Genomic DNA, 144,179 nt, shown 5'->3' on the forward strand with positions numbered 1-144,179 from the left:
TCTTAAAATTTGTATGGAGACACAAAAGACCCAGAATAGCCAGAGCAATCTTGAGGGAAAAAAATGGAGCTGTAGGAATCAGACTCCATGACTTCAGACTATACTACAAAGCTACAGTAATCAAGACAATACACTACTGGCACAAAAACAGAATTATAGATCAATGGAACAGGATAGAAAGCCGAGAAATAAACCCACTCACGTATGGTCAACTAATCTATGACAAAGGAGGCAAGGATATACAATGGAGAAAAGACAGTCTCTTCAATAAGTGGTGCTGGGAAAACTGGACAGCTACATGTAAAAGAATGAAATTAGAACACTCCCTAACACCATACACAAAAATAAACTCAAAATGGATTAAAGACCTAAATATAACGCCAGACACTATAAAACTCTTCGAGGAAAACATAGGAAGAACACTCTTTGACATAAACCACAGCAAGATCTTTTTTGACCCACCTCCTAGAGTAATGGAAATAAAAACAAAAATAAATAAATGGGAACTAATGAAACTTAAAATCTTTTGCACAGCAAAGGAAACCATAAACAAGACGAAAAGACAACCCTCAGAATGGGAGAAAATATTTGCAAACGAATCAACGGACAAAGGATTAATCTCCAAAATATATAAACAGCCCATGTAGCTCAATATTAAAAAAACAAACAACCCAATCCAAAAATGGGCTGAATACCTAAATAGACATTTCTCCAAAGAAGACACACAGATGGCCAAGAGGCACATAAAAAGCTGCTCAACATCACTAATTATTAGAGAAATGCAAATCAAAACTGCAATGAGGTATCACCTCACACCGGTTAGAATGGGCATCATCTGAAAATCTACAAACAATAAATGCTGGAGAGGGTGTGGAGAAAAGGGACCCCTCTTGCACTGTTGGTGGGAATGTAAATTGATACAGCCACTATGGAGAACAGTGTGGAGGTTCCTTAAAAAACTAAAAATAGAATTACCATATGACCCAGCAATCCCACTACTGGGCATATACCCAGAGAAAACTATAATTCCAAAAGACACATACACCCCAATATTCATTGCAGCACTATTTACAATAGCCAGGTCATGGAAGCAACCTAAATGCCCATTGACAGACAAATGTATAAAAAAGATTTGGTACATATATACAATGGAATATTAGCCATAAAAAGGAACGAAATTGGGTCCTTTGTAGAGACGTGGATGGACCTAGAGACTGTCACACAGAGTGAAGTAAGTCAGAAAGAGAAAAACAAATATCGTATATTAACGAATATATGTGGAATCTAGAAAAATGGTACAGATGAACCGGTTTGCAGGGCAGAAATAGAGACACAGATGTAGAGAACAAACGTATGGACACCAAGGGGGGAAAGCGGCGGGGGTGGTGGTGGTGGTGGTGTGATGAACTGGGGGATTGGGACTGACGTATATACACTAATATGTATAAAATCGATAACTAATAAGAACCTGCTGTATAAAAAAAAATTAAAAAAAAAAACAACGTTAGCCTTGATTTTGCTCAAGAAGTAGTAGATGAACTGTCCCTATTCTTCTTTTAGAGTTCTCAAAGCTGCTTTAGAAGGATCTTTTCTTTTAAAGGATTAATTTTCTGTGCCCATTCAAGTGATATATTTGAATATACATATTTAGTTGAATCTTTCCTGGTTGTGACAGCCAGGGAGAAAGCTGGGATGTCTTAAGAACAGACAGAAACAAACAGGTCTGCACAGGATCTGCAGGGGTATTGCCAGCTTTGTCCAGTATGCTGGAATGGGGCATTCTGTCTTCCTAGAGAACAGAATCGCATATTTGATGCCAGCGGCTGGACATTATTAGTGCCAAGGAAAACTGTGGAAACCCCAAATCCATGGCTGTACCACTCCTCACACGGGACTCCTTTACATCTAAAATCATGTCTCACTTGCTAGTTACCAATCTGGGGACGACTACCCTCCGGAGAACTTACCAATGAAAGCTCAGACAAGTTTAAAGGGACAGCATAAAGTTTCCAGAACCCAAAACTAACTAAGCAAGCTTTCTTCCTCTGCATTATCCTGGGTCAGTTCTTCTGCCCAGAGTAAAGCACAGGCCCCTTAGGAAGATTTCTTGAAGATGGTTGCTGTCTTCATCTCATGATGCCCAAGGTACATTTTGTATTGGATAAGAAGTACTTATCTTGGGAAAAAGGTACATTTGTGGTGCATGAGAAGAAACAAAGTACTTAAGTAAGGAGCCAGCTCTCTGGTACATTTACCTTTAAGAGCTGAATTTTATATGTCAGGCCTTGCCCATGTCCTGGAATTTTCAGGGCTGGATAACAGTTCAACAATAATAAACAACCTTCTGTTTATCCTCATATGCTGGGCACTGTGCTAAGAGCTTTACATGTATCAATACATCCTTACTAAATCCTCCTGCTATCATTGAGACAGGCTGGGACCTGGGACCATTTGCTGCAGTGCTTGCACCTGAACAAATGTCTGCTGGAGCAACAAAATACAGAGAAACTATAAGGGACTAAAAATAACTGCATGCACGCTCAGTTGGGCCAAATTATGAACAACAAGATACAAATAGACCAAAGACTTGACTGCCACTTCTGAGGAGCTGGGAGCAAAAGCAGGGGACTGTGCATGCACCCTGCACACAGCACCACCAAGGGGGTGGGCAGACCACCTAAGCTGCCCCTCCCGCAGACCAACCAATCAGCCCCCATCCTCACCCCATTTAAGGGACCAGCTCGCTCCCCCCACTTCAGGGAGGAAGCAGGGGAACCTGTTACTTGTTCTGGCTCCCCCCTGCTGAAGCAGGAGCCCCAGTAAAGCCTTGCCTGAATTTCTTGTCTGGTCTCTTATCAATTTCTATTGTTTAAGGAGGCCAAGAACCCTGGTCAGTAACACCATGAGATACTCTTAGCTTCATTTTATAAACAGGCAAACAGGAACATGAAGAGCGTAAATGACTTACCCAAGGTCATAAACCTAGTAAGTGGTGAAACCAGGATCCAAACCCAGGGAGTCTGATTTAAGACCTCTCAAAGAGTTTTGGAGACACTAATTCTGTCTGTGATCTGCTAAGACACTGGTTCTAAATCCTAAATGCGCATTAGAACCGTCTTGGGAGTTTTGAAACGTCTTGATATACAGGTTGCACCCTAGACCAATTAAATCAGACTCTCTGGAGGAGGGAACAGGCCTGAATAGTCTTTAAAGTTTCCCAGGTGATTCCAATGTGCAGCCATATTGCAAACCTTCAGTGCTAAGCAATCATAATTCTTTCCACCTGCTAAATTTTTTTTTTTCCACTAGAAACTAATTCTACTCCATTTCATCCCTTTCTATAAGACACAGTGCTGCCCTTTCTCCTGGGGGACCCAGCTAGCCCAGGCCTTCATCTTCCTATTCTAGAACAAAGAGGAAGGAGTGATTACTATGATAGATCTATAATACTTAGGTTTGCAATACGTTTTAGAAAGATCCCCAAATTTACTAGTATTACCTTCAGAGGAATTTTAATATTGTGGCACAACCAAAAGATGGCTACTGCCTTTGCTGCTGTTAAGATAAAAGTTTAAAAGAAACAAAGATGAAATTTCACAGATTTGTATCCAAGGTGCTGTCATTGATCCTGGCATTAACACGGACAACTTGGTGGTGCTGAGACACCGATGCTATAAAAAGGGCTGTGAAGTCACTTGCCATCCATCATGACAGGAAGAAGATTAACACATTCTAGGTACTTACTCATGGTGCAGTGGCCAGAGCAGGGGTTTTCCCAGACAGGCAGACATAGGTTCAAATCCCAGCTCTGCCGTTTAGTAGCTGCGTGGCCTTTGACCTTCTAGTCTCCATTCCTTTTATCTGTAAAGGGGGGCTAACAAGGCTCATGTGGCGGACAGCTTTATTGATTACAAATCGTGTGTGTGACACACCAAGCACTGTACCTGGCACAGGGCCGTGATTATTATTACTTGGCACACAGTATGTTATCTGTGTTATATCATATAACATGTGTTATCTCACTTAATTCTCACAACACACTCTCAGAAAGATGCTATTATTTCCCCTGAGAGTCTCCACCATTTGCCCCGGGGCACAAAGCTGTTAGATGCCAGGTTAGTATTTGTCTCCTGCACCTGAAGCCTGTCTTCTCTGCTTTTCCTGGCTGTCTGGCTGCAGCCCCTTATTTCAGAGGCCATCCCATGGTTGATTTATCTATTAGAACAGAGGGAGACTTTCTCTGGATAATAAAATTTAAAAAGCGAACAAATTCAGCCACCTCCCTGGCACACGGCGATGTTATGAAAACGGCTATTTGGATCAGAAAGGGCAATATTATTTACCCTTTTTCCTGTTAACATGAAGTCCTACCTGGAGAAGGTCTAGTTAAGAAATTAAAACTGCAACGCTCACTCTGGCAATACATACCCAGACTTAGCTCTCTGCTGGGTTGCAATCTGGGTGATCCATTGTCTGATAATGTCAGGATCGTTTCACTGTTCCATATTCCCAAGAGAATTAAGTATACATCCCTTCTGATGCTGGCTTTTATGGTCTTCCATCAGGGATGGTTTTAAGGAACAATTTGAAGTAATTTAAGGAGAATTAAATATTGCTGAAGTAGTTTAGGAACTCACAGCAAGGGAGGCTGGTAAACATGGCCCAGCTGAGAGAGCCACCCGCCCTGTCAAAAAACCCAAACAAGTTTTTTCACTTCGTCTTATACTATCTTACCAAGAACCCTGTTGATAAAAAAAAAAACCTTAGGAATCACATTGGTTTGTCCCTTCTCTTCCTTTCCTACAACCGATCCACGAGCAAATCTTAATGCTTCTATTTCCAAAATGTACTCAGCATCCATCCACTTCTACCCATCTTTACAACCATTATTCTGTTCCTTATATCTCTCCCCAGGGCTGCTGCAGTGGCCTCCTAAATGGTCCCTGCTTCCATTCCTGCCTCCCTCCAATCCATTCTCCTGTTAACATTTTTTTTCAGCATTCATCACCACCTTAAATTATCATAATAATTTCTTTCTTTATGTCATTATTGTCTGTTTTCTCCACTAGAACACCAGCTCCACGAGGGCAGGGTACAAGTCTATTTTATTCCTCACCATATCCCACCTTCTGACATATTGAACTTCTTGATAAATATGTATGGAGTAAGTGAAAGGGGAAGTGAATATAGAATGTTAACCATTAAATCATGTTTGTAGTTTGCCTACACAGAAAATTCTCCTGAGACTGACTTTCCAGAATGTGGAATGGGGTAAAAGGACCTTCTATATTTTGATGACTCCTAAAAAGAACAAGAAAACAATATATTGGGAACACAGTTTGGAGCAGGGGTTGCAAACACAAATGTCTCAGGGCTCCAGCAGGTAACAAATGGGGAGGCTGCCGTGTGTCGGCCACAGTGAGTGGTGGGGGCCCTCACGAGCTGGAGACCCCCAACTTCAGCTAACACAACCTTATCAGCTCCGGCTTACTGTATGTGAGTGACAACAAGGGCCCAAGGATGAAAGATCTTCCAAGTTTTCAAAAGAAGATAAAGTTTGTATATTAATTAGAATTAGGTTTGGCTGTAATGACCTGAAAAAGCAGCTTAAATGAGGTAGAAGTATATTTCTCTCTCACAAAAAGAGGTCTGGGGTGTATGGTCCTGGGCTCATGGAGACTCAATGGAATCAGGGATTGGGCTTCTTCTAACTTGTTGCTCAGCATGGCATGTCTTCCATTCCCAAGGTTACCTCATGATCCTGGGGACTGCTGTGACTCCAGCCATTACCTCCTCATTCCAGGAAGCAGGAGGGAAAAAGGGGAAGAAAGGGCCTGATCATTCTTTTATAAGGAGACTTCCTGGAATCTTCCAAGCGTCACTCATTTCATTGGCCAGAACTTAATAATGTAGCTACTCCTAACTTTAAAGGGAGCTAGAAAGTATAATCTTTATTCTAAATGGGCATGTGCCCAGATAAGGAAGAAGAGGAGAATGGATACTGGAGTTCTAAACTGGGCATCTCTGCCAGAGCTGACTTTTTCTGTGACATTATCAAGCTTCAACACCATAACAGCCAAACAAAGCACGCCTGCCATCTGGATCAGCAGAGCTGACAGTTTTGTGAACCCTACTTAGGGGAGCAAATAAGGATGGGATACATTTCTGTGGCATGTGTGGCAGCCAGTGAGCAGGGCTGGTGAGGGTCGTAAACAGCAGGTCTTAGACAGGGCATGGAAGCAGCAGTGTGTTCAGGTGGCCTGGGAGGTGGGGGTTGGGTGGGAGCACTGGGGGTGGGGGGTGACAGCCGGGAAAGGATGAGGAGGTACAGCCCTTCACCTGGGCACCCAGAGAGCACTCGGGTGTTGCCAGAAGTGGCTGCCCTGGCTTCCATCTCCTTTAGGTCTTAGCAGCTCTTCTGAGGGGGGCAATTTCAATCTCCTCTGAATCCTAAAGTCTCTCCTCTTTCTGACCTTCACCGAAGACGCCTCTCACACTAGGTCAGGGTCACCCTCTCTGGAGGGAGAAGGGAGCCTGGCCAGACCCAAATGCCCCAGGAGCTCACCGGCCCTCTCTTGTCACTGCTGTCACCCTCTTAGATTTGTGCCCAGCTTAATCTCAGCTCCATGGCAGTTCCCCTCCAAATGAATCTCCCAGCCACGCTAGACCTTCCTGCTGGGAAAGGCCTCATATTATACAGTAGAAAAAGCCCTGGATGTGTCAGCAAACTTCCCTCACTTGAATCCCTGCTCCTCCACTTACTGGATGAGTGGACCATAAATACTTTTTAAACTGTAAATGGGGCTAATTGTGTTCCCCTTACCTATTTCACAAGGCTTTTTGGAGGATTCACAGGTATCACTTAACATAAAAGCCCTTTGTTTAAAAGAAACAAAAAATCTAACCAGCTCTACACACAAATTTAAGGTTCCAGTAAAGATTCTCTGTAACTGTCCATGTGTTTGAAATTGATGACTTTACTGACACAAACTTTGCAATATAAAGTGTTATGCTAATAGGATGGTAAGAATCAGTTCCTGTATCATACACACATGAAAAAGTTGCCAGATGAATTTCCAGTAACATGGTTTAACTTCTGGTCTTGGTGAAATCCAGATTGTTCTGGAGAGGGGAAGATCATATATGCCCTTCATTCTCCTCTCCTCCAGAAGTGAGAAACTGTTTCTATATAAGACAGAGACACCCTCTCAAGTTGATAAATTCCAAACAACAGTGCCGCAGTTAAGTGATGCAAAAACAAGGTTGCAAAGAGGAACGAGGCTTAGCTGGTGACTGGCTTAGCCGGTGAAGAAACACTCTGCACAAAAACACAGTGCATGTGCCCTGGGACAGCAAGCCCTTGAACTTGCAGGATCAATGCCAAACTCTGGCAGTGGGTGGCTCCTGCTGAATCATACCAGAGGGGTCGTGGAAGTCACAGGTTTTGCTTTATTATTATATTTAAAAGTTTCGGAACATGAAGTTTCCTAAAAGCCCTTTCTCAAAGAATCACAAAATGACAAAGGTTTGGGAAAGTGTAGTTTTGTGCATAGTAAAGGCTTGGACAGTGGTTAGGAGAATGCCCAGATCTGGAGTTTAGGACAGAAACCTATCCTGGCTATAAAATTAAGATTACACTGCAGAGCAATTCACACCATACACTATACCCCAGCGTCTAAGCCAGGCCCCTAGTTATTAAGTTCACTGTCAAATTCAGGATATACAACCATGACTGGCCAGACTCCAAATCTCTCAGCATCTGCACGGTGCCTGACACAGGGTTGGCATTTAATGTTTACTGAATAAATATACAATCCATGGAAGGAAGGAAGGAAGGAAGGAAGGAAGGAAGGAAGGAAGGAACGGACATTGCCCACTTGTGTTTGAGGAATAACAGAGTTGGCAGGTAAAGAGGCCAAGTATCTGAATTTTTAACCTTCTCCGGACTATGATAGATAAACACACACCATCAGACTACCTATTTCTGCTAAACATGGAGTTTATTGGTATCATTCGCTACAACTTTAGTCCTACCTTTCCCAATTCCAGGCATGTTAACAGTCCTTTAAAAATCATGCTACATTACTTCGGAGGAAAATACTTCCACCTTAACATGTTTAAAGAAATGCTAGAAAATTTTATTCCTACCGATTTTGTTTTGTTTACTGCCTCAGCTACAGATTTCTAACACAGTGCATGTGGATCTAATGTCCATGTGAATGCACACCAACTAGGTACTGACTTTTTAAAGCGATTCCTTTGCAGATACCAAATGATACAGTCCTGGGCTGTGCAGAGAGGCAAAGGGAAGCCAACATGTTCCAGATTTTCTCCCTCTTGTGAGCCTGGTCTTTGATTAACAACTGCAAATGGCCTTATTGGAGAGAAAAAACACAAGAACACAAGCAAAGGGAAGTGGAAAGCTGGAAAAATGCAATGCCTGCTGAGCCTTGAGGGCTCCGAGGTGACCACTACTGTGATATTATGGTTCAGAAGCTGACGTGGACCCTGGCCCGGGGGGATGCTGAAGGCAGATGGGAGAGAAATGGGTGTGACTGTATCACAGAGGCCCTCCCTGGGATACACCATGGGTGTTGGTGGGGTTAGTTTGTGTAAAATTGGATCTGAATCTGTCTCATCCTGAGCTAAGGAAACAAGAATAACAGAGAGTTTTCCTGTTTCTTGATTCCTCATACATGTGGGTTTAGAGTTGGGTGAAAGCCAGCTTTTAAGTGAACACGGTAAGCTTTGAGATGGTGGTATTTCAAAAAGGAAGAATGAAAGAATAAGCTTGCCTGAAACAGTGCGCACAACCATGGCCAGGAGAGCTCAGAACCGACTGTGACTCTTTCAGCCAGGAACCTACCCCTTCTACTTTTCCATTTCCTAAACTGGCCCGTGCTTTTGCTCGCCACTTTTCCATCAGACCACACTGCAGCAGTTGCAAGAGGCAAACTGAACATACATTTGCAGTTTATTACCCTATGGGAGTACTCTGCCAATACATTTATGTGATAAATAGGAGGCTGAGAACGTCCCAACAGGCTAAGACAGTCTCCCAAGGCACTCAGCAGCGTTCCCACACAGCAAGGGCCACCCACGTCTTCAAGGTTCCGCGATGGGGTCCAGGATGTGAAGGGCACCAAAGAAGTCCCTCTGCCCTTCAACTGGTTGAACACTCTGCTAGTTGACGCAGTTCTTTGTGATTCTTCGACTTCTGTCCACCTGTCGGATGCTGTCCGCGACGTTAATAGTGACTTCCTTTCCAGATGTCCGCTTAGCGTCTCTTTTAGCCTGTTAAAAAGTTTAAACACAGTGAATTGAGTTACTAGGAAATATCCAAAGGTCCTGACGTTTGTATTAATCTCTTGAAGTCGTTTTACACACACACACACACACACACACACACACACACACACAGATGCATGAAGAACGACCCACAAGGACACATACAAATATACTCCTTTTCATAGGCTGCTCTGTTGAATCTTTAATACCAACCTAGTGCAGAGCTTGGCATAGAAATGCTCGGTAAAGCACCGTTGAATGAATGAATGAGTGAATTGGCGAAGGTCCATCAAAGGGCAATGTGATTCCATATATATGAGTCAGCATACGGTATTTTTCTCTTTCTGACATACTTCACTCTGTATGACAGACTCTAGGTTCATCCACCTCACTACAAATAACTCAATTTCGTTTCTTTTTATGGCTGAGTAATATTCCATTGTATATATGTGCCACATCTTCTTTATCAGGAATAAAGTGGTAGACATAGAAAATGGACTTGAGGACATGGGGTGGGAAGGCGAAGCTGGGGCAAAGTGAGAGTAGCATCGACATATATACACTATGGAATGTAAAATAGATAGCTAGTGGGAAGCAGCAACATAGCACAGGGAGATCAGCTCGGTGCTTTGCGATGACCTAGAGGGGTGGGAGAGGGAGGATGGGAGGGAGGCTCAAGAGGGAGGGGATATGGGGACATGTGTATACATATGGCTGATTTGCTTTGTTGTGCAACAGAAACTAACACAGTATTGTGAAGCAATTACTTAATTGCTTAAATTAATAAAAATCTATTTAAAAAAAAGGGCAATGTGAGAGGTTTCACAGCTGGCTTTGGTAGAACAGCTACGGGTTTGAGCTTTGGAGTCAGACAGACTTTGGTTTGGACACTGACTATATAATTTCACTGTGGGCAAGTTTTTTCTAACCTCTCTAACCCTTAGATGAGTTTCCTCATCCGTAAGATGGAGAATAATAATAGTACCTAACGCATAATGTTATTATAAGGATTACCTAAGGTAATGAATGTAAGGTACTTAGCACAATGCCTGTCATTAACTAAAAATGAGGGGTAAAAAAGACTTGATAAGTATAATAAGTAAAAAGTAGGATATATTATCCATTTCTTTTTTTCAATTTTTTTATTGAATGAAAGATTCTTTAAATTCCATAGTGCCTTACAATTTTCAGAAGTTTCACACACATGATTTCATGTAATCCCATAATAACCCTTTTTTCCCCCAACCTTATATTGCCCCTCCCTCCTTACCTCTCCCCACTGGTAACCGCTAGTTTGTTCTCTAAATCTGTAGATTATCCGCTTATAAGTGAAGATAAGTGAGGGAAGTCCAGAATCTATATTAAATACTAAAGTATTGACTAAATTGCAGGTTCTTCAAGCATATGTGCACAATCCTCCCATTCCCCCTCAAGGGAAGACAGCTGGACCAGTGGGGGGTCATTCTGTGCCCGTTCCATTCAGTGATATGTGCTCGGAGTGAGCCTGAGACTGGCCTCACGAGTTGTCTCCATCGGGGATGGACAGAGATGTGTGCCCCCAACCCCACTCCAGGAAGGCCCTCTGCCCAGCTGCAGGGAGTGCAGCAGGCAAATAGCCTCCAGCTGTCCCTTCAGGGCGGCCTCAGCTGCAGAGAGACCCCTCACCCAGGGCCTCCCCTTCCTAGGTGGCCCAATGCAGGGGTATAAACGCCTGGCCATTTGACCCAAAGCAGGCCAGCTCTGACCTGCCATTTAGCTTCAGAGCTTCCCATGGGGTGGGGTCAGCCGAGGCTGTGGGCGGGCCTGCGTTCTGGCTCCACTTCTCCCTCTGCCCGCTCCTGCTTCCGGCCCTCCCTCCCACAGTGCTGACAGGGCACTTCCCAAAGAACATCTCATATAATGACATCTCAGAGTCAGCTTCCCGGAAAACAGTCAGTCTCAGATCTGTGGGAGCATCTCCCACGGTGTGAGCATCTCCCCATTCTGGATGTGAGTCTAGTGTTGATAGATACAGATTTTTCATACAACAGGGCACTTCCCAAAGAACATCTCTTATAATGACATCTCAGAGTCAGCTTCCTGGAAAACAGTCAGTCTCAGATCTGTGGGAGCATCTCCCACGGCGTGAGCATCTCCCCATTCTGGATGTGAGTCTAGTGTTGATAGATGCAGATTTTTCATACAACATGGTCCCTGCACATAAGCCACGTACCAATACTTCATCTGTAGTGCATCCCAAGAAATGGTGGTCTATCACACCACTGGAGAAAAATAAATTGCTCTATTGTATTTATTAACAACTGATATGCAGGTTTCTAACAGGGCACATATATCCTGTGTAGTAGCCGCTGGTGATGCCCCTTTCAGATTCCGTTTACTTGGCTGGTGCATCCATCCCTCAGCTGCTTTGAGTTTTGGCTGCTAATCAATCACTCAGAGCTGCACCCTTCTTTGGAGACTTGTCCTCATCTGATCAGAGCCACCTCATCCAGAAATACCAAAGAGGTTATACCCTAATTTCTAGAGACAGCCTAAAGCCAATGCCTGATTATTGGGAATATAAAAGCTGGTCCTTTTGCCTCAAGAGGGTATAAATCTATGATGCCATTCATGCTCTGGAGTTCCCTTTGGGATCAGGCTGAGGCTACACTACAGCTGTTCAGTTGAGCTCACATATTTGCTGAACTCGGTCCTCTGCCCTACCGTGTTTCCCACTACCTTAAGGGTTTCTTTCACCTGAGACTATGCTTTCACTCACTTACTTGCACAAGAATCCTCATCTCAGGCTCTGCTTTCAGGGACCCTGACCTAAGATAATACTCTATGGGTAATTTGAGGGATGTTTAAGGATCATTTTGACTATATGCAACTTTAGCCTTATCCATTGATTTCATGAGATAGGATTTCATTGTTTTCCTCTTCAAGTTCCCAGTGCCTAGCAGTCTGAGACCTAAGAGGCCCTCCATTTTTTAAAAAAATTGTTATTTTATCCAGTGTTTATTTAGTACCCATATATTTACTGCTTTTTTTGTTCTTCATTCCTTGCTATATTTCTGAGGTTCTATCTGGGATCACTTTCTTTTTGCCTGAAGAACAGTGTTTAAAATTTCCTTTAGTAGGTGTGTGCTGTAGGTAGTAGGTTTTGTTGGTCTGAAAATGTCTTCATTTTACTTTCTTTATTGAAATACATTTTTTCTGGTATAGAATTCTAGAATTCTAAGTTGACGGTTACTTCTTTTTACCATCTTGCAGACCTCTTTTCACTGTCTACTGGCTCCCAAAGTTGCGTGTGAGAATTCAGCCATCATTCTAATTATTGTTTCTTTTAGGGTAAAAGATCTTGCTTTTCTGGCTACTTTTTTTTTTTTTTTTAAAAACATCTTTATTGGAGTATAATTGCTTTACAATGGTGTGTTAGTTTCTGCTTTATAACAAAGTGAATCGAGGCCTTCTATTTAACTTTGGTTGAATAAATGGATGAATGAATGAATAAACACCATGCATTTCTTAATACAGCCCTGCTTTAACAATCAGAAGTCAATGCTATCTAAGGACTTATTAACGCTCAGCTCCTCCAAGCCTGAACTGGCACTAGGGCCTAGCAGTGACTTTTATGGGTTTATTTTCCCCTAAAAGCAGAGAACTCATAAAGTCCCACAACCAATTTTGTTTCCGAAAGAAAACAGTGGCAATTATGAGGCTAATTCCATCTGATTTCCATTTCAGGTGTTAATGCATAAAAGCTCTGAGGACTGGGACGTGGAATAGAGACACAGAGGCCTTATTTGAAATGAGCCAAGTTGAGGACAGCATTCCCCTCAAACCGGTGGGCAGTGAGAGAGCTTTCCAGAATGGAAATGTAAACTTTCTGAACTGCATAACTGCTTTTCTTTAGAGTTATTGGCAAGATTTCACAAAAAGTTGTTAAAGATTCTACACAGAAAGTGCTCTGCTCTATGTTTCAGTCTGTCTTCATAAGCTTAAAAATTCAAGCAAACATTCAATAGTTGGATGACTCTTAATTTTTCAGCCTGTTTAAGAATCAAAGGCTACAAAATAGTCATTCCCAGAACAGCCACAGAATATGTATGGTTTGCATCTCAAGTAGAGTGGGGCAATCTCTTAAATCTGTGTAGCAAAAGCCTGACAATGGAGATGTTCAGAGGACAAGCTTCGGGGCCAGGCAGACCTGGATTTGGCACAAGGCTTTGCCATTAGTTAGCTGCATGAGGCATTGCTTTAACCTCTGAATCTCAGTTCCCTCATCCAAAAGCGGGGATAATGCCTACTTCTTAGTGGGGTTTTTTGTTTGTTTGTTTTTGCGGGGGAGAGAATTAAGCATGTCACTTAGCGTTAATAGGGTGATCAACTTCTCCTGGCTTGCCCAATGCTGTCCCGTTTTCAAACATAAAGTCCCACATTCCAGGAACCGCCTCAGGCCCCTGCAAACCAGGACAGTTAGTTGCCCCAATTATATAATAGCTTTTGACATTAATTCTATTTGCAAAATAATGTCAGTCAAACATACCAAATTTAAATCAAAAAACTTTCTTGTTCTACTGAAACCATGACTATTGCTACGACTACTTCTAAATACCAATAATAATAATAACTCTACAAGATCCACCTTTGGATAAAGAACAAACTGGAGTTCTGTATTCTAATGATGGGCACAGAAGGTTCCAAGCCATAAACAAATCCACTTTCAAATAATTACACTGTATTTAATTTGGCAAATTAAACAACCAGAACAACAATGCATTGACTTGAAGGTGTTTTATAAAAGAGAAACTTCCGAGTCCGAGACCTCAGAGAGGCACCCACCCTTGTTATAGCAGTGCGATTATCTAGGAGGTTGGTAGTTGCTGAAATCTAGTCACAACTTGGAAACCTCAGATTTGAAGCCCAAATGAGAGGGACAAAGATGAATGAGAAAGGGAACCACAATGCTAGATAGTTTCTCTAGAAGTTCCAAGAAAGAAGTTGCTTTGCCCTCCTCTGAGAAAAGAGCTATATAGATACACGGAACAATTACACCATTTGTACCTCTGGGACTATGACATTTTGTATGACATAGATATTTTCCCCTCTGATATGGTTTTTAGCCAGCCAAACCTTTTAATTTAGCAGCCAACCCTCTTTATTCAATGACAGGAAAAGAAAATGTGTCCCTATTGCAATTACTGTCTTAAAAAAAAATCTTATACTTCCCAACTCAATGCTGAGAGAAACCTATTTAGTACCTTCTCCTTTTGCAGCTGTCTGCTAATTTCACTTCTAAAATTCTTGTTTTGTGAGTTTTATCACCATTGATTTTTGTTAATGGGCCACACTCTTGTTTCTCACCTGGTTTTACAGCTTTTCTATTCTCCCCTTGCCTCATTTTAACTTCTGCAGGTTTAGAATCATAGATTTTAGTCCTCTTGATACTCCCTCTTTAATTAAAAGTCATTTATTGGCCGCCATTTCTCAAAGGTCACCAGATTGACTGTGATAAGTTCCTGGCAGATGGATGTGTTTCTCTTGGGGTTTAGAAGTCAACGACCCAGCTCATTCTCGTGGAAGGAGGCCTGGACCCAAGAGGGCAGCTAAGTCAGCTCACCTTTTCTCATTTTCTCCCAAATGGAAAGAACGATGTTCTCTGCTTTAATTTGACTGCACAAATATACCTAACACGGGCTGCACCAACCTTTCCACAGTTCCTTGTAGACAACGAAGAAAAAAGGCTTACCGAGTTCATGATTTATCAGACACCAATTTTCTGCATAACTAGTATTTTTTAATTATAGAAATGATACATAATTATGGTAAAAGAAATTCAAAGAGTAGAGAAAAGCACAGTGAGAAGTAACACTTGTTCCCATGCTCTGGCCACGCTGTGTTTTCCCCATAAGTAATCACAGCCAGTCATTTCCTAGGGAGCGTTGCAGGGATTTTCTAAGCAGACACAGTATGGGGCCGCCTTATTCTCTCTCCCGGTATTCTGTACTTTCTTCTTGGCCTTTAACCAGACTTTGGATTATATATTTATTTGCTTGTTTACTTGCTTATTTCTACGTCTTCATCAGATTAAAACTTCAAAGAGGGAGGGACCCAGTCTGTTGTGTTCACCACAGCGTCCTCAGCATCTAACTTGGTGCTCATCACATAATAGACCTCTGACAAGTAATTTGATGAAGAACATGTGTGTGAAGATACATCTTCAGAAAGAAAGAGAAAAAAATCCTGGGGAACAGAACCTGTCTGCATTGCCCTGCCTAAACATTCTAGAACTTTCCTAGGATTTCAATCATACTCGTGATTGATTGTTCCTTGCACCATCCCTGAGGCACGGCCAGGAATGTAGCTGTGTTCACTTTTCCCGAGGAGGCAACTGAAGTCACTCAGGCTAAAGCAATTTGCTTGAGGCCAATGTCAACAGAGGTGGTGAGTTGAACTAAAGATGGTGGGAGGCTGGACGTGGGCTGTGGGCCTCACACCCAGCCTCCCACAACTGCCAGTGCTCACACTAAATTCTCCACCATTATGCTTCAGGAAATGAGAAGGAAGATCATGAGGTTTAGAGGCAGACAGACCTGGGTTTGAACTCCAGCACAGCCAAGTCACTACTCCCTTTGCCACGCTGGCCAAATACTTAACCTTCCCGAGCCTGTTTTCCCAGCTGGGGAATCATGCTACTTACCGCTCAGAGCTGTGAGGGTTAAAGAGGAGGCCATCTACATAGCGTGTCTGGCTCACAGCAGACACTCTGACAATGTTAGTTCCTTCCTCTCTGCCTTCCTGAAAGATTAAAGCCTGAGCCTTGTCAGCTGCAACTCAAGACATTTTTCTTCTTCTCAGTCAAGTCCCATTAAAGGGAGACACACAATAACAGACTTCGAGCTGTTCCGAAATTCCATGAATTTATTTGCTGCTGCTTCATTGGCATTAACGAGAGGTCATTCAGGAAACATTTGATCTTAGCAACTCCACCAAGGGCCAGGATGCTAGCCTCCAGAGGCAGGGATCAGACTATGCCTCAGGCAAAACCCTCAAGAACTCCCCAAACCTCAAGCAAATCCCATGCAGACCACAGCCACTTGTACTAATTCAGGCTAACTCAGTCTAGGGGTTTTTATTTATCAGGTATCGGATGCCAAAGGGAGTTGTTGCTTTTCAACTTAAACCTCAGATAGATCAAACACTAGGAGGGCAGTAGAACCTGCTTTAGAAGAGCAGCTGGGCTCCAACAGAACAGTCATCAATCACTAAAGGTGGGGAAGGGGGTGAGTGGGGAGTGGAGCCATGGGAAATTTTTCTAATCTTTTTTTTTGGCTGCATCCAGTCTTAGTTGTGGCACATGGGAATCTTCGTTGAGGCCTGTAGGATCTTTCACTGCGACACGTGGGCTCTTTGTTGCGGTGCGCGGGCTTCTCTCTAGTTGTGGTGCCCGGGCTCCAGGGTGCGTGGGCTCAATAGTTTGTGGCACTCAGGCACTCTAGTTGAGGTGCGAGCTCAGTAGTTGTGGCGTGCGGGCTTAGTTGCCCTGGCGCATGGGGGATCTTAGTTCCCTGGCCAGGTATCGAACCCGCAGGTGGATTCTTAACCACTGGACCACCAGGGAAGTCCCAATTTTTCTAATCTTAATGAAGTCCTAGGCCGACCTCATTCAAGCAACCATCAGTGAGTACATACTAGGTGCATACCCCTGAAGCAGGCTCAGGGGGCAAGGGGAGAATACAAAGAAGGAGGAGGTCTCTGCCCTGAGAGCCTTCTAATCGAATTGGTTTTTCTGCAGACCCTTAGACGAATACTGAGTTTTGCAATTCTTCGTCTACATAAGGTAACAGCTGATATATAGATGCATTGTGGAAATCACCACACACACACACACACACACACACACACACACACACACACATATCCCTATGCTGCTACATTGCTTCCTTTTTCCAGGCTTAAACTAGAATATACATCAAAGTGTCCTTCTAACAGGTTTCCCTCTCTGGTTGTCCTCAATGGTTTCTTTTTTTCGCTCTCCTTTTAATGTCATGTTTTTGTTTCTCTAGGAGAAACTCATATTTACTTTCCAAACTCTCCTCACATATCTCGTATTACCACCATCCAGGAGAAATTCTGGGCTGGTCCCATTCTCCTTTCTGGATTAGGCCTCCCTCTTTGGTCACATCCACGCGTCTGAGGCTTCACCTACCTTTCCTGGACCGCACCAAGCCTTGCTGACAGTCAGACGCTGGAGGGGGTGAGGGGGAGGGGTGGGCAGGAAGCGCAGAAGGCGGAGGCTACTTAGCTGAGAAGCAGTCCAGGCATCAGCTCATTTCTTTGGCAAGGTCCGGCCACTTTGCCAAGAATAATAAAGCAACTAAAAACGATGCAACTTCTGAAGACGTGAAGGCTCACTGGGAGGCCAGCCACAGACTCAGAGCTTCGTCTGCCCCGAGCTACATCCACCATCCACTTTTCTACCTTAGCTGAATACCTGAGGCGATACCTCTGGAGGAGAAAAACAAGAGTCCTAAGCCTGAAGAAACGGCACATTCACGTTGGAGAGTAAATGTCTGGAGGCAGCCCAGAGTTCCTGAGCAATCAATTAGCAGGAGAGAACAAGCAGCTACAGAGCTTCCCCTCGCGTCGTTTGTTGAGCTCAGGGAAGGCGGGGGGAGGAGACAGTCGATGATTTACCAGATGCTGCACAGTCAGAAAGGTCCCAAGTGACTGGAGCAAATCAAGGTTTACTAGAGAAAGAGCGCCCCACTGAGACAGTTCCAATTTGTGAGACATCACTTTTGCCACAATCTTTCTGCCAGTTAGCACCTATTAACACTGGGCATGAGACAGGGGCCGGAGGGAATTGAAAGAAGAAGATGTGGTTTGTTTGGCGGGACAGAGAGCGGAGAAGCGCTCCGAACGCTGCTGCTCACAGCTGCTCACAGGCCTCAGCAACGTCAGCTGCCCCTCGTGGCCCTTTGGAAAGTGACCTGAACTGTGGACCACATCTATGTTCAATCGAGTAGTTGCTATCCCCTTCCAGGGGCCTTTGCTTTCCTTCGCAGCACCATTTCAAATCTGTCTTCATTTATTCTATATTATCTGCCTCCCCAGGCTCAGCGCCATTAAAATTGGCAGCTGCTGGCTTTGCAGGAGCAAAGGGTGTGTACTGAGAAGACTGCAGAAAGCAGGGAGACGAAGCACGGTGGAACCAGATGACAGGCAGCATCAAAAAGGACAGACAGAGACATTTGGATTCCGAGGAAGGAGCACCACATTGCTCAACTCCAAAGGCAGCATCTGCGTTGCAGGCTGTGACTGCGCCGTGCACACAATGCAAGGGAGTGGTAGCAGCTGCTTCCTGAAGGTGCACAACAGAGGCCTGAATAGAAGACCCTACAGGGTCCCCGTGGTTTCACTGAGCACCTACTATGCACAACATCCTGAGCTGGGCACGTGTTCCAGAACCTGGGAGAGTTCAAGGCACATGCTGCTGCTACATCACGTGCCCCTTCGTCCCAACCCTGGTCCAGCACTTTCACCTGGCTAGCCCTCCCCGTTCCCTCTGCTCTCAGATATGGCTCCTCTTCCCCCAGAAAGCTTTCTCTGACATCCAGGTTGGGTTTATTCATTCAGTCCCTTGACAGACTTTTGTTGCTCCCCTGCTAAGTGCCAGGCGCTGTACTGAGCACACAAGAGGTGCCCCTCCTGGGGGGCTCCCTCAGCATCACGTGACCCCCTGTATAACAGCACTTACCACACTGTGTTATAATAGTGTATTCACTGCTCTGTCTCTTCTACTAGACTGTGAACTCCTTGAGACCAAGGACTCTATTTTATTAAACTGTGCCTTTCTAGAACATCAAAAAAGAAAGAAAATTGGCAACTGCTTCAGAGCAAAGGGCCTGTGTGCCTGTTCCACTCTTGGATCCTTGGCATCAGAACAGTGCCTGGCACCCAGATGGCACTCAGTGGACGAACATCAGATGAAGGAATCCAAAGAGTGCTTATAGGACCTGATGAGGAAACTTTCCAGGCCCAGTGAGGACTGGACAAACTTGGTCTATAAATCTGAACGGGAACACTGTGTAGACACGTGCATGAGGATGCATGCTTTATGAACGGGTTCTTCTGGAGAAGGAAAGCTTTTAAAAAAGTGCCCAAGAACCATCAGCCAGTGGCCCGATGATGTCCAGGGGAACGCGGTGAAGTGCTAATAGTTCATCTTTGGGGGAGCAAAGGCAGACCGGAAGAGGTGAGCCAGACACGGCCTGAGCCAGACACAGAAAACGCAGGAAGCTCTAGCCTGGAGTATGAAACAAGCTAGGAAGAGACAGTATGTCAAAGGCCCTGGACGGAATAGGAAGAAAATTATTTTCCTTAGGCAGATTCTAGGCAGCTGAGATCTGTGTTGGTACGAGATAGCTCTGCTGACAGAAGCTTCAATCAGAGGTTGACTTGTCTTGTAAGCTGACACCTTAAGTAGAAACCTTTGCCTTTGAGGAAGTCAGGATGCCTGGTGGCTGGTGAGGTCTCAGGACAGGAATACCCCCTGATGCATTTTAGCAATTGTCTGAATGCTTAAAACTGAAGCGATCTGCTCCCTGATCTTATTTTGGAAATACTTACAACACAGCATCGTTCACTGAATCGTGAAAACAGAATTTCACAATTTTGTTTTGTGGCCAGCTTATCAGTGTGTGACATCTGCCCCCTGGTGCTGTGTTGGTCAGGTGTGTGGTCCTCACTCCCCTGAGACACAGTTTTCACTGTGGCTGGAGCCCCGGGCGGGCTGGCTTCACCCCACCCCATTTTAACTACCACACAAGCTCCCAGAGTGCACACGTGTGTGGTGTGGGGAGAGCTTTCTTGAGCCGCCTGAGTCTCCATTCTTATCTGTGAACTGGAGATAACAATATCAACACTGTAGAGTCATTGTGCGGGTCAAGTGAGATAATACAAGGAAGTGCTTAGCACCCCAGGCGGCACCTAGAAAGCTGCTCTCACGGGCCTAAGAAAGACAGGACTAAGCACGACTTACTGGCCTTAAATTCTTATGGTCCATAACTGGAACTTATCTGCTGCCGGTTAGCATGTAAAGTGGTATAACCACTTTGGAAAACTGTGTCAGTATCTATTAAAGTCAAATATATCCCCATCCTATGAGCCAGGAATTCTACTCCTGGGTATATACCCCAGAGAAGTGAATGTCCACCCAAGGGTACAAGAATGTTAACAGCTATATTGTTCACAATAGCCCCAAACTGGAAACAACCCAAAGGTCCTTCAAGTAGAAGGGTTAACTTGGGGTATATTCATTTAATGAAATATACATAGCAATGAAAACGAGGAAATTTTTGCAACTCACAGCAACATGGATGATTCTCACTAGCATAATGTTGAACAAAAGAAGCCGGACACGAAAGAGCAAATACTGTATGATGCCACCTATAAAAGTCAAAAATACACAAAACTGGTCTATAATGCTAGATGTCAGAAGAGCGGTTATATTGTTGGGGTGTGTATAGTGACTGGCACACCCCAGTCACCGTGGTGAGGGGCACACGGGGGATTTTTGGAGTAGTGATACTGTTCTTTGTCTCCATATGGAAGATGGTTACATGGGTGCGTCACCTTATTAAAATTCATTGAACGTATGACAGACTTGTACATTTTTCTATATATATGTTATATGTGGTAGATTGCACTATTACCCCCTAATCCTTTGCTCTCTCTCTACCGGGGACAGAGTACACTTCCTTGTCCTACTGATGTTGGGTTTGGCCAATAGGAGGTTGGATGGTATGGTGTGAGCAGAGACATGAAATGTGTTTGCCCTCTTGGGTTTCTGCCATAGCCATGATAATATACCTCGGAGAGCTGCTGCTCTTTTAGCCTGATTCACAGAATAAAATACACAGAACAGACTGAGCTAGACCTGGAGCCTGGAGCCTGAAGTCAGGCCTAGCCATTCAAATTGTGGCTGATTGTGAGGAGAAAAAGATGGTTGTTTTAAGCCACTGAATGTTGATTTGCTTTGTCATGCAGCATTATTGTGGCATTAGCTGACTAATACATTATTCTTTGACAAAAAAGTACTTTAAGATCTCTATGCTCCACTTTTCTAATAGTCACCTGTTTCAATTTAAAGTTACCAACACCCATCTCTAGCACTTATACGACTTATTCATGTCATCAATCAATTGCATCTCAGTTTCCTTGTCTCTGAAATGGGATGACGCTTACTTTACATGCTCTTGGGAGGATTCACTGAGCCAGTAGACCTAAAAGCGCTTTGTAAATTGCAGAACACAACTTTAAAGTGATGGACGACGGAAGTGAGGTTGGAAAGCAAGCATGTGCCAGGCAAAGCTGCTTTCTCCCATTCATGGAACATCTTGGCTCAAAAGGTGAGGGCACAGTGTGGGGAGGAGGTTAGGGTACAAAAGTCCAGGCCTGCCCTAGAGCAATGACCAAGCTTCTGAGCATAGTTCTGTGGGGCCCAGACTGCCTTGGGAGATGGCAATGATGCTTGGGCCTCTAGAAGGCCAGCTTATGCACAGACAAAGCAGGCAATACAGGACACCAGGAAGGCCACTGCTGCCTTCGGATCTACCCCCCACCCATGACCTTCTACATGTCTGAAGAGCCATCGTCAGTGTTTCCTTTAATTGGCTTGTGGTGCTGGGTGCCTTACTGCCTTTCTCACAGCACCTCTCAGTTCACAAAGAACAGGCCCACCTGTTCTCTCATCTTGGTACTATTTCCATTGTGTGGATAAAGAACCTGAGACTCTGGGAGACTGAGTGATTCCTGCAAAGCTACTTAGTTAATTGAATTTGCAACAGGTTTTCTGACCAAAGCTTAGAAAGGGAACTCACTGATGTGGGCAAGAATTCCATCATTAGATAACCCGGTTGGATCCTTAGAAAAACAGACGGCGCTGGCCTGAGGGACAGGACCAGTAAGTTTTGACAGGGGAGAGGGGAAAAATGGATTTGGAGTATTGGGTAAGTAGTGGACTTTGAAGGTGGGAGCTAGAGGGGATGGGGAAGATGAGGAAGCGAGAGGGAGGAACGGAGTGGGGAGAGGAGGAGGTGGCAGACCGCTGCGCTGGTCTGCTAAGGAGCGGTCAGGGGCACCAGGAGGAGGACTTCCCAACAACAGCTCTGAGAGAAAAGAAAGAATCAGACAGGATGCCAGCTAGGTCCAGGGACTCCGTAGCCCTGCCTCATCTCCAACAGCAACAGTGTGGGGTGATGCTGTCACCACATTCTGCAACAAGAACCCCTCTTGCAGACCCTCCCACCGCCCACCTGGTTGGAGGGGGTGAGGTAGAACACCAGGCTTGTCTCCTACCACGCTGGTCTTCTTCCCTGCCAACCCCTAAGATGGTCGACTGCCTGGCCTGAGACTAGTTCCCGTAGCCAGTACAGACCTCACTATCAAGATGCTGAGAGCTGCGACAGCAAAGGAGGTCCTTGAACAAAGCTGTATTTAAACAAACACACACTTCCTTTAGAGCGCAAATATCAAGGACCCATTTCCGCTGATTCAACGAAACACAGCAACCCTCAAGGCAGGGGGTGGGGGGCGGAGCCTTGTTATTTTCTTTGCAACAATTTTCACACGGGTGGGTGGAGAATTTCCTTTGGCAAGGTGGGCTGTCACCGCTCCTTCCCTGGGCGCTGTCTCAGCTTGGCTCTGCCCTGAAGCAACCTTCTCCCCCTGCCTCCGGTCCCAAGTCTGTTCTGTGGCTGCGACCTACCTCTGTGGTCCGGAAGCCATTCTGTTTCTGGGTCAGGGGGCCTGAGCTGAGGCCCTGGGGATTTGGGCACTGGGTCCCACAGCTCATCTTCTTCTCTGGGTTGGATATTCCACTTGGGGCTGTCGATCGGGGCACGCTGTTGGAGGGCACGCCATCTTCCAGCCCACCTGGGGGAGGGAAGCAGAGGATGCGACTAGAGTCTTGCACATAGCAGTTACTGAAAACAATCTCCAAGAGTGTGGGAAAAAAAGACAGCCAAAAAGAAGAAAACAAAGTCAAGCAGAAATCCCACCATGCAGAGCTACCATTTTCTATAAGAACATGTGTGGTTATTTTTTTTTTTTTTTACAAAAATGAGACTGTAAAATAATTTTGTAACCTGAAATTTTTATTTAATAATACATCAACGACATTTTTCCATACCCTTAAATATCCTGCCATATTATTTTTCACATACTTACTCTGTCATTGTATGGACGTGTCACCATTTATTTAACTAAACCCCTCTAACTGGATATTTGTTTTCACTTTTTCATATCAAATGTTACTGTGATGAAACTCCTTGGGGTTAAAGCTTTATTCTTTTTTTTTTTTTTAATTTATTTATCTATGGCTGTGTTGGGTCTTCGTTTCTGTGCGAGGGCTTTCTCTAGTTGCGGCGAGCGGGGGCCACTCTTCATCACGGTGCGCGGGCCTCTCACTATCATGGCCTCTCCTGTTGCGGAGCACAGGCTACAGACACGCAGGCTCAGTAGTTGTGGCTCCCGGGCCTAGTTGCTCCGTGGCATGTGGGATCTTCCCAGACCAGGGCTCGAACCCGTGTCCCCTGCATTAGCAGGCAGACTCTCAACCGCTGTGCCACCAGGGAAGCCCAAAGCTTTATTCTTAATTACTTCCTTAGGATAAATTCCTAGAAGTGGGTTACTGGTTTGAAGGTTATATATCGTTTTTTACATAATTCCACCTCAAGGTATTGGACTGAGCATGTGTTCCTTCCATGAAATGCCAAGAAATGATAGAATGAAGTTTAAATATAGCCTCATTGAAAAGCAAGAGGAGGGAATTCCCTGGCAGTCCAGGGGTTAACTCTCTGCACTTACAATGCCAAGGGCACGGGTTCAACCCCTGGTCTGGTCAAGGAACTGAGATCCCACAAGCCACGTGGCATGGCCAAAAAAAAGAAAAAAAGAAAAGCAAGAGGAGGACTACAGAGAGAAATTCATGGATAACGAGTATCTGATTGAAAAGATAAAAGGCGGCCCAGGAAGCATGAGGGCGAGTGCCAAGTGGGAGACGAGAAGCCAGGAGAGGCTCTGTCATGGCCGCAGGGAGGCCAAGGGCAGCCAGGTAGGTCAGTCATTCTACTCCTCCACCAGCTGAGGCCAGTCAGCAATGACGGAGCAGTCTGTGAGGGTAGGACATTGTGATATAAAAAGAAATATATATTTGGTCTTTGTCCCCAGTTCCTGGCATAGAGTTCCTAAATCTCTTGCCATTTCCTGAGTAACAGGGGTGACAGCAGCACCTTTTGTTACAACATTTGGTATTTGCTCGCACTTCATGACACAGAGTTCCCAAATTCCTTGGAATTTCATGAGTGATAGGACAGGGAGGGCACTATTTGTTATAACAAGGCAACTCCTGGTGGCCCCCTAGATAGCTTCAGATGGGGGCTGGTTGCCAGGAAGACCTAACCTTGATTAGGAGCTTGGAACTTTCAGCCCCACCTTCCAACCTCTGGGGAGGGGAGAGGGGCTGGAGACTGAGTTAGTAATTGATGATGCCGCATGATGAAACCTCCATAAAAATCCCTAAGTGACAACGTCTGGGGGAGCTTCCAGGTTGGTGAAAGCACGTATGTGCTGGGAGGGTGGCACACGCCAAGTCCACAGCATCAGAAGCTTGTCAGAAGCTCCTGCACTTGGAACTCTTTTGGAGTTCTAGGTACCTCTTTATCTGGCTGTTCATTTGTATCATTTATAATATCTTTTACAATAATCTGGTATACATAAGTAAAGTGTTCCTGAGTTCTGTGAGTCATTCTAGCATATTACTGAACCTGAGGAGGGGGTATGAGAACCCTGATTTATAGCCAGCTGGTCAGAAGTCCAGGTGGCAGCCTGGGACTTGCAACTGGTGTCTGAAGTGGGAGAGAGGTAGTCTTGGGGGACTGGGCCCTTAACCTGTGGGTCTGTGCTAACCCCAGGTAGTTAGTGTCAGAATTGATTTGAGTAGTAGGACACCCAGTTGGTGTCTGGAGAGTTGGAGAATTGGTTGATTTGGGGGATAAAACCCCACACATTTGGTGTCAGAAGTATAGTGAGTAGAAACAGCACAGAGAGGGCCTTGGCTCAGAGAGAAGGGCAGTGCTCTCAGGGGCTAGTGACACCTGAGAGAAAGAGAAAAGGCGTGCCAAGAAGGCTGGCTTTCTGAAAACAGTACCAGTAGAGTAAGCCAATAGTTGTTTCCATCCTTGCCTTCCAAGCTGGCTTCTTAAATAGATGCAGCTGATGTTCTAACAGGAAATTTCAGTGACAGAAATTAGTACAAAAATAAGAATATACAAACAGTTGGAGAAGGTCAACACCAAAAAAGAGAGACAACAAACTCTATAATGGAGACCTCAAAGGAAATGGAATTAATACAGGATGTAGCACAGAATTTTAAGTAAGTGTATTTAATCTGCTCAGAAAAATAAGGGAAGATAATATGAGGACAAGAGTGACCAAAAAGGTTCAATTAGAAATATTTGGAATAATAATTTCGTTTTTTAAAATATTTATTTATTTATTTATTTTTGGCTGTGTTGGGTCTTCGTTGCTGTGCGTGGGCTTTCTCTAGTTGCGGGGAGCGGGGGCTACTCTTTGTTGTGGTGCACGGGCTTCTCATTGCGGTGGCTTCTCTTGTTGCAGAACACAGGCTCTAGGTGCGCAGGCTTCAGCAGTTGTGGCTCGCGGGCTCTAGAGCACAGGCTCAGTAGTTGTGGCGCACGGGCTTAGTTGCTCCGTGGCATGTGGGATCTTCCCGGACCAGGGATTGAACCCGTGTCCCCTGCATCGGCAGGCGGATTCTTAACCACTGCGCCACCAGGGAAGTCCCTGAAATAATAGTTTTAACTGTTGAAATGAATTTTAAAAACTCAATAGAGAAGCTGAATAGCAGGATAGACACAGTTAAAGAGCAATTTGGTGAAGTGGAAGAGCAAGCCAAGGAATTCTCCTGGAAGGGGTAAGTGAATGTATGAAGAACACATTAGGAAACACAGAATAGAAATCCAGAAATTACAACCTTAATCTAAGAGGAGTTCCAGAAAGAAGGAGCAGAAAAAAACTGAGCAGAAGCAATACTCACAGAAATAATACTAAGTATTTCTCAGAACTGAAGAAAGACATGAAAGCCCAAATTGAAATAGCCTACCAAGGGAATGTAAATTGGTGAGGCCATTATGAAAAATAGTATGGCGGTTCCTCAAAAAACTAAAAATAGAGTTGCCATGTGATCCAGCAATCCCAATCTTGGGCATATACCCAGACAAAACTATAATTCAAAAAGACACATGCACTCTTATGTTCACAGCGGCACTATTTATAGTAGCCAAGACATGGAAACAACCTAAATGTCCATCGACAGATGAATAAAGAAGATGTGACATATATATATACAGTGGGATGTCACTCAGCCATAAAAAAGAATGAAATAATGGCAACATGGATGGACCTAGAGATTATCATACTTAGTGAAGTCAGAAAGAGAAAGACAAATATCATACGATATCACTTATATGTGGAATCTAAAATACCCCACAAATGAACATATCTATGAAACAGAAACCGACTCACAGACATAGAGAACAGTCGTGTGATTGCCAAGGGGGAGGAGAGGTGGGGGAAGAAAGGATTGGGAGTTTGGGATTAGCAGATGCAAACTAGTATATATAGAATGGATAAACAACAAGGTCCTACTCTATAGCACAGGGAACTATATTCAACATCCTGTGATCAACCATAATGGAAAAGAATATGAAAAAGAATATATATGTATAATTGAGTCATTTTGCTGTACAGCAGAAATTAACACAACATTGTAAATCAACTATACTTCAATGAAATTTTAAAAATATATATGAAATAGCCTACCAAGCACTTGGCAGGACAAATAAAAAGAAAAACACAACCCAGACAGATCTTAGTGAAATTTCAGAATGTCATTGATAACAAGAAAAGTTTCAGAAGAGGGAAAAAAAAATCAAGAATGAGATTGACATCAGGCTTTTCATCAGCAACTAACAGATGTAAGGAAACTATGCAACAATGTCTTCAAGATTTCAAAAGATATACACATTTTAAAGTCTTTTGCAATTCATGGCCAGATTTATCTCTACAAGTCTTTCTCCAATCACCCTATTGCCCTTCTGCTAACAGTATATGAAATGGCAATGTTCCCCAAACCCTCACAAACACTGAACATTTTCTTGCTTCTTATCGTTGCCAATTTAAGAGGCAAAATAAATTATCTCATTGCTTTGGTTTATACTTCTTGATTTACTAGAGATACTATTTATGTGCCTATTGGCTAATTGTGTGTATGTGTTTTTTAATTGTCAAGTCATTTGCCTATCTTACTTTTGGGGTGTTAGCCTAGGTTTGCTTTCAATCAAACTTAAGGAAAACAAACAAAATCCTTTCCCAGAGTGTTGAGAAATTATTTGCCATGAGGCAGGCACAGTGCGTCTGATATACTAAGGTAGGGAGGAGCAGAACTGATGAGGCTGCAGTCCCAGCGCAGCGGCGGGAGTAATGATCCAAAGGACACACACGTCCACATGTCACCCACCTGCTCTGCAAAGTGCAGGCTCTCGACCATGGCCATGGGAGAGAAATCAGAATTCAAAGCATTGTAAGTCACAATAGAAGATGCCTGGTCCAAAGTTTCCTGACTGGCATGCACTGTGATTAAGTTCCAGATGTGCAGAGAAATGGATTCCTTCAGCTGGGCTCGCCCCAAATCTTTGTGCCCCTCTTCCTCCACCAGCTGGAAGCCTGCCCCCCTTCTCTTCCCATCCTCCCACCATCCTGTATCAACAGTGCCTCAAATGCATGTGTATAGACACCCCAGCACACATACTCAATCTCCATCCCCACTGCTCCTGCAAACAGCTGTCCCTTGGCCTAGGGGAGTGCAAACCCGGAGAATGAATCAGGTGAAGAGGCCCATGAAGACCCTGGAAGCAGGTTTGGTGTGATTTGGGCTGGTAATTCCAGGGTCCTGGCACCCACAGAAGAGTCTAAAACAGAGCTTTGGGACTTCCCTAGGGGTCCAGTGGTTAAGACTCAGCGCTTTCACTGCTGTGGGCCCGGGTTCAGTCCCTGCTCTGGGAACTAAGACCCCGCAAGCCATGCAGCATGGCATGCATAGATAGATAGATAGATAGATAGATAGATAGATAGATAGATAGATAGATAGATATAAATAAAATAGAGCTTCTCATTGTGGTCCAGGCAAACTGTTGTTACTGGTCTGCTGTGGGATAAGTATAAAAACTGAACACAAGCATTTGGAAATATCTATGGCAATCTGACATTGCTGGAACACCCAAGATTGAACTTGTCTGATCCAAGAGGGTATAAGACCAGTACCAGTGCTGTCAAACTCACATGGTGAGTCACAAGTGCTGTGAGCTGTGTATTAATCACGCACATAGGATCACATATTTGTCTGTGATGGACTGGGGGAAAAAAGGCAACTGGTCCTGAAGAAGGGATGGAGGCTTTGGTAGGTATGATCCCTTGGCCCCTGGATAACTTGCCTTGTATGGAAGGATGGAGCCTGGGGGTGGTGGGCAGAAAGGGGGGCCTCTAAAGCACAAGACCAAGGCAGATACCTTGCTTACCTAAGTGTAAGGTGCTTCCTGCCCTTGGGGCTGCTGAGTGGGATTCAACATTGGCCAGTACTGCCTTGACTGTTTACTGCAAGGGGCCACGTGGATGTTACCATTTTCTCTGTGGGTCATAACTTGGTACCTGGGTTGAGGGCAGGTAAGAGACCCTACTGAGCCATCCACTGAATGCACCATGGTGCTTCCAGCTTGCATCCAGATGACCCCCATTCTGTCCCACCCTAAGACACTTTAAGATGCAAACCTGACCCCAGTCCTCCCCTTGCCCATGGTCAGGCCCCGAAGGGGGTTAGAGGACATGAAACACAGCTCCCTTCCCCCTTCCCCCACAAGGTAACCCAGTTGACCCAGGAGGAAAGTGGCAAGGCAGGCAGGGGAGGCTGAGGGCGCCAGGGGCCAAGAGCAGACAGTGGAGAACACATCGAGGGAAGCAGAGAGGCAACAGGAAGTGGGACCAGGCATGACTTAGAGCTCCAAGCCCCTGGCACACGTGCCATTGTTCCATAGGATTTCACATACAAGACACAAATTCAAAGACAAAATTATTAAGAATTTCAAGACGGCGACTGCAGAGCATTAAATCCTAAGCACAGGCCCCTTCTGAGCCCGGCAGGCCCTGTGGGGCTGCACTGGTTGCACACCCATGAAGCCAGTCCTGACAACACTTAAAAGAGATCAAGGCAGAGCTGCCGTGGCTGAAGTACAAATAGGCAGTCCTTCCCTCTAAGCAGCCCAGTTATTCCCTGGGCATCTCTACTGAGCCTCAGGGCTTCTAGAAACCCCGCTGGAAAGTCACTCATTTGGTCTAGTGTTTTCAGTTTTCATTGGTAACTGAACAAAAGTTAGAACTCTGTTTCCTTTTTTTTTTAATATTAATTTTTACTGGAGTATAGTTGTTTTACAATGCTGTGTTAGTTTCTGCTGTACAGCAAAGTGAATCAGCTATACGTATACATATATCCCCTCTTTTTTGGATTTCCTTCCCATTTAGGTCACCACAGAGCACTGAGTAGAGTTCCCTGTGCTGTACAGTAGGTTCTCATTAGTTACCTATTTTACACATAGTAGTGTATATATATGTCAATCCCCATCTCCCAATTCATCCCACCCTCCCTTCCCTCCTTGGTATCCATACATTTGTTCTCTACGCCTGTGTCTCTATTTCTGCTTGGCAAATAAAGAACTCTGGTTTCTTAATCCCCAATCTGGGGACTTCCTCATTGATTAAATGGGAAGAACAATTCCTACTTCATGGGCTGTTGTAAGGTGTAAACAAGACAATATATATTAAGGTTCTAACGTGTTTGGCATATACATTATACTTATTATTACTTATGGTCCAACACCAGCTGCCTCGTCTCCTCATGGCATCTCGCTCCATTAGCCATATTAGTTACATTCTTGATTTATGAGTCACACAATCAGGCCCTGTGAAGTGCTAAAAGACTGGCCCACTGAGGCTGATACACAAGCAGGAAAGCTCTGACCATAAGCAGGGAGACAGGGCCAGGCTTGGGGACTGGCACTGCCAGCGAGCAGGATCATCTGCTCAGTGTGGTCAAGAGTTCACTGCAGGGGGTCAGGAATATGGGGTCATTTACTGTTACTTCTGCCTGCAATAAATCAGGTGGTTTTGCTGCATGGATTTAATTTGACGTGTATTTTCTAGTTCCAGAAATAATAAACTCAATATTAGAAAACCTGCAAACTATAAAAGCGCACAAAGGAAAAATAATTTTTACCTCATCATGTAGAGATAACAAGGAGGTGATGTCCTTCTGACAGATGCTATTGGTGTCCCCGCCAAGGTTCACTTACCCGACCCCTGCACACATCCCCCAGCTGTGGTGGATGCTGGTGGCTGATAGCTCAGGCCTGCCCTCTTCTCCTAAGGCTTGTCCTTGGCCAAAGGAGGCCCCCTCACGGGCAGAGGCTTGGCTGATTATGTCAGGTACAGCCCATGGCCGATAAGTGTCTAAAAGTGTGTGGGTGGGATAGGTGAGGGAGAGGTGTGTGTACGACAGCCCAGCCCCCTTGCCCCTGAGCAGGACAACTTCTACAAAGCAACTTTTCTCCAGAGTAACTCAGGGGATCAGGCCGGGGCTAGACTGATCCTGAAACTGCATCTTTGCCCAGCTCCCGCCCATCCTGCTTCCCTTGTTCCCTCCCTCACATGGTTCTCCTCCAAGGAGCATCTCCAGGAGTCACTCGCATAAAATCCCCATGTCGGGCTCTGCTTCTAGAGAACCAAACCTAAGACAGCATATATACCCTGCATGCTGGATACGTTCTGTCTGCCCCTCCCCACTCACTCTCCCCTCCTCTTCACCCTGCTCCAGGTCCCAGAACACTGACTTGAAAGCACCATATTAACAGGCTCCCTTGCCCACTGGCTTCTAGTTGGGTTTGCCAATGGGCATCATTAGCTACTGAGGTGGAGGTTTTTCAGCAGCATTCTGAGGTCGGGTCTTTATTTTCTTAGCTCCCTCCCGGCAGGGTTTCCACTGGTGCACCGTGTCCTCTATACACTCCTCCACCAGAAAAGGGTAGAGAACCAAGAAAATCCAGGGAGGTTGTGCCATTAGGAGGTTCCTGAGGACTTCAAGGAGAGCTCACAGGAGTGGTGGGAAGAGAGAACAGATGGTAAGTTGCTGAGTAGGGAGGTACAGATGCTGTATCAGTCAGAGTGCATAGCTGCAAGCAACAAAAATGGACGCCGGTGAATTAAAGTAGAAAAGTGGCTCATTTAAATGATCTGAGGTGCTCAAAGAACATCTGGAAGGGCTAGAGATTGAGACACAGAGGCTACCAATCAAGGAACAATGTCCCAAATCCTTCTATGGAGCTTGTCCCACCAACCCCTGGACCCTGGAAACTCACCTCAGCATTGCTGCCACACTTAACACTAAAACATTGTTGTTGCTTTTCTGAAATTCAAGTTTAATTGGGTGTCCTGAATTTTATCTGGCAACCCTACTGGGTGCCAAGTGCCCCAGACTGGGGGGGACATTGTTGTGAAAGTTGCATTGTACTAGACCCCGATCTCCATCTGCATCTCTACTCCACACCACCCCTCTCATGCCGAGTGCGTGGAGGAGCGACCCTTATTTTATAGGAGAGAAAAACTGAAGTTTAACTCAGGTTACGTATATTTCCGAAGTTTGTGGTCTTAGTAAGTATTCACATTTCCTTTGAGGAAAAACTCCCAAGCAGGCAGTTCTCAAATTTTAGTGTGCATGAGAGCCACCTGAAGTATCTTTTAAAATACAGATCCTTACATCTAATTCCCAGAACTCCTGATTCAGTAGGGGCCCAGGAACATGCATTTTAACAAGTTCTTTCCATCCTTCTTCACCTCCAGTGATTCTGAAGCAGGGAATTCTAAAGACTTCACTTTTAAGCTCCTGACATAGAGATCAACACTCCTACTGGTTTTGAAGGTTGCCTGAAAAATGTCCATCTCTATTTCTTTCCACAGTGGTAGTAAATTGAGGGACATTTGTGTGCCCCTAGGGTATGTCTTTTTTGGACACCCTTCACAAAATGTTCATTCCACCCAGAAGACAAGCCAAATCACTGACTTTGCCAAAAGATGGGAAACAGCTGTGTCCAAAACTCGATGATAAATTGCAGCCAAGGGCTTCTTGCCAGTTTCTTGCTATTTTGGAAATGGAGCTGGGAGAGGGGCAGAGCATAGAAGATAAAGATGATCGCCAGAAGCCATGTGGGGAGCAGGACAAGGGGCAATTCCTCCTTAGCCCTCAGTGAAGGTGATCACAGATTTCAAAGTCACTGAAACCACCTGCAGGTCATTCCCTCAATGATCAAAATCCAAAGTATAAGTCATTAGCAGTCTGTTTGGGAAGAATCTCCTAAAGTCACATCAGATGAAATTCTGGCTCATCAAACACTACTTGGGGTCAGGCTCGGAACACATAGGTGATGGTAATTCTGTGTGAACTGAGTTACAAATTAAATAAACTGCAACTACCCAGCCACTTACTGAGAATCTGTTTCCTCATTTTTCAAAATGAACTAGAATAGGAAGGTGTCTGTCATTTCTTCAATCTGATGAGTAATTTTTGAACATACACAATGTGTAAGAGGCTTATACAAAACTTTTTGTATGGCTAGTATAAGAAAATCCTTAAAAATGGTGAGCATCCCTTACATTTACTGTCAATTGATTTTGGGCAAGGGTGCCAAAGCAATTCAATTGGGAAAGAACTGTTTTTTTTCCAGTGTGTAGGATAACTGAATATCTACACGCAAAAGATTGAAATTGGAACCCCACCTCACAATACATACAAAAGTTAACCCAAAGTGGATCAAAGATCTAAATGTAATTGCTTAAACTATTAAACACTTAAAAGAAAACATAGGCATAAATTTTCACGGCCTTGGATTAGGCAATGGTTGCTTAAAAATGACCCCAAAAGCATAAGCAACGAGAACAAAAAGTAGATAAATTGCAGGTCATCAAAATTTAAAACTTGTGTACTTCAGAGGACACCATGAGTAAAGTGAGACGACAGTTCACAGAACAGGAGAACAATTTTTGAAACTATGTATCTGGTAAGGGATTCTTACTCCCCAAAACTCATACAACTCAACAATAAAAAGACAAATAACCCAATTAAAACATAGGCAAAGGAAGTGAATAGACATTTCTCCAAAAAAGATATGCAAATAGTTAATAAGCACATGAAAATATGTTCAACAGCACTAGCTATCACAAAGATACAAATCAAAATCACAATGACATATCACTTCACAACCACTGGAATGGCTACAAAAGAGACAGATAATAAGTGTTCACAAAGAAAGACGTGGAGGATTTGGAACCCTCATACACTGCTGGTGGGAATGTAAAATGGTGCAGCCACTTTAGAAATCAGCCTGGCAGATCCTTCAAGGATTAGACATAGATACCATACGACCCAGAAATTCCACTCCTAAGTATATACCCAAGAGAAGTGAAAACCTACGTCCACACAAAGACGTGCACATGAATGTTCATAGCAGCATTATTCATAACAGCCAAAAAGTTGAAATACCCTAAATATCCACCAATTGATGGATGGATAAATAAAATAGGTATATACCTACAGTAGACTATTATTTGGCAGCAAACAAAATGAAATACTGATACATGCTGCAACATTGGGAAACCTTGAAAACATTATGCTAAGTGAAAGAAGCCAGTTACAGAAGGCCACATATGGTATGATTCCATTTACATGAAACGTTCAGAAAGAGGCAAATCTACAGACAGAAACGTAAATTAGTGGTTGCCTGGAGCTGGGGTGGTTGGGTGGTGGGGATGAGGAACGACTGTTAATAGACACAGGATTTCTTTTTAAGGTGATAAAAATGTGCTAAAATTGTGGGGATGGTTTCAGAGCTCTGAGACTATACGAAAAACCATTTAATTGTACACTTGAAATAGGTCAATTGTATGGTATGTGAATTATAGCTCAATGAAGCTGTAATTTAAAAAATGGTGAGCAACACATTTTGGAATGTTATACTGTCTAGAGAGAATGAAGCACATTTGGATTTGAACAGCAATAGTCAGGGAGAGGGATTGACCAGTGGATTTCAAGTCTATACGGACACCTGCAGCACTAGCCTCACGGTCCCCAAAGGTCATGGGTCCTGACGGGGAGGGCACTGGAGATGAATCACCAGCCTGTCACATCTGCCCTTGGCCGTGGGGCTTGGTGGTGGAAATGGCTCCGCCACCGTGGTACCCAGCAGCGTGCAAGAAAGACGCCTGCTGAGAGCAACAGCTGGAACGGAAAGGACCACGAGAAGGAAGGAAAGTCCCATCTGTCCTTGGTGAAATCAGGCCTGACTTTTCTCTTCCCAAAGAGACACCCAGGAGACAGCAAACAAGCTAGTGAGCTGGGAGGCAGCCCAAAAGGAAAACTCAAAACCTCACTTTTCTTCTCCCTACTGATGCCCTGACAACCTGTCAGTCTTACCCTTCCCTCTCTCTTTGCTCCCCTCAGTGGCACCTCCCTTCCTTGCGGCTTCCACCTCTGCTCTGAGATCGTTACAGAGCAGATTCTCCAGGGTGGGTGCGGGCCATATCTCTGCATTAATTACCGTGCGGCTGTCTCGACTCTGTAATGAAAACTCAGTTCTCCCTCCCATCAAAGATCTTCTTGCTTTTCTCTTCTGACTTACTTCACTCTGTATGACAGACTCTAGGTCCGTATGTGTATAGCTGTTTCACTGTGTTATAAAGCAGAAACTAACACACCATTGTAAAGCAATTATACTCCAATAAAGATGTTAAAAAAAAAAAAAAAAGATCTTATTGTTTCTAAGGTAGGCAATACTGCTATGACCATAACAATACCTTAGGCTTTTCTGAAGCCTTCCTCCCAAATTGCTCAAAACACTTCTCTGATGTCCTTCCCTGTCCTCTTTGTCTTTCCTTGAATACTTCTCTCTTTTTTTTTTTTTTTTTTTGGTGGCTATAAGGTTACAGGTTATTTTTGTTTGTATTGAAGAAATATTTTTTTAATTGAAGTATAGTTGAAGTACAATATTATAAAAGTTACAGGTATATTGAATAATTATCTTAGACTTTAAAAATGTCTGCCTTGTGTCATTAGTTTGCTAGGGCTGCCACAACAAAGTACCACAGGCTGGGTGGTTTAAACAACAGAAATTTATTTTCTCACAGCTCTGGAGGCTAGAAGTCCTAGATCAAGGTGTCAACAAGGCTGGTTTCTTCTTCTTTTTTTTTTTTTAACATCTTTATTGGAGTGTATGCTTCACAATGTTGTGTCAGTTTCTGCTTTATAACAAAGTGAATCAGCTATACATATACATATATCCCCATATCTCCTCCCTCTTGTGTCTCCCTCCCACCCTCCCTATCCCACCCCTCTAGGTGGCCACAAAGCACGGAGCTGATCTCCCTGTGCTATGCGGCTGCTTCCCACTAGCTATCTGTTTTACATTTGGTAGTGTATATATGTCCATGCCACTCTCTCACTTCATCCCAGCTTCCCCTTCCCCCTCCCCGCGTCCTCAAGTCCATTTTCTACGTCTGCATCTTTAATCCTATCCTGCCCCTAGGTTCTTCAGAACCTTTTTTTTTTTTTTCAGATTCCATATATATGTGTTAGCACACGGTATTTGTTTTTCTCTTTCTGACTTACTTCACTCTGTATGACAGACTCTAGGTCCATCCACCTCACTACAAATAACTCAATTTCGTTCATTTTTTTTTTTTTTTTTTTAAAGGATTTTCTTATTTATTTATTTATTTATTTATTTATTTTTGGCTGTGTTGGGTCTTCGGTTCGTGCGAGGGCTTTCTCCAGTTGCGGCAAGCGGGGGCCACTCTTCATCGCGGTGCGGGGACCGCTCTTCATCGCGGTGCGCGGGCCTTTCTCTATCGCGGCCCCTCCCGTCGCGGGGCACAGGCTCCTGACGCGCAGGCTCAGCAATTGTGGCTCACGGGCCGAGCTGCTCCGCGGCATGTGGGATCTTCCCAGACCAGGGCTCGAACCCGTGTCCCCTGCATTAGCAGGCAGATTCTCAACCACTGCGCCACCAGGGAAGCCCCAATTTCGTTCATTTTTAAGGGCTGGTTTCTTCTTAGATCTCTCTCCTCGGCTTGTAGATGGCTGTCTTCTCCCTGTGTCATCCCTTTGTCTATCTGTATCCTAATCACCTATTCTTAGAAGGACACCAGTCATACTGGACTAGGACCCATCCAAATGACCTAATTTTACCTTAATTGCTTCTTTAAAGGGTCTATCTCCAAATCTAATCACATTCTGAGGGTACTGGTTGTTACATCAATATCCCAATTTTGAGGGGACACAGTTCAGCCTGTAACACCTTGCTTTTCCTTTCTATTTTGCTGATATAAGAAATAGATGTTTCATGTAGAAAACTTGACTATATTGGTAAGAAAAATATAAGAAAATGAAAATTATTCATAATCCCACCAACCAGTGATAGCTGTTAGTTGACGTTTTCCCTACTATGTCCTCAAACATTTTTCACTGCATTGACACACATAGTTTTTAAGAAATGAGATTATACCCTAAGCCTGTTCCATTTTCCCCCTTATCTATCACACCATTTCTACTCAGGCTCATTCCTCCTTCATCTGCTTCTTCCTCTTCATAGATCACTTATTCTTTTATAATCCGTCTTTCAATTATCCCAACATTTGAAAAATATTTATTCAGTGCCTACTGTGTGCCAGGCGCTATGCTGGGTGCTGGGCTTACACCTGCGACTGAGAGTCCAGTAGGGCTGCAGTCTCTCAGCTCAATCCTCCCCCGACCCACCTTCCTTTTCCTCCTGCCTCTCCTGGTCTCTTCTAAGTCCCCGAGTTCCACACCAGAGAGGATCCCGAGGATGGAGGGAAAGATTGAATTCTCATTGATGGGAGAAGGAAGACAAGAATTTGAACTGGTGTTGACACAATTCTCTGTGAGAGATGGAGGGCCAGGCAAGGCAGAGGACACTTAGAAGACAATAAATCAGATCCATCATGTATCTGACTCTGCCTTCCTCATCCACGTGGCCCAGTCTGGAGCCCACCTTCTTACTCAGGCTGAAACTGCCTCTCGAGAGAACTGTTCACCTGAGCAACCGCCGGCACCTTGACAAGCGGTGTCCTTCCCATGGAACACTCTCTAAGGGAGATGCACCGATGCCTCAGAAGAAAGTCCCACGAGTTGGGTGGGAGAAGGACGCTCCTCCAGTGGCTGGGGCGGTCCTTGGCCACGGCCCTGCCCCTCGTGATCCCATTTCTTGGTAAGTGAGCTTGAATGGGGAGGCTCACTTTGATCTTTTTTTCTTACCTCATTTCCTTATGTGTCCAGACAGGCATCCTGCTTGTGGCCTGGCTTCTTTCCACAAAGTCTGCAGATCTAATCAGTCAGGGATTTAAAAACACCTGGGGGGCTTACACCTCGCACTGCTCCAAAGGTGGCTGGCTCCTTGAGAGTCTCCATGGCCTGCCCTAGACTCTTGCTTAGTCAGTGAAACTTGTCCTCAGGGAAAAAGTCTTCCAATGCAATTATCTTTTTGCCTTGGTTCAATCACTTTTGGGGTGGTTAGCCCTTTGAGGAAGTGGCAGCTGGCTTCCTGTTTTTTTGTTTTAAACTCCTTGACATTTTCTAAGTTTAGTACAACCAGCTTCTTCAGCAGGCTCTTTCCAGGCCAGCTGTAGCTGGTACTAAATTGTTCTCTTAGGTGGACATTAGAAATTTCGTTGTAAAGCCTTATTAGATGTAAGAAGTATATTTGGGTCAATCAGAATTAGGAGATTTAGGTCAATTGAATTGAAATTTTAATTCTTGAACATGTAAAATCATCCAAAGCAATCTATCAGTCCTCTAGCATCTCTGAGTGCCTCCCTTGTGCCTACCGGCACTGGGCTGTCCTTAGGGGATATAAAAGACTTGCCTGCCTGGATCCTTCCTGCTTCTGTAATTTAATTGGAAATTTAATAGCTTATTTAAGAATTCCTGGAAAACAGAGCCATGCAAACTTTAAATAACAAGGTATCATTTCTTACCCATCAGAGTGGCAAAAGTTAAGAAGTCTGATAATATTAAATGTTGAAAGGGTGTCTGAGTTCTCTCATATATTACTGGTGGGAGGGCAAACAGAACTATATATTTTGGAGGACAATTGGTAGAATCTACGCAAGTGTAAAATGTGTGCATATCATGACTCAGCAGTTTCAATCGTCAGTATCTACTGTAGAAAACCACTTACCAGAGGCCTGTCAAGGATGTTCTTTACACCCCCATAACAGTGAAAAATGGAATCAACGTAGCCATTCATCAGTTGGATAATTACTAAATTAACTGCGTTTTATCTACACTGTGGAACTGTATACAATAATTTAAAAGTATACAGATTTATGTAGATAGAAGTCCAGTATATAATAATGAATGGAATAAAGCAAGTAGAGAATAAATATGTACAAATGACAGCTTTTGCGTAGGAAAGAAAAAACTATATTACATACTATGTCATTATTGTTATTTTTTTGCATAATGATACATACACACATATAGATGTGTATAAATATATCTATATGTATATATGTGTGTGTGTGTGTGTGTGTGTGTGTGTGTGCATGTGCATGTATGTGTGTGGTGTGTATACACCCAACAAACTGATAACAATGTTTGTCTCTAGGGAAAAGACAGGGGACCAAGATCGGAGGGTGGTTATGGGGACTTATCTATTACAGTTCTACTTTTTAAATATATTACTTGTGAAATAAAAATGATTTTTAAAAAAACTAGAGCTAGGTCATATTCTGTCTTTTCTCCTTGGTAATGGCTTTGGACCCACCCAGAATATTTGGCTGTTTGGCTATTTGTTTATTTATTGGCTGTGCTGCTCGGCTTGCAGGATCTCAGTTCCCCCACCAGGGCCTGAACCTGGGCCACGGCAGTGAAAGCACCGAATCCTAACCACTAGACCACCAGGGAACTCCCAGAATATTTGGCTATTTAATTTTTAGTTGTTAGATTACATTTAATCATCAAATATGCTATCAAAAATGGTAATCAAATATAACGACGCCCAAGAACAAGGACGATACACAAGAATTACTGCATTGCTATTAGCCTATTCTATAAAGGCAGTTCAACCACTTTAAAATCAAGGGGTGAGGGACTTCCCTGGTGGTCCAGTGGTTAAGAATCCACCTTCCAATGCAGGGGATGTGGGTTCAGTCCCTGGTGGGGGAACTAAGATCCCACATGCTGCGGGGCAATTAAGCCCGCGCTCTAAGGCCGGCGCGCGGCAACAAAGATCCCACATGCCGCAACTAAGACCTGACTCAGCCAAATAAATAAATTTTTAAAAAATATTAAAAAAATAAAAAAATAAAATAAAATAAAGGGATGAGATGTCTGACTCTCTGTGGGGCAGTCAGACAGTTCACTGAGGCACCCTAACAGTACATGTGGATAGAGCAAATTATAGTTGTTGGTAAGAACCTGGGGATTACTCATGTGACTGAGTTCAGATGTGGTTAGTCCTCACAGGAGAGAGGATTCTTGAGCAGTGTTTAAAAGGAAAGACCAGGTGGTTTTGGCATGAAGGGTAATAGAAGAAATGAAACAAAATTCACATCTGTGGGCTCCCAATAAGTGCCAGCCCCATGCTCAGAGCTAAAGATATAAAGATGGAAAGACTCCTGAAATAACTGGTAGCTAAGCGCATAGGTCTGGAATTTGATTCCCAGCTCCACTTCACTATCGCACCAAGCTTCAGAGTAGGTGTTATGAACCTCCCCCCTCCTTTTTTTTTTTCCAGAAGCGGAAACTGAAGTTCCAAGGAGGTTAAGTAACCTGCTTGAGGTCAATACCAGGCTTCTACCCAATGTCAGTCAGACTCTAGAACCTTTGCTTTCACATGCGTTTGTGTTTACTCACATCATTTAAAAAAATCTACAACGAATCATATTCTCCCTTTGCAGGGCTAGGCACTAACAAGGAGGAGTATGGTGCCATCGAATTAAGTGAAAGGCTGCTTGTTTGTTGTTTTATAGAAAATCCACAGCTCAGAGAGGTCTTACTCCTCCAGGGCGAAGCAGGTCTTTGGAATCCAAGTAACTTGCCGGCAGAATCAAGGTCACACTGAAGCACAGACAGCGAGGAGATGAGTATATTTAATGAAACCACCTTTGTGCATTTTCTACCCGTCGGACTCCTGATATTGTCGTCCTGCCAGGTGCTCAGCCCTCTGGTCCCCCATGGAAAATTCAGCGTCTCTTCCCTAACACTCATTTTCTACACTCAGCACCTCCCGTTTCAGGGATGCAGCCAGTTGGCCTTGGACAATCTCTACTCCAGGTGGGAACATGACTGCTTGCTTGGGGATGGAAAATAATTCCAGGGACGCTCACAAAGCCAGGGTGTTGCAGGCATCTGGTGACCCAAGCAAGAGGGCAGAGAGAAGCATCCAAACAAGGAGGAGAAGGGAAGGTGGCCTGTGGATCCATCCCTCACCAGGCAGCCGGAACAATCTTTTAGAACCACGAATCTAATCCCGGCCCACCCCTCCACTGACTTCTCACTGCCTTTAGGCGAAAGACCCCGATCCCTACACGCCCACAAGACTCTTGGTGAGTTCTCCTGCCTCCTTGGGCTTCACGGGTTCACGTGTGCTATGCTCCTGCCCTGTTGTATGCAAAAGGTGCCTCACCCCCTATACACGCGCTCCCTTCTACTCACAATGCTCTTCCCTCGGCCTGGCTGATTCTCCGTCTCAACCTGAGCGTCACTTCCTCGGGGGGCCTTGCCAGACTCCTCCCTCGCACTGACTTGGGTTCCCCTGTTTCCCTCCCAAAGCACCCTGTGTGTCTTTGAAGCATTCATCACTGTTGGAATTTTTTGTTCCAGACCTGCCTGCCCCACTAGTGTGGTTGCTCCACGAAGCCAAGGACCGTGTCTATCTTGTTCATGACCAGGCCTGGCATGTATTAGGCATTCGAGAAATGTCTGTTGGAAGAGTGGCGAACCACTGAGCAGGTTGCCAGAGCTGGTATCATCACTCAGGAAGAAGCTGCCATATAGACCTCTGTGTGTTCAGTGTTTTCTCCCTTGATGTACTGAACAGCCGAAATTCCAAAGGAAGCAAGTGCAAACTTGCAACATACCAGCAGTTCCAATGACTGTGGAGGTATCAGGGAGTAGAGGAAAGAGCTCACATAAACAGTACAATCAGCCCCCAGGAGAGACGTGTCAAATGCTGCCAGCCACTCACCCCACACTCCTCTTCAGGTTACTGTGACTCCCAGGGGTTCCCAAGGCTGCCGTCTTTCCAGGATTTGGGGCTGCGTGCAAACCCAAAGGCAGTACTGTAGGTCTCCCCAGATTCCATTTGCCCTTTGGGGGCTCGTGCTGCAGGAAGGAGGGGTGGCTTCCCCTTATCATGAATGTCACAGCCCTCTGGCAAAAGCAGTTCTCCCACAACCTCAGCCCAGTAAGGTCACCCTGTACCCACCTACAGGAAGGGCTGGTGAGCAGACTGGGCAATGCTGCCTGGGGGCTGGCGACGGTACAGGCGAGAGGTGAGTCACACCGGCCTTTCCTTTCCCCTCTCTACAGATGGCTGCCTCACTGCTGGGAAGGGGAGTTTTGATGGTAGGGCCTGGGAAAGGTGCCAAGGACCTGAACCCTGGGCCTTTTGAGTCCAGGCAGGAAGGTCTACAGGGCCAGCTTTGTACAGAAGAAGAAGAACCCCCCAGCCTCCAAAGTGCTCCCTCTTTTCCACCGATGCTTGAAATTCCTTACCCAGGGGACAGTATCTTTTATACTATGATTAGTGCTAAGGTTTAAATTTTAGTTCTAGGAGAGAGAGCATGGTAACTTAAATTCACCTCTCTCGGGCTTCCCTGGTGGCGCAGTGGTTGAGAATCTGCCTGCCAATGCAGGGGACACGGGTTCGAGCCCTGGTCTGGGAAGATCCCACATGCCATGGAGCAACTAGGCCCGTGAGCCACAACTACTGAGCCTGCGCGTCTGGAGCCTGTGCTCCGCAACAAGAGAGGCTGCGATAGTGAGAGGCCCGCGCATCGCGATGAAGAGTGGCCCCCGCTTGCCGCAACTAGAGAAAGCCCTCGCACAGAAACTAAGACCCAACACAGCCAAAAATAAATAATAAATAAATAATAAATAAATTTTTTAAAAAATTCACCTCTCTCCACCTCTCCCAATCTTTTAAAAGTAGAGAGGACTCTTGCATGCTAGAATGACCTCGTGGCTTGCTTCTGAGTTGAAGAATCCAGGTAATTAACGGGTAGAAAGGAAATCAAAGAACAAGGAGACATTAAGTTGATTTACTTATTAGGGTCTAGGCGGAGAAGGAGCAAGAAGCAGAAAAGCCATGTCAGGGACAGAAAGAGGAAGGAGAGAGATTTAGGGAGAAGGGAGCCACTGCCTGGTTTGTAAAAAATGTCTGAGTCAGAGGATTTCAAAGAGGTTTGGTTGTGCATCAAAAGTAAACTCCTTCCAAAATCCTGCCACTTGTGACAACATGGATGAACCTGGAGGGCATTTTGCTTAGTGAAATAAGCCAGACAGAGAAAGACAAATACTGCATGGTATCACTTATATGTGGAATCTTAACAATAACAACAAAAAGTTGAACTCATGGAAATAGAGAGTAGAAAAGTGGTTACCAGGGGCTGAGGATGGGGGAAATAGGGAGAGTTTGGTAAAAGGGTACCGACTTTCAGCTATAAGATGAATAAGGTCTGAGGATCTAATGTATAACACGGTGACTGTTATAATCACCATATAATACTTTATGGGTGGGTGATAGTATTATAGTGGGTGATAATACCATATTGTATAATTGAAATTTGCTGAGAGTAGAACTTAAGTGATGGGTATGTGTTAATTAATTCGATGGGGGGAAATTCCTTCACAATGTACGCATATATCAAGTCATGTTGTACACTTTTAATATCTTACAGTGCTATTTGTCAATTATACCTCGGCTAAGCTGAAAAAAATAAAAAACTCCTTCTTTCGTGATACTTTTCTTGTAAGATAGAGCAGGACTTGAATTGCTTTTTTTCCCTTCATTCCATATCTCTGAATCTGCCTCCATTTTGAGACTGAACTTCTTGGGGCCCTAAGTGCCTGTGAGCTGAATGACTTTAAGTTCATAGTCATTCAGCAAGCGTCACTGGTGGCCTGCTGGCTGTACGTCCAGGACGCGCGTGCTACAGTGGGGCAGTATAGGAGCCAGGCAGGCCTGGGTTCAAATCCCAGCTCTGCCCCTTACAAGCTGTGTGACCTTTCCAAAGTGACTTAATAATAATGTTCACCTTTTTTTCCTTTTTTGGCCTACCAAGTATCAAACTCTCTGCTATAACTATTTCCATTTTACAGACTAGGACACTGCCTCGGAGAAGCCACGAAACTTGCTCAAAGACAAACAGCCTGACAATGGCGGAACCAAGACTCAATACTCAGATCTGTGTGACTCCAAAGACATCTTGTTCCCATCTTCTGTCTCTGTCATTGCCCCACTACTTAGCATCACTAAGCCTCTATTTCCTTGGGTAAAGGATGGGAATTATGATATCTGCATCAAAGATTGGTGCTCAAAGGGAAAAAGGGTAGGTGAGCCTCGCTCTGGGCCTGGCACACAATCAGGATTGATTTCTCAACTTCCCACCCCCAGGCACAACAAGAGCTGATATCAGATCTTTTCTTAAGAATAAAGGGATGCGGGGGTACTAGGTGGGTGAAAGAAAATGGAGAAAAGAGACGGAGAGAAGAGAGTATTATCAAAGATCAACTGTGCCAATTCTACACCTTTGTCCCAGATCCAGTCAGGGCACAGCAACTCCTAAAGGGTGTAGGACCCAGAGACTACAGGGCCCCAGGAAGCCCATCAAGAGGTCAGAAGGTTGAGCTAATGCAGGAGCCCCAGATTACAGAGCTGACTGGTACATTAGGGTCTCTTTACTATATGTTATCAGAGGGCTGATATGTGACACATGTGACAGGGATAAAAGATAAAACACAGTATCCACAAGCCCTCACTGGGCCTCACCTTTTTTAGAAGGACAGATCATTTGGTGCGTGGCCAGCTATGGGCCTTTGTTGTGCTGAAGAGAAATGCACAGAGCCAGAGAAAACAGGCCATGGACCAGCGGTTCATGAATATTTACTGCACTTTTCCCACATGCCAGGCTCTGCTCTAGGGCTGGAACTCAGCAGAGAAGGAGGGAGAGACTCAGTCCTTGCCCTTTGGAGATGTTCAGGATGCAGGCAAGAAAGATGTCCAAGAGGTATTGTTGGTGGCAAAGTACAAAAACAGGCCAAAGAGAGGCAGAGGCCAGAGCACGGGTGGTCATAGGCACCTTGTCAAGGAGTTTGTCCTGTGGGCAAGGGCAGCCTGAGAACAGTGTGGAGGATCCACTGGAAGGGCCTGAGCCTGGAGGCAGGGAGTCCAACACAGAGAGCCTTGCCTTTGGGGCTCTGCCCCCTTCTGGAGACTCCCTTAGCCCTCTGAATGCATTTTTAAGGTGATTATCTTCCCAGCTGGAGTCACCAAATTGGAAACCACTCTCAGAAGGCTGCGACTGGTAATTATGCCACTTCAGAAAGATGCCTTTTGCCGAAATACACACCTGACAAGTGCAATTGAATATTTAGAAAGAAAGGGGCAGAAAAGGAAAACAATAGTAAATTAATTAGGATAATCAACTGTAACCACAGTCTAGATGAAAAGGTTTTCAGTAACAATTTCAAAAGGACACAGCCAGAATGGACAGGATTAAGCTTCACAAGCCATTTTCTACAGCTCACTCCGAATGTTTAAGTAGTTGGTGAGATCTCAAATCCCTCTGCAGCAGTCACATAAGACAGATACCGTGAGATTTCTATCAGAAGCAGAAATAAAAACTCCAGTGGGGCTGCTTTGATTTTGTATTTCTAAAATGCACTAATTGGCTCTTATATCCCCAGTTCCTGTCTCTGATCTTTCCCTGGATAGTTTTAAAAGCAGGTTTAAGCTTAATTTTTTCTTCTTTGAAGTCAAGTTCAAGCTTCCCACCCTCAACAAGTTCCTGCAAGGTTCCAGGAGTAGGTGCAGTTGGCTTTGCTGTAAATCATATTACCATTCTCGATATTTACAGAAGGAGGTGGCTCTTCCAATGGAAGGGTTTGGCCCACGTTACCTGTAAAGTCAGTAACCTGCTTGTGTGACCTGATTCCATCCCAAATGCACGGATTCCATTTTGAAACAGGTTCTGCTGAGTTTGGTATAACAGAACCAAGGGATGTGAAGCCTGAGAAAAATCAAAATCCCTTCTAGGGATTTTCTTCATTGTAAAACAATAGCAAAACTGATTTTTCTCCAAGTTTCCCAAAGTATCTGGATCAGACCTCAGGAACATACCAGAAGGTAGGTAGCCCTGTGGGAAAACTTCATGAGCCCAAGGTCAGGCAGGGACTTAGACAGATGCAGTCCTGGGACTGGCATGCTCAGGCCACTACTGACCCCTGGCTCTGTTGTTGCTGTCCAAAAAAATCAGCACATGGTGGCTCATACTTCACTGAGAAGATGGAAACTCAAAAAATCCTTTCCGGGGGGGAGCCTGTGCAGGGTGGCAGGACGCCAAGGCCCGAGCCATGGGACCTGATCGAAGGCGGCGCTGAGGCCGCTGGGCCCCAGCGGGCCGACCTAGCCGCTGCCAGGGGCATCAAATTTTACAAGTTATCAAACCTTTCTGGGCAGGTCTAACCAGAAATTCAGAAACCTGAAAGGAAAATCCAGTTTAGAGAGAAGGTACTATGGACTGCTATAATCTTCTTCATCTTCTTACTATGTTGTCAGATGCCACTATTTGGAATCATGTCATTAGATTCTGCAGATCCTTTCTACTGGATGAGGGTTATTCTTGCATCCAACAGAGGAACTTTAATGGAATTGGGTATCTCCCCAGTTGTAACATCTGGTTTGATTATGCAGTTGTTAGCAGGAGCCAAAATCACTGAAGTTGGAGATACACGCAAAGATAGAGCCCGATTCCATGGAGCCCAGAAACGTGAGCATCAACACCATTAAAGAGCGTTTTCCAAATTTGAGAAAAAACAAAAAAAATCTTTTCCCCGCTCTGTGATAATATATTCCTCTCTCAGAGACTACTACATCCATCTTCACCTTCAATTTCAACTTCATCCTCAACTGAGTTAAACTTCAATTTAACTCACATCTGATATCCAACCCTCTGCTGCTATCTGTTCACCTCAACCAGTACCTGCTGAACCCAATACACGCCAGACACTTCACCAGACTCTGGTGCCTCACAGAGACACAGTTACAGTCTTCACCCAACAGGAACTCACACTGAGCGAGAGAGTCAGATATAGAAATCGCTGCAGTCCTTATACATCAAGTCGTCCTTGTGCTCCAGTCTCAGAATGACATCAGACTGAAGGAAACCACGTTCAACACTCCTAAATTATTAGAAAATAATCTAAATCCTTTACTCGCTTTTCTTAGAGATAAGCAAAAGGAGTTCCAGTCATAATCTACTGCAACACTTTATAATATCCCTAGATCCATACTGAATTAGTAATTTGGGAAACCAAATTATGGGCATAGTGGAAATATGAGGAAAAGTTCAACGACATGGAAGATGATGGATTAAAGAGGATGAGACTGGAGGAAGGAAACTTGGTTAGGACTATTACACTCTCTGGAGCCAGGAGGGGATGAGGACTTCAACTCAAACAGTGGGGTGGGGAGTGGGTTGAACGGGATGGATTCAAAAGATAGTTCGGGGAAACGAGAGGGTGAGATTCAGGAGGAGATGCCCACGGTCCTGAAGAACCAGCTGCAGTCCAACTTTTCTACATGGAAGTCCCTCAGGTCACGTTAGACTCAGCGTATACAAAGTGAGCTTACCATATTACCTTTGATCCAGTTCCCTTCCTGACTCTCTCATGTATGTCAGTTATGCCATGAATTTTCTATTTCTAGCCTCTGGTCTTAAAAGCTTGTGAGTTATTTCCTTTCTCTTTTTCTTCTTCCCTATCATCAAGTCTGACACTAAGCTTTGTCATTTCTTTCTTTTATGCATCTTCCCAAATAGCTCTTTACTCTCCTTTTGCTCCCATTGGAGAGGTCCGGCTCACCTCTCCTCTAGATTACTGCAAGAGCTGACAGCTGGCCTCCTTGATTCCAGTCTCTCTCCACTGTCCAGAACATCTATATCATGACAGAAAGATAAATCTTCCCAAAGCCTGGCTTTCCTCCTCATGCCATATTGCCACACTGCACCAGATACAAACACCTCTGCCCTGCTCTAAAGAGCTCCATTGTGTGGCCTCACTGTCATTACACAGCTTGCTTCTAACTACACACCTTACCCTCCAGGCAGGCTGGCGTCCTTATATTCCCCAGAGTGCCAAGCTCACGCCCACCTCGGTAACACTGCTCAGGGTGATCTCTTCCCTGCAGGGCTCTCCTTCCCTCCTTCACTTTTCCAACCTGGTGAGGGACGACACGGACCAGTGCTTGCTCAACAACATCCACACCTGTCATCAACAGCCCCCAGTTCAGCACTAAATGATTCCTTGTTTATTCCAAGTGCCAAGGTATTCTCTCCCTAGCTACGATGTTCATTCCCTAGGGAATAAAGTCTGTCACTTTGCTCAGCTACTTCTGCTAACCTAAGAAGAAGAAAGATCTCAAGGGAGCTTTGGCATTTTAGTTTTTGCTCTCATTTTAAGAAAAAAACACTATGTTTTTCTTAAATAAAGCATGGGAAATATAACAATAATTTTGGAACAAATTTGCATACAATTTGTTCTCTAATTCATTTTTAATTACTAAATTACATATTTTATTTAAAATGAAACTATAACATAGGTTTAAGTCTTATAACCTCTTAGAAAACATGAATATCACCATCTCTACAAACTATAGTGGATATAGTCCATTTTTTTTCCTTCATCAGAATTTTTAATGGTCCCAAAAAGAATCAGAAGGGAGTTTCTATTTATAGAGAGCCTATTACATGTCAGATACTGACTAGTTGCTTTCTTTTAAGCCTCCTTACTATACTGAGACAGGTACAAAGGCATCTTTTTCTTTAAAATTGACTTTTATTTAAAAGATATGCTTAAAAATAGCACTTGGGTATGAAGTTGAAGAAATGCAGTTTAAAGTCTAATGGAAATTAAAAGTACTTCGATTGCCACTTTTTAAAAAAAAATTAATTAATTAATTAATTTTTGGCTGCATTAGGTCTTCGTTGCTGCGCGTGGGCTCTCTCCAGTTGCGGTGAGCAGGGGTCACTCCCGCCGCGGTGCACAGGCCACTCACTGCAGTGGCCTCTCCTGCTGCGGAGCACAGGCTCTAGGCGCACGGGCCTCAGTAGTTGTGGCACGCAGGCTCAGTAGTTGTGGCGCACGGGCTTACCTGCTCCGCGGCATGTGGGATCTTCCCAGACCAGGGCTCGAACCCGTGTCCCCTGCATTGGCAGGCGGACTCCCAACCACTGCGCCACCAGGGAAGCCCCAATTGCCACATTTTGACTTTTCAAAGAAAATAATGAAACATTGCTTTAGAAAGTTGCCTAATAAAATAAAGATGTGAGATTTCACAAGAAATTTTAAGAAAAAAAATTTTTAAGCATAAATAAATTAAGATATAGAAAAATATAAGTGTTCATCACAGTTGAATACACTGTGGCATATTATCAAGCAAATATCAAACAAAGTGTTTATACATTTCAGGTACTGAAAGGTTGAGGCAGGGGAGGGTGTGTCAGATGCGGGAACTCTATAGACTATAACTGGAGGAACATGCAGGCAATAATACTTCCTTTCCATCAGAGGTTCCTTTAAACTCCCTGCACCTTCCCAGAACCCATGCTCCCCACACCGTGCAGTCCAGTTTGCTTAAGCATAAAATTATCAATCCTTTCTCATTTTAAAATGATATATTCTTCATTAGAGATTCTCTCCCTGATCTCCGTAGTAATCCCACAGACGCTTTGATAGAACCTAAGATTCTAAACCACGGCAGTCGGCTTGTCCCCCACGGCTACAGTATCTTTTTCCCAGTAACCTCACCCTCCCACCTTCTGACTGGGTCATCTGAGTTGGAGCATGTGACCAAGGGCAAAGCCAATCAACACTCTGCATTCTCAGGGACCATGGGATTGGCTCAGGGGTATCACATGACCCAAGCCAGAAACTCTCAGGACCTCTGCAGGAGCTAATGGAAGAGGCTCTCTTTCCCACTGGCCTTGAATCTGGGAGCTTTGAGGTGGGGCTGTGGCAGCGCGAGGGAAGACCCTTTCTGAGAATGGAGCCCACACAGAATAAGGGGCTTGAGAGACGAGAGGGAGACATGGGGTCCCTGACATCATGTAAGCCTTGGACCCAGTCTCACCGCAAGGCAGTCCTACACCTGGCCTTTCTGTTACCTGAGCCAATTACCGTCCCTTTTTTGCTTAGAGTTTTATCTTGGTGGATATTGTTCTGTTTGTTTATTACTTGCCACCAAAAGAGTCCTAACTGACTCACAGTGTAGATCTTCAATAGCACTCATCCAAGTTCTGTTCTGAGTTGACTGGACATCAACTCACAAAAGGTTCTCTCAAGTTCGAGCTTAAGCTGGGACCGGCACTGGAGTTCAGACACGTCAGGACCAACTGGTGGGAGCTAGCGGCATATTTGCATTAGCCTTCCCCAAATAACTCACCCTAAGGGACGAGGAGCCAGGCCCAGCAGGCCTCACCCAGTAAGGAGAAGAGCCAAGCCTCAAGGTCGGAGGGGAGGAGCAGTTTTAAAGAGAATCAGCCTTTAGCCCTGGGATCTGTCTTCTGTCCACAACCTGACCCAAGGAAGCAAAAATTCAGAAAGCTGCTTGTCAAAAATTTATCTAAGTCATAGGGTACAAACAACACCACTGGGGGACCCCGCTAAGATTACAGCATAACACAGAAATGGGAGAGAAGTCTTCTTTCCTACTTGATAATATAACTCTGCTCATTCTGGACATCCCGGGCCTAGAGCAGGGTTTCTCAGCCTCAGCGCTACTGACATTTGGGGATGGATAATTCTTTGCTGGGGTGACTGTCCTGAGCATTGCCGGAGGTTTGGCAGCACCCTGGCCTCTACCCACTAGATGCCTACAGCACCACGCCCGAGTTGTGCCAACCCAAAATGTCTCCAGACCTTGCCAAATGTCCCCTAGGGGGCAAAACTGCCTAGTTGAGAACCTCTTCTTTATAGTCTTAGTGGTTGTGGCCATAACTAAGAGGGGACTTCAGTGCCCACTGGAAGTGGCGGTGATGCCCAGTTGCAAAAATAAAGGTACTTGGAAGATATGCCAGTGCCCGGGATATGGGTGTGGGGAGTGAGGACAGCAAGTGAGGGGGCAGTTTCTAAAACAGAAAGTAAAAAAAAAAATCCCAAAAATCAAAAACAGGACCCCAGGCTAGCAGAACAGCAGCTGGCCAATCCCACCTTGGGGACACCCTGAAATACTTCGGGAGACTGCAAAGGGCTAGGGGACCGAGAGAACAAGTAAGCAGTGGTGAGAAACAGTGAAACATGCTCTTTGTTTTTCCTGTGAGCTCCTCTGTACCCAGAGGCCAGTGAGACCTGAGGATCTTTGGATTAAACCTGGAAAATCCCATAACTTTGAACCATACCAAATAGTTTTGGCTCAAGATTACCCACTACTGTTCTCTCGGTCACAAGTCAATTTACCCACAGCCAAAGGAGAATAAACTCCAGACTCTGTTTCTGGGGTGTGGACATTCCAGTATGTGCGCTGGCAGACAGAGAACGCAAGAAGGTGTTTCCTAGGCAAATTTAATCAAGAGTCTCCAGGGCAGCAGGAAGATTAGCTTGGGTGAAGAGGAAGCATTGAGACAGAAAACAATCCCTGGGCAATGGAAGTGGAGCTTGGTGACAAGAAGCAAGGCCCCTTGGAATTTTCAAAAGGAACCAGATTCATTGACTCACCACATTTTCCTTGGCCTCTTATGTCTGATGCTGAGGTGCTACAGTGTCATGAGAATTGGCTTTACTGTCAGACAGAGCTGGAGTCCAAGCCCTTCAACATCACCTATTTGTTAAATGATCTTGAGCAAGTTACTTCTCTCAGTGTCAGTTTCCTCATCTCATAAAGCAGCTAGAGCAGGCCTGACACTAGAGCAGGTGCCTTACGACATGCTAGCTGACTTTCCCCAAAGGGAAGCAGGAGGTGACTCCTGGACATTCCTTTAGTGGATAGTGATCACTGGGTGCTGTTACTTGATGGACCCTGTGGGGGAATCACAGGCCAATGAGGCTTGGCCCCTGCCCTGAAGGGGCTTGACATCTCATTCTTCAAGCCCACTGAACAAACATTTAAATAATGTGCAAGTATAGAAGTGGGCATGTGGGCTACAGTGAGTGCTAATGCAAGACCCTGGCAACAAGCAGAGGAAAGAAAAGAGGACTCATATAAAAAGGAAATGGAGGGTGGGCCCCACTCTCCAGGCATAGTAATTGGGGAAGGAGACAAAGTAGTGAATCCAAGCTTCCCACAAGTGTCCACTCCCATGGTGCCTTGTATTTCAAGTTCAAAGCCCTTTACACACTTGTGACTATTTCATTAATGACTTGGTTACTGTTTGTCTCCAGTGTTAGAGAATACGTCCCATGAGGACAGGGACTGTGTCTAACTTGCTCTACACTATACTCTTAGCACCAGCACTTAGAAGATACTCAGAAATCGTGTACATCTTGATATGATACTATGCAGAGAAAATCCTAAAAAAGCCCCTGGAAAACTACTACCGCTCATCAATGAATTCAGTAAAGTTGCAAAATACAAAATTAATACACAAAAATCTGTTGCCTTTCTATACACTAACAATGAACTCTCAGAAAGAGAAATTAAGGAAACAATCCCATTCACCATCACATCAGAAAGAATAAAATACCTAGAAATAAACCTACCTAAGAAGGTAAAAGACCTGTACTCAAAAAACTATAAGACAATGATGAAAGAAATTGAAAATGACACAAACAAATGGAAAGATATACCATGTTCTTGGATTAGAAGAATTAATATTGTTAAAAGAAGACCTAAATAGACATTTCTCCAAAGAAGACATAAAGATGGCCAACTGGCACATGAAAAGATGCTCATCACTGCTAATTATTAGAGAAATGTGAATCAAAACTACAAGGAGGTACCACCTCACGTGGGTCAGAATGGCCATCATTAAAAAGTCTACAAATAACAAATGTTGGAGAGGGTGTGGAGAAAAGGGAACCTCTTACACTTTGGTGGGAATGTAAATTGGTGCATCTATTATGGAAAACAGTATGGATATTCCTCAAAAAATTAAAAATAGAGTTGCCAGATGATCCAGCAATCCTGGTCCTGGGCATATACCCAGACAAAACTATAATTCGAAAAGATACATTGACCCCTATGTTCACAGTAGCACTATTTACAATAGCCAAGACAGGGAAACAACCTAAATGTTCACTGAGAGATGAATGGTTAAAAAAGATGCAGTATGGGAATCCCCTGGAGGTCCAGTGGTTAGGGCTCCACGCTTCCACCGCAGGGGGCACGGGTTCGATCCCTGGTTAGGGACCTAAGATCCCACAAGCCACACAGTGCAGCCAAAAAAAAAAAAAAGAAAATGGGGAATATATATATACACATATATATATATACATATATATATATACACTATATATATGTATATATATATACATATATATGTGTATATATATATATATACACACACACACACACACACACACACAATGGAATATTAGCCATAAAAAATGAAATAATGCCATTTGCAGCAATATGGATGGACATAGAGATTATCATACTTAGTGAAGTAAGTCAGAAAGAGAAAGGCAAATACCGTATGATATCACCTATATGTGGAATCTAAAATACAACACAAATGAACGTATCAATGAAACAGAAACAACTCACAGACATAGAGGACAAACTTGTGCTTGCCAAGGGGGAGGGGTGGTGGGGAAGGGAAGGACTGGGAGTTTGGGACTAGCAGATAGATGAAAACTAATATGTATAGGATGGATAAACAACAAGGTCCTACTGTACAGCACAGGGGACTATATTCAATATCTTGTGACAAAAAATAATGGAAAAGACTATGAAAAAGAATATATATATATATATATATGTATAACTGAATCACTTTGCTGTACAGCAGAAATTAATACAACATTGTAAATCAACTATACTTCAATAAAAATTTTTTTAAGAAGTATGGTACTGGCACAAAAACAGTCACACAGATCAATGGAACAGGATAGAGAGCCCAGAAATAAACCCACACACTTATGGTCAATTAATCTCTGACAAAGGAGGCAAGAATATACAATGGAGAAAAGACAGTCTCTTCAATAAGTGGTGCTGGGAAACTGGACAGCTACATGTAAAAGAATGAAATTATTATAGAACATTCTCTAACACCATATACAAAAACAGTCTCAAAATGGATTAAAGACCTAAATATAAGACCAGAAACCATAAAACTCCTAGAGAAAAACATAGGCAGAACACTGACATAAATCACAGCAATATTTTTCTGGATCTGTCTCCTAAAGCAAAGGAAATAAAAGCAAAATAAAGAAATAGGACCTAATTAACCTTAAAAGCTTTTGCAAAGCAAAGGAAATCATCGACAGAATGAAAAGACAACCTATTGAATGGGAGAAAATATTTGCAAATGATATGACCCATAAGGGGTTAATATCCAAAATATATAAACAGCTTATACAATTCAACATCAAAAAACCAAAATCCTCAACTGAAAAATGGACAGAAGACCTGAACAGACATTTTTCCAAAGAGGAAATGCAGATGGTCAACAGGCATATGAAAAGATGGTCAACATCACTAATGGACAGGGAAATGCAAATCCAAACCACAAAGAGGTATCACTTCACACTTGTCAGAATGGCTATCACCAAAAAGAACACAAATAACAAATGTTGGCAAGGAAGTGGAGAAAAAGAAACCATCGTACACTGCTGGTGGGAATGTAAATTGGTGTAGCCACTGTGGAAAACAGTATGGAGGTTTCTCAAACTAAAAATAGGACTTCCCTGGTGGGGCAGTGGTTAAGAATCCGCTGGCCAACGCACAGGACACGAGTTCAAGCCCTGGTCCGGGAAGATCCCACATGCCACGAAGCAACTAAGCCCGTGCGCCACAACTACTGAGCCTGCGCTCTAGAGCCCATGAGCCACAACTACTGAGCCTGCGTGCCACAACTACCGAAGCCCGTGAGCCTAGAGCCCATGCTCCACAACAAGAGAAGCCACTGCAATGAGAAGCCTGCGCACCGCAGTGAAGAGTAGCCCCCACTCGCCGCAACTAGAGAAAGCCTGCGCACAGCAACGAAGACCCAACACAGCAGAAATTAAACAGAAAATAAGTGAATAAAAATTTAAAAATAAATGGGGTTTCCCTGGTGGTGCAGTGGTTAAGAATCCGCCTGCCAATGCAGGGGACATGGGTTCAAGCCCTGGTCTGGGAAGATCCCACACGCCACGGAGGAACGAACCCCATGAGCCACAACTACTGAGCCTGCGCGCTTAGAGCCCATGCTCCGCAACAAAAGAAGCCACCGCAATGAGAAGCCTGTGCACCACAACAAAGAGTAGCCCCCGCTCGCGGCAACTAGAGAAAAGCCCGTGTGCAGCAACAAAGACCCAATGCAGCCAAAAATAAAATAAATAAATTTTTAAAAAAACACCAAAAAAAATTAAAAATAAAAATAGAACTACGATATGACCCAGCAATTCCACTCCTGGGTATATATCCGAAAAAAACAAAAACACTAATTCGAAAAGATACATGCACCCCAATGTTCATAGCTGCATTTACAATCGCCAAGATATGGAAGCAACCTAAGTGTCCAACAACAGATGAATGGATAAAGATGTGGTATATATATACAATGCAATACTACTCAGCCACAAGAAAGAATGAAATTTTGCCATTTGCAGCAACATGAATGGACTTGGAGGGCATCATGCTAAGTGAAATAAATGAGAGAGAGAAAGACAAATACCATATGATATCACTTATATGTGGCATCTAAAGAATACAACAAGCTAGTAAATATAACAAAAAAGAAACAGACTCACAGATATAGAAAACAAACTAGCGGCTACCAGTGGGGAGAAGGAAGTGGGGAGAGGTAATAAATATAGGGGATTAAGAGGTACTGTTATGTATAAAATAAGCTACAAAGACATATTGTTCAATACAGGGAATATAGCCAATATTTTATAATAACTATAAATGGAGTATAACCTTTAAAAATTGTGAATCACTATATTGTATACCTGGAACATATAATATTGTACATCAGCTATACTTCAATTAAAACCAAAAGGAAATGGTGTACATCTTGAATTCCAAACAGCATATTTTTGTTTCTGATATTAGAGTATATTTTTAAGTTGATGCCATATTTTATCCTCTCAGTGTTTTCCCCTCTTAAAAGCTGTTAAGCTCATCTCACAACCTGCAGAGTTCTTAGAACTGCAGAAAGGTGTTTCCTAGCTAACTGAACAATGCAAGCAGGGAGCGGTAAACTGCTCCAATCTCCTCTCCTCCCTTCAGAGGTGAGGGATGGGTTTCCATTTCAGTTCTAGTGCCCCCCCAAAATTCAGCGATTGAGATGCCCCACCACTCAACCGTTTCTAAGAAAGACATTGTTTCCCACAGGTGTATTCGGGAAGGAGAAACAAACAAACACAAATTTAAGGCAGGTGCACCGAAGAAAACAGACCTCTAGGTCAGCACATATGGCACCTTTGGAATTGCAATACCAAGCTGCTCCTTGGAGGTAAGATGTGTTCCATGGAAACGCAGCTGACCTTCAAGAACAGAGTCCCAGGGGCTTCCCTGGTGGCGCAGTGGTTGAGAATCTGCCTGCCAATGCAAGGGACACGGGTTCAAGCCCTGGTCTGGGAAGATCCCACATGCCACGGAGCAACTAGGCCCGTGAGTCACAACTACTGAGCCTGCGCGTCTGGAGCCTGTGCTCCGCAACAAGAGAGGCCGCGATAGTGAGAGGCCCGCGCACCGCGATGAAGAGTGGCCCCCGCTTGCCGCAACTAGAGAAAGCCCTCGCACAGAAACGAAGACCCAACACAGCCATAAATAAATAAAATTCTTTAAAAAAAAAAAAAAAAAAAAAAAAAAAACAGAGTCCCAGCGCTGGAAGGATGCACACCTGGCTCTTGGAAAAATGCACACTGGTTTCTGTTTTCCCAGACCACGTATGAGGCAGTAATGCAGGCCAGCTGGGTCGAGAAGCCCTGGCATAAACTAAAGTATAATGCTTTATTAGGGGAAAAGATAGTCTCTTAAGTAAATGATGTTGGGAAAACTGGATATCCACATGCAAAAGAATGAAACTAGACCCCTGTCTTGTACCACTCACAACAATTTGAAATGGATTAAAGCCTTCAGTGTAAGACCTAAAATTGTAAAACTCCTAGAAGAAAATACAGAAGGAAAGCTCCTTGACATGAGTCTTAGTGATGATTTTTTGCATTTGACAGCAAAAGCACAAGCAGTAAGAGCAAAAATAAAGAAGTGAGACTACATCAAGCTAAAATTCTTCTGCACAGTGAAGGAAACCATCAGCAAAATGAAAAGGCAACCTACAGAATGAGAGAAAATATTTGCAAATCATGTATCTGACAAGGGGTTAATATCTAAAATATATAAGGAATTCACATAACTCAATAGAAAAAGAACAACCCAATTTGAAAATGGGCAAAAGATCTAAATAGACATTTTTCCAAAGAAGACATACAGGGCTTCCCTGGTGGCGCAGTGGTTGAGAATCTGCCTGCTAATGCAGGAGACACGGGTTCGAGCCCTGGTCTGGGAGGATCCCACATGCCGCGGAGCGGCTGGGCCCGTGAGCCACGGCTGCTGAGCCTGCGCTTCTGGAGCCTGTGCCCCGCGACGGGAGGGGCCGCGATAGTGAAAGGCCCGCGCACCGCGATGAAGAGCGGTCCCCGCACCGCGATGAAGAGTGGCCCCCACTTGCCGCAACTGGAGAAAGCCCTCGCACGAACCAAAGACCCAGCACAGCCAAAAATAAATAAATAAATAAATAAATAAATAAATAAATAAAAATTAAAAATAACGTGTTTAAAAAAAAAAAAAAAAAAAAGAAGACATACAAATGGCCAACAGGTAAATGAAAAGGTGCTCAACATCACTAATTATCAGGGAAATCAAAACCACAATGAGATATCACCTCACACCTGTTAGAATGGCCATTATTTAAGAAAAAGAGAGAAATAAGTGTTGGCAAGGATGTAGAAAAAGGGAACACATGTGCACTGTTGGTGGAAATATAAATTGATACAGCCATTATGGAAAACAGTATGGAGGTTCCTCAAAAAAATTAAAACTAGAACTACCATATTATCTAACAATTCCACTTATGGGTATATTTGAAGGAAATTAAATCACTATCATCTTGAAGAGATACCTACACCCCCTGTTCATTGAAGCATTATTCACAATAGCCAAGATATGGAAACAACCTAAATGTCCATTGGTGGATGAACGGATAAAGAAAATATAGTATGTACATATACATACATAATGGAATATTATTCAGCCATAAAAAGAAAAAATTCCTACCATTTGTGACAACACGTATGAGTCTTGAGGGCATTATGCTAAGGAAATAAGTCAGACAGAGAAAGACAAATACTGTATGATCTCATTTACATGTGGAATCTGAAAAAACTGAGCTCATAGAAAGAGAGTAGATGGGTGGTTGCCATGTGTGGGCGTGGGGAGTGAATGTGGTCAAACTTCCAGTTATAAGATGAATAAGTTCTGGGGATTTAATGTATTGATACATCCTAATGACTATAGTTAACAATACTGGATTATATACTTGAGAGTTGCTAACAGAGCGGACCATAAGAGTTCTCACCACAAAAACAAAGGTAACTATATGAGGTGATGGATGTGTTAACTTACCTTATTGTGGTGATCACTTTGCAATATACATATATCAAATCATCATATTGTACACCTTAAACTTACATGCTATATGTAAAGTTTATGTTATATGTCACTTATATCTCAATAAAGCTGGAAATAAATAAAGTATGCTTCATTAGTACCATGGAGGTTAAACCCTTATGTTCAAAAGTACCCTTCAGATATGGATTTTTTCACAAATGCATTAGAAAGGATTAGTATACTTATTATAGTTAAACTTATTATGTTTATTAGTATACTTACTCTATTAGTACAATGAGTTGAATTGTGTCCCCCCCCCCAAATTCATATATTGAAGTCCTAATCCCCAGGACCTCGGAATGTGACCTTATTTGGAGGTTACTGTAGATGTAATTAGTTAACTTAGTTAAGATGAGGTAATTGTCCTAATCCATGATAACTGGTGTCCTTATAAAAAGGAGAAATTTGGACACAAACACACATAGGGAGAAACCATATAAAGGCAGAAGTCAAGTTGATGCTTCTACAAGCCAAGGAACCCTAAAGATTGCCAGCAAACTACCAGGAGCTAAGAGAGGCATGGAACAGGTTCTCCCTCACAGCCCATAGAAGGAACCACCCTGCCAACACCGTGATCTTGGACTTCTAGCCCCCAGAATAGGGAGAGAATAAATTCTTGTTGTTTTAAGCCATCCCATCTGTGGTACTTTGTTGCAGCAGCCCTAGAAAACTAACACACATAGTATCAAAGAGAAAGGACTAGCAGAAATCAGAGCTGGTGACAGGTGACTGAATCCTTTCTTTCTCAAATGGCCCTGCTTGGGGGAGGAAAGATACACGGTATCAACAGACTCCAGTTTACAAACTCCCCAGATCACTCACTGAGGTGTCTTTTGTTACAAGTTTCATCACTTAACCTTGAGGCCTGGGACAGAGCCCCACGTGTTACTCTCAAGCACCAGTGTCTTTTTTTTTTTTTTTTATAGGAAGGAATTAAGCTCACACAGGAACAAGGAAAGGTATTTATAAACTTCAGATTTTGATAAATTAAGTGTATATGTTACAACTTTAGGATAACCACTAGAATAGAAAGAGATTGCGAAAATTCCGAACTAGAATGGGGGAAAACATCAGAAAGGAGAAAACCAACAACAATTCAGAAGCTGAAAACAGAGGGAAAAAAACAGAAAAGTTGGGAGAAGACAATTTGAAAATTTCATTGGTCCATTTCTCAGCAGAAGTAGGAGGCGCAATGCTCCCCTGAGAGGAAGGGGCCAGTGATGGGAATGGGGGTCTGCAGGGCGGTGAAGGTTTGGAGGGTCAATGAAAGGAATGAGAGACGAGGCCAATCTAGATTGAGTCAAACAGTCGACTTGCAGTAATCAGGGCCTGGCTGAGGGCTGGCACGGTTTTGCAGGACAGCCAATTAGCTATAAAAGACCAAATCAGGCAGAAAGTTGCTTGGTGAGTACAGAACAGAGCACAAAGAATGAGAAGCTTTTGAGGCTATTCCAGCCAGGCTTTGGAGTGGTGAAGCCCAGGACAGGAAGGTTGCTCTACTCTCTGTCATGACACTTGTGCCCTCCCTTTACAGAGGGCTGGATAAAAAACTGAGACATTCTATGACACAGATCCTGCTTTCAACAGACTCCAAAGGTAGCCCTACATCAGGCAAGTTATAAATCAACAAAGTAAATGACAGCCCTCTGTGCTCTAGTCCAGATAGGTCTCCCGAGCCTGACCCCCCGATGGCCTTCTGTTGTCTGCAGTCGAATAGTCACCAATTCTATTTGGATGAGTCACCGCTTCTGGTTGCCCCTCTCATCTACGTTAAGTTGATTCTCCTTGGCTTCAAGTTCAGAGGTGACTTCTTACTGTGTTTTTGTCCATCAACCCCACATATATTTACATTTTGAAGTCTCTGGGCCTGTTTGGGAGGAGCAAAGGGTGGCAGAAGGCAGCACGGACTGGAGGACATACAGACTGAATTCCACAGTCACCAGCTGTGTGACTAAACCTCTGTGAGCCAGCATTTTCTCACTTGTAAATTAGGGTTTGAATGTTGACAGATTAAATGAGATAATTTATAAAGCACCTACTTTACTGTCTGACACACAGAAGACACTCAGTGAACGGCAGATCTCAAGGTTTCGAGCACAACTCTGACTGGGGACATGGTGTGGCAGGCAGAAATAATGCCCCTCCACACACACCACAAATGTCTGCTCCTAATCCCCAGAACCTGTGACTGCATTAGGTTACATGGCAAAGGGGAATTAAGGTTGCAGATGTAATTAAGGTTGCTAATTCCAATTAAGGTTGCTATTTTAAGCTGACTTTAAAATAGATTATCCTGGATTATCCAGTGTAAACACACGAGTCCTTAAAAGTAGAAAAGGGAGGCAGAAGAATAAGACTCAAAGGGTGACATGGCTACAAAAGGAAGGCACGGAGAGATGCAATTTTGCTCGTTGGCTTTGTGGAGGAAGAGGCCATAAACCAAGAAGTGTGAGCAGCCTCTAGAAGCCAGACAGAGCAAGGAAATGAATTCTCCCTTAGAGCATCCAGAAAGGAAAGCAGCCCTGCTGACACCTTAGCCCAGTGAGACTCCTTCAGGCTTCTAACCTACAGACTGGACGGTAATAAGTTGTGTTGGTTAAGCCACTACATTTGTGGTAATCTGTTACAGCAGCAACAGGAAACTAATATACCTGGCATCATGGAAGTTTTCCCCTCCTGCTTTCAGGGACCACACATGGGAATTCGGTAAGTACCTAACAGCACTCTGCAAACTTAGGTATTCCAAAGACACAACCATGACTTCTATGCCTGGGACCAATTTGAGTAATTATACACCTGGGTTAGTGGGGCAGTATGCAGCAGGGGTGATGGGGCTGGGTAGGTGCAGTACTCACCCCAAGCTCTGTGCTGGAAAAGTACTGACCACTGCTAGTGATTCTGTGGCAGCTGTACTGAAGCCTAAATGGTCCACCTACTGCAGGGACCTCCTGACACCTGGGGCAGGGCGGCTCTCCTGACACCTGGGGCAGGGCGGCTCTCCCACTGGTCCCTATTTTCTAGTTTACTTCTCTCTGGACCCTGTAGTGAGTCACGAGGAAGGACGGAAGATCTTGAAGGATGCTGAAGTTGGAAGCCTCTTCCTTGAACTGCTACTGTGTGCGAGGTTGACGCCCTGCATCTAAAATATCTTGGAAGCAGACCCTGTGCCAGCCAGGCCTGGATTCTGCCAAGATTTTTTGGAGGTTAGCATTCAAACCCCAGTTCCAGAGGCCGTATCTTCCCCGTGGCCAAGCGCATGAGCCCTGGTGCAGGCAGCCTGTAAGACCCGGATTCAGGTTCCCGTGCAGTCAGCTCCCTAAGGACCGATGATGACTAGTAACAACGAGCCACTGGCACTGCTGGGTTCTGAACACTGTGTGGTTGCTTCCTCTGCCTTGGGCTCCACTGTCTTCCGTTCTCCATCTTGGAACTGTGTTCCTCCCACTAGCCCGCTCTGTCCTACCTTTGCCCTTATCTCTTAGCTATAAATCTGCTCCTTTCTCTCCCTTGTTCTTCACAGCTCCCCAGTTCCGCATCCGCCTCTCTTATCATTCTCTCCTGGGCTGCCAGGAATCCCAGGACCTCGCATTCCCTCTGGCCGAGAGCAACAACTCAGGGCTCCAGCGGTGGGTACAGCCACCCCTCCTTGATCAGGAACTGGGAATTCTAGTCCTCATTACACATCCCTAAGCCCTGAGACCCTAAGGCCACCATGACCCTCGACTACCCCCATCCACCTCAGTACCATTTCCAGTACATCAGCACATAACCGATGCTCACAAAGTTGTAATGACTCCACAGTGACTGGCTCAAATCCATTTTGGAACAAGAGAGAGCTTAACTGAAGGCACTCCGCCAGGAACTAGCTGTCTGCCTTTAGAGAAGCCATCTCCACTCACAGCTGGAAAATGAGGAGGTTGGACCAGACCTAGGGAATGTCTGAAGCGCCTGTTCTGCTGAAAGTCTGTGACTCTTGGTAGAGCTCATTGTGCTTCTGTCCAGCACAGGGACCCTGTAATTGGTAGTTTTATTTGTGAAGAACAATTACCCAAAAGCTGGAAGAGATGATAAATGTCATGCTAGGAACACTTCCTAACAAGCTCACCTAAAGGTCTTCAGGCTCCATGGACCCTGAGAGTCTAATACCGTGGTTCTTAACCAGGATGACGTTACCCGCTAAAGACATCTGGAGACGTTTTGGTTGTCAACTGGGGACAGCTACTGGCATCTAGTGGGTAGAGGTCAGGGATGCTGCTAAACGTCGTACAATGCACCAGACAGCCCCCACCACAAAGAATTTTCCAGGCCCAAAATGCCAATAGTGTTGAGGTTGAGAAACCCTGTTCTAGAGTATGCAACTTTGTTCACACATTTGGTCATGACCCAAATACTTTATAATTCTGGGAACTGATAATGTGTTTCTTTTCACTTGCTAGAGAGGGTAACCCCAAAGACTATGGTTTTTTTTTCTTTTTTGCCCCATAGGATACAACGAGTTTTATATTTAATTTAGTAACTTTATTTCAGCTTCCTTCTTTCCACCGCCTATTAAAAAAAAAAGTGTCTCATATTTTTTTCTGAGCTATATTTTGTTTTTAAATTAAACTTTTTATTTGTGTAGATGCACATACAGTTGTAAGAAATAATGCAGAGAGCTCTGTGTGTCCTTTACCAGTTTCACACAGAACTATATACAAGATCCCATCCAGGGTGCTGACATGGGTACAATCCATCCATCTTACTCAGATTTCCCCAGCTGTGCTTGCATTCATTTGTGCATCTGTATTTAGTCCCATCCAGTTTCACACATATGTAGGTTCATGTAGCCATCACCACAGTCAAGATACAGAACAGTTTCATCACCACGAGGATGCCTGTTGCCCTTTTAATAACCACACCCACATATTCTCTTTTGAGCTGGCTTTATCATCCTGCTGTGACCCTTATTAATGAGTTAAAGAGTGACATCTGCTCACTATTTGTATGAGAATTAAGGTTTTAACATTTTGCGAAATACACTTTGACATATTCCTTTGCCATTACAAAATTACCCTACTAAGTAGCAGCTCCAGGCTGAGCTCTGATGACAATGGTAGACCAGATGGTTCCTAATTTCTCCACCATTGAGTATACTAATGAAAACCATCACTCTATGTGCCAGGAACACAGAATGACCATAAGAAAGCTACTTCTCTTCTCTGTGATTCAGTTTCTTCTTCTGAAAAATGGAAACAATAATAGTTCCTGTTTCAAAAAGTTCATGGAGAATTCAACAAGTTAATACATACAAAGCACTTGGAATATTGTGTGGCACATAATAAATTCTCAATAAATTTTAGTTACGGTATGTTCTCTCATTTAATACCCACAACTACCCTACTAGGTAAGTGCTCTTATTATCCCAGGACAACAGATAAGAAAACCAGGGCCCAGAAAGTTCAAGTAACTTTCCCAGAGTCTTAATCTAGTAAGAGACAAAGTCAGGATTAGAACTCTGGACTCCGTGACTCCAAGTATCACCTTTGCCCTACTCACCTTGTGGGAATATTAGGCAGCTGTATGCAGAGTAAAAACCAGAAACTCAGGTTCCAGAGGAACACACGTTGTTGAGGAGGTGGGGAATTTTGCATGGGATAGGTGGCTATCAAAAGAAACTGAAATTCTGAGATCCAAATATCCCCACCATCTTATTTCTAGAGTTTGAGGACTATCCATCTGAACAACAGAAACCCAAAGGAAAACCTTTGTAAAATGAGTAAAAGAATATTTTGTCTAAATTTTCTTCCCACATAAGGCTGGAAACACATGGGGAAAACAAACCAGTACTCATCAGCTCAAACTCATTCAAGCCTAGCAAAGGGACAGTAGTCAGTAGAAAGGGAGGACAGGGTCCCAGAACCTCCACCCTCAAAAAACAAAAGTTTTTGATCCACCGTTCTTCCTTTGAAATATTGATTTACACTGAGGCATAGTGAAAAACTTCCTGGATCATGACTTAAGCAAGATAAAACCCCAGCCAATTGGTAGCCTAGGAATTGAAAGCCCACAGTTGGAAAAGACTGGAAGGAAACCAATCATAAGCAGAGATTGAACCATCCTCACCAGCCCCTCCCATCTCAACTTCTTTGGTGCTGAGACAGCAGAGGGCAGAGGTTCCCAATGCAGCGTCACAGGGATGAGATCTCCAGTGTGCTGCACCATGAGAAAAATGAGTAACTGAAGAGGGTAAAACAGTCTGCCACATTCTGACCGGCTCTGTCCTGTATAACTGCATGCATGGAGATGGAAGTGGGGAAGCCTCCTTCAGCAGTGGTTCCCATATTTTTAAAATGATCTGAAAAAACTGGGGGAATCATGGCCAGACTGCTAGCTGCCATCTAATGTTAATCCTTTGCTTTTGCCTTAGTAACAGAGTCTTGGTTTTTAGCTTGGCATGTTGCCACTCAGCTAAAAGACTTTTCCCAGCTTCCCTTGCAGCTAGATGCGGTCATGTGACTAAGTTCTGGCCAATAAGATATAAGTGATATAGGATACTACCAGGAAGTTTCCTTAAAGGAAGGAGGCAGGTCCTTCTCCTTTCTCTTCCCCTATCTTGATATCTGGAATGTGAATGTTATGCCTGGACCATAAGTTTAAAGGCCACCTGAGCATGGCAGGGCAGTAAGCTCATGGCAGAGCAGTGAGCTAGAGGAAGCCTGGGTTCCTGAGGACTTAAGAGCTGCCATACTGGCCCTGGAGGGAAATAAACATTCATCTTGTTTTAAATCACTACTTTTCAGGTTTCTTCTTCACAGTTACACCTAAGCCTAATTGATACAGGAAACAAAACAGGGTTTTGGACTTTTTATTTTGCTAAATAAAGCTTGAAAAGATCAAACTACTATATACCACCACACTAAGAAATATCAGAATAAAGAATTGTCTTTTCAATTGACTAATTTTTTCATTCGCTCAATAAACAGTGAACATTTACTATGTGGCAGACACTGTACTAGGGGCAAAGGATACAGCAGTGACCATATGAAGAAGACATGGCCCCTACCCTTGTAGGGCTAACACTTCAGTGACACTGTGAAAATCTCACTAAACTGGCTCTGTTTCTCGTTTTGCTGCAAGCCAATGATAACTTGGTCAGGACTGATACTGGTCCATATGCTATTATTTGGGAACCACTGCCCAGGTGGGTTATGGTAAAGTCTGCAAATTCAAGTACATATTAAGCATTGCCTATAGCTTGAAAAAATGCTATTTCTCACATGTTAACTACTGTTTTGCAAATGTAGGTGAACTCAAAAAAGGAAACTCATTTAAAAGCATTACTGAATTCATAATAGCTTTTTGTCAATTGGGGGGGCAATTTTTCTCAATTTTTTAAAAATTAATTAATTTATTTATTTTTATTATTTTTGGCCACATTGAGTCTTCGTTGCTGCGCGCGGGCTTTCTCTAGTTGTGGCGAGCAGGGGTTACTCTTCGTTGTGGTGTGCGGGCTTCTCATTGCGGTGGCTTCTCTTGTTGCAGAGCACAGGCTCTAGCCATGTGGGCTTCAGTAGTTGTGGCACGCAGGCTCAGTAGTTGTGGGTCACGGGCTCTAGAGCTCAGGCTCAGTAGTTGTGGCGCACGGGCTTAGTTGCTCTGCGGCATGTGGGATCTTCCCGGATGAGGGCTCGAACCCGTGTCCCCTGCATTGGCAGGCAGACTTGCAACCACTGCGCCACCAGGGAAGCCCTCAATTATTGAATACTGAAAGTTTTGGACATTATATTGAATACTGAATTTTTTGACATTATAAAACAATCCTTGTACTCAGAATGGTGAAAACTGTGCTAGAACAAACAAGCCATTTTTTTCTTCTTATGACCATTTTTTTCCTAAGCAAGGATTGTGAAAGATCACTGATTCCTGTTTCCATAGTTTTCCATGTTAGCCCTGAGAAAAGACTCTCCCCTTTAAAATTCTTGGCTTAGAGACCCTGATAGTTTCTCCCCATTAAGGGTACACTTTCTAATCTATTTACAAAGTACCTTGTCCCTTAAGGATTCCCCTGAGACACTGCCCTTGGTGAGATCTAATGGCATTAACCCATGGGGGTTGGAATGGAGTTGAGGAAAGGCTAAATAGGTAATCAAAACCTCTGCCCTCGTATCCCATAAAATGGTGTTAAAAGGGACAAGCTGCTGAGAAGGTGATGCAGAAATCCTCTGCCGAAGTCCAACTGTGGGTGTAGAACCCCATCCCGAGAAAGCAACACCATATTGGAGCTTGGGACCACACAGTCCTTTGAAGTGGTCACCTCCAGGCAAAGAGTTGAAAGCAATGCAGGTGATACCTAAGAACAGTCTGAGCACTGAATTTAATAGGGAATAGGGCTTCCCTGGTGGCGCAGTGGTTGAGAATCTGCCTGCCAATGCAGGGGACACGGGTTCGAGCCCTGGTCTGGGAAGATCCCACATGCCACGGAGCATCTGGGCCCGTGAGCCACAACTACTGAGCCTGCGCGTCTGGAGCCTGTGCCCCGCAACGGGAGGGGCCGCGATAGTGAGAGGCCCGCGCACCGCGATGAAGAGCGGTCCATGCACTGCGATGAAGAGTGGCCCCCACTTGCCGTAACTAGAGAAAGCCCTCGCAAGAACTGAAGACCCAACACAGCCAAAAATAAAGAAATAAATAAATAAAGTAGCTATAAAAATTAAAAAAAAAAAAATAGGGAATAAAAGACCACGTGAAACCCTCTGTCTAGTTTCCGTTCCGCGGTATCCTGACATTCTTTGTGCAGTCCAGCCTTAGAAAGAGGATTCCCCCTACAAAACTACCTTGGGAGAGACTGCAAGGACACTTATGAAGCAAAGATGTCAGGCGCATCTGTGAGAGCATTTATGACCTGTGTTAATAGGTAGAACTGTCAGAAGGATCTGAATGTTACACCTCACAGATGTAAAACAGTACAAACAGATAAGATGGGTAAGAGGCAGCAAGAAATACAAGATGCCCTTTCTGATAGGGGGACCAAAGAAAAGCATGTGGCGTGGCCTGCAGTTGTGGCCAGTCTGTGGACTCCAGTAACCTCAGGATGGACCCAGACTTGTAAATTTCCTCAGTGACACCACTATGGTTCAGTCATTCGTGAATTCATCTCAAGTGATGTTTCCCAGAGTGAATTCTGTGGAGCATTAAGTTTCCAGAATGATAACTGGGTATTCTGTCATGGTAAGTTTGGGCAACTCTGCATTAAACAAAGATGTATTTGTTTCCTGTGGCTACTGTAATAAAGTACCACAACTTTGATGGCTAAAACAAGAGACCTTTATTCTCTCACAGATCTGAGGCCAGAAGTACAAAGTCAAGGTGTCAGCAGGGCGGGCCACCTCTCTCTGGCCTTCCTTGCCTCATCTAGTTTCTGGTGGCTGCTGACATTCCTTGGTATTCCTTGGCTTGTGGCTGCATCCAATCTCCGCCTCTGTCTCCATGTGGCCTTCTTTCTCTGTGTGTGGTACAGTGTTGAAACTCCCTCTGCCTCTCTCTTCTAAGGTTGCACATTGTTGCATTTAGAGCCCATCCTGATAATCCAGGATAAGCTACTACTCTCAAGATCCTTAACTTATCTTTTGTCATATGAGACAATATTCACCTTTTTCCCATATAAAGTAATATTTACAGGTTCTGGGGATTAGGGCTGGTGACCTGGCTTTGGGGCCACCATTCAGGTAAACAGGTTTATTTACTATAGGATTTCTCATAGCCCTTAATATGCTCATGTACATTGTGACTCTAAGAGGAGTTCACAGCGTGGAGCATTTCCCAAGCTTATCCAACCAAAGGGCACAGCCCAGGCGCCTTCCTAGAGTGAATCTAAAGAAGTGGGTGCCTGTATCCTCAGGTCTCTTGCAGGTCCAAATATCTACGAATTATCCTTTGTACATCATACATTGCCAAACACACTCGTTTCCTCTGACCCTCGTCCACATCTTTGTACTGCATAAGGTGAGCCCAGAAAATCAGCTAGCTGATATCCCCAGAGCAGACACCCAAGGTCTGGGAAGGGCAGCAGCGGTGCCGTGAGCACCACGGAGGAAGCCCTGCCCAGGTCTTGGCCCGGAGTTTGCTTTGCTGCTGGGCTCCTGGCTCTGCCTGACATGAGAAGCTGTGGTCTTGTTTCAGTTTGTTCTCATCAAACACACAAATGACTTTCTCCTTTATTTCCAGAACACACTGGCACTTTTTTGAGGGGTGATATGCCAGAGGGGTTTCCCTGACAACCAAGTTGGAATCTGTGTATTTGTCTTTTCCTGCAAGAAGTCCATCTCGATGCAGGAGACTTGAGGAGCAGCTTCAGGATCTAGTCCCTCTTCAGAATCTAATGAGCCATCAGCTTCTGGGGTTCAAATCCTCCAAAAGCTGTACTGTGTCCTGACTGTATAATTTTCATTCTCAGGGTTGTTTACAGGGCAAGGCCATTTTTTTTAAGGTGTGACTTTTATAAGGACTTTTTGAGGATGTACATGGTTTTGTATATTTTCTAGCAGAGAGAAAGCAACGTCTAGGCATCTGGTGTGTATCTGGGGACATCTGGCATGGAATCAGGCTGTCTGGTGTTGGCCCCAAGGTGTCCAGCATGAGCCCCAGCGTGTCTAGCATAGATCCTAGGGACATCTGGTGTGGATCCAGGGCATCTGGCATGACCCCGGAGTGTCTGGTGTGGATCAGGGTGTACAGCATGATCCTGGGGTATCTGGCATGGGCCCTGGGGTGTCCAGCACAGATCCCAGGGATCCAGTATGGACTGAGGTATCTGGCATGGGCCCCAGAGTATCTCTGCTAGGATAACTCTTGCTCATTGTGAAAACAGTTTCCTTTCCGTAGCCTCTTCCTTCTTTATATGATAGCTTTGAAAAGTAATTTCTCAAGGGCCTTCTGGTTCCTGTGAAAATTGCACGACTGGGGCAAGGACCATAACTAGTTTTGCATTCTGCACTTCATGTTACACACTTCTGGCACCACTGTTACCCGTTACTTAGATTCAAATTCAACTTTGTTTAAGTTGAGTAATGTTTTCCCTGATCCTTTTTAAATTTTTTGAAACATGGCATCATTGATACCCAGTTGATTTAACTTTAAATACACAGGTTGGAAATCTCTGGCCTTAGTGGATGGTTTTGGCATAAATATCATTAAAACTTTCCTTCACCAAGTGACTACTACATGCTGGATGCTTTCTTACATCTGGGTTAATGTGCCTAAAGACGCAGGGGTCAGCAAACTCCTGGGGGGACTGAGGTTATGTTCTTGTGCTTCCATTTGGATGATAATTGTGAAAAAAAAATTATTATATGCGTATTTGTGATCATCCGGATGACTTCAACTTAGAATTCCATGACTTGATGCCCATGTTTGCATTATTTTTAAGGCTGTGTTGGCACCAACTCCTTTAATAGTCTTGAAGTATGAAGAAAGGAGTGTATAAACGGGACCTCTGCACTATGAAGGGGAAATGGCTTCATGGATAAAGACTTCTGAGTTATTTAAGTAGAGAAAAGGTAAGAGACTTGTGTCATCACCCAACACAAGGAAATAGAGGGCACTGAGCTGGAAACAATGGTATCCCATTGTAAGCAGATGTGGTGTACAGTTCCCATCCTTAGAGGAACCGACCTGCAGTAAGTGTAATGGATGGTGAAAATTGGCATCACTGTTAAAATGAAAAATAACAGTGATAATGACAATGACGCAAATGATGGTCCACCACTGTGTTCCAAAATCAAAAGCATCAAGTGGGGCTTCCCTGGTGGCGCAGTGGTTACGAATCCGCCTGCCAGTGCAGGCGACATGGGTTCGAGCCCCGGTCTGGGAAGATCCCACATGCCACGGAGCAACTAAGCCCGTGCGCCACAACTACTGAGCCTGTGCTCTAGAGCCTGCGAGTCACAACTACTGAGCCTGTGTGCCACAACTACGGAAGCCTGCGTGCCTAGAGCCCGTGCTCCACAACAAGAGAAGCCACTGCAATGAGAAGCCCGCACACCACAATGAAGAGTAGCCTCCGCTCGCCGCAATTAGAGAAAGCCCGCGTGCAGCAACGAAGACCCAACGCAGCCAAATAAATAAATAAATAAATAAAATTTCCTTTAAAAAAAAAAAAAAGCATCAAGTGGACAAAAGTGAAATAGAAAATAAATAAACTTATCTTTCTACCACTAAAACTAACAGTTGCAATTCAGTTTCTACAAAACAAAATTACCTGTTAAATTAATGCTATTATTCAGAATGCAAATTAATAATTACTAATTAATTATTAAGAAAATTACTAATTATCAGCTATCCTTCAGGCCTTCTTGTTTGTGGGTTTCCCCTCTGTAAATTATTCTTTGTTTTATGACTGTTTATGAGCTGTTACGAGTGGCTTTTCCTAATTCAATGTGTACGTTCTTAAGCAAATTTTAAATTTAAGTTATCCGTGGGTCAATTAATCTTTACACCTGTGAAGCTGGCATTACTTTTTTCAACTTCCTAATTTATCCTTCCCCCCCACCTCTCCCCTTTGGTAACCATAAGTTTGTTTTCTAAGTCTGTGAGTCTGTTTCTGTTTTGTAAATAAGTTCATTTGCACCATTTTTTTACATTCCACATATAAGTAGTATCATATGATATTTGCCTTTCTCTGTCTGATTTGCTTCACTTAGTATGATAATCTCTAGGTCCATCCATGTTGCTGCAAATGGCATTATTTCATTCTTTTTTATGACTGAGTAGTATTCCATTGTATATATACACCACATCTTCTTCATCCATTCATCTATTGATGGACATTTAGGTTGCTTCCATGTCCTGGCTATTGTAAATAGTGCTGCAACGAACACTGGGGTGCATGTATCTCTTTGAATTATGGTTTTCTCCAGGTATATGCCCAGGAGTGGAATTGCTGGATCATATGGTAGCTCTATTTTTAGTTTTTTAAGGAACCTCCAGACTGTTCTCCATAGTGGCTGTACCAATTTACATTTCCACCAACAGTGTAGGAGGGTTCCCTTTTCTCTACACCCTCACCAGCATATACTGTTTGTAGACTTTTTGATGATGGCCATTCTGACCAGTGTGAGGTGATACCTCATTGTATCGGTAATTTTGATTTGCATTTCTCTAATAATTAGTGATGTTGAGCATCTTTTCATATGCTTTTTGGTCATCAGAGTTGGCATTATTTTCCCCATTTTTACAGGGAAACTGGTGCTTAGAAGGTCTACAAATTAGTCTCAGCAAATAAGAAGCAAGCCAGAATAGAATGCAGGCTACATTATTCTCACAATCTTCTACTTACTTCTTAAAGCAAAATATGCTTCCTTGGATAGGATGTTTGGCCTCTGGATCATTTTGTCAAAAAATAATTCACCCAAAGGCAACTCATTGAAAGACCAATTTGCCAAAAGGTAATTAGTCAAATACTCTTTTCACTGGAAAAAAAAAAAGCCAATCAATCCCCAAAGCACTATCAGACAATTACTTTTTAAATAAATTTATGTATTTATTTATTTATTTTTGTCTGCATTGGGTCTTCGTTGCTGTGTGCGGGCTTTCTCTAGTTGCGGTGAGCGGGGGCCACTCTTCGTTGTGGTGCGTGGGCTTCTCATTGTGGTGTCTTCTCTTGTTGCGGAGCATGGGCTCTAGGCATGCGGGCTTCAGTAGTTGTGGCACGTGGGCTCAGTAGTTGTGGTGCATGGGCTTGGTTGCTCCACGGCATGTGGGATCTTCCCGGACCAGGGCTCGAACCCGTGTCCCCTGCATTGGCTGGTGGATTCCTAACCACTGCGCCACCAGGGAAGTCCCCAGACTATTATTTTAAAGGCAGTCTAGAAAAGTCTGCTGGAACTATACACTGTCCCATGCAGATGCAGAAGGAGACAAGGACAGGGGCAGGGGTTAGAAAAGGGACAGAAGCAGAGCAGAAGTCCAAAGAGAGTAAGGACAGCAAAAATGGATTTAAAGGAAAGCCTACTCGTTCACACTTAAAAGAATCCTGGAGTAACAATTCCAAGATAAAGCAGCTGCAGCAAAGTTGAGGCAGAACCCAAACTGGGGTGCTACATAATGACAATTTTATAGTGTTCAAGAAAAATTAAGACATATACTAAATGAAACTTCCAGATAACAAATGGTGTAGAGAACAAATTCCTGTTTCAGGGAAAATCACCTTCCGTTTCTCAAAGCACATTTCATTTCTAAGAACACTGTTACATAACAATATTCATCTGTGTTAGTTTCTGGGGGCTGCCGTTAACAAAGTACCACAAACTGGGTGGCTTAAAATAACAGAAATTTATTTTCTCACAGTTCTGGAGGCTGGAAGTCTGAAATGAAGATGTTGGCAGAGTTGGTTCTTTCTGGAGGCGCCGAGAAAGAGAGCCTGTCCTATGCCTTTCTCCTGGCTTCTGGTGGCTGCTGGCAATTCTTGGTGTTCCTTGGTTGGTAAATGCATCACTCCAACCTCTGCCTCTGTCTTCACATGGTGTTCTCCTCTTTGTGTCTGTGTCCAAATTTCCTTCTTATAAAGACATTAGTCATTGGATTAGGGTTTACCTTAATCCAGTATAACCTCATCTTAACTTGACTACACCTGCAAAGACTCTATTACCACATAAGATCAAATTCAGAGGTTAGGGTCACTGGGCGGGGAGGGGGGCGGGCAGCGGTTAGGACTTGAACATATCTTTCTGGGAGACACAATTCTATCCACTACCTCATCCAATACAAAACCGCCAGAACCATCAAATCCTTTTTCTCTACTATAACCAAGGTTTTATTTTATTTTAAGCAGGTTCATTGAACTCCAATTTTTAAATGGAAAATTTTATAATTGCAATTGCAGTTAGCTCTATTCTACTCCCAAGTCCCACTAAAACAAATGTAAGGGATTTTTTTTAATGGAATAAACCCACAAGGACAAAGAGAAGAGGAGAGAAAACATAATACAAAATTTTGGAAGCTGGAAAGGAGATGAACATGTGGTTACTGGCTTAGCCGTCTAAGAAAGATGAATCCTAAGCAGAAGATGGGAAAGCTGAGAAGCATGAACATGGTTCATATCCTTTAATTAGAGACAGGAATTAGAGACAATGGAGACTTTTGGAAGTGGGAGAGAAGGAATTTGTGGGAAATCAGGTTAAGAAGCAGTTAGAATCCCAGGTTCTCTCCCCAACATAGTAGATCTGAATGACCGACCCTCCTCCACCCTGAAGGAGGTTGTAGTGTTATTTTCTGGTGAAAATTTCTGGACTGAGGATCACTTAGAACAATGGTGGTCAGGGCTATTAAACTGAAAATAGGGAGCATGAGACACCAGACTTCTTCCCCAACTCAAACAGGCAGATACCCTCCATGCAGGAAATTGGAAGAATCTGCCCAGTGGAATCTGATCACCCCCTCCTTTCAAAAAGGCCTAAAAATACAAACATCAAGAGTTCCTCAGTGGAATGACCCAGCCAGATACTCCACAGTGAAAAGGACAGACTTCAAGCCCCAACTTTGTGCATGGAGCTTCCAAAATCTTAGTGGTCTCTCCTTATATATGAGCAAACAGCCAAGGGCTGAAAACTTCTAAATGAACAACAGGCAGAAAAACAAACAAGGGAAAAATAAACGGGAAGAAACGAAGACTGTAGGGGAAACAACCTAATTAAAATCATCACCAAAAAGCTACTACATGTAAAAAATGAGAATGGATGCTACAAAAAAGGAACATTCAGAAAACCGAGAGGTTTTAGAAATTAAAAATAAGGTAGGAAAAATGAAAATTCCACAGAAAAGTAGGAAGATAATGTTGAGGAAATCTCCCAAAAAGTAGAGGAAAAAACCAAAGAGAACCTTCTAATTTCATTCTTTCACATGTAGCTGTCCAGTTTTCCCAGCACCACTTATTGAAGAGGCTGTCTTTTCTCCATTGTATATTCTTACCTCCTTTGTTGTAAATTAATTGACCATAAGTGCGTGGGTTTATTTCTGGGCTTCCTATCCTGTTCCATTGATCTATGCACCTGTTTTTGTCCTCTAACACCATAAACAAAATAGACTCAAAATGGATTAAAGACCTAAATGTAAGACCGGATACTATAAAACTCCTAGAGAAAAACATAGGCAGAACACTCTTTGACATAAATCACAGCAATATTTTTGGGGGTCCGTCTCCTAAAGTAAAGGATATAAAAGCAAAAGTAAACAAACGGGACCTAATTAAACTTAAACGCTTTTGCACAGCAAAGGAAACCACTGACAAAAAGAAAAGACAGCCTACTAAAGGGGAGAAAATTTTTGCATATGATATGACTGAGAGGGGTTACTTTCCAAAATATACAAACAGCTCATACAGCTCAATATAAAAAACACCCGATTAAAAATGGGCAGAAGACCTGAATGGACATTCTTCCAAAGAGGAAATGTGATGGCAAACAGGCATATGAAAAGATTCTCAGCATCATTAATCATCAGGGAAATATAAATTAAAACCACAATGAGATATCTCTTCTACACCTGTCAGAATGCCTATCATCAAAAATAACACAAATGACAAATGCTGGCAAGGATCTGGGGAAAAGGAAACCACCGTACACTGTTGTTGGGAATGTCAATTGGTGCAGCCGCTGTGGAAAACTGTATGGAGGTCTCTCAAAAAACTAAAAATAGAACTACCATATGACCCAGCAATTCCACTCCTGGGTATATATCTGAAAAAACCAAAAACACTAATTCAAAAAGATACATGCACCCCAATGTTCAGAGCAGCACTATTTACAATAGCTAAGACATGGAAGCAACCTAAGTGTCCATCAACAGATGAATGGATAAAGAAGCTGTGGTATATATATATATACAATGGAATGCTACTCAGCCATAAAAAAGAATGAAATTTTGCCTTTTGCAGCAACAGGAATAGACTTGGAGGGCATCATGCTGAGTGAAATAAGTAAGACAGAGAAAGACAAATATCATATGATATCACTTATATGTGGAAATCTAAAAATTACAACTAGCTAGTAAATATAACAAAAAAGAAACAGACTCACAGATATAGAGAACAAACAAGTGGTTACCACTGGGGGTGGAATATCAGGTTGGGGGAATGCGAGGTACAAACTATTGGATGTAAGATAGGCTGCAAGGATGTATTGTGCAACGTGGGTAATTTAGTCAATATTTTGTAATGACTGTAAATGACTGTATCCTTTAAAAACTGAATAAAAAATAAAAAATTTTAAAAACCCAATGGAAAAATAAAACAAAACAGAAAAACCCCAAAGAGATGTAAACTAGGAAAGAAAAGATAAGAAAAACAGAGGACCAGTCTACAAGAAAAAATAACTTGAGAAAATGTTTCCATAATTGAAAGCTCTTAGGTTCCAGATTTTTAAAAAAGTCTCACAGGAGGGAGGAAAGAGTATGCAGGGGGATGGGGGCAGGGTGGGGAGGGTAGGGATGGGGGAGGATGCCAAATTTCATATGAATGATCACAAATCAGAATGACATCAGATTTCTCAACAGCAACTTCGGAACCTAAGGAATGTGATTTCCATCCTAGACTTTTATATCCAGCCAAGCTATCAATTAAATAGAGAAGGCATAAAGAGATGTTTGAAATGCAAGGTCTCAAAAAACATTACCTCCCTGTAAATCAACTATACTTCAATAAAAATAAATCAATTAATTAAAAAAAAAGTTACCTCCCACATAGGAAGGTACTTGAAGATATTTTGGGCCAAAATAAAGGAACCAACCAAGAAAGAAGACACAGGATCCAGGAATTCAACACAAAAGAGAGGCCAAGGGGATCCTCAGATTAATGGTGAAGGCAGATTCTGAACCAAGAGCTGTGCCACTTGCCTGGAGAGCAACTAGCCCAGGACTGCAGCAGGTCAGAAAGCTCCAAGGGCAATTTCTTCAAAAAGAAAAAAACTGAAAGAATTCCTAATGTGCTTGAACATGTTGAAAGGAGATTGGCACAACCGGAGGACAGTTTAATGTGAATAGTGATGAGTTCAAATTAAAAAAAAAAAATTCTTAGCACAGCGAAAAAAAAAATTGTGTGAAAGGAAAAGTAATCACAGTATATTACATGGTTCAGCTGTAAACAGTGTTAACAAAATGTACCAGTAGAACCAATGAACACTGATCTAACCAAACTATGTACAACTATATTGGGAGTGGTGCAGATGGGGGTGAAAGAGAGAAATCCTCACCTTCCACGTGGATAATTAATAGATCAGGCCTTAAACTGAAACATCAAGACAAGATCTGCATATTATTTAGAGACAAGTGAATACCAAGAGAATCAGTTGAAAGAGATGAAAATAATGTCCCCTTGGGAACTGAAAAACTAGGAAGTATTAACAGGGGGCTGTTGATTTTCATGACAAGCCTTACAGAAATGATTGACTCTGAAGTATGCGCATGGATAACTGAAAAATATTTTTAAAATTTAAAAATGTAATTGGATCAAGTTACTCTCCTGGTCATAACAATTCCAAGGCTTCTCACTGCTGTTCGGGTGACATCTCAGATCCTTATTACAGCAGACAGGGTTCTGTGTGATCCAGCCCTGCCTGCTCCTCTCACTCACTGCTCTCAAGATGCTCCAACTGCACTGCACTGGTTGGAGGCCTGCCCCAGGCCTTTGCACATGCTGTTCCTTTTGCTAAAAATGTCCCCATGTCAACCCAAACCTGATGAATCCCAATCCCTCTTCAGTTTTTAACACAAACATCGATATCTCAGAGGAGTCTTAGCCGACCCTTAGATTAGGTTACATTTCTGAGTTTTATTTTCCCATAGTACCTGGCTTCTCCTGTATCACTTACAATGATTGTAATTCATTAGCTGTGTGAATCAGTTAATCTACCTCTTCTTCTACCTGTGTTTTCCAATACAACAGCCACTAGCTACAATGAGCTATGTAAATTTAAATTGGCACTAAAGAATATAAAAAATTCAGCTGCACTAGCCCCATTCCAAATGACCCATAGCTATCGCTACTGTATCGGACAATGCAGACATAGAACCTTCCATCATCACAGGAAGTTCTATTGGACAGAGTTGCTCTGACTGTAAACTCCACAAGGGCTCTTCATAGATCTATCCTGAGTGCTTAGGACCATGTATTGCACTTTGTCAGGGCTCCCTAAATAACTGTTGAATAAATTAATTCATTCATTTTTTAAGGTAAAAAGTAGGGACACTTCGATGACTAGGAGGATGTCAATATTTGGTCTGCCTTAGTCTCAAGCCCTTCAGTAATGTCTATTTCTATATCATCCCAATGGCAAAACCTGCACCAAAGAAAATTAAAACTTAGGTAACAAAATAAATAAATATTCATGACATCATTTGAGGCATAATTGTGGAGTCAAGTGATTCATAAAGGCAAAAGGATTACATTTCATCCAGAACTAGATTCTCGATTTGTCTTATGAACCAACCATTCGAATTAACCTGTAAGACATGTATTTTCAGAGTCCATTTGGATGTAAGCATCCTAATGTACCTGTAACTGTAGTAAGCGAAGTCACTTTGGGCATTGTGGAGTATAAATCCACTTTAGATGCTGTATTCAGCATTACACACAGAGAAAGGGATTAAATAGATATGATTTTCTCTTAAGAGGATTATTACCAGGCTTTCAAAGATGCCCAAGCACCTCATTAATGGTTAATGTGTTCATTGGGTTTGAACAAATTCAACAAACCAGAGACACATTCAAATATATTTATCTGAATAAACCACTCTGGAGATTTAAAAAATAAAATTGGATCTTTCTGGATAACAATAAATCACTAGCTCCCTCTCCCCAACCTGCTGGCTATGGGAGAACCCGCTTGCCAGTGTCCTGCCCATATTCCAAAACATGGAATCTGTCTTCAGGTGCTCCCCTGTGACAACATCTTCATTTCAAGCCCTGATTCAAGGAGGTCCCTGGCAACCAAGAAAGTATTCCTGAGGCCTGAAAAAAGCAGTCTGGGAAAGCAGGACTCTCCCTTCAGTAATGAATATGTAGTTTCTACCTCCTTTTTTATCTGCCTCCCTCGCCTCTTGTTCTCTCACTTTCTGAACAAAAACAACCACAGGGTAGCCCTGAGCGTTTCAGGAGCAGAGACTGATGGAAACAAGTGCTTCTGTAATTACAGAAGCAAGTGGATTCTAAGAACCAAGCATGACACGGAGTGGCAGAAGTTTAAATTCTGGGTCCCTAAAGGAACTTGTGAAAAGATGACCTCCTCTCCCAAGATATACCTGTGTCCTGTACCCACAATGTGTGTCATTTCAGGGAAAAAACAATGGCGGCCCTACTCGGACGACAGAACTAGGACCTCTGAAGTTGAAATTGTATAACCTAGAGGAGGGAAGGACATGGGGAGGAGCACAGGGGGACAAAGTCACAGCCATAATGAATGATGGCTAGCGTTTACTGAGCACTACTGAGAGCTGAGTCTTCGACATATATCACACCATTCTATGCTCCCCATGACATTCTGGGGGTGCGTTGTATTATTTTTTTAAAGTGGCATAAAGAAAGAAGTGCTGTGTGGCCTCATCTGCAAAGTGGGTGTAATCCGACCTCATAGGGTTGCTACAAATATTCAGTGAGTTTTGTTATGTGGTTAGAACAGTATCTGGCCCAAAGTAAGTAAAATACACAAGTATTTGTTATATAAAAACAAGTAGGGACTTCCTTGGCAGACCAGTGGTTAGGACTCTGTGCTTCCACTGATGGGAGCCCGGGTTCGATCCCTGGTTGGGGAGCTAAGATTCCGCAAGCCGCACAGCGCGGCCAAAACAAAAAAAGTAAATCCCTATTTTACAGATCACAGATTTTAAAAATGTTTTCTAGTTTGGGTCCTGTGGCTGACAAGCTGTGGGACTTCAGGCAAGGCCCTTAAGCTCGCAGGTCTTGATTATCTCATAAAGACTTCAGGACTTGTGCTTAACGATTATGTGGATCCCTTTCAGCTCTAAGCTTTTTCTGATGAGTACAATTTCTCTGTAACTTTTCCTTCACCTTACTCCCCTGTCCTCATGATCTAGCGGTCTTAGCAGGTGCGGAGAGGGGGAGTATGGAAAGGCACGGGGATGTTTTGGGTTGTCTTGATGATGAGAACCATACTGCAATTTGGTGGCAGGGTCAAGGGATGCTTAATGGTTATGCCTGCATGCAGCAGCCCCACCCCAAATGCCAACGGCTTCCCTATGGAAAACCCAACCAACCTCAGAACGTTGGTAGAAATCTTGATGCAATTCATAGAAAAGCAAAGGGAAGTTTTTCTGTCAAAGCAGTGGAACCACATGGCCATGCAGCCACACAGCCATATGGCAAAGTGGCTGGCCAGCCATGCAGCTGTGCAAATTGTGGCCGGATAGCTATGCTTCCATATACTCATGCAGCTAAACAGCTGCACAGCCATGCGATCATGCAGTTATGTGGTCATGTAGCGAAGCAGTCATGAGGTCACTGCAGCAAACAGTTATGTGACCGTGCAACCACACAGCTAAATGCCCGTGGAGCCGTGCCCGAAACCCCACTGCGTTACAGCCAAGCAACAGCCCATCATCTTCTTCAAATGCAAGATAGAATAACACACTGGTGTTTGCCTATCTTGTCAATCTCACAAAACATTAATGGAGCTCCTATTTCCCAGACAATGAGCAGGACAAAATTTCTGCCCCCAGGAAGCCCTCATTCCTGCAGAAGAACGGACCTGTGCACATGCACCCAAGGCTGACCAGAGAGCAGTGGAAATAATGATTAGAAGAAAAATAGGGAAATAGGGAAACAGAGATTGGTTCTACCTGGGGAGAACCTAGGGCGGTTAGGAGGTTTTGCAGAGGGCGTGGCTTTGGGGTTGGATTTGTGCGCTGAGCAAATGTGAAGGTAAAATGTTCCATCTGAGCAAGCAAGACTAAAGACATAAAGAAGAAAGGAGAGGGCAGGCTTAGGAAGCAGTGAGGGTCAAGAGTGTGGAGCTGGTAGGGACAGAAGGTTCAAGCCAGAGGGCCAAGGGCCTAGAAGGCCATGCTGAAAATTTTCTTCATTTGTCCAGTGGGAAACAGGGCTCATGAAACATTTGGGGGTCTGAGTGACAGGATCACATCCATGCTCCAGAAAGATCCTGGCAGGAGTGTGAGGAATGACTGAAGAAAGGAAAGGTCAGAAGTAAACGAGAGGCTCAGAGCCTCCATGGGGTAATCCCAGCCCTGCTTCCCACTGCCCCAGGGAACGAAGTCCACACTCCTGCCCATCACCCACAAGGTGCTACTACATATTCCACCCCTACACATATCCTCTCCTACTATCCCCCTCTCTCAGTTCCCTCCAATCACTGTGGCCTCATTCTGTGCCTCCATCACACCAAGCTCATTCCAGCCTCAGGGCCTTTGCACTTGCTGGTGGCTGTCCAGGAGCACGCTGGCCCCTAATGTTCACAAGGCCAGCCCTGCTTTTCACTCACAGTTTAACTCACATACCACTTCCTCAAAGAGGCCTACCCCGACCACACAATCTGTTAGCCCTCACCCTATCCCAAGCTCCATCTATTTCATTACCTTGGTTTTTTTCATGGTGCTTACAAATATCTGGAATTACTTTGCTGATTTACTTCTCTGCCCATCACCATTACACCCAACCTGAATGTAAGCTCCAAGAGCAGAGCCTTGTCTGTCTCGTTCACTGCTACAATATCTAAAACAGTGCCTCCTACCGCCCACAGTGGGTGCTGAAGAATATTCGTGGAAAGGAAGGAAGGAAGGGAGAAAAGAAGGTTGTTCACTGGCTGAGAAATCCAAAAAATTCAGCTGAGCCTGTGGTTTGGGGAGAGACAAGTATGGGGCAACGAGAGAGGGGGGGGGGATGCCTGCCTCACCATCAGGACGCCCCACATGCAGGAAGGTCCATAGGAGGCTGTTCAAAGGTGAGCATTAAGGAGGCCCTGAGCTAGGGCACTGGTCCTGGGGCCTGAAGACAACTACTCATTCCAAGAGACATTTCAGACACAGTCTGTGGGATCTGGTGCCCCATCAGATGTGCAGAAAAAGAGAGAGAATGATGGGAGTAAAACAAAAATAACTTTGAAGACTTGCACCCAATCAGAGGATGACTGTGGTAAACTGAGAGGGAATGCACAGTAGGAGGGGCAGGTGTGTGGAAGAAGAGATGAATTTGGTTTTGGGAAAACTGAATTTGAGGCACCTGGTTGACAGCAGCCAGATGTCTTTCGAGCAGTTGGAAATGTGATGATTCCCCAGGAGTGAGCATGCTGAATGAGGAAAGGGAGCCAGGACGGGGCATGAAGAGCCACATACCTATGGGAGGGGGGTGAGGGGAAACCGGGAAAGAGGAGCCAAAAAGGGAGAATGAGGCAGAGAAGATGTAATCAGAGGTAGAAGGGAAACTCACCAGTGGCGGGGGCGGGGAAAACTCAGGGAGAAGGTTGATTTCCAAAGTGGGGAGGAGGGTGTGGGCAGAGGAGATTGGCCAGATCAACGCAGTGCTGAAAGCTGCAGAGAGGTCAAGGGCAATGAGCGCTGACTCTGCATTTACAATATCGCTCTTTGGGAGAAGAGCTTCAGTGGATTCGTAGGCACAGAAATCTCCTGTAACGCAATCTACCGTGAGTGCAGGAATCTGGACCCATCTGCGTCACCCCTGTGAGACTTGGGGAAAAAGGGAACTGATGCAAATGCTAACTCGCATGAGGCTTGCTGCGCCATAGTGATCAAGTCCTTTGTTTCTGACCCAAGAGTCTCATGTCTTACCAGCTTCCAAGACACTGTCACAGGCCAACCTGTCAGGTAAAATCTCAGACCCTTAACAGTTCTTAAAACTGCCATGCTCTTCTAGAACCCTGCTGTTCTTTCATCAAGGGATGGTGTCTAATTCCCTCCCTTTGAATCTGGGCAGGTTTGTGACTCACTTGTAAGCAATCGAAGGCAGGAGAAATGACACCGCGTGACTTCCAAGGCTAGGTCACGAGAGGTAATACAGCTTCTGCCTTTTTAGCTGGGACACGTGCTGGAGCTCGGAGTAGTTATGTAAACAGTCTGACGGCTCCGAGGTCACCGTGCTGTGAGGAAGCCCAAACTAGCTCATGCAGAAAGACCATGTGGAGAAGCCCTGGGACTGTGCTCATAAGGAAAGATGCTCAGCCAGCCCCAGCGGCTCCACCTGAGAGCAAACAACCAACAATTTCATTCACCAAATAACTTAGGGGCTTTTTGCTCTTCAAAATATCTCAGTCATCCTCAAAGGTTGAAGATTCCCAACTACTGAATATGGTCAAAAGAATAGGCCTAGAGATGTAAACAGATTGTATACACCTAGGAAAAAGGCGATTTGCCCATAGTCATATGAAAAGACAGTGACCTCACTCACAGTGATGCACATTAAAACTAAGTGACAATTTCTTACCCATTAAAGTGACAAAATCCTCTAAATTGGACAATATACTCCGTTGGCAAGGCTATGGGACAACAGGCACTCTCAGACACGGCTGATGGGAATGCAACATAGTACAACTGCTATGGAGGGGAATTTGGCAGTACCTGCTTGCATTCAGCCTAGTCATCCCACTTTTAAGAATCTACCTAGGGCTTCCCTGGTGGCGCAGTGGTTGAGAATCTGCCTGCCAATGCAGGGGACACGGGTTCGAGCCCTGGTCTGGGAAGATCCCACATGCCGCGGAGCAACTGGGCCCGTGAGCCACAACTACTGAGCCTGCACGTCTGGAGCCTGTGCTCCGCAACAACAGAGGCCGCGATAGTGAGAGGCCCGCGCACCGTGATGAAGAGTGGACCCCGCTCGCCACAACTAGAGAAAGCCCTCACACAGAAACGAAGACCCAACACAGCAAAAATAAATAAATAAATAAATTTATAAAAAAAAAGAATCTACCTAAAGATACACTGGCAAAAGTGAGAAAACACATGGACAAAAGTCTAGAAACAACCCCAATGAACTATGACATATCCACACAATTGAGCATATGTAGTTATGAAAAGAAATGAGAAATTTATCTGTATACTGCTCTGAAGTGATCTCTGGAATATACTAAGTGAGAAGGCCAACATACAGAAAAAACAGAGGGTACAGTACACTACCTTTTATCTTTAAAAGGCAGCATGTGAATGTATGTGTATGTGTGTTGTGTGTGTGTGTGTGTGTGTGTGTATGTATGTATATATTGTATAAATATATGAAAAGATAACCAAAACTAGAGGAGGACAAAGGGAACAGAGTAGATGGGGCAGAAATAAAAGTTAGACTTCTTAAATGTAGCTTGTTTTGTACATTTGTCATTGGACCCATGTAAATTTTTTACCTAAATATAAAACAAAATTAAACTGAAATTTTAAAAAGCAACAATTTGGCCACAAGATACAACAAATAACCTACCTCTATGGCAAGTTGATAGCTTAACGATACAGCAAGAAATTATTTCAAGTTACTGTAAAACATAGCAATCTAACTGTATATTTCTATTGTGCTACACCCTAAGGACAAAACCCCATAAAAATCTAAAAATATTTTCAGTAACATATTGTTAGATATATAAAAAGTAAATAAGTAATTCTAATGTTGTTAGGAACCAAGATTTTCAGCACCTAAAAAAAAGAACAAATACAAAAATAAAAAAAATAAGAAAAGCCCTACAATTGAAAATTTTGAATTGATAATATCAATACAAATATATCATCTCTTTAAAAAAGAAAATAACTCCTAGCTCTGTCCTCTGAAAAGGTCTATAAACAACAACCAACCCAATAGCAATGAGCACCCCAGGTGCCCAGGCTGTAGTCTCTAAATATCACATTTCAATTAAAGGAACCAGGACTCCTTAGAGAAATGGTTAATTCCAAGTCTAGCACAGGAAAAATACAACATAAGTCTAGAAAAAACATCATACCAGAAAGCAAGGACTATCAAAGACTACTGGAGTTGTGTAAAAAGGAATCAAACCAAGGGGCTTCCGTTAGTCAAAAATGGAACAGTTTAGGCACACACAAATAATAATAAGTGCAATGAATTAACACTCATCAAATAGAGGGGAGACCTTCAAGATGGCAGAGGAGTAAGATGTGGAGATCACCTTCCTCCCCACAAATACATCAAAAATACATCTACATGTGGAACAACTCCTACAGAACACCTACTGAACGCTGGCAGAAGACCTCAGACCTCCCAAAAGGCAAGAAAATCCCCACGTACCTGGGTAGGGCAAAAGAAAAAGAAAAAACAAAGACAAAAGAATAGGGACAGGACCTGCACCTCTGGGAGGGAGCTGTAAAGGAGGAAAAGTTTCCACACACTAGGAAGCCCCTTCACTGGCAGAGAGGGGGGGTGGGCAGGGGGGAAGCTTTGGAGCTACAGAGGAGAGCGCAGCAACAGGGGTGCGGAGGGCAAAGCAGAGAGATTCCCTCACAGGGGATCGGTGCCAACCAGCACTCACCAGCCTGAGAGGCTTGTCTGCTCACCTGCCGGGGTGGGTGGGGGCTGGGAGCTGAGGCTCAGGTTTCGGAGGTCAGATCCCAGGGAGAGGAGTGGGGTTGGCTGCGTGAACACAGCCTGAAGCGGGCTAGTGCGCCACGGCTAGCCGGGAGGGAGTCCAGGAAAAAGTCTGGAGCTGCCAAAGAGGAAAGAGACCACTGCTTCGGGGTGCTCGAGGAGAGGGGATTCCTTCCCTGTCTGCCCACAGAAGGCAGAGCACCGCCTAAATGAGCTCCAGAGACGGGCGCGAGCCGTGGCTATCAGCTCGGACACCAGAGACAGGCATGAAACGCTAACACTGCTGCTGCAGCCACCAAGAATCCTGTGTGCAAGCACAGGTCACTTATCCAAACACCGCCCCCCCAACCCCCGTCCTGGGAGCCTGTGCAGCCTGCCACTGCCAGGGTCCCGTGATCCAGGGAAAACTTCCCCAACAGAACACACGGCACACCTCAGGCTGTTGCAACGTCATGCTGGCCTCTGCCACCACAGGCTCGCCCCACATTCCGTACCCCTCCCTCCCCCGAGGCTAAATGAGCCACAGCCCCCTAATCAGCCGCTGCTTTCACCCTGTCATGTCTGGGCGAGAACAGAAGCCTGAGGGCAACCTACACCCAGAGGTGGGGCCAAAACCAAAGCTGAACCCCAGGAGCTGTGCAAACAAAGAAGAGAAAGGGAAATCTCTCCATGCAGCATCAAGAGCAGCGGATTAAATGCCCACAATCAACTTGAGGTACCCTGCATCTGTGGAAAACCTGAATAGACAACGAATCAACCCAAAATTGAGGTGGTGGACTTTGGAAGCAACTGTGGACTTGGGGTTTGCTGTCTGCGACTGATTTGTTTCTGATTTTTATGTTTATCTTAGTATAGTTTTTTTTTTTCTTCTGAAAATTCAAAATTTTATTTTTCACGTTTATATCTTTACTTTGATATTTACCTTATCATATGAGTAAAAATTGACATTTTACCCTATGGTAAACAATTTCCCATATGTCACTTATTTTTCCCCCAGCTTTATTACAGTAATATTGACAAGGGCTCAGGAAGGTGTGGATTCTGTCTGGTCTCTGGATAAAGGGGACTGCCTCTAGGGCTTTTTCAATAGGATGATGCTGAGACAATCTTAGTATAGTTTTTAAGCGCTTGTTATCATTGGTGGATTTGTTTATTGGTTTACTTGCTCTCTTCTGTTTTTCTTTTTCTATTACATTTAAATTTTTTATTTTAATAATTTTTTTGTTTTCATTATTTTATTTTATTTTATTTTTTTCTCCCTTTTCTTCTGAGCCATGGGGCTGACAGGGTCTTGGTGCTCTGGTTGGTGTCAAGCCTGAGCCTCTGAGGTGGGAGAGCTGAGTTCAGGACACGGGACCACCAGAGACCTCCCGGCCCCACACAACATCAATCAGCGAGAGCTCTCCCAGAGATCTCCGTCTCAATGCTAAGACCCAGCTTCACCTAACAGCCAGCAAGCTTCAGTGCTGGATGCCCCATGCCAAACAACTAGCAAGACAGGAACACAACCCCACCTGTTAGCAGAGAGGCTGCCTAAAGTCATAATAAGTTCACAGACACCCCCAAAACACACCACCGGATGCAGCCCTGCCCACCAGAAAAACAAGATCCAGCCCCACCCACCACAACACAGGCACCAGTCCCCTCCACCAGGAAGCCTACATAAGCCATCCCCCAGGGGGCAGACACCAAAAACAACGGGAACTACAAATCTGCAGCCTGTGAAAAGGAGACCCCAAACACAGTAAGTTAAGAAAAATGGGAAGACAGAGAGATATGCAGCAGATGAAGGAGCAAGGTAAAAACCCACCAGACCAAACAAATGAAGAGGAAATAGGCAGTCCACCTGAAAGAATTCAGAGTAATGATAGTAAAGATGATCCAAAATCTTAGAAACAGAATGGAGAAAATACAAGAAACATTTAACAAGGACCTAGAAGAACTAAACAGCAAGCAAACAATGATGAACAACACGATAAATGAAATTACAAATTCTCTAGAGGGAATCAATAGCAGAATAACTGAGGCAGAAGAATGGGTAAGTGACCTGGAAGGTAAAATAGTGGAAATAACTACTGCAGAGCAGAATAAAGAAAAAAGAATGAAAGAATGGAGGACAGTCTCATAGACCTCTGGGACAACATTAAACACACCAACATTCGAATTATAGGGGTCCCAGAAGAAGAAGAGAAAAAGAAAGGGTCTGAGAAAATATTTGAAGAGATTATAGTTGAAAACTTCCCTAACATGGGAAAGGAAATAGTCAATCAAGTCCAGGAAGAACAGAGAGTCCCATACAGGATAAATCCAAGGAGAAACACGTCAAGACACATATTAATCAAACTATCAAAAATTAAATACAAAGAAAAAATATCAAAAGCAGCAAGGGAAAAGCAACAATTAACATACAAGGGAATCCCCAAAAGGTTAACAGCTGATCTTTCAGCAGAAACTCTACAAGCCAGAAGGGAGTGGCGGGACATATTTAAAGTGATGAAAGGGAAGAACCTACAACCAAGGTTACTTTACCCAGCAAGGACTTCATTCAGATTCAACGGAGAAATTAAAACCTTTACAGACAAGCAAAAGTTAAGAGAATTCAGCACCACCAAACCAGCTTTACAACAAATGCTAAAGGAACTTCTCTAGGCAGGAAACACAAGAGAAGGAAAAGACCTACAAAAACAAATCCACAACAATTAAGAAAATGGTAATAGGAAGATATATATAGATAATTACCTTAAATGTAAATGGATTAAATGCTCCAACCAAAAGACATAGACTGGGGCTTCCCTGGTGGTGCAGTGGTTGAGAATCTGCCTGCCAATGCAGGGGACAAGGGTTCGAGCCCTGGTGTGGGAGGATCCCACATGCCGCGGAGCAACTGGGCCCGTGAGCCACAGCTACTGAGCCTGCGCATCTGGAGCCTGCGCATCTGGAGCCTGCGCTCTGCAACAGGAGAGGCCGCAACAGTGAGAGGCCCGCTCAACGCGATGAAGAGTGGCCCCCGCTCACTGCAACTAGAGAAAGCCCTTGCACAGAAACGAAGACCCAACACGGCCAAAAATAAATAAATAAATAAATAAATTTATTTTTAAAAAAGACATAGACTGACTGAATGGATACAAAAAGAAGACCCATATATACGCTGTCTACAAGAGACCCACTTCAGACCTAGGGACACATACAGACTGAAAGTGAGGGGATGGAAAAAGATATTCCATGCAAATGGAAATCAAAAGAAAGCTGGAGTAGCAATACTCATATCAGACAAAATAGGCTTTAAAATAAAGACTATTACAAGAGACAAGGAAGGACACTACATAATGTTCAAGGGATCAATCCAAGAAGAAAATATAACACTTGTAAATATTTATGCACCCAACATAGGAGCACCTCAATACATAAGGCAAATGCTAACAGCCATAAAAGGGGAAATCGACAGTAGCACAATAATAGTAGGGGACTTTAACACCCCACTTTCACCAATGGACAGATCAACCAGAATGAAAATGAATAAGGAAACACAAGCTTTACATGATACATTAAACAAGATGGACTAATTGATATTTATAGGACCTCCCATCCAAACACAACAGAATACACTTTCTTCTCAAGTGCTCATGGAACATTCTCCAGGACAGATCATATCCTGGGTCACAAATCAAGCCCTGGTAAATTTAAGAAACTTGAAATCATATCAGGTATCTTTTCCAACCACAATGCTATGAGACTAGATATCAGTTACAGGGAAAAAATCTCTAAAAAATACAAACACATGGAGGCTAAACAATACACTACTAAATAACCAAGATCACTGAAGAAATCAAAGAGGAAATCAAAATATACCTAGAGACAAATGACAGTGAAAACACAACGGCCCAAAACCTATGGGACGCAGCAAAAGCAGTTCTAAGAGGGAAGTTTATAGCAATACAATCCTACCTTAAGAAACATCTCAAATAAACAACCTAACTTTACACTTAAAGCAATTAGAGAAGAAAGAACAACAACAACAACAACAAAAACCAAAGTTAGCAGAAGGAAAGAAATCATAAAGAACAGATCAGAAATAAATGAAAAAGAAATGAAGGAAACAATAGCAAAGATCAATAAAACTAAAAGCTGGTTCTTTGAGAAGTTAAAAAAATTGATAAACCACTAGCCAGACTCATCAAGAAAAAAAGGGAGAAGACTCATATCAACAGAATTAGAAATGAAAAAGGAGAAGTAACAACTGACACTGCATTAATACAAAGAATCATGAGGGATTACTACAAGCAACTATATGCCAATAAAATGGGCAACCTGGAAGAAATGGACAAATTCTTAGAAAAGCACAACCTCCCAAGACTGAACCAGGAAGAAATATAAAATATAAACAGACCAATTACAAGCACTGAAATTGAAACTGTGATTAAAAATCTTCCAACAAACAAAAGCCCAGGACTAGATGGCTTCACAGGCAAATTCTATGAAACATTTAGAGAAGAGCTAACACCTAGCCTTCTCAAACTCTTCCAAAATATAGCAGAGGGAGGAACACTCCCAAACTCATTCTACGAGGCCACCATCACTCTGATACCAAAACCAGACAAAGATGTCACAAAGAAAGAAAACTACAGGCCAATATCACTGATGAACATAGATGCAAAAATCCTCAACAAAATACTAGCAAACAGAATCCAACAGCACATTAAAAGGATCATACACCATGATCAAGTGGGGTTTATCCCAGGAACGCAAGGATTCTTCAATATATGCAAATCAATCAACGTGATACACCATATTAACAAATTGAAGGAGAAAAACCATATGATCATCTCAACAGATGCAGAGAAAGCTTTTGACAAAATTCAACACCCATTTATGATAAAAACTCTCCAGAAAGTAGGCATAGAGGGAACTTTCCTCAACATAATAAAGGCCCTATATGACAAACCCACAGCCAACACCATCCTCAATGGTGAAAAACTGAAACCATTTCCACTAAGATCAGGAACAAGACAAGGTTGCCCACTCTCACCACTATTGTTCAACATAGTTTTGGAAGTTTTAGCCACAGCAATCAGAGAAGAAAAAGAAATAAAAGGAATCCAAATTGGAAAAGAAGTAAAGCTGCCACTGTTTGCAGATGACATGATACTATACATAGAGAATCCTAAAGATGCTACCAGAAAACTACTAGAGCTAATCAATGAATTTGGTAGAGTAGCAGGATACAAAATAAATGCACAGAAATCTCTTGTATTCCTATACACTAATGATGAAAATTCTGAAAGTGAAATTAAGAAAACACTCCCATTAACCACTGCAACAAAAAGAATAAAATATCTAGGAATAAACCTACCTAAGGAGACAAAAGATCTGTATGCAGAAAATTATAAGACACTGATGAAAGAAATTAAAGATGATACAAATAGATGGAGAGATATACCATGTTCTTGGATTGGAAGAATCAACATTGTGAAAATGACTCTACTACCCAAAGCAATCTACAGATTCAATGCAATCCCTATCAAACTACCAATGGCATTTTTCACAGAACTAGAACAAAAACTTTCACAATTTGTATGGTAACACAAAAGACCCCGAGTAGCCAAAGCAATCTTGAGAAAGAAAAACGGAGCTGGAGGAATCAGGCTCCCTGACTTCAGACTATACTACAAAGCTACAGTAATCAAGACAGTATGGTATTGGCACAAAAACAGAAATATAGATCAATGGAACAGGATAGAAAGCCCAGAGATAAACCCACACACATATGGTCACCTTATCTTTGATAAAGGAAGCAAGAACATACAGTGGAGAAAAGACAGCCTCTTCAATAAGTGGTGCTGGGAAAACTGGACAGCTACATGTAAAAGAATGAAATTAGAACACTCCCTACACCATACACAAAAATAAACTCAAAATGGATTAAAGACCTAAATGTAAGGCCAGACACCATCAAACTCTTAGAGGAAAACATAGGCAGAACACTCTATGACATAAATCACAGCAAGATCCTTTTTGACCCACCTCCTAGAGAAATGGAAATAAAAACAAAAATAAACAAATAGGACCTAATGAAACTTAAAAGCTTTTGCACAGCAAAGGAAACCATAAACAAGACGAAAAGACAACCCTAAGAATGGAAGAAAATATTTGCAAATGAAGCAACTGACAAAGGATTAATCTCCAAAACATACAAGCAACTCATGCAGCTCAATATCAAAAAAACAAACAGCCACTCATTTATGTATCTTTTCCTATGGCTGCTTTGGTGCTAAAAACAGCAAAGTTGAGTAGTTGCAACGGAGGTCAGTGGCCCATGTAGCCTGAAATATTTACCATCCGGGCCTTTACAGAAAAGGTTTGCCAGGCTCTGATCTAGGACCTCCCTTCTCTACGAGAGGTCCAAGCATCACTTGAGAGCTTGTTAGAAATGCAGAATCTTGGCTCCACCACAGACAGAGGGAATGCCTCTCAGTGTTGACCTAAAGCAGCTGTTAAAAATGCAGGAGTTCCGGCCCCACCCATCCACCATATTTAAAGCCCCAGGTTTGGGGTGCAGGCTTTATTTTAGGTTCCCCAAGAGAACCTGATCTGCAGCCCTTGGGCAAGGTACCTCACCTCCCTGACTTCCCCTAATCTGTAAAATGGGGGTAACAGAATTAGATACTGAATACGCAAGTCCTGGCACGTGCTGGGCACTCAGTTAACAGAAGCCATGCTCACGAGGCAGTGGCTATGTTCCTTAGTGTTGGCACACACATCACTTATCTCCCCAGCAAGCAAATCCGAACCTGGCTGCTATGAAGACTGTCCTTGAAAAGTGGCTCTTGGACGTAATAATTTATGAACGCCTCGTTGTCAAACACAACTGTTGTTTATGGAGGTGTTTAAACCTGAATCGTCCCTCCTGTGAAGGGCGCTGGCCATCGCCACTTCCCTTGTAACTGCTGCTGTGCTGTGCCCTGTTGTCATGGCGACCAGTTTCCCAAACAGCCCTGCTATTTTCTACAAATCCTTTCGGTTTCCCTGTGCCCTAAAGTCCACCAGACCTAGAGACAATAGCAGGGTGATTTTTTTTAAACTTTCACAGGAAATACTGTGAACTCTTCTCCAGCAGAAGCCCCCAGCCCGGGCATCAGAGCGACCCTGCACAGTGAACCTGCACAATGTTCCCACTAATTGGAAATCGGTACCACAGAGGATCAGCTGCCACATCAGTTTCCGGCTGACATGAACTTTGCAAGAAAATGAAGCGGAAAACAAGGAAATGTCCACCACGCGTCGCGTATACACAGCACAAAGTCTGATGTCAAAAGACCATTTTAAAAGATTTCAGTTTGGGCTATTGCTGCAGTATTTCTGAGATTAGTTCAGTATCGGCACATGTAACTTTTTCAGCAAATATTCACCTTTATGAATTCACTTGACACATGGGAAAGCTAAAAACACACAATTATTATTATTATATATTATTATTACAGCAAAATCTTAATACTAGTGATTATGTTGTCTTGGTTTCTGGCAGACCTACCCCTCCTCCCCTCTCTACTTCCTTTTCTCCTTTCCCCTGACTCCTGCTAGTTTTCTCTCCTCTGACATAGTCTTAGGATGAAAGGTACATGCACCTGCCTGCAGCCTACCCAATATCTGTTCTCCCCGTTTTTTCTTTGCAAAAGGACCCATTACTTTTAGGGTGTCATGAGCCCAGCTAAAAGTCTTGACTTCCTAGGCTCTTGAAGCCTGTGATAGCCATGTAACACGGTCCTGGCCAGTGTGACATGCAAGCAAAGCTTACTGGATTCTGGGAAAGCTATTGTTTCAAGATTAAAAAAAAAACTTAGGTGGAATGCTTCTTTCTACCTTTCCCCCTTCTTCCTATCTAAAATAAGATGCCACAGCAACTTGCAACTATGAGGATGAAATCCACACAACAAGGATGGCAAAACAATAAGCTCAAAGAGCCCAGGTCCTTGATAGCGGCCCTGAGCAACATGGCTACCAATCTCCAGACTTTTTGTTAAGTGCAGAAAAAAAATTGAACCACCTGTGATGGCCTCATCTACTGTTACAACAAGGAACAACCTAGAATCCAAACAGGCAGATCTGAGGAGAGAGGATGGCTAAAGATGTTTAAAAACTCTGAGGTGGCAAGAAGGATAGACAATAGGTGATTGGAGGAAAAGATGGGAGAACTCACAGAAAGTCTTCCACTTTTTTAGCATTCAGAGGGCAAGAACAGAATAATATCGGGAGTATTACATGGGAACTAAAACAGCATATTAATAAGGAACTAACAGAACTGCCGAGAACTGGTAAGGACACTGAGCTTCTAGGCATGAATCACTACTGGATGCAATCGCCAACACTCATGACTTTCAACAGCAACGCCAAGCAACTCAGAAACAGAGGAGGGGTGACCCCGGGTTTGCGATTGGCGAGATGAGTCCAGGGAGAGATTGAGGAGGCGAGGGGATCCTGGGTGCCAGGATGGGCAGCACTGAAACACTATGCCCTTATTCTGTTTTATTACCTTTAAGGAAGAGGAACCAGTGAAGAAGATAATGGAAAAGAAATAACGCAATGTTGGTCTTAGTAAATGTGAGATAAAAGTAGCTATGTCGAAGGAACATCATCAGCAACAGCAACGGTGGGGATCCAGAGGCAGATTTGCAGAAAGAGCTCATGCAAGAGGTGGGGACCAGCACGGTGGTTATGGGAAAGCATCCAGGTGAAGTCATCAAAATAGCTACAAACCATACTAAATTGTTCCATTTGCAACTTATCCCCAACAGGTGGTGAAGCAGTATTTTCCAAATTGAAGATTCATTTAAAGGTGGCCCCTGCCACCTGCTGATAGCCATTCAAACTAAATTTTTTGTATCAAGTCCCCAAACGGAAGTACGATGTTGGGTCCCTCTGGAGTTTAATCCTGAGTTCTCATTAAAAGAAATTTGCTTTCATTGCTTTATTTCTTAATTGCTATGCTTCAGAATCAATTTGTGTTTTATGCCCTGCACTCCCTAGTATTGTAGAGCAAGTCTTGTGTTAAAAGCCCAGTGTGACAGTGTCATGATGTAGTAGGGTCTTACTGGTTTTTTAATAAATCCTTTTGTAGAAAAAGAAGAAAGAAACACTATGCCCTTCATATTTGTGAGTACATGAATTCTGCAGTGACTCCCATCTTATAATGTGGAAACTGAAACCCAGAAAAGCTAAGAAACTTGCTCAAGGTCACACAGCTGGTAAATGTCTGTTGCTAAAGTCTAATTCCTTAACCACTGAACTATACTATCTCCAAGCAAAATAACAAGGAAGATGATGATGATGATGATGATGAAGAGAAAAGTTAGGACATGGTCACATGAGAAGGAGCTGGTAAACAGAGAGATCAGATCTGGCTGAGTGGTCCCGCAGGTGTGGCTGTCTGACGGCTGTGGGTGCAGTGGCTTGGAGGAAACGGTCTAGAGGCTCGGGGTTGGACTTCCAGGCTGAAGCGTATCTAGCTAGGAGCCGCTGACTCAGCCTTGCCCAAATGCCCATTAAAATGCCTATGAAGACAGAAAAAGACCAAGACTCACAACATTACCCAAAGTAAGGACTAATAGACAACCTAATCCCGGAATCTGGGGAAAACTGGCACTATCTGTAAAGCAGATAGAGCTAGATTAAGGAACATATACTCAGGCTTCTGGCTTTGTTTCATTACACAGAAGCCACATGGCAAGATGTAGGCAGACACTCCATGTCTATCCCGCCTGACACAGAGACCCAGAGCTGCAGTGTATGGGGTTGTAGCAACCCCAATGCTGGGCAGCCAACCTGCACGACCTCATGGGCATTTGAGACTCAGACAGAGAGCTGGTACACGTACACACATGCACACACACACACACCATGTTTCTACATTCATAAAGCAACTCTAAACCCCAGCAAACAGCTAGGCAGAATATTAAACAGCATCCTCAGCCCGAGCCAATTGTGGGGGATGGAAGGGAGGTGAAAGGGGACGGTGGAGGGGTTACACACAATGGACTCACACTCCGCATTAGCCTAGCATATAACTTACCTGAATTCAACTACATGTGTTTAGTACTGAAAGAAAACAGGGAGAAAAATCCCTTCGCTGATCCACGGTCTTTGCCCCCTGCTCTTCCCCCATTCAAACTAGACTTTGGCTGCCGCCACCTCTAAATATTTTCCTGAACACAAAGAGAAACAAAAAAGTTTTTTCTCTTGGCCTTTGAGCTTCCAAACAATTTGAGGGATTTTTTTCCCATGCCCCCTCAAACTTTAAACATAAACCCTACAGAAGATACAATGTGCACCATATACACCTAGATGCAGGACCTTAAGGACAAAACCTAAATGTTACAGAGGCGTTATTTCCTTCTGTGTGCTTCTCTGCACTTTCTAGATTTTCTTGAGGAGCACCCATTTCATTTGAAACCAGAAGAAAATCTTATTCTGCCCAAAGACTATTCCATCTTTAACGAGCCCATCAGGTGAGTGGGATGCAGGTGATTTTCTGAGCAGCCCCGGCAGCCCTGCTTGGGGACACTCAGCACAGGCAGGGGGTGGCATTAGTGTCACAGAGCTGCACGTGTCTCTTCAAAGACTCCTGTCCTCATCCTTGAGAACGCTGGCAGGAGGCTCCCACTCCAAGTGGCTCATATTTTCAAAAAAGCCAAACCAGATGGGGTGGAGGAGGGCCCTAAATTTGTGCTTAGTCGTTAGCACTGCCCTGCATTTAGAAACTAGAGAACTGGATTCTGAACTGGGTGCTTCCACTTCCTGGATGGGTGACCCCACTCAATCTCTCTTATTATTAGTATTGTTATTTTTTAAATTTTATCGTAGTTGATTTACAGTGTTGTGTTTAAACCGCTCAATCTCTTAATCTCACTGAACCTCGTTTCCTCATCTGGTAGATGGTGATAGCAATGATTTCTGAGGTTAGTTTACGGAGTTATGTAAGCTAACATCCCAAGAGAAAAATTCTCACCTATAGTAGATGCTCAATAAATGCTATTTGAATATAAATGACAAGGAAAGAGACCCAATCTCTGAAGGAAGTGTGAGATAGTGACCACAGAAATCCTCTCTCTTATTATTTCCAAATGTTCAGTGTCTGTGCTCATAAATACATGTTTATTAGTCTTCTGTAGCTGCTGTAACAAAGTACCACAAACCAGTTGGCTTAACAGAAATGTATCGTCTCACAGTTCCGGAGGCTAGAAGTCTGGGATCAAGGTGCTGGTGGGGTTGGTTCCTTCTGAGGGCTGTGAGGGACAATCTGTTTCATGCCTCTCCTGTAGCTTCTGCTGCTTGGCTGGCCATCTTTGGCCTTCCTTGGCCGTTCAATCTCTGTGTTCATCTTCACATGGCATTCTCCCTGAGTGTCTGTCTGTCTGTGTGTTCACATTTCCCTTTTCATATGGACACCAGTCACATTAGATTAGAGCTCACTGTAACGACCTCATTTTAACTTGATTATCTCTGTAAGTACCCTATCTCCAAAAAAGTCACATTCTAGAAAAGAACATAGGCAAAATGTTCTCTGACATAAATCGTACCGATGCTTTCTTAGGTCAGTCTCCCAAGGCAATAGAAATAAAAACAAAAATAAACAAATGGGCCTTATCAAACTTACAAGCTTTTGCTTATATAAAATGAAAGGTTTTGCATAAACAAAATGAAAAAACAACCTATGGACTGCGAAAAAATATTTGCAAACAATGAGACTGACAAGGGCATAATTTCCAAAATATACAAAGAGCTCATACAACTCAATAACAAAAAAGCAAACAACCCAATAAAAAAAATGGGCGAAAGACCTAAATAGACATTTCTCCAAAGAAGACATACAGATGGCCAATAGGCACATGAAAAGATGCTCATCATCGCTAATTATTAGAGAAATGCAAATCAAAACCACAGTGAGATACCACCTCACACCAGTCAGAACGGCCATCATTAAAAAGTCAACAAATAAATGCTGGAGAGGTTATGGAGAACAGGGAACCCTCTTGCACTGTTCCTACAAATGCACTGTAAATGTAAACTGGCGCAGCCACTATGGAGAACAGTATGGAGGTTCCTTAAAAAACTAAAAATAGAGTTGCCATATGATCCAGCAATCCCACTCCTGGGCATATATCCAGAGAAAACTCTAATTTGAAAAGATACATGCACCCCCATGTTCATAGCAGCACTATTTACAACAGCCAAGACATGGAAACAACCTAAATGTCCATCAACAGATGAATAAAGAGAGAAGATGCAGCACATATATACAATGGAATACTACTCAGCCATAAAAAAGAATGAAATAATGCCACTTGCAGCAACATGGATGAACCTAGAGATTATCATACCAAGTGAAGTAAGTCAGAAGGAGAAAGGCAAATACCATATGATATCACTTATATGTGGAATCTAAAATGTGACACAAATGAACTTATTTACAAAACTGAAACAGACTCATAGACGTAGAAAAGAAACTTATGGTTACCAAAGGGGAAAGAGGGTGGGGGAAGGATAAATTAGGAGTTTGAGATTAGCAAAATTTATATACAACCTACTATATATAAAATAAACAACAAGGTCCTACTGTATAGCACAGGGAACTATATTCAATATCCTGTAATAAACCACAATGGAAAAGAATATGAAAAATAATATGCATATATATGTATAACTGAATCACTTTGCTATATACCAGAAACTAATACAACACTGTAAATCGAATTCAATAAAAATAAAATAAAAACAAAAACCAAAAAATGTCCCATTCTGGAGGTTAGGACTTCGACATATACATTTGGTGGGACACAGTTCAGCCCACAGCAACATTCTGAAAGAGCTTTATCTCTGGAGAGAAGGAGGCAGTTGGGTGGGGGGCAGAGTGGGAGGGGAGCACGTGAGGAAGTGAACTCTGCTGGTGGCTGGGCTGGAAGGGGCTGGACCGCAATGTGGCTCCGGGTTCACCCACCCAGTCTCCTCTACAGAAGGAAGCAAAGGTGGCATTGGGACCAGCCAGAGAGCCTCTGTAGGAGTCCTGGCAGGGTCAAATAGTCTTCTGAGAGGGGCTAGAGGCCATGGGCCTGTCACAGAAGGGCTCCTGGGATGAAAGCCCAGGCACCATGGGTAAGGAACAACAGGCTCAGACTCCCAGCTTCACTAAAGGACAGAATGGTCTTATCTGCAGGAAGGGGCTGAGGGTCACAGGTGCACAGATCCCAGGGTGAAGGCGGGACCTCCAGGCGTTGGGGGATTGCTGAGTGCACGAAAAGACTCCCTGCTGATTGAGAGGGGACTCTCTTCCTCGCATTGGGGCCCAAGCCTGGCGCCTTAAATTCATTTCTGATCAGAGCCAGAATAGCTTTATCTAGTGTCCAATGAAGACACGGTTCACTGGACTAATGTCCAAGACAAAATCATCTAAGATAGGACTCAGGAAAGAGGGTACAAGACAGACAGACAAAACTCACTTGCCTAGCTGGATCATTCATCCACCTAGGTACTTTTACAGTCATTCAACACACATGTGGTAGATGCCAGGCACGCAAATGCCAATCACGCAGTCCGCAACTTGGCAGAGCTCACAGGCTAGCCCGAGACACAGACGGGAACAAGCCCGGCAGTGCAGTGTGACCGCTGCTCTCACTGGGCTGGACAAAGCACCTGGAGAGCCTGGGGCAGGACGGGTGACTGCTCAAGAGACCGGGGCCATGAGAGGTGAGACTTCCTAGATGTTGATGAACTGCCCGGGTTTGCAGCCACCTGTTTCTTGAAGTGATTTTTGCAAAACCACCCTTATAACAAAGGGGCTTGTGTTTGGCAAAGGGGGCGTAGAGAGGTGGGGATGTTTTCTTACTATACAACCCACCAGGTAGACAAGAACCCGAAAAGGACAAGCAGATGGAACTTTTGAGGAAAGAAAACATCATCTCTGGGCACTGCAGGAAGAACGAAATGGACACAGAGAAGTTTTAGGAGATGTATTCATTCAAGAGAGATCGCTTGAAGTCCTACTATAGCCAGGCCCAGCGTTAGGCACAGGACTACAATGGCCAGTGGAAAGACACCTTACCTAACTATCAGAGCAAGTCATTCCCACGGGGGCAGACCTTAGTCAGTAATTGTTTGAATATCTTGTCATAACCTATAACGGAAAAGAATCTGAAAAATTATATATATATATATATATATATATATATATATATATATATATATATATATAAAATCACTTTGCTGTACACTTAAAACTAACACAACATTGTAAATTAACTGTACTTCAATTTAAAAAATTGTTTGAAAATATAACCAAGTGCTAACAGGTATATAGAGAGAGCTGGGGGAAGCGGGGAGGCTTATCCACCAGGAAGCCCCTGGTGGGTTCTGCACAGGTGCCCTCACTCAGGGAGGGAAGCAGGGTAACCGGCTGTGCAGGTCTGCAGGAGCAGTCCTGCTTTCTTCTGCAGGGAAGCCTCCTGCAGGGGTCTGTACACACTGGCCCCTCCCCAGGCAAAATGAACTACTCAGTCCTCTGCACTCCCCCAGCACCCTTCCTTCATGCTGTTCCAGTGTGCACCATGCTGACCTGAAGTGTGTCCACCTGTGTCCCCTATACTATTAACTTCTTCAGGTCGAGGAACATATCTCACTCATCTTTGTGCCAGCAGTATATTGAATAAACAAACGAGCAAATAAATGCCCTTTATCTTTAGACTTCCAACATAGGGCAACGAAGACCTAGACTATTGTCTTCATGGCACTATCAAAATGAGTCAAGGTCAGTAAGTTTAAACATTAAACTGAAACCAACAAGATTAGTTTTAACAAGAAGAAATATAAAAATCCCAAATTTGGGATATGGAAATCAATAGTACGAATGTAGGATTCATTAGGGAAAAAAATTCACTCATTCCACAAACATTTATTGAGTGTCACCTATATTCTAGACACTGTTCCAGGTGCTGGGTATGTAGAGTGAAAACCAGACAATGTCACTGATGTCATAGAACTTAAATGTGACTAGAAAGAAAGATCTAAGGGTTTTAACTAATTGCAAGCTTCATGTGAGTCATCAAGGTAACATGGCAACAACAACAGCAGGAAAACAAACAAATCCTAACCTGGTTTTAGCTGCATCGGGAAAGGGTCAGTGTCCACATCATAACAGACCTCATATTTCCTTCTGCTGTTCAGCCGACGTCAGCAGCTTGGAGGTAACCATAGGTCTCTTGTATCAAGAGGGACTTTGACAAACCAAACAGTGCATTTGTAAGGATATGGTCAGTGCCACAGAAGTCTGAGAAGTGACTGAAGGAATTGCATGTGTTTGGCCTGGAGGACCAACGGTGAGAGAAAATACAACAGCAATCTTCAAATGTTGAAGGAACGATCTATGCGAGACCAGGTGGAAATTACAAGGCAGCAGGAAGAGTTTCTTGCAAGGGAAACTGCTCGACAAAGGTATGGGGAGACCTCCTTCCCTAGAGAAGAGATATCCCTTCCTCAGAGATGCTGCAGAAGAAAACTGTGCTGAGACCAGACTAGACTACCAAGAGATCACACTAGACTTTGAGTTCCATCCACTGTCAAATCAAGAACTCTATAGTTGATCCCCCCATTCATCAGGAAGGCAGGATTTAGGAGTGCGGGCTTTGGATTCAGAAACAGCTGGATTCGAGTCTTGGATCGGGAAAAGTTACTGCACACTCTAAGCCTCATTCCCTCACCTGCAAAAGAAGGATAGCAATAGTTCTACCTCATCCCCCCTCGTGAGGATTAAGCGAGATGATTTACATAAAGTGCTACTAAGTACAGCGCCTGGCCCTTGGTAAGATATCAATAAATGTTAGCTAATGGTAATATTAAGTGCTCTTCATTTCACCTGACATATTTCAATTGATTTAGATAAATCATTTTGATGTGAGTCTAATTCTGCAATCTTCCATCTTGCATTCACTAAAGCACTTACTATAGCAATTTAAAACTATAAAGTAGAAGCATTTTAGAGAAATTTGAAATGTTTTATTCTCTAGAGACATTAGAAAAATACTAACAGTAGAAAAGGGGAGGGACCTGCCAATGCAGGGGACACAGGTTTGATCCCTGGTCCGGGAAGATCCCACATGCCGTGGAGCAACTAAGCCCGTGCGCCACAACTAATGAGCCCACGTGCCACAACTTACTGAAGCCCACGCACCTAGAGCCTGTGCTCCACAACAAGAGAAGCCAACGCAAGGAGAAGCCCATGCACCACAACGAAGAGTAGCCCCCGCTTGCAACTAGAGAAAGCCCGCGTGCATCAACGAAGACCCAACCCAATGCAGCCAAAAAAAAAAAAAAATCTATAGACTATCTAAAATAGTCTATATCCTATACTAGGTTTTAAGAAAAAAGAAAGAAAAGGGGATCTTTACGGATGTAACTTAAGGGACTCGTGATTAAATTGAGGTGAAGCTAGGAAGTTATTCATGTATGCAATGGCTGAGCTAGGCTGGGGCAGAGCAATCTCAGAGACCCCCTTTCTCCACAGGAGACCTCCACCAGACCACAGAGGTAAAAATCAATCCAGCAAACTGATTTTATGAGAACTAAATCACACCAGACCAATTTAATTTCCTCCTGTGACAGAGAGACAGGCTTCGATGACACAGAGAAGCAATGGATATCAGATACTGCTGCTTCAGTTAGGTCCTTAATTCCAGCCTACATAATAGCCAAATCTAAAAATCAAATTCTGCTGGCAAGTGGAAGTGATCCCCAAACACAGAGATCAAAGGCTCAGGATCATGTAAGGATCCTGTAAGTAAGGAGAAGAAGGGAAGAAACTCTCTCCTTTGTGGAACTGGCAGAAAAACATGCCTCCTTCCTGCTGTGAAATGCAGAATTCATTCAGCAAATAATACTGAACACTTGTCATGTGACGTGACCTCAATTTGGACTGGACTAAGAGAAATAGACATGAGGTTTACAAGCAGATGTGCTTAAATCGGGCTTTTTGGTAGATATGGGTGTGGAGTTGAGGTTGAGGGGTGGTGGCGCTACAGAAGAAACGGCATCTTTGAGCTGGGCCAGGGGTTTCAAGGGAGTAGGGTAAAGCTGGGGGCACTTGTTAAAGAAAAGCTGTGGGCTCAGAAAGACACTTGGAGGAATCTAGGTTAAACTCATTCAAGTGGGAAAACATCAGCAGCAAGGGATGCAAGGCAGAGCAAAGGGGGAGGGAATCTAGGAAGAGCTGATGGGGAGGGCAGGTTTAAACGGAGAGCCTACTCATTCAAGAAAATCCCAGCCGGGGGCTCCACAGTGTAACTGGCTAAGCACAAGATATAAAGATGCATTAGCCCACTCCCTGCCCTCAGAGCTCCTGAGGTTGGGATGGCCAGAAGAAAAGTGGCTTCAATTTGCTACTAAAGGAGAGTGACCAGGGGCCCAGAAAGAAAGGACTCTTGAGGACTGAGGGAGCGGGGGGTAAGAACTGTGAAAGCACTGGGAGGCTGTGCAGTGCAGACTGGGGCAACTTAACTGAATCCCATCTGCCTTCAACAGATGACCTTCAGAGAGCCTCTCCAGCTCTAGAGTCCTAGTCATGAAGCCATTAGTGATGATTTTACAATCTGAATTACCCTAAATCCAGCTTTCCCTCTTGTCCCCCCATCAGAAAAGAGTTGATGGAAACAGGAAAAAGTAGCATTCTGGCTTCTTATCACCACACAGTCACTGCGGGCCAGTGGGTGCCCCCCAGGAGACTGGAACTGAATTCACAGGTGGTGTACTGGCAGCAGGTGGGTGAGGCTGGGGGAGCAGGAGGGAAGAAAAGAATAAAGAATGCTGGCTAATCTCACAGGGTGGCTGAAACCCAGGAGAACTGTAGCTTTCTCCAGTGACCCACTCTGACCAAAGATGACCAGTTGCTAGTCTGAAATATCCACAAGAATCAAGAAGGCATTTTTCTAAAGGTTCTAAAGGGAATGCCAGTGGATTTCCAGGGACGGCTTGAGTCCATCTTGATCTTCAGAAATGTTCCTCTCCTCTGAGGCTGATGGAAATTTCTAGGGAATTGAAATGATCCTGCCCATCTAAGTGTCTTGCTAATTTCAGGGTGCTGTACTGAGACTGGAGCCGAGCCCTTCCTGTGAATGATTCAGGTCTTCAGGACCACTTGCCTGGCAGGGCTGTCCCATGTTTGGTAGGGTACCACGAATGAGCATGCTTGTCCCAGACCCCACCTGTTGCGGGAACCAGATTTCATGATGCGTGATGGGACATGACTCAGGATGGCAGAGTAATAAATGAATAAGCATTGGAAACAAATAAATATGTACCTATTTAGCCATCCCATAATAACTCTCTCACACTCGTACACATGTACACACACACACCATATACTTCCAGTCACCAAGGCAACCATTCCCTGAAGCTGTACTTTGTTCTTTTCCACGTTAGATATTTTTAACCTTATTTCCTTGGAGTGCAGCTCTGGTCTTTTTGAGTGTCTCCCGAGAGGTACCATACGTCCTCAGAAAATGCTGTTACATCTAACATTTACCAGGTCTATTTTGAAGGCTCATGCCTTATCCTCATTCTGACACTGAATTCAACCAACACCATTTGAAAGTGCGCTGAAAGCATCAGCAATACGAAATAACCATTATGATTGCTACTGTGAGTCAGAAAAATTAGAGACAAATGAAGTATTATGCCTTGCACAATTTTCACTGACGGTCCTCGCTTAAAAACAAAATCACAAAGTTCATGTGAAAAAGGACCCAGCTTGGTCCTAAAAGATGGAGACAGAGTCTCAGGATTAAAGTGACAGCTCTGGGGCTTCCCTGGTGGTGCAGCGGTTGAGAATCTGCCTACCAATTCAGGGGACACGGGTTCGAGCCCTGGTCTGGGAAGATCCCACATGCTGCGGAGCAACTAGGCCCGGGAGCCACAATTACTGAGCCTGCGCGTCTGGAGCCTGTGCTCCGCAACAAGAGAGGCCGCGATAATGAGGCCCGCGCACCGCGATGAAGAGTGGCCCCCACTTGCCACAACTAGAGAAAGCCCTCGCACAGAAACGAAGACCCAACACAGCCATAAATAAATAAATAAATAAATAAATAAAAATTAAACTTAAAAAAAAAAAAGTGACAGCTCTTATTTAGGAGGCAGGAATTTAGGACTACTGATGTGTTAGTAGTTGACATTTCTCTCCTCCTTATAATATATGCTATTCTTCAAATTAACCTCATTTTCTATTTTAGATTTCAATATTCAAAAATGCCAGCAACATACAGGGAAATAGTTAAAACATTCTTATACAAATATTGATCTGGCTTCTGACAACATCCATGTAATAATAAGCAGTGAGGTTTTTTCCGTTTAACGTCACTAACAAGTTTATGATTAAAGGTCAGTCTGTGGCAACAGTCTGTTTTCATCTCTACGTTACAATTATTACTGTCTGCTTTAAAAGAAAAAAAATCTGATTTGCGACTGGTCCAGAAAGTTCTTTGCATATCCTTCTATCAGATTTCTGCCAGAATGGTAAGAGTATTTAATTTATAGTAGTAATCCACCTTCATGCCCTGCCTCATATAAAGAAGCATCGAGGCACCGTAGGGTAGAGACGAATTCCCTGCTGTGAAACAACTGCTTGAAAAGTAAGCTGAAGTGCAGAACTAGTGATGGCGCGGCCGTTGTTTATTTTGCCCTGAACTAGGATTCTGGTTTTCAAAACCCGAGACACGGGAGAAAAGGGGGAAGCCACGAGGAAGAAACCACCCAGGTAATCTGGGTCAGTCTATAAATCAAGGGAGAGAGGGGCCAGGCGGCCAGTGGATGGAGTGGCCCGGCTGTGTGCCTAGGCGGCCAGAGGAGGAAACGGGCCGAAATCCAGCGGAGGCGAGTCCAAGCGGGCGAGAAGCCTGGGTGGGCGGCGGGATAGGTGTGCGAGCCGCGCGGGCTGTCCTCCCACCCACCCCGTCCCCGGCCAATGAGCAGGCACGGGCGGAGGCCAAGAGGTGCGGGGTTTCCGCGAGGCCCAGGGGATTAGCTCAGCCTTTTGTAGGGGTCTCTGGTTGGCCCTGCTCCCTGGGCCTGGGTCGGTCAGTCTGTCAGCAGGCAGGTGCTGTCTGTCTGTCTCCCGCCTCCCCCCTCCCCCGGCCCCAACACCACCACCACCATTCCGCACAGAATTCTCTGGGGGACTGGGCTGCCACGGCGCCCCCCGTCCCTCCCGCTTCCCCCTCCCGTGCCCCGCCTCCCAGCGCTGGGGGTCTGCGGGAGCCAGGCGCACTCACCTGCGTGCAGGCCGCCCGCCTCGGGGCCGCTGTCCGGGGTGGCGTTGCTGGGCGACGCGTCCGAGTCGGTGTAGGTGAGCCATGTGGACTCCGTCTCGCGAGTCCAGCTCTCGTAGTAGCGGGGCTCGATGGCATCCGCCCGGCTCCCGCCGCAGCCCATCCTCCCGCGCTGCTGGCGCGCCCAGCGGCCGCTCGGTTCGCGGTTCTAGCGGTGGCTCAGCCCCGGCGGCGCAGCCCGGGCCGGCGAGGAGGCGGAGGCGGCGGCGGCGGCGGCGGCATCGCGTCCCTCGACCCGCCCGCGCCGCAGCCAGGCGCCCAGCTCCCGCGGCGCCAGCCGCCCCCTCCGCCGCGCCCGCTCCCCGCGCGCCCCTCCTCTCCTCCTCCTCCAAGGCCCTCCCCTTCCCCACCTCTCCTCCCCCACCTCCCCTCGCCCTTGCTGCCCTACCCCCAACCCCGTGCCGAGTCAAACGCTGCCCCGCATGCTCCCTCGGTGCGCCCCAGCCGGACGTGGGACGCAAGAGCGGCGGCCTGAGAATAGGAGGAGGGCGGGATGGGGGTGGGTGGATTCCGCGAGGGGTTCAGCCTCGCCGGCTAGGGTTACCCCTTTATTTATCTGTCTCTCCCAACCTCCCTCCCTCCCTCCCTTCCTTCCTTTATTCCTTCCACCTTCGTTCCATTCATCCATCCTGGGGGCTTTGGAAGGTACCCCAAGCTTTCTGGCCACTTGTTCAAAACCAGTGGAGCTGGTGACAGCCCAGAAACAGGGGAGGAACTATTGCTACTAAGAATTAAGGAGCAGTCAGACCCCCTGCCTGTCCCAGTTGGTTTGAGGAGCAGGGAGTAGGGCCTATAATTTCTGAGAGAGTTGGGCTGGACTCTCTTTCACTAACACCCTTTCCAGTTCTGTGACTTCCAACTTTGTTCTCAAGAAAGCAAAAGAGGATCAGGAATCGCAGGGCAGCCGGAACACTCTCTCTGGATGGGGCTGGGAGGTGTGGCTGGCTTCCCTCCAAACCCACTGAGGGCCTTGATATTCCAGGTGCACGCTCAGCTCTGCGTGCTCCATGTGAGCACACTTAGAGCTCACACTTGGGTAAGCCAAAGAATTCGCCTGTCCCAAAGGAGCCAGGACAGATGGTAAAAGAAGGAAACTGCCTTAAAGAGACAGCTAAGAAAGAAGCGTTGAAAGAATAAATCCTCAATGACCAGGCTCTGTCAAAATGTCATAGTGTTGAGTAAGTATTGTTTTCATTCATTCAAGATTATATATACTTTTAATTGAAATATATTTGATGTACAATACTGTGTTAGTTTCAGGTGTACTACATAGTATTTGACATTAGTATCCATTATGAAACGATCACCCTGATAATTCTAGTAACATCTGTCCCCATAGTTATTACAATATTATTGACCATATTCCTTATTCTGTATATTACATCCTCGTGGCTTATTTATTATATAACTGAAGGTTTGTACCTCTTAATCCCTTTCACCTATCTCACCCACCTTCCCACCTTCCTCCCCTCTGGCAACCATTCTTTTGTTCTCTGTACCTATGAGTCTGTTTTCAGCTTGTTTTGTTTGTTTGGTTTGGTTTTTAGATTCCACATATAAGTGATATCATACAGTATTTGTCTTTCTCTGTCTGACTTATTTCACTTACCACAATACTCTCTAGATCCATCCATGTTGTTGCAAATGGCAAGGTTTCATTTCTTTTTTAATGGCTGAGTAATATTCCATTGTCTATATACCACATCTTCTTTATCCATTTATCTGTTGATGGACACTTACATTGCTTCCATATCTTGGGTATTGTAAATAATGCTGCAACGAACACTGGGGTGCATATATCTTTTCAAATGAGTAGTTTCGTTTTCTTCTGGTAAATACCCAGAAGTAAAATTGCTGGATCGTATGGTAGTTCTACTTTTAATTTTTTGAGGAAACTCTATACTGTTTTCTATAGTGGCTGTACCAACTTACATTCCCACCAACAGTTCCTGGGGGTTCCCTTTTCTCCACATCCTCACCAACACTTGTTATTTGTTGTCTTTCTGATGATAGCTATTCTGGCAGATATGAGGTGGTATCATTGTGGGTTTGATTTGCATTTCCCTGATGATTAGTGATGTTGAGCATCTTTTCATATGCCTGTTGGCCATCTGTTTGTCTTCTTTGGAAAAATGTCTATTCAGATCCTCTGCCCATTTTTTAATTTAAAAAATTTTTTTTTTTTTTTTTTTATAAATATGTGCTTTTTTTTTTTTTTTTTTTTTAATTGTATAGCTACTTTATTTATTTATTTATTTATTTTTGGCTGTGTTGGGTCTTCGGTTCGTGCGAGGGCTTTCTCTAGTTGCGGCAAGTGGGGGCCACTCTTCATCGCGGTGCGGGGACCGCTCTTCATCGCGGTGCGCGGGCCTTTCACTATCGCGGCCCCTCCCGTTGCAGGGCACAGGCTCCAGACGCGCAGGCTCAGTAGTTGTGGCTCACGGGCCCAGCTGCTCCGTGGCATGTGGGATCTTCCCAGACCAGGGCTCGAACCCGCGTCCCCTGCATTAGCAGGCAGACTCTCAACCACTGCGCCACCAGGGAAGCCCTAAAAAAATTTTTTGATGTTAAGTTGTATGAGTTCTCTGCATATCTTGGATATTGGAATTGTTTGCAAATATCTTCTCCTATTCAGTAGGTTGCCTTTTTATTTTGTTGGTAGTTTCCTTTGCTGTGCAAAAGCTTTTTAATTTTATGTAGTCCCATTTGTTTATTTTTGCTTTTTTTTCCCTTGCTGAGGAGACAGATCCAAAAAAATATTGCTAAGACCAATGTCAAAGAGCATACTGCCTATGTTTTCTTCTAGGAGTTTTATGGTTTCAGGTCTTACATTTAAGTCTTTAATTCATTTCGAGTTTATTTTTGTTTATGGTTTGAGAAAGTAGTCCAGTTTCATTCTTTTGCATCCAGCTGTCCAGTTTTCCCAACACTATTTATTGAAGAAACTGTCTTTTCCCCATTTTCTGTTCCTGGCTTCTTTGTCATAGATTAATTGACCATATAAGCATGGGTTTATTTCTGGGCTCTCTAGTCTGTTCCATTGATCTATGGGTCCGCTTTGTGTCAGTACCATATGGTTTTGATTACTGTAGCTTTGTAGTATAGTTTGAAATCAGGGAGCATGATACTTCCAGCTTTGTTCTTTCTCAAGATTGTTTTGGCTATTGGGGTCTTTTGTGTTTCCATACAAATTTTAGAATTATTTGTTCTAGCTCTGTGAAAAATGCCATTGGTATTTTGATAGGGATTGCATTGAATCTGTAGTTTGCCTTGCAGAGTATGGTCATTTTAACAATATTAATTCTTCCAAACCATGAGTGCAGTATATCTTTCCATTTATTTGTGTCATCTTCAATTTCTTTCATCAATGTCTAGTTTTCCAAGTCTTTTACCTCTTTGATTAGAATCATTCCTAAGTATTTTGTTTTGATACAATTGTAAATGGGATTATTTTCCTAATTTCTCTTTCTGAAAGTTCATTTTTAGTGAGTAGAAGTACAACAGATTTCTGTATATTAATTTTGTATCCTGCAACTTTACTGAATTCATTTATTAGTTCTAATAGTTTTTTGGTGGGGTCTTTAGGATTTTCTATATATATTATCATACCATCTGCAAACAGTGACAATTTTACTTCTTCCTTTCCAATTTGGATTCCTTTTATTTCTTTTTCTTGTCTGATTGCTGTGGCTACGACTTCCACTGCTGTGTTGAATAAAAGTGGTGAGAATGGGCATCCTTGTCTTGTTCCTGATCTTAGAGGAAATGCTTTCAACTTTTCACCACTGAGTATGATACTAGCTGTGGGTTTGTCATATATGGCCTTTATTATGTTGAGGTATGTTCCCTCATTCAACATATATTTACTAAATACCTATTATGGCAAAACACTGCTAGTAGATCTAATACATTTTATTACCAATTGTATATATACTGTAATGTGTACTGATATTATATCTTATAAAGTATACAGAATATAGGTATAGTATTCATTATATCCTATATAATGGATAGAATGTAGACTAGGTTACATGGTCTATAGCACTCAGTATGTAGCAACTAGTAGGTAGGCCAAGTCCAGGGCATTCCTGGCACATAGTAGGAATGAGTAATGTGGGCTAAAGAAGATCTAGTTTAGCACAGAGCTGTTAGACGTCCCTCCGGCAGGTACTAATCAGGATTCATAATGCAGAAGTGAGCAAAGACTTGCTGAGCCAAGATCAGGGGCTCCTCCTCCTCACGCTGAGCCCAGAGCCTGCCAAACCCCAGGGCCCAGCCTGGCCATTCCTCTGCAGGCTTTGCTTCTCCTTTTAAGATGCCCCAGCAGGTCTTCTCAACCTTGTTTCAGCTGCCAGAGCATTGTGAGCAAAGGAAATGAGATGAGCATGAGAGGAGGTGGAGGAGTAGTCTGGGCCAGCCCAGGCATGGAAAGGACTATAGAAGGGGATTTAGACTTCATCCTAAAAGCAATGGGAAACGCTGGAAAGCTTGAAGCCACGCACTGCCAGCATCAGATCTGCTTTAGTGAACTGTCACTCTGGAGGTAGGTGGAGAATGGGTGGCAGAGAGGCCAGACTGGGTCCTGGGAGAGCATTAGGAGGCTCTCAGAGAGAGATGATGATGTGGGAGGATGCGAGGAGTTGGGTGGATAGGATTGCCAGTTACTGAGAAGAGGAATCCTAGAGGCAAACTAGTATTGTATCTGCATGGAGAGGTCTGGAAATGGCAGGTAGATGAGGAATACTGTTTTGGTTGAATTTGCAATGCCTCCGAGACACGAGTTCACATAGGTAAAGCACTTAGCTTAGTTGCCAGAATATAGTAAAAGTGGCTTTATAAGTGCTAGTTCTCCTTATCACACGGCTCTAAGTCTAGAACTCAGGAGAGAGGTCTCAGGTAGAAAATGAATTTAGGAGGCATCAGCATATGAAATATACCTGAAGAAATGTCTCTCTCCCCAAATAGCTTGGCCTTGCCTGTTCTTGTTTTCTAGTGTTCAACCTCCCCAGCTCCTGCCTCCCGCCCCCAACCCCTTGCAGCTCTATCTCTCCTGTCCCCCATCTTGCTCCCTTTCTTATGAGAAGCAACTTACCTCTGTCCCAGCATCTGACTCCTCGTTTGATATTTCAACCACAGCTTAACACTTTCTTCAGGCGTATCAAAGACTTGAAGGATGAAGATATTGTCCACACTCAGCTTTGAAAGATCCTCCATTACCAGGCAGTGGAGGATCATAAATAACAATCATTTTTTCTTGTCACATATTCAGATTCTAAATAAGGTATCTAATATATGTACCAATTGGGAATAGGGCCAATTGACATTTTGCCAGTGACCAGAGACAGGAATGGAAAACTGCGTAAACCGGCATCATGTTTCTGATTGATTCCAGCGATGTTTCAGTGCCCATGTGGATTAACGCCTCAGAAAGGTACTCTGCCAACGCAGCTTCCTGAGGCTCTGGGAGGAGGCTGAGCTGGAGTGGTGAGTGTGAAAAGAGGTAGGAATGGGGGTCATCAGAGTCAGAGAGCAGGTGCAGTGAAATTGTGATCTCGTTGACTTCGAGCTGCCCAGGTGACATGTGTAGGAAGATGTCAAGTTGGCAGTTAGATAAATACAAAACTGGAGTCCAGAAGAGAGGTCCAGGCTGGGACCATAGGAGTCAGTGAGATCCTAGGGAGGTAGCATGGGAAGAGAAGTCTGGTAGTGAGCACGGAGGATGTTCAACATTTGGAGAGTGAGTGGAGGGAAAGAGCCAGCAAAGGCCATTGAGGGGAAATCGTAGAGGAGAGTGGCACGTCAGCGATCTTGAGAGAGGAGAGAGTTCTGACTGTGCATCTACAAAAGGCAGATTGCATCACACGGAGAACGAGAAGCGGACCGTGGGATCTAACATCAGGGAGGTCAAGTTCAGTGGAATGTTGGCAGTGGAGGCCAAATTGAAGTGGGTCCAAGAGTAAAGGAGAGGCGAGGGATGAGACAGCAATGTAGCAGCTGGAGGGAAAGTCCACATTAGAATTCTTTTTTTAATTGAAGAAACTAGAGCGTGTTTAGGGCTAGAGGAGGAGGTGAGGATACTGAAACCTGGGGGTAGGAGGGGGAGAGCCACAGAAGTGCGATGGGATTGCCCCCGTGGGAGGAGGGCACCTCTATCTGCGCTATTGTAACAGGAGTGCAGGAGGAGGGCTGGGAGGATTTCAGATTTGGAACTAGGATGTTGAGGGTTCTCCAAAGGGATGGGGTTTATCTTCTCTGTGAAGTAAGAAGCAAGGTTAGCCACTGAGAGCGGGGTGGAGGAGGATTTCAGAGACTGAGAAAAATAGAGAAGGATTCCATCATTATTACAGAGACTGGAAGACTGAGCTGTAAGTTTTGGGGGGCAGTCCTCAGCCCAGTTGAGGCTGCTGATTGTGGAGATTCTTCAGCAGAGTTCAGCTACCCGGGTGCAAGTTCCAGATGAGTGAGGGTTCAGCCAAGCCTGGGAAGAGGTAATGTGCAAGGACAGAGGGACCAGGAAGTGACTGAAATAGTGGCACATGGAACCCACTGTGTGGGAGGGAGCTGATGGGGGAGGAGGACGAGGTGAGGGCCCATGGCAGCCAAGAAGCTTCTACTGTAGGGCCCTTAGGTAGCCAGTTGGGAGAAGAGGGGGTTGATGGTAGAGACAGCAGCAGCAGGACTTTGAAACCCCATGTAGAAGGACCCCTAAAAAGTGCTGAGATCAGACAACTGCCCATTCAAAACCTGTGGACAGGCTAAGGGGCCTGGGTAAGAGTACAAATGGAAACCCTCATACCATATATCGACATTTTAAAGGTTTATAAACCAAGTTAGCACACTTAGGGAAAATATGTTCTATCCTCTTATCTCGACAAGTTATCTTCGTAGCGACCTGAAAGGCCAGGTTCTAAAGTAGAATTTTCGGAGTCTTTGAAGTTCTGCGCTGAACATGGCAGAGCAGGCCAAGCTGACCCAGTCTGTGACTCCTCTCCCTGCCCCCAAGTCAGTCCTGCTCTACAGGAGTCCTGTGGACACATGTCCCTGTAAACCCACAAGTCCACGTTCCATCTACACTCTTCTCCTATAAATCGCTGCCTTTGGCCACCCCACTGGCTGAGGAGTCTGTGGCTGGGGGATGCAATCTGCCCTCCAGGGGCTTGCTTCCAATGCAGGCTCTGGAAGTAGGGCCAGGGCCTTTGGGGCAGGGAATTGCAAGGTCCCGGATACCCAGAAGGGAGGTTAGAAGGGGCTGGGGCCCAGACTCCAGGTGGATGCGGCCCATGGCCCCTGGATTCCTTGCCTCTAGAGAAAACCAGAGTAGGGCCTGTAGAACAGGGGCCTGGATCAGGGCTCCCTCTTGCCAGGTACTGTCCACTGATGTGAATGGAATTGCAAACACTTCCAGAAAACAGGAGATAGTTGTAAAGTTCTCGGATTGAGTGTGGTCACTGATTGCACACACATTTCTGAACATCTACCATGTATATTTTAAGCTTCTCAAGGACAAGGATGTTGTCTCATTTAGCTTGGAATCCTAAAGAAAGATTAATTCAATGCCTTCATGTAGTCAATGCTCATCAAATATTTGCTTAATGAATGAATGACAAGAGGCAGTATGGGGATGTGGTTAAGGATATAGATTCTAGAGCCCAACTGTCTGAGTGCAGAGCTTGACGCTGCCACTTACCAACTGGATAGCCTTGGACAAGTTACTATCACCTATGCCTCAGTTTTCTCATCTGTAAATGGGGATAATGAATTGTGTGAGTAGGTGTAAAGGCTTGGAAGAGTGCCTGGCACATAGAAAGCACTCATCAATGTTAGCTATCATTGCACTTTGGGGGAAAGGAGAAACAATGGCATCTCTCTCCCTTACAGAGGAAATCTCTGAAATTATGTATTTTCACGTGAGATAATGTCTGTGAATTTGCTTAGCACACAGCAAAAGTTTGGTAAATGGTAGTCTTTTTTCTTTTCCTTCCTTCCCTTTTCCTTCCCTTTTCCTTCCCTTTATGATGTTACTTCTATCAACCTTCCTGAAAACAAAATTTCTTACCACCATCCCTACCAAATCATTATCACAGAGCAACAGTCTATTTTTTTCATGGAATCTCTTCTGGCTATTATGTAGTGCCATAAATTCAGAGAAATTTTGAACCCAGAAAAACCTAGAGATCAGCTGATCCAGTCCTTCGATTTTACCAACTAGGAAATCATAGCTCAGAGAGGTTTGTGGAATCACCCAAAGTCACAGAAGAAGGTGCTGTCTCTGGTAGAGCTGAAGTTTCAGTAGGGGCTTGGAGCCTCTGCTTGGCTCTGTGCTCGTTTAATTACGACTCTCTAGCTGGTATTGAATTTTCTCCCAAAACTTTAAGAATAAGTGTAATAAATTAAACGTAATATGTAAAGTGTAATAAATTATGTTAAACCACCTGTTCAGAATCTAGAACTCGACTGGCACGGATTAGTCATCTTTTTCCATCAAGTTGGAAAACAAACAAAAGAATGAATTATTTTAAAGTGGGGATGGTCGCAACTTTGGAAAGCCTTAGCCAAAGTCATCCAGAGCAATGAAGTCGATTATGCCTTTCAAAACTATTGCTGAGGGCTTCCCTGGTGGCGCAGTGGTTGAGAATCTGCCTGCCAATGCAGGGGACACGGGTTCGAGCCCTGGTCTGGGAAGATCCCACATGCCACGGAGCAACTAAGCCCGTGAGCCACAACTACTGAGCCTGCGCGTCTGAAGCCTGTGCTCCGCAACGAGAGGCCGCGACAGTGAGAGGCCCGCGCACCGCGATGAAGAGTGGTCCCCGCTTGCCACAACTAGAGAAAGCCCTTGCACAGAAACGAAGACCCAACACAGCCAAAAATAAATAAATAAATAAATTTATAAAAAAAAAAAAAAAAAAAAAAAACTATTGCTGAATGCAATATCATCTCACAGCAGTCAGAATGGCCATCATCAAAAAATCTACAAACAATAAATGCTGGAGAGGGTGTGGAGAAAAGGGAACCCTCATACACTGTTGGTGGGAATGTAAATTGATACAGCCACTATGGAGAACAGTATGGAGGTTCCTTAAAAAACTAAAAATAGAACTACCATACGACCCAGCAATCCCACTACTGGGCATATACCCTGAGAAAACCATAATTCAGAAAGAGTCATGTACCACAATGTTCATTGCAGCTCTATTTACAATAGCCAGGATATGGAAGCAACCTAAGTGTCCATCGACAGATGAATGGATAAAGAAGATGTGGCACCTATATACAATGGAATATTACTCAGCCATAAAAAGAAACGAAATTGAGTTATTTGTAGTGAGGTAGATGGACATAGAGTCTGTCATACAGAGTGAAGTAAGTCAGAAAGAGAAAAACAAATAACGTATGCTAACACATATATATGGAATCTAAAAAAAAAAAAAAAATTGTCAGGAAGAACCTAAGGGCAAGACGGGAATAAAAACGCAGACCTACTAGAGAATGGACTTCAGGACACGGGGAGGGGGAAGGGTAAGCTGGCATGAGTGAGAGAATGGTAGTATATATATGGACATACATACACTACCAAATGTAAAATAGATAGCTAGTGGGAAGCAGTTGCATAGCACAGGGAGATCAGCTCGGTGCTTTGTGACCAGCTAGAAGCGTGGGATAGGGAGGGTGGGAGGCAGGGAGATGCAAGAGGGAAGAGATATGGGGATATATGTATACGTATAACTGATTCACTTTGTTATAAAGCAGAAACTAACACACCATTGTAAAGCAATTATACTCCAATAAAGATGTTAAAAAAAATAAAACAGGGATACAAGCTAACATTAAAAATATAAATGTAGACTTAGATTATAGAAGGAAGATGGGAAAAATATATAATAATAATTAATAATGCATTTAAGTCCTTCAGTTAAAGAGAAGGCTTTTCAGATTGGATTAACAAACAAATAATATTGGACTACGTACTTTTATGAAATACTCACTAATGCCAGGTGATACAGAAAGTTTTTTTAAAAATAAGTATTAGCCATGATATGCCAGATAGATAATGGTCAATATATTAAAATTTTTAAAATACCTGAATATGTGGCAAAAAACATTGTATGGTGTACAGGCTTTTTTTTTTTTTTTTTTTTAAGGACGAGACAGTACAAAATAAAACTTTTACACCTTTAAAAAAAAAAAAACAAACTATTGCTGAGTAGTATTTGTTACGTGATGGGATTCTGAAAATAACATATCTGAGGTTTAACACCCCTTGTGGTGGGTACCACCCCTGACTCATTTCTATGGAAACTGGAGCACTGGGCTTGGCTCTGCCCAAACTATGGTGAGCCAGGGAAAGGAGACCTTCGGTGAGGCTGTCAGGGTTCAGGACAGAAGCTCCACAGGACCCCAAACCTGCCATCAGGATCAGTCATCTGAAAATGAGTAAAGACAGACTCACTGCCTTATAAGTTTCAATTTTTCCAAGTGAAAAAAAGTAATACAAAGGAAAAGCAATAGCAGCAGTAATTGTGGCCTCCAGGGGCGGACCCCAGGTAAGTCTCTTTAGTCCTGAATGCCAACCCTCAGCAAGGACTCCGCTGCTCCAGATTCAGCGGAGCAAACCAGAACTGTAGCCCCTACCCTCCCTCTGGAGGATGTTACAGCAGCTTCCACGGAGCACCCCTCCCAGTCCCCAGTCTTGGCTAGCTGACAGGTCCTCATTATTCTACAAATGGTAATTTTGTCGCAAAGGAAGAGCTTGAGGTTAGCGCCCCAAAGGACAAAATCTGATACCATTCTCTGCATCTGGGTAAAAAAAGTCAGCAAGTGCCATCTGACGTGGGCCCATTCATGCATCTCTCGCCTTTGAAGAATGACAACATGCCCCGGAGGAAATGTACGATGCATCTGGACTTCAGGTGATGCAGATAGATGGGGTAAACGTGACAACCAGGGTGGAAACAAGAAAAGGAAACTGAAATATCAATATTAAAATGGCAAAAGGGGAAATGAGTTTTTGACTTGGTTGAGGAGGTTAGAAAATGTGAAAAAAGGGAATTTTGGAAAAAAAGTAATTAAATATGGTACCACAAAACATTTATATAGGAAATGAAATTTAAATGTGAAATGAAACACTGTAAATTCTCCCTCCACTAATCTTTAAACCAAATAATTCTCATGAGAAGAGAGGTCTGCTCCTTTGGGTTAATTCTAAAGAAATTCAGCAAGTTCTTTCAATAACTTCAAAATCTATCTCAGTGCCTGAATTAATGTCCTGTGGCACTTTATCATACCCCGAATAAAAACCCGGGACAAAGCAGTTGCGGATATTTCCGAGTTTCTGATTTCATTATGCTTCCCTTCTGTGTAGCACTGCTCATTAGTAAGATGTAAGGAATAACCAATTTGTTCTCTCACAAAGGAATATGAGCCACATTCTACTGGAAATGGCCTGGAGAGGAAAATCTGGTGATGATGAGGTGGACGGGTGAGTTTTTTAATTGTCAGAACAACTTCAAATTGTAGATTGTGATAGTTGGAAAAGAGGGGTACTGAATTAGAGGTGAGAATAGATCCAGAAAGGCATATTCACACAGAACTAATTCCAAAGAGAATTCTGAAAACCCAGAGAAGGTCTTGATAAAATATCCACATAACATTACATATTCTTAAGAACCTTTAGAGTCATCATTATCGATGTCTTCTAACATTGTACTGGCTGAATTAATAATATCGTCCTCTGCACTTCCTCTTCACCTAGAATGATGAAAGGTTCAGCAGATAATCTGATGAAAAGAGAGGAACTGAAATAGAGGGAATACAGTTAGGCTGATGCTTTCGAACAAAGGTTGCTAGTTTACAATGTCAGGAGCCCAGAGCACGGGGCTTGCGTTTCTAAGGCAAAGCTCAAGATGTGGAACAGAATGTTCTCCTCACCTCTGACTGTGGCCTGGAAAATGGAGGCAACTTGTTTCTTGGGGCTCTTGAAGGTTTTTAGAAATGTTCACGTAGCACAGAGTAGGCTAGATAATTGAGATTCTTTCTCTGAAAGAAAAGAAAGCACTTTCAGACCATCTCTGTTTGCTGTTTGCTTAATCATATGACAGTTAACCTGGACTTCTGATCACTAAAGAGAGGTGGTGTGTCTTATTCATTTCCCTTTGCAGAGAGTTGCTTGCCTCTTCAGACAGAGCAAATAAAAATGAGTCCCAGGCAAGTGAAAAAATACAAATTGATTTTCATATTTATTACACTTCTCCTTCAGGCGAGGCAGACCGTTAACTAGACCTAAGTATAAAGTTAGATCACACCACAGCAGAGCTAGGGCAGCAGATGGCAACTTTTATTCATCATTTCCCAGGTGAGGGGAAAAGGACCACAGTCATTTACACTGTCAATGCCATTTCGGTGGTGGCTGTTGTGATTGATGCCTTCATCAGATAAGGAATAGATCTAGAAGAGAGGGCGTGAGGCCCTGGGAAGTCAGGCCATCTCTCAATCCTCTCCCCATAAATTAATGTAGAAATGAGGCTCAGTTTGCTTTCTGCTAGTCTTCAGTCAGCTGAAAAGTAATTGCCTTATCCTAAATGAAAAACATGACTTCCTAATTATAATAAATAGGGGAAGGAAAAAAAAGAGCGGGACAGACAATCAGGTCTTTCATTTGTAATAATCCAGTGAAAGCGCTGCCTCGGCAGAGAGCTGGCAGGCAGCTCAGGAGCCGACGAAAAGAAGCCGAGAGAGCCCACGGGGCATTTTGAAGGCGGAATTTGTCCACATGCATAAAGCTCCCGGTGCACTGTCCATTAGGGAGGTTCACCCAACTCTGCCTGTGTTGGGGGGTAGGTAAACCAAGGATTTTGAATGTTTTGTGCATTTTCCCCCTCAAACAAACCTGTGTTCAAATTTTGGCTCTGACACTCACTGTGAGACCACAAGCATGTTTCTGTGCCTTGGTCTCACCTATGACGTGGAAATAAGCATGGTGCCTGCCTCACAGCGTTGCTGGAAAGAGGGCACGGTGCTTGGAAAGTTCTGAACACAAGTCCTAACACAGAGCAAGTCTTCAATAGACGGCAGCTATGATTTTAATCCTTAAAAATGTTGTATTCTTGTCACTGTTGTTCCTTGACTGACTGGGACAGCCGGGTCTTCTTTCTGTCCAGTTTTCGACATTGCTGGGCTGCCTGGACCTGCTCTCTCACAGTGTCCTTAAAGCCCTGGCATCCTCAGAGCAAGACAAAGAGTGGGGACAAGCTAAGTTAACCCCCAGTGGGGCTCCGAAAGTACAGAGGCCCCTCTCCCTTTCTTGGTGTCTCCACTTCTGGCCAGAGAGGCAGAGAGCTCATAGACAGGTACAAGTTTCTGCCCAGAGGCAGCTGCCTTTTGCACCCAGAGGTGACCATGGAAACTGACTGGGCCTACTGGATGGTGTCCATCCCCGCAAGAACACCTTTCTGATAGACGGGGGATCAGAGGGCCCTTGGCTGCACACGGACGGCTTCCAGGCTGGAACAGGTATACTCGGGGGAACAGCAGTCCTTCACCCAGCTCCTGTGACTAATGATAGCCAACATTTACAGAGCACTTATATGCCCCAGTCTCTGTATAATAAGCACTTTGAACATGGATTAGCTCATTTACTCTTCACAGCAACGTTAAGAGGTAGGTGCCATTAGAAGCCCCATTGTCATGATGAGAACACTGAGACCTAGGGAGTCTAAGTGACTTATCCAATGTCAACCATAACACCAAAGCCAAGAGTTAAACCCAGGTTTTTATGACCAAAGTCCACGCACTCACTGATCACAATGCTGATCTCCCACTTGAGAGCTGTTCCCCTGGGCTGGCGACCTGCAAACATCTAAGTAGCTGCATATGTCATGGCTCCGGGGTGAAGAGCCTGCAAGGTCTTCTCCAAAGGCAACCCCACTGCGGGAAAGCTACGTGTGTTCTCCTACTGTTCACAGGAGAAAAATGAAGATTAATAAAGGCCGTGGGAGAAAATTTCCAGTTCCAAGCAGTGTCTATGCTGTGAGTAATCCTATCTAGGATTGAGAAAAATAGAACAGTTACTGGAAATAGGGTGAAAAATACTCCTTCCACAGTTTAGAACTCCCTCATAAACAACCATGAGACCAAATCCAGGAACAAGCCACAAATATAAGAGCGATGATTTGATTTTGTTTATTATCTATGTTGCATGGCGTGTTATCCTGGCAGCGCTGGGGAGAAATGAGCTAGCAAAAAATTATGTGTGGGCTGGTAGAATGTTTGAATTATCTGCATTATTGATTTTACCTCCTGCTAGATTCTTTCATAAGGCTGAATGAATTGATGTGAATTTCAGGTTCTCAGCTACCAGCAAGCAACTCACTTATGAATCTCAGAGAATTGCTGCTATCACACAGGCCAGAAAGCAGGTGTTTTCACTCTTAACAAAGCATCGCAAATAAGAATAGAACTTCAGGATTTTTGTAGGTGCATTTACTAATAAGCCCCATACAGAAAGAACAGTGTATTTCTTTTGGTCCCTCGAGAATGTATGCAGATATTTTAGGGGGAAAAGGCAGGGCCTGGAGTGATTACAGAATTTTTGAAAAGCAGGTGATTGTGGTGGGGAACAGTGTAAAGCTAAATGGTTCAAGTATATCTAAATCTATCTAGACATAGGCTTGGGTGGCTCTATTTGCTTGAGAGGCTGAGAAGCCTCTTGGGAGGACGATTTGGGGAAAGCAAGCTGGCTCAAAGAGCAAGGTCTTTGCTACCAGAAAGAGGGATGGTTCCTAGTGCCTCCCAGCGCTGTTATTAAGAGTCACCTCCTGCCCTCCTCATGCCCCTGGTCTCCCAAACTCCCCTCCTCTGGGAACTTGTGTCCAAATCCTATAGAAAGGAGGAGGCTGTAAGCAAAACTAGACAATAGTTTCACTCAAAAGATGTTTGCTGTTAGGGCATAGAGTTCCCTCCCTTGCACTCAACCAACCAGATGAAACGTACACAAAAATAGGAGAGATACGTGCTTTGGCACCTCTAGGGCTCCAATGTCCTGGCAGGAGACTTGGTACCCAGAAGAAGTAGACGCACCCAGAGAAATAACAGGTGCCCAGTAGAAAAACCATGGTGTCTGCTGTAAACCATGGTAAGAAGTTTGGATTTTGTTTTAAGAGCAATGCAAAGTATTTGTATCAGAAGAGAGAATAACCTTTGGTTTTTAAAAGATCACCTGTGTGGAGGACAGATTTTTAGAGAGCCAAGAGAAAAAGTAGGGAGACCAGTTTGGACACTTTTGCAAGAGTCAAGGCAAGAGATGATAGTGGCTTATAGATTAAGGTGGTAGCAATGAGGATGGAGAAAATGGATCAATTTGAGACACATTACGGAGGAAGAGTCAAGAAAGCTGGCTGATGCTTTGGATGTCGGGGTAAGGAAGAGGACAAGAACGACTCTTTGATTTCTGCTTGCATATTTGGGTAGATGTGGAAGACTATAACAGGAAAGAAACTTTGTATTCTATTACAAGTTAATCACTAAAGGGATGTTGCCTATGAACTTAAATTATACTTAATAACCCATCTCTGGGAACCCTGCCTCCCAGATAATGAGCATTAAGCTAAAATACCTTTGTTTAGCTAACAGGAAACACTCTGGCCAGTCCTACCAAGAATGGCTGCATGAAGGAAGAAATTAATACATCCCCTCCGGAGTCTGGCTGGAACCAGGACTTTACTCCCTCCCCTTTTAGTGTGAAAGAAGCCTGAATTCTAACTCAGGGAAGATGGTTCTCTGGGATATTAGTCTACCATCTTCTTGGTCTGCTGGCTTTCCAAATAAAGTCGCCCTTCCTTGCCCCAGCAGCTCATCTCTCGATTTATTGGCCTGTCGTACAATGAGCAGTATGAACTTGAACTTGGTAACAAGACTTGATGAGGAATAAATATAGAGAAAAATATCAGGAATTCTGCCTTGCAAATCAACAAAATTATCGACGTAAAAGGAGACATTACAACTGACATCACAGAAAAACAAAGGATCGTATGAATAACTATGTATCAACAAACTGGATGACCTAGAAGAACTGGAAAAATTCTTAGAACTATACAACCTACCAAGACTGAGTCAGGAAGAAACAGAAAATCTGAATAGACCAATTACTAGTAAATAGATTGAATCAGTAATCAAAAATCTCCCAATGAAAGAATTCCATTTTGGCTCCTTTGAACTTAAACATGCTTGGGAGATAAATAGGCAGAACCGGATAGAAAAGATGGGAAGTCAAAGGAAGGTGGGTGTCAGAGCCAAGAACAAAAGTGAGAGATTCCCTGAGTGTAGAGGGGGAGAAGAGAGGATGCCCTGGGATCAAACCTTGAAGAAACCACTCTGCAGAGGATGGGTAGAGGAGAAGGAACTTGAGAAGAAAGTTGAGAAGAGGAGAGCAGAGAGTGGGAGGGAAACCAAACAGGTGTGGTGTCCCAGAAGCCGAGAGAAGAGAACCTGCAGCACATGGCAAGTGATACTCAAATATTTCCTCTCTGGATATTTCCACGTGGCAATGACCAGCTTGGGGTTGCTGAAGTGAAAGTTCGTGTCTGAGGACCTTCAGTTTCTGGACTAAATCTCTCTCATCTCTCTGGGCGGGAAGCTCCTCATCTTCCACGGAGCCCTCACTGGGCAGTGGCAGCAGCTGGCTGGGCTCCTTTAGTTGGCAGTGGTGGTTCATGGTGTGGTGTAACCGTGGGTCTGTAAACTGAGTTGTTCGGTTATCATGATCTACAAAATATATTCTCCCGGAAACTGTACTCTGGACTTCCCAACCGGGTGGCAGTGGTCCAAGTTCATCACAGTTCACGCTGTTGAGGTCTCTGGGTATCCTGGGGTCGTGCTGCGTGCTAACTCCAGTCTGTGTGTGCAGGAAGTAAGAGAGTATTCAGTTTTGATTAAGGCTGCTGAGAGGCTAAGTCAAGGGTGAAAGACAGCCCACCGCATTTGAGAAGGGGAGGTCACTGGTGAACTTGGTACGAGTGACATCAGTGGAGGGGTGGAGTCAGAGCCAGAGTAGAGGGTTAATGAGAGAGAGAACACAGGCATCTCATTTTACTCCTGGAAACCCAAAAAACAACAATGAAGCAATTGTATTTAACGTAAACCTGTAAGGATGATGAGAAGGGGAGAGGACAAAACCACAAAATTTTGAGAGCTGGAAACCAATTAGATTAGTTTTAACTGATTGATCAGACTGAAGAAAGCTGAATTTGAAGTCAGCAGTGAGGAAATGTAAAACCAACACAGTTTACACCTTCAAAGTCTCAGTAATTGGTGGCACCAGGAAATTTTAACCGTGGAGGTAAGGCAAGGGGGCTGGGAATTGGCATTAAAACAAGGAGAATTGGTTGAAAGCAGTTTAAAAAGTAAGTACATCTGCAGGATCACCACCATACCCTGAACAGTCTTTGAAATGCTCTTCCCCTTCCTGGCAGAAGACTGGATTTATTCTCTAGGAAGATAAAACACTGAGTCCCTAGACTGGGGTACCAAGCGGGAAGACTGAGAGACAGTGAGATTACTGGTGCCAAGGCTCCTCAGGGATCTTCCCCTCCTCACCTTCCAGAACACAGACAGGGAGGATTCTCTGGGGAAATGAACCAGTCCAGAGGAAAGATACTTACAACAGGGTCACCCAAGGAAACAGCCTAGCCAGACTGCCCTCCTATGAAGCTCACAATTGATAAGCTCCACTCATGTGAACAAAGCTTCAAATCAGCTATTTGGTCCTCACTGTCAAGTATAAGCAGACAGCAAGTATTACAAAATATCTGAAGAGAGCCTTTAATATGAAAGAGCTACTTGGAGAGAACTGAGACTATACAAGAGGAAGAAAACTCCCCACCAAGTTATTAACGTCCTCCAGATATCAGAGGGATATTGCAACCTCAAAAAAAAACAAACCCAGAATGCAAGTAAATTAGGAGTTCAGAGAACAAACAACAACTAAAACCCCTAAGGTACAAACTTCCAATTATAAGATAAAGAAGTACTAAAGATGTACAACACGACTAACATAATTAATACTGCTGTATGTGATACACGAAAGTTTTTTCTTTTTCCTTTAACATCTTTATTGGAGTATAATTGCTTTACAATGGTGTGTTAGTTTCTGCTTTATAACAAAGTGAATAAGCAATACATATACATGTATCCCCATATCCCCTCCCTCTTGCATCTCCCGCCCACCCTCCCCTTCCCACCCCTCTAGGTGGTCACAAAGCACTGAGCTGACCTCCCTGCGCTATGCGGCTGCTTCCCACTAGCTATCTATTTTACATTTGGTAGTGTATATATGTCCATGCCACTCTCTCACTTCGTCCCAGCTTACCCTTCCCCCTCCCTGTATCCTCAAGTCCACTCTCTACATCTGTGTCTTTATTCCTGTCCTGCCCCTAGGTTCATCAGAACCTTTTTTTTTTTTTAGATTCCATATACATGTGTTAGCATATGGTATTTGTTTTTCTCTTTCTAAGTTACTTCACTCTGTATGACCGACTCTAGGTCCATCCACCTCACTACAAATAACTCAGTTTCGTTTCTTTTTATGGCTGAGTAATATTCCATGGTATATATGTGCCACATCTTCTTTATCCATTCACCTGTCGATGGACACTTAGGTTGCTTCCATGTCCTGGCTATTGTAAATAGAGCTGCAATGAACATTGTGGTACATGACTCTTTTTGAATTATGGTTTCCTCAGGGTATATGCCCAGTAGTGAGATTGCTGGGTCACATGGTAGTTCTATTTTTAGTTTTTTAAGGAACCTCCATACTGTTCTCCATAGTGGCTGTACCAATATACATTCCCACCAACAGTGCAAGAGGGGTCCCTTTTCTCCACACCCTCTCCAGCATTTATTGTTTGTAGATTTTTTGATGATGGCTATTCTGACTGGTGTGAGGTGATACCTCATTGTGGTTTATTTGCATTTCTCTAATGATTAGTGATGTTGAGCATCTTTTCATGTCTTTGTTGGCAATCTGTATATCTTCTTTGGAGAAATGTCTATTTAGGTCTTCTGCCCATTTTTGGATTGGGTTCTTTGTTTTTTTGATATAGCGCTGCATGAGCTGCTTGTATATTTTGGAGATTAATCCTTTGTCAGTTGCTTCATTAGCAAATATTTTCTCCCATTCTGAGGGTTGTCTTTTGGTCTTGTTTATGGTTTCCTTTGCTGTGCAAAAGCTTTTAAGTTTCATTAGGTCCCATTTGTTTATTTTTGTTTTTATTTCCACTTCTCTAGGAGGTGGGTCAAAAAGGATCTTGCTGTGATTTATGTCAAAGAGTGTTCTTCCTATGCTTTCCTCTAAGAGTTTTATAGTGTCTGGCATTACATTTAGGTCTTTAATCCATTTTGAGTTTATTTTTGTGTATGGTGTTAGGAAGTATTCTAATATCATTCTTTTACATGTAGCTGTGTACTTTTCCCAGCACCAATTATTGAAGAGGCAGTATTTCCTCCATTATATACTGTTGCCTCCTTTACCAAAGATAAGGTGACCATATGTGTGTGGGTTTATCCCTGGGCTTCTATCCTGTTCAATTGATCTATATTTCTGTTTTTGTGCCAGTACCATACTGTCTTGATTACTGTAGTTTCATAGTATAGTCTGAAGTCAAGGAGCCTGACTCCTCCAGCGTCGTTTTTCTTTCTCAAGATAGCTTTGGCTATTCAAGGTCTTCTGTGTTTCCATACAAATTGTGAAATATTTTGTCCTAGTTTTGTGAAAAATGCCATTGCTAGTTTGATAGGGATTGCACTGAATCTGTAGATTGCTTTGGGTAGTATAGTCATTTTCACAATGTTGATTCTTCCAGTCCAAGAACATGGTATATCTCTCCATCTGTTTGTATCATCTTTAATTTATTTCATCAGTGTCTTATAGTTTTCTGCATACAAGTCTTTTGTCTCCTTAGGTAGGTTTATTCCTAGGTATTTTTTTCTTTTTGTTGCAATGGTAAATGGGAGTGTTCCTTAATTTCTCCTTCAGATTTTTCATCATTAGTGTACAGGAATGCAAGAGATTTCTGTGCATTAATTTTGTATCCTGCTACTCTACCAAATTCATTGATTAGCTCTAGTAGTTTTCTGGTAGCATCTTTAGGATTCTCTATATATAGTATCATGTCATCTGCAACCAGTGACAGCTTTACTTCTTCTTTTCCGATTTGGATTCCTTTTATTTCTTTTCCTTCTCTGATTGCTGTGGCTAAAACTTCCAAAATTATGTTGAATAATAGTGGTGAGAGTGGACAACCTTGTCTTGTTCCTGATCTTAGAGGAAATGGTTTCAGTTTTTCACCATTGAGAACGATGTTGGCTCTGAGTTTGTCATATATGGCCTTTATTATGTTGAGGTAGGTTCCCTCTATGCCCACTTTCTGGAGAGTTTTTATCATAAATGGATGTTGAATTTTGTCAAAAGCTTATTCTGCATCTATTGAGATTATCATATGGTTTTTATCCTTCAGTTTCTTAATATGGTGTATCACATTGATTGATTTGTGTATATTGAAGAATTGTTGCACTCCTGGGATAAACCCCACTTGATCATGGTGTATGATACTTTAAATGTGCTGTTGGATTCTGTTTGCTAGTATTTTGTTAAGGATTTTTGCATCTATGTTCATCAGAAATATTGACCTGTAGTTTTCTTTTTTTTGTAGTATCTTTGTCTGGTTTTGGTATCAGGGTGATGGTGGCCATGTTCTTGGATTGGAAGAATCAATATTGTGAAAATGACTATACTACCCAAAGCAATCTACAGATTCAATGCAATCCCTATCAAACTACCAATGGCATTTTTTACAGAACTAGAACAAAAAAAATCTTAAAATTTGTATGGAGACACAAAAGACCCCGAATAGCCAAAGCAGTCTTGAGGGAAAAAAATGAAGCTGGAGGAATCAGACTCCCTGACTTCAGACTATACTACAGAGCTACAGTAATCAAGATAATATGGTACTGGCACAAAAACAAAAATATAGATCAATGGAACAGGATAGAAAGCCCAGAGATAAACCCACGCACCTATGGTCAACTAATCTATGACAAAGGAGGCAAGGATATACAATGGAGAAAAGACAGTCTATTCAATAAGTGGTGCTGGGAAAACTGGACAGCTACATGTGAAAGAATGAAATTAGAACACTCCCTAACACCATACACAAAAATAAACTCAAAATGGATTCGAGACCTAAATGTGAGACTGTACACTATAAAACTCTTAGAGGAAAACATAGGAAGAACACTCTTTGACATAAATCACAGCAAGATCTTTTTTGATCCACCTCCTAGAGTAATGGAAATAAAAACAAAAATAAACAAATGGGACCTAGTGAAACTTAAAAGCTTTTGCACAGCAAAGGAAACTAAAAACAAGACGAAAAGATAACCCTCAGAATGGGAGAAAATATTTGCAAACTAATCAACAAAGGATTAATCTCCAAAATATATAAACAGCTCATGCAGCTCAATATTAAAAAAACAAACAGCCCAATCCATAAATGGGCAGAAGACCTAAATAGAGGTTTCTCCAAAGAAGACATACAGATGGCCAAGAAGCACATGAAAAGCTGCTCAACATCACCAATTATTAGAGAAGTGAAAGTCAAAACTACAATAAGGTATCACCTCACACCAGTTAGAATGCGCATCATCAGAAAATCTACAAACAATAAATGCTGGAGAGGGTGTGGAGAAAAGGGAACCCTCTTGCACTGTTGGTAGGAATGTGAATTGATACAGCCACTATGGAGAACAGTGTGGAGGTTCTTTAAAAAACTAAAAATAGAAGTACCATATGACCCAGCAATCCCACTACTGGGCATATACCCAGAGAAAACCATAATTCAAAAAGACACACGTGGGCTTCCCTGGTGGCGCAGTGGTTGAGAATCTGCCTGCCAGTGCAGGGGACACGGGTTCGAGCCCTGGCCTGGGAAGATCCCACATGCCGCGGAGCAACTAGGCCCGTGAGCCACAATTACTGAGCCTGCGCATCTGGAGCCCGTGCTCTGCAACAAGAGAGGCCGTGATAGTGAGAGGCCCGCACACCGCGATGAAGAGTGGCTCCCGCTCACCACAACTAGAGAAAGCCCTCGCAGAGAAACGAAGACCCAACACAGCCATAAAATAAAATAAATTAATTTTTTTTTAAAATTTAAAAAAAAAAAGACACATGCACCCCAATGTTCATTGCAGCACTATTTACAATAGCCAGGTCATGGAAGCAACCTAAATGCCCATCGACAGATGAATGGATAAAGCAGATGTGGTACATATATACAATGGAATATTACTCAGCCATAAAAAGGAACGAAATTGGGTCGTTTGTAGAGACGTGGATGGACCTAGAGACTGTTATACAGAGTGAAGTAAGTCAGAAACAGAAAAACAAATATCATATATTAACGCATATATGTGGAACCTAGGAAAATGGTACAGATGAACCAGTTTGCAGGGCAGAAATTGAGACAGATGTAGAGAACAAATGTATGGACACCAAGGGGGGGAATGTGGCGGGGGGTCTGTGGTGGTGCTGTGATGAGTTGGGAGATTGGGACTGACATGTATACACTAATATGTATAAAATGGATAACTAATAACCTGCTGCATAAAAAAATAAAATTTTTAAAAATTAGAAAAATAAAAGATTTATCAGGAAAAATAAAAATATAAAAGTATCAACAACAATGAATCAACAAGGTAAAACAGAATCCCAATCTAAAAGAGGAAAAAAAAAAAAAGCCTTGGCTATGCAGGCGGAATTTAGATGGGGCTGGAACTTAGGCAGGGGCGGGGTTTGGGGGGCAGGACCTAGGCGGGTGGGGAGTGATGTTTGAGTGTGGGACGGGGCGACGTTCAAGCGTGGAGCGGGGCCTCTGCTTAGGACCTGCGCAGAAGTGGGGAGGCAGCACGTGGAAAGGAGGGGCTCTGGAGTGTGGGGTTCCGGAGTTAGGAGGTAGGGCCCTGAGTGAGAGTGTGTGGGTGGGGTTTAGACCCAGCTGGTTAGAGGGGGTCTCCAAGTGTAGAGGTGGGGCCCTGGGTGGGGTGTAGGGGCGGGGCTTGGGCTCTGCGCAGGAAGAGGAAGACTCCGAGGGCAGAGGATTAGGGCCAGGAGCCCAACAGGCTTCCCGGTGCCTAAGTGGACAGGGAAAGCACTGGCCTCGTTCCCTTCCGTTCCTTCATGCCCCTCCCCCACCGTCTCCCCCAGGGTCTCCCCCGTCACCGCTGGACCCCTAACCGTGGGTGGGTCCCGCTGGGTACAGGAACTCCTCCCCTCCCCCAGCCACCCCTCAGGGGTGCAGGTCCTGGAGGTCCAGCCTTTACTTTTGCTCCCCCTTCCCTCCCTCGCACTCCCTCAGGACCCTTGCGGCTGGACCTCCTCAGTGGGCAGAGGATCAGGCCTGGGATCTCAGCAGGTTCCTGGGGGCCCAAGTGGTCAGGGGAAACCTGGCCACGCTCCCTTTTGATCCTCTGCCCTCCCAGTGGTTCCCCAATTTCCCCCTTCGGGCGTGGGATCCCTTCCCCTCCCCCAGCCGCCCCTCAGGGGCGCCAGTCTCGTCCCACCTCCATTTCTCCTCCCCCTTCACTCCCCCCACGCCCCACGTCCTACCCGGTCGCTGGGGGTTCCTCCCGTCCCGTTAGGTGTCCGTGGTCCCCCACTGGTGCCTGGTAGGTGCCCTAGTTGTGAGGAGACGCGAATTCCACGTCCTCCTAGTACGCCATCTTGACTCCGCCCCTCCAAGTTTTTGAGAGCGTAAATCCTGAGTTCTCATCACAAGGAAAAATGTTTTTTTCTATTTCTTTAATGTTGTATCTATATGAGATGATGGATCTTCACTAAACTTACTGTGATAATCGTTTCATAATGTATGTAAGTCAAATCATTATGCTGTACAACTTAAACGTATACAGTGCTGTGTGTCAATTACATCTCAATAAAATTGGAAGAAAACAATTCTGAAGAAGTTATTTTTGTCTAGATTTTTAAAATTCCCAACAGTCGATTAAATGTTAGAATAAAGGCAGTTTCACTTGCAAGCTCTCGAAATTCTACCTCTCATACACTCTTCTCAAGAAGGAGAAAACAAAAATAGGAAAGATGAAGAGTTTGAATTCAGGCCCCAAGAAAAAGATGAAGAGAATCCCTAGGAAGACAGGGAAAGGACCTCCCAGGAGACAGTGCTCCACCAGGTCTGAAGGGTGGACTGGAAAAGATCTAAACTGGCAAAGGTCTGAAGGCTCTGGAAGAGATTTCTTCAAGAGGATAGAATTGATAGCAAAATCTAAACATTTTGAGGGGAGAGTTAAAGAACGACAGTTTGAAGTTGAACTGCTGGTAAGTACATAGAAAACTAAACGAATAAAGTTATTCATAAGGAAAATGAAAAGTTGTATAAGAAAAAGTAATCTAGACTTACTACATGGCTCCGTTCTCAATATCACTATGTAATTGATAAACACTGATTATCAAACTAAACAAAATTATGATGTAACCATACGGGCAGGGTCCACGTGTGTGCTGTGGGAAGAGAAAAGAATGGAGTTAAAGTCTCATCTTCTCTAAGGGAAGGTCAGTAGATACTGCTTAAAACTGAGGGATCAAGAAGTAGCAAAATACTAGCATTTTTTGAAAAACCCAGAGTTAAATGCCAAAAAACAAAAAAAAATCAGCTAAAAGAGTTATAAGTAGTTGTCTGTGATAGAGGAAGCAGAATAGGGGACTGCTGTTTTTCACAAGTCTTGTAGAACTACTTGACTCTTTAAAATACATCCGTGGGGACTTCCCTGGTGGCGCAGTGGTTAAGAATCCGCCTGCCAATGCAGGGGACACGGGTTCGATCCCTGGTCTGGGAAGATCCCACATGCCACGGAACAACTAAGCCCACATGCCACAACTACTGAGCCTGCGCTCTAGAGCCTGTGAGCCACAACTACTGAGCCCACGCACTGCAGCTACTGAAGCCCACGTGCCTAGAGCCCGTGCTCTGCAACAAGAGAAGCCACCACAACGAGAAGCCTGCACACCTGAACGAAGACTAGCCCTTGCTCGCCGCAACTAGAGAAAGCCCACACACAGCAACGAAGACCCAATGCAGCATAAATAAATAAATAAATATTAAAATAAAATAAAATACGTCTGTGAATCACCTTGATAAAAATAGAAACCAAATAAAAACAGAGGTAAGTGGCAAGTGAAGAGGTGACAGTGGCAGGTACAGACAAATGTTTTAAGATATTTGGTTCAAAAGGGGAATAGAAAAGTGGGATAGAGTAGCTTGGGTCAAGGGTGGGTTTTTTAAAGATGGGAAATAGAGCACATTTGAGATGAGGTTATCTGCCTGGGAGGGAGAGATTGATGGTGCTGCAGAGGGAGGATTCCAAAGGGAGCAAAGTCCCCGAGAAGATTAGAGGCATGAGATCCAAAACCACGGGGTAGGGATGAACTTTGAGATGGAAGGAACACCTCCTTCACGGAAATGAGAGGGGAGCAAAAGATAGATGCAGATGCAAATAGAACTGTAGGGTTTGCCATGACCCTGCTTCTCGTCAGGCCTCAACGAGACACCCAAAGCAGAACACAATGCAATACACTGGCAGTTATCTGAGAAGTAGCACACAAACTATAACCAGGCGTGTTCCTTCAACTCTCCTACGGTGTAGAGTGCCAAACTGCCTGTGCTTGATGAATAACTCTCACAATGAATGTGTTACCCTTTTACCTCACAGAAATAAGAACATCTACATTTGAAAATAAAAAGACTTTCACTGCTAATATGTTGGATTCAATCTTCTGGTGGGCCCTCCCAGCAACCTCCTGCTGCAAAACAACTACATCACAGGTAAAGCATACTTACTAATGCAATGTTGGGCTTGTAGGAAATGGGGGACATTGCCAAGGGACCCCCTCCCCACAAAAAGGAGCAAACTATAAGCGGAAGTTCAAGTAAGGAGGAACAGAATTGCCAAGGAGCAAATGCTATCAGCAGTGTGGTGATCCAGACACTAACCCTTGGGCCAGCAGCAAGGAGGGGGAGCCGAAATAGAACCTTCCATTAAGAATTCCAGAATTCTGGAAGAGGTCTAAGTGGTTCCAAGTTGGCAGTGCCCCTGGCTCTTGGCAAAAGCAGATGCAAAGCTTCCCTGGAGAGCACGCCTCCAGTTTAAGCCTGGAAGAGTTCCCTAGATGTAGCTCTAACAAATATGGACAAACACTCAGAGATCAACAGGCCTACCAACAGGGCAACACCACCGTGGGTCACAGATAACATTTTAAAGATAAGATAGGAAAAGGAGATTTAAAAACCAATTTGTTGCTTTCCCAGTTCTGCCCTTTGGAACACATGTACCACTATCACCTGAGTGCTCACTAACATGTACTTTCTTAGTTCCCTTCCAAACCTACTGAGCCTGGGCTCTGGGGGTTGAGCCTGGGACTCTGCATTAACACTCACTCCCCACAGAGAGAAAACCAGACAGCTGATCACACAGACTCAGCTTTTCCTCCCACAGTCATATTCCCGTAACCTTTCCTGTCCACTCCAGATGTGAACGCAGCAGGCCCAATCAAAGGCTAAAGCAAAAAACAACAACAAAGGCTACAGCAGAACTAACAAAATAGCTAAACAAGATCGCACCCCTAGTGCTGCCAAGACATAGGGACCGACCTGGCTTTGGTGCTGTCTGCCTCCTGTCAGAGCAGAGTATGGCCTTACCTGTCCAGCCCCTGAGCCCTGGAAACATCGCTGTGCTGGACTCCTGGTCACACTTCAGTGACTGCAGTGCACAAGATACTGTGGTTGAAGATGATGGGAAGTGGAGGCCATAATAATTACTAATGTTATAATAGCTTAACGTAGACCGTGTTCATCGGGAATTTAGAAGTGCTTAAAGAATCCCTGAGGTGGGCTGTCGGGAGACTTTGCAGGCGGGACCAAGGAGGGGCTGGGAGAGAGTCAGGCATAAGCTGGGTCCAAAGACAATGAGCCCATTTCACATAGAAGAGTTGATCTGGGTACAGCAGAAGCTGATTCTAATTTACCAAGGCCAATCTCCAATGGCCCTTATTCTAGAGAGTATTGGAAAAACAAAAGAGCAAAAATGCAAACAGAAGTGCTGCTTTGAAGTTTTGTAGCTTAAGAAGCATGGGACAGGCTAAGAGGAAAATGGAAAATCCCTTGTGGGGAAATTGGCATTGACACCAATAGCCAGCCAAAGTTGAATGGCTACTATGTGCCTGGCAGGGTGGAGTGTTAAAACAGTCCTATCTGGCAGGCATTACTGTTATTATTTTACAGATGAGAAAACCGAGTTCAGAGAGGTTGAATAATTTGTTCAGTATCACACAGCAATAAATTATGGAGCCAAACTCAAACCCAGGACGGCTCGACTTCATAGGCCATATTCTTAAATTTTTTTTCTGATATGATTAAGTAGGTGATTTAATTTCATGGGTTAAGATTTAGAAGAGTTATTAGAATTATTACACTGAGAATTCCTTCTCTCACCACTGCCACCAGTCACCCAGCTCCCCTCCTCATAGACAACCAATGTCATTAGATGATGTGTGATATTCCCAAGATATTTTATGGATTTCATTTTGCTATATAAGCAATAGATTATACACACTGTTCTGAACCTCACACTTTTCCCTTGGGAACACGTCCTGTGGCCCCGTCCACGGTGGTACGTAAAGAACTTCCTTGCTCTGTTCCCAGCTGCAGGGTTTACTGCTGTGTGGAGGCACCACGGCCCTGTTTACAGTCTGCTGCAATAGACTTAACCACGTTTCCATTCGTGGAGTAGCCAAGCAGCCGATGCACTTTATTCTGAGCAAATTCCACTCCCTCAGGACGGATCTTGAGGCCCTCCCGTGACAGTTAGGCTCCTTTAGCTGCAAGACACATCAGCACTCTCAGGTCGCCTTGACCCGTGGGGATTTATTGTAAAGACACTAGCAAGAAAGGAAACGGAAACAGCTGGAGAAGCAGGAGGCAGAGCAGCCCCGGCCCAGGCACCCTTGCCCCCTCCGCTGGGAGGTGCGCCAGGAGCTACCCTTCCTCTGCCGCTAAGGCTCCCAGCCCTCGGCATCATTGGGCTCCCTCTGGTGCACCTGGGTCCAGACCTCCACACGGGAGAGGGCAGGGTCTCCAGCGCTTGGCCCCCGGGCAGGCTTGGGGAGCTGCTGGCCAGTCAGCTGCCCCAGGAGCACAGCGCACCCCTAGCCCCCCCCCAGGTGTAGCCAGGCTGACGGGGTCAAGTAGGAGAGCATGAGTAGCCAGTGCATAAGGATCCATTTCCTCAGAATGGGCTTGGGACCCCTTGCTCAGAGCAAAAGAGACTCCTTGGTGGCACCCCCTGCCTGGGAATCCCAGAAGTGCTCAGGAGGAATTTGCATGGGCTGCAATTCCTGTTGAGCAAGTGAGGCCAGAGTCACAGAGTCCCTCTTGAAGTTACCTCGTTTTGAGGTCCAGGCTGATTCAGTCTACGGGGAAAAAACTGATCACCTGGAACCACTTATCGGGCTTTCTAGCTTAAAAAACAATTTGACGAACCTTAACTCACCAAAGTCTCCTGAGGTAGGAATTATCGGTAGCATTCCCATTTTACAGATAAGAAAACTGAGGCTTAGAGAGGGGCCTCAGTTTACTGGCTGTGCAATCTTGGCCGGCAAGATTGCACAGCCAGTAAATGAGACAGAGCTGAGACTCAAACCCAGGTCTTCTGACTCCAGTTTGCCTCCTTCTGATTCCTCATCAAGACAAGCCTTTTTGCCGGCTCTCCTTCCCCTGCTCACCTCCTGAATGTCGACACTCCCACGGTTCTCTCTCAGGCCTTCCATTTCTCCCCTTTCTCTGTATGCTCTCAGGTTATTCTCATTTACTTCCTTCCCTTGGTCTAATTCCAAAAGCTTGATGGCCCCCGGTTTCTCTCTCCAGCCCAGACCTTTCTCCTGAGTTCCATACCTTTATATCTACTATCCTACCAGACACCCACACGTGGCTGCCCAAGTTACCTCCAGTGCAGTGTTTCTAAAATGAAACTCACTGTCTTTCTCTTTCAATGGCTCCTCCTTCTGTGTTCGCTGTCTCAGGAGCGGTAGCTTCTACTTCTTAAGCATCGACCATGTGCCAGTCACTTTATACTGCCAAGATAGTATCAGCCCACTTCACAGGTGAAGAAACCAAGGCTGAAAGGTATGAGCTTACTTGCACAACTATACTACTAAGTAGTTGACAGAGCCAGGATGCAAACTGAGCTCTATTCTGCATTGCTCCCGCTGGGCTAGGCTGTCAGGTAACTGTAGGGCCACAGCTGTTCACTCTGTTCAACAAGCCAGAAGTCATGGGTCATCTTCCCACCTGCCCCAACCCCAGCTTCTCACCCTCACAGCTGCTCCAGAGCCAAGTCCATCCCCAGTTCTACGTCCTAAATGTTTCTCAGGTTGTCATGCCTTCCCTCCATTCCTCCATGACCACTCCACTCCCGTAAGTCAGCCCCTAAATGATTTCTCCCCCATTACTGAAATAGCTTGCTAGTTTGTCTAGCTAGTAACTAGTTTGTCTAGCTAGTAACTAGTTTGTCCCTACCAACACCCCCCACTTCAAATCCCCTCTCCCTGAGAACGGGTTTTCTAAAATACACCTGATTATTGCCCCTAAGAGCCTCCAAAGGCTTCCTATTACCTTGAGGATGAAACCCCAACTCCCCGTTCCTGCCACGGCCTGTCCATTCAGGGTCTCTGCAAATGCCCATGGCATCATTAGTAAAAATGGCTTTATCTCTTGGAGGTTTCCACTAAGCCAATATGCATACACCCTCATCACACATTGCACTGAACCCGGCCATCTATACTGTATGCCAATGAACTACAGCATAATGCTGCGTGAGAGCCATTTGTATGCAAAACTGAGAAAGGCTGAAATATGCAGGAACTATTGACAAGTCTACAGTAATCCATCATGCTATTATTTGCAATAGAGTGTGTTTACGTTGTCTTGGGTACCATGTAATTTGGTTTTATGAGTGTAGCCAATTAGACCCAGGATGGCAGGATGTGAGTGTTGCTGAATGATTTATTACTCCACACCTCAGGGAGAAGTGCACTTCATAAACTATCCAAAACTGTTCAAGAGAGAGCATGATCTGTGCTCTGCAGGCAAAGCATTCTGTTGTATGCACACTAACATATTAAAGGCTCAGAAAAACCCAGCAATGGAGAAAGTAGAGCAATTTTGTTCTCAGGAATTTTGTTCACAGTTTTCTCTCTGCGCATCTAGCTAGTAATATCTCCTGAAAGCATTTTCCCTCCACAGATGTTTGGGGGAAGCACTGGAATAGAATGCAGAGGCCCTCAAGGCTTCTGGAATTTCACCTACTCTGATGTCAGGATGCAAGTGCAGACCTGCCACTCTCTGCCTGCAACAGCTCTGGTTAACTCCTGCTGGTCCTTCAAGGTTTTGTTCAGGTGTCACCTCCTCCTAGAAGCCATCAGACACACAGACACACACACATTTGTGACATGTAATCATACGTGATCCCATAACACCCCTCTCTCATAACGCTTCTCTGTATTTTCTATTGGTTGATAGAAAATTCAGCTCAGACTAGAACCTGAGGAGAACGTACAGGCTCAGGCATCCTGACTGCAGCAGCTTCTACCTCAACCCCTTGGGTTCAAGTTCAGCAGGAAAGCAGACTCCCTCAGCGGGCCGACCTCATCAGTCACATGTCCACTCACTGTGTGTGGGGAAATTAGTTCAGGATTGTTAATACCTGTGGCCTGGACCACAGGTGCCACCTCTGAAGTTGAGAAGAAGCAGCCTCTCAGGTACGGGATGGTTTCCAAGAGAAAAGGTGGGGAAGGGAGGATATGAGATGGCCCTGAACTACCAGTGCACAGCCCAGAGCAAACACAGCCAGAGTTCTGTTTACTTACCGATCTCCGCTGGCTGACTGAACTCCGGGAAGGTGGACCAGGTCTCAACTCCATATCCAGCCCCAGCACCTTACCTGGCATATGTTGTTTGGAACGAATGATAAAATGGGGACACAAAATGTTCAAGGCAAGACTCCTAGCTTGAAAGAGTTTATGGTCTAGTCCAAGAGTTAGTATTCGTACAGTAAAAATCAATGAACCGTGACAGGATGACAGGATATAAGTGCCAAATGAGTGATTGGGGTATTGTCAGAGGACAGAGGAAGGGGACCACAGAAACCTGCCGCCGAAGCCCTACTCTCACTAGCCCCCAGGCCTCAGGAGGAGATTCAGGCAAGCTACCCCCGCAGGGGCCTGCATCCAGGTGGCTGGCTTGCCCCTGGGAACCGGGTTTTCCAACCTCAGTCTTTGAAATTCTTGGCTTTGAAATCTGAAACCCTAGGCCTCTCCTATTGCTAACTCAATATTCAACCTAAATAAAATTAATGAAAGAGAACAATGGTTTCTAGCGCCCTGTATTTAATAATTGTTTAAAACATGTCCCTATGTGAATATGTGTTTAGCCACAATAAAGAGAGTGGGCTCTGTTGATCCTTTTATTTCCAGGAAAGGAGGTTCTAAGGTTAATCTATCTAACTATAAGCTCTTTGTTAAGAGAGTAAAATTCAGTATGGTATGAACAGAAAAACATCTTGATTCTGACCACTGCTTCTTTAAGCAACTGCTGTCAGGTTGTTCTTCCCTGTCCCTGGATGAATTCCAAGAAAAGTCCCGTAGATTTTCCAGTCATTCTATTTATTAATGAATAGTCTCCTTTTTTCGAGTATTGGAAAGTCCAGTTCAGTCTACCTCAAAGCTATAACCCCACATCCAGTTTACAATTCAGGCCTGACTCAGGCTAAGAAACTCAAAATAAAGGAGGAGGAACACGGTGGACTTCTCCCCAGTTCCCCACCTTGCTCAAATCCTCTTCTGATCCCTCCAGACTTGGAGCAGAGAAGGGGGACAGGGAATGCCAGGAGAGTGCTTGATCAGTGCAGCTGTCTGGAACCAGTGCCTGGGTATGTCCTGCCCAGACGCTTACTCGTTCCCATGGGGAGCTTCTACAGATCCCTCGGAGATCCCGCTGTGAGGACGTACTGGACAAGGTGCTGCTCCTCAAGCTGCCCACTTACAACGGCTCCCAGCCCTGGCTTCTGCCACCCACCCCACCCCGAGTCACTCTGTTGGGGTCACCTTGCCTTGCAGATGGTCCTTTGGGGCAGAGTCCCTTTCAAGGCAACTCAGCGCCAGCTCTCTTCTGAGGGTCCTCCCGCCGCCATGGAAACTCCCTCCTGAGCCCTGCGGTCCTGCGTGCAGCTCACTGCGACGCACCCCTTTCCTCGGCCCGCCACCCTAGGCCACTCCAACCAGGCTCTGTATCAGTGGCTCAAGTGTCAGTCCCTCTGTCCCTCCAACTCTGGAGGGTACCTGTCGAGCTCTCTGTGGGCGTTTTGAAGCCTCCTGAGTTTCACTAGGCTTCTTGTGGGGAGCGGGGGGTGGGCGCGGCTGGAGACAGGGGTGTGAGGGGAGGAGCACCCGCCTCATTCCTGCACAGCTCTCACTCTGGAGAACTCCTCCCTGCCTGTCTCTTGCTGGGTCCCCCAGCCTCATCTTACTTAGTCTCCAGGCAGGTGATGGGCTAGCGGTCTCAACACTGATCTCCTAATCTCTCAGTGAGGCCTAGATAAGCAGCTTCCTATTTTTCTTTTTCTCTGGGGGTCTCTGCTGAAACTCTGAACCAGCAGGACTACTTAGTTGCATCTAACACCCTGGTGCAGGATTCACAGCAGGCTTTCAAACGTTTCTGCTGCTCCTCGCCGGCACCGCAAGAGATGGACAGGCCAAGCTCGTCATGAACTATGGAGAGGGCCTCCATAGTCCTCCCCCCTCCCGTGTGACAGATGAGGAAAGTGGAAATGTGAGTTACACAGCTACAAGCAGAGGGAGGGGGAGGCTGAACCCAGCTCCTGTGACTCAATCTGCACGCTCTTTCCGTGGCAAGAGGCCAGCGTGTGGGGCTGGAAGGATCCCCCAGTGGCCACCTGGGGGCAGTCACCAGCATGCTGGTCACTGCAGCCCACAGCCCAGGTAGGGGGGGTGGGGGACACACTATGGAGGCCCTCTCCTCACTCATCACCTCCGGCCACGTCGGCCTTCTGACTTTTCTCCAGGCACACCAAGCTCTTTCTCCTGCTAGGGCTCCTGTATTAGCTTCCTAGGGCTACCGGAGCAAAGTACCACAAACTGGGTGCTAAAACAACCGAAATGTATTCTCTCATGTTTCTGGAGGCTGGAAGTCAGAAATTAGGTGTTGGCAGGATTGGTTTGTTCTGACGCTCTGAGGCTGAACCTGTTGCGTGCCTCTCTCCTCTCCGGTGATGGCCAGAAATCCTTGGTGCTCCTTGGTTTGTAGATGCATCACTCAAATCTCTGCTCCGTTACTTTCTTCCCCCACACCCTCATGGAAGCCCACACTTAAGACAGATGGAAATCTGATGAATGTACAAAGGCCTCTAAAAATCTCTCTAGGCTCCCAATCTGATATCTGCCGGCTCCATGATGTCTATTTTGAAACACTGAATTACAATTCAGGCCCATCTTCCTCTGCCTGACCCTTAATTGAGGGTGGTAACCCGGTCAGAGAAGGGCGATGTCCCTGCCTTCGCCTAGCAGGAGCGATGGCTCATGTGACCGAGAGAGAGGCGTGTTTTCTCTCTACATTAAGTAAACACCGACAAGAGTTAGGTGATCTTCCTACACCCTGCACTGCCTTGTTCGGAGGAAGGATTTGACTTAACCAAATACAAAACCTGACAGGTGTTTCTCCCAAATGAATCAGTGGGGAGGAGCTGAAGTGAATTTTCTTTTTATTTAAAGAAATGTAATATTTAAAGAGAGAGTTCTATTCCCCCTCCTTGGGGAAGGGAACCCTTAATTTTCCCATCAACTCTGACACGTGTGAATCACAGCCCTTTCCTTCCTATAAAAGCATCATGATTCCTCACCAACCCTGCTAGCTGTGGGCTGTGCTTTATTCTTCTGACAGGGCAGGCTTTCCCCAGAGAAGAACGCTGGGAACACACCACCCCCAGCTGCGTGTTATTAAGAGCCAGGCCCCTGTTTACTTCTTCTCAGAGATCGTGGATGGACTAGGATAACCTTAGCGCCCGTTTGAGCTTGTGACGTATTCAGAGGGCTCTGCCGAAGGGCTATGCTCCCATCTTCATACCAACCAGGTCACCTTGGATGAGAAAGCAAACTGCATTTTTTTATTTCAAATTTTGTGCGTGAAGAAAAACATGATTAGTTCTTGAATTAACTTTACTGAAGTATACATTATATACAATTAACTACACCCATTTTATGTATACAGGTTGTTCTGATAAATGGATACACCTGTGCAACCTCCAGCCTAATCAAGACGTAGAAAATCTCCACCATCCCCCAAAGTTCCTACGTGCCCATCCGCAGTCAGTCTCACCCACTTCCACCCCAGGAAACCATGGAGCTGCTTTCTATCACCATAGATTAGTTTGGCTTATTATAGAATTGAATCTAAGTGGAATCACGTAGTATATACTCTTTTGTGTCTGGCTTCTCTAGCTCAGTATAATGTTTTTGAGACTCACTAAGGTTTTTGCATGTATCAGCCATTTATTTATTCTAATGGCTGAGTAGTGTTCCACTGTATGGATAGATCACAATTGTCTTATCTACTCACCTGTTGATAGGCATTTGGGTTCTTTCCAGGTTTTGGCTATCGTGAATAAAACTGCTATGAACATGAATGTACAAGTCATTCTGTGGAAATATACACTCATTTCTCTCACACACCTACTTAGAAGTGGATCAAACTGCTTTTCTAAGAATTCATCAAATGTGATGAAGCAGACCATGATGAGGAATTTGGGGGAAATCTGAACATTGTAAGTGATTTATAAAAGAAATTATAATAGTGTAATATAGTGGAAATCCAAATGATGTGGGCTCCTGTAGGATGGGTGATATGGCAGCAGGTACGGAGAGTCCTGGAGTCCAGGGATTTAACAATCCCTTGTTTTTCTCCAGTCTGCATGAGCTTGGAGAAGTCCCTTACCTTCTGGAACCATCATAAAATGAATATCTGATCCTTCAGTGAGCTTTAAGATCATCTATTGGAAAATGTTGGATCCTTTGAGAGAACTTTAGCTATAAAAAGCCAAGGTGGTGTACACTGTACTTACAAATATGGACTTAATGCAGGAGGTCAGGCACAGAACAGATACATATGGTGGGTACTATTGCGAAAATATAACTAAAAACAAAATCTTCTCCCAACCCAGAAATTCTCTCCACAAAGGTAGTGGAGAACAAAATCCGTTTTGTTATCGAATAAGCATTAAACCAGAAGGTGATGCACGGCACAGGCAATCCACCAAGGATTACAGAGGCAGAAAGAAATCTCACCCTTTTAGAGAGCCACACAGATACAACCCATGACATACATGTTCTCAGGATAAACCATCACTGATCCTCCAGTCAGAGGACTTGACAGCACCATTGGTCACACACAGTTCATCCTAACTTTACCTGGTAATTGGGATGACCAGTTAGTTAGCTAACTGACTTTATCCAGAGGAAAAACAAACTCCTCCTACTTCATGACAGGAGGCTGTTTTGCAATTTAGAGGGAGGGAGGCTCCTGGCCTCCCACCTAAGCTGGAAGACAGGGGCCATCTCCCTTGGTGTTTGCATTTCAAAGAGGTGCCCGAGGAAGACGTCCCTGGGTCATAAAAGGGACAAGATGCCAATCTAGTCTTTAAAAGGACTTATATATCTCTCAAAGAAGGAAGAAAGTACTTACAATGACCAGCTTTCTGAAGTCAGTACTCAAAGAAAAAGGAGGAAAGGGAAATCTCTTCCTTTATCTTCAACAGGGAAGATCGAACCTCTTGTTTTTAATTTGCTTTTGTCCTGACAGTACACAGTGAATGTTCCTTACAGTCATGCATCTCCTAATCTGGGGCCTCAGGGTTTGGGGTGAGCCACCCCAAGGCTCCTACCCCTGCAACCCGACTCACACAATGGCCTCTGTGCTTAGTGTTCTCTTCCGATCTCATCTTTTCCATCTCTAACTCATTTTTATTCATGAGCTCTCCTCTCCTAAGAAATCACCCTCCTTTTTCCTCCCACTGCTAGCTCAAGGGTCCCTGCAATCTTTCTGAAGCCCCAGAAAAATCCCTGATTGGCCCCTCACCTCCGGAGGCCCCCGGGTCAAGAGGGACATAAGCGTCGCAGGGACCCTGGGGCCGGGCACTGTTTCAGTTCCATGAGTCAATCTCTGTGAGGGTCGCAGAGAAACTCACTAGCTCCAAACCCGGCCATGACCTGCACACCCTCTTCCCTGAGCTGATTCCCCTATCGTTCTGTCTGAAAAGAGACATCTGTGAGCTGCCTGATCCAATTACGGCAGTTGCTTTCTCTCTAAAATGCCACCAATTTCTAAATGGTTTTAACTGAAATTGGGTGACTTCCCTTTCTAATTAACTCAAGTGGCCCCTTCGCTGACGGTGACGGCTATAATTACACCTCACTTCACTCTGAAAGGACAGTTCAAATCTGGGGAATGTGCAAGGTGACCTTTTTATCACCCCTTGTTTATCTGGGCTTGGTTGTGGGGAAGAGAAGGAAGGACACTGCTGGGCAGATGTGTAGTTTTACCCCCTTGGCTGCGAGGGCTGCCTTGTGACCTACGTGCGTAGTTCCATGCATTTCCAGCCCGCAGAGACTAGCTGACTCGGTGGGTGCAGAGCCAGAGAGTTTGTGTTTGGTGGTGTGTGACACTGCGGGAAGAGGAAGGCGGTTGATACTGTCATTATTTAAAATCACTTCCACCCACTGGGCTGAGTCACTAGAACGTCACTGCCTGGGATTTTGCATCAGTCTCAAAAATACACCTCTGCAGAGCTTTCCACGCTCAGAAGCATGCCCGTTCCCTCACTCAGGCCCCCTCAAAAGGAAGCCGCATGGATCTCGCGCACAGCTGCTCCCTGTCCAGTGCCTCAACTCCCCCTCTGCATCTTCCTGACGACAGTGATGCTGCATGTCTGTGCACACCTGACGTGCCAACCTGAGCTCTGAGGGAGGTGGTGCTATCCCCCCACTTCCACACGCAAGAAAACGCAGATTCCAGGAGCCAGAGAGCAGCTGGGGCTGGAATCCGGGTTTCCTGCCTCCTGGTCTGATCCTGAACCAATAAGAGAGGTAAAGGGAACTTCGGGTCTGAAAACATGGACCCTCCCCCCAACAAACACACACACAAAACGGACCTGCAGTGGCCAAATGAAAAGAGACAAAAATCCACTTCGGCTGAAATGAGTTGAACACTTAACATTTAGTTTCAGATTTCAAAACAAATGAGACCATTTCCTGTTTTTCTTTCTACCCCACACTATGATAAATATTCTCTCCCTCCAAGCCCAGAACAAGAGCCTTCCTATAAAGGCTTGGCTGGTTTCCAGGATACTTGTGACTATTCACAAGGAAAAGAAGGATTTCCCAGCAGTAAGTTCTAGTGGTTCAAAGAAAGCAAGCTTGGGGAGAGCCCTGTGTGGCTTTGGGCAGTTGACCATGACTCTGTCTCTGGTTACCTACAGTTATTATTATCCCAGGGTTGTTATGAGGATTAAATGAGATAACGAATGTAAACCACTTAGTACAGACACTTATTAAGCCTTCTATAAGTGTTGATGATAATGATATTATAAATTTTCAATAATTATCTCATGCTACATATCTGACAGATACTAGATACTGTGAATAATGGCTCTGGTCTTACTTTTTCTGAGCACCTTCTATAATGACAGCCCTTTAAGATATCCTCTGTAAAAGATATTTAGGCATGTATCTTAAACTCTACTTCCAGTAATACTACCAAGGGACTTCCCTGGTGGCACAGTGGTTAAGAATCCGCCTGCCAATGCAGGGGACACAGGTTCGATCCCTGGTCCAGGAAGATCCCACATGCTGCGGAGCAATTAAGCCCTGGCGCCACAACTACTGAGCCTGCGCTCTAGAGCCTGCGAGCCACAACTACTGAGCCCGTGTGCCACAACTGCTGAAGCCCGCGCGCCTAGAGCCCGTGCTCCGCAACAGGAGAAGCCACCGCAATGAGAAGCCCGCCCATGGCAACGAAGAGTAGCCCCCACTTGCCACAACTAGAGAAAGCCCACGTGCAGCAACGAAGACCCAATGCAGCCAAAAATAAAAAATAAAATAAAATAAATTTATTTAAAAAAAAAATGCTACCAAAACAAATCTCCTACAATGCAAACATTTATTTTATGTTTGTCCTATGGGTAACTGGAGCCCCCTACTGTCAGGGGAGCTCTAACTACCTGGTTTTGGGTTTTTTTCCCATTCAATTCTCAAACTCCTAGGAACCTTCTAGGAGTCCTGGAAAGGCTCAGGAGGATTGGTTAACCATGACAACACGTACCACACTGCTAAGAACATGAGAAAACCAGCCCTCTCCACAGTAACAGGGCATGCTCTCCAAGAGTGCAGTAAGTTCGGATTTCTTGATGCTTCTTGAGTATTCTAGAGCTTCCCCCCCAGATAAAAGCCTCCATCTTCCTCATCTCCTCCCAAAGAGCTGAGACCCCTCTTGCTGCCCTTCTGTACCTGAGGTGTCTTGGGGGCTCTTTGCTGCATGGATACCAACCAGAACTACCCACAGC

General features: G+C 44.1%; 1 protein-coding gene across 2 annotated transcripts; it reads right to left on the bottom strand.

Moving 5' to 3' along the window:
• Positions 1–7,354: 7,354 nt before the first annotated feature.
• On the bottom strand, positions 7,355–105,766 carry BAALC (BAALC binder of MAP3K1 and KLF4). 2 transcript variants are annotated; one of them, XM_057531673.1, is made up of 4 exons: positions 105,384–105,766; positions 72,880–73,092; positions 23,042–23,208; positions 7,355–9,294 (listed from the first exon to the last, which is right to left on the bottom strand). In XM_057531673.1, exons 1-4 carry the CDS (start codon positions 105,541–105,543, stop codon positions 9,184–9,186), a joined length of 651 nt encoding a protein of 216 aa, XP_057387656.1. In that variant the 5' UTR covers positions 105,544–105,766; the 3' UTR covers positions 7,355–9,183. The 2 variants fall into 2 exon arrangements, with proteins under 2 accessions (XP_057387656.1, XP_057387657.1); XM_057531674.1 differs by lacking the exon at positions 72,880–73,092 and having other exon boundaries at positions 7,366–9,294.
• Positions 105,767–144,179: the final 38,413 nt, after the last annotated feature.

This window comes from Balaenoptera acutorostrata, chromosome 17 (assembly GCF_949987535.1).
Source record: "Balaenoptera acutorostrata chromosome 17, mBalAcu1.1, whole genome shotgun sequence".
NCBI classification, from domain to species: Eukaryota; Metazoa; Chordata; class Mammalia; order Artiodactyla; family Balaenopteridae; genus Balaenoptera; species Balaenoptera acutorostrata.

Excerpts from the sequence above, each read along its gene's own strand:
- BAALC (XM_057531673.1), bottom strand. The coding sequence starts at position 105,543 with ATGGGCTGCGGCGGGAGCCGGGCGGATGCCATCGAGCCCCGCTACTAC. Across the intron at positions 73,093-105,383 it reads GGCGGGCGGCCTGCACGCAG|AAGGAAATTTGGACACAGAC; the intron begins GTGAGTGCGCCT and ends TGTCTTTATAAG. Across the intron at positions 23,209-72,879 it reads GACTTCCAGCCTCCAGAACT|GTGGGCTGGAAGATGGCGTG; the intron begins GTGAGAAAATAA and ends TCCCTCCCCCAG.